Source organism: Callospermophilus lateralis, chromosome 11, assembly GCF_048772815.1.
Source record: "Callospermophilus lateralis isolate mCalLat2 chromosome 11, mCalLat2.hap1, whole genome shotgun sequence".
NCBI lineage: Eukaryota > Metazoa > Chordata > Mammalia > Rodentia > Sciuridae > Callospermophilus > Callospermophilus lateralis.
The window spans coordinates 91,817,787-91,961,965 of record NC_135315.1 but is presented as its reverse complement, the minus strand read 5'-3'; the positions used below and the strand labels follow the sequence as shown (position 1 = coordinate 91,961,965).

Here is a 144,179-nt window from a genome sequence, read left to right as displayed (position 1 = left end):
CCGGGAACTCAGGCAAGAAAAGCCTCCATGTCACTCACCTTCCAGCTCCAAGTCTCCAGTCGAAATTCAGATATGCCATTTCCCTGAGTGGCCGACAGGACTGGGTGCCCCTTGGCTCTCTTCCAATGCTATTGGTGCCCCCTCCTGAGGGTCAGCTGTTTACTACAGTCACATACATGTGTCTTCTCTCCTCCTCAAACTTGGAGAGGCCTCCCCATGCGTCTTAGGACCCCCTCAAAGTCTTCTCAGGACCCTCCCCAAGAACGTTCTAGAGAATTTTTTTTTTTTTTTTGGTACCAAGGATTGAACCCAGGGGAACTTCACCACTGAGCCACATCCCCAGATTCCCCAGCTCTTTTTTATATTTTATTTAGAGACAGGGTCTTGCTGAGTTGCTCAGGGCCTTGCTAAATTACTGAGGCTGGCTTTGAACTCATGATCCTCCTGCCCCAGGCTCCCGAGCTGCTGGGATCACAGGCGTGTGCCACCCTGCCTGGCTAGGAGAATGTTTTTCAATCAAATATCGGTCCCTAACTATGTGGACTCAGTCCTCCCCGAGCATCTACAACATGCCTGGTGCTCTGTGGGTCATGACAGGTGTTATTTTTCAGTCCTTACAGGGACAGGGTGGGTATCATCATTTCCACTTTTAAAAAAATATTTTTTAGTTGTCCACGGGTCTTTATTTTATTTGTTTATATGTGGTGCTGAGAATTGAACCCAGGGTCTCACACATGCTAGGCAAGCGCTCCACCACTGAGCCCCAGCCCCAGCCCCATCATTTCCACTTTTGTGTAGGGGAATTAAGGCACAAAGAGGTTAAGTGGCTTGCCCAAGGGCACACAGCAAGCAACTATGGCGGTAGGATTCTCACCCAGTACGTCAAACACCACCATGTTCCTTCTATTCCCGGAGACACTGCACTCAGCCTATTTGATCTGCCTCTTTAGAGCTGTTCCAAGTGGCTTGCTCAGAGGGGGTGGGCTGGTGGGTTGAGTGTTATCAAAGTGAAGGATGCTGCAGGAAAAGCAGCAGCCTCAGGCATGTTCTGGAGCCTTCCCCTCCCCTGCCTCCTTTCCATAGGGGGAAATGCTCCAAGTCAGCCCAAGGGACAGAGGTCAACAGTCCCCTGCCAGCCCAGTCCTTCACAACAGCAGCCCCTTTCCGTTCTCCGACCCTTTGCTCTGGATCTTCTTGGGTCATTTACACCCACCCCCGCCCCCCACCACCTCTGTTTGATTCTGAAAGGAGAGAACAGCAAAAGTAGGTAGAGAGTGTCCTCAAATACATCAACAAAGCTGGGGAGCAGCGGGAGCCTACAGTTCTACTACCAGGAGGCTGAGGCAGGAGGGTTGTAAGTTGGAGGCCAGCCTGGATAACTTAGCTAGATCCTGTCTCAAAAAAGTTAAAAAGGCTGCAGATATAGCTCTGTGGTGACCCGAGTTCCGGCCTCAGTGCCAGAAAACAGATGAACACTCAGGGAAGGCTCACCTCAGGGAACATTGTCCACGCGGGTGGGTGGGGTAGGTGGAGTTCAGCTGAGCCGGCATCTGTTGGGTTCTTCTAAGGCTGGGAAGAGGGGACAGGTGGCAGTGGGGAAAGCAGACCAGAGTAAATGAGAAAAATTAGGTCTTTCCAATTCATCCTGAACTAAGTCACCCGCATGTGGCTCAAAACACTCAAAATAATAATAATAATAATAATAATAATAATAATAATAATACATCCAAAATATTTACCGAGAAAAGTGACTTCATTGAAAACTTAATGTTAGTATTATTTAATGATTCTGATATCGTCTGTTATTGCTCACGATGCCAAAGTGACTTAAAATGATGCTGATGCTATGGGGGATATCCTCCACTCTACCTCCCAACAGACCATGCGCAACCTCAAATTTGTCCAACTCCTTATTCCACATGCAAAGGCAGAGCTGCAGTCGGCCTTTGGTGAGACAGCCTTCCTTCAAGAATCTTTATTCCAGGAGGGTGTGGTGGCTCATGCCTGTGATCCCAGCAAATCAGGAGGCTGAGGCACGAGGATCACAAGTTCAAGCCTCAGCTACTAAATTAGGCCTTAAGAAACTTATTGAGACCCTGCTTCAAAATAAAAAATGAAAAGGATGGGGATGTGGCTCAGTGATAAAGTGCCTCTTAGCTCCATCTCCAGTACCAACAAAAGAAAGAAAAAAAATTGTTTTTTGGTCAGTCTCTGAAGGCTGAGAGTTGTAAGTTTGAGGCCAGCTTGGGCAACTTAGTGAAACCCTATTTCAAATAAAAATAAAAAAGGGCTGGGGATCTAGATCAGTAAGGATTTTCTTTGCATAGTGTTTGACATAGTGGTAGAGCTCCCCTGGGTTCATTCCCCATCCCCAGTGTCCCCCCCAAAAAAGAAAAGAAAAACAATCTTCATTCCAGAATCCTGAGAACTGATGGTGTGAGCTCTTCATCGCTGTGGTCAAATACTAACAACAAGAAGTTAGAAGAGGAGGTTTATATGGACTCCTGGTTTCAGGGTTCAGTCTGTCTCTGTCCTGCACTGTTGCTGGGGGTCTGAGTGAGGCATAGCATCCTGGGGGGCAGGCAGTGGAGGACAGTCACCCAACTCCGACAGGTAAGAAGCAGAGGGAAGGGCACAAGGAGCCAAGAGCAAAATATATAATCCCTAAGGCCGCCCCATGAACCACTCCCCCAGTTACCCCAGTAATCCATTTAAATGACTCATCCATCAAGTGGATTAGTCCACTAATTAGGTCCTAGCTCTCATAATCTATTTATCCTACCTCCTGCATGGTGCCCATGTATTTTTATATGATAGCATTATACATTATTAACAAGTGAATTGAGAGACATATCCAACAGGCTCTGGGAATTTTTTCTTTTCCCTTCTAATTTTTTGGTATTGGGGATTAAACCCAGGACATTCTACTACTGAGCCACATCCCCTCCCAACTTTCCCCTCCCTTCCCTCCTTCCCTCCCCCTCCTCTCCCCCTCCCCCTCCCCCTCCCCCTCCCCTCCCCCTCCTCCTTCCCTTGTTTCTTTCTTTTCTTGGACATTGAGCCCAGGGGCACTTAACCACTGAGCTACATCCCCAGCCCCTTTTTATTTTATTTTATTTTTTATTTTGCAACAGGGTCTCAGTCAAATAAAGTCACTGAGGCTACCCTTGAACTTAGGATCCTCCTGCCTCGGCCTCCCAAGATGATGGGATCATAGGCCTGCACCACGGTTGCCCTGGGCTGTGGGGCTTTCTGATGATCCAGTTAATAAAGAGTGGTTTTAAGTTCCTCGGTGATTTGATAAAGGTAACACTCATGAAATTCATAATGGGCCACCACCACTAGGACAGAATGGTTAATGATTCTTTTCTTTTGAAACACCACTGAAGATCAGTTACTATATGAGAAGACTCAACTGTGTTGAAAGCTTCAGCTCAACTATGAAGAAAACTTGTAGTCTCTCCCCTCCCTCCCTCCCTCCTTCCCCCCTCCCCCTCCCTCTCTCTCTCTCTCTCCCTCCCTCCTCCTCCTCCCTCCCCCCCTTTCTTCCAAACTTGACAATCCTAAAATTATGCATGGTATTACCAATAGCAATTGTAAAGCTGAAAGACACTTATAAAAGCTATCAATAACAAAAAAACAAAACAAAATGAATTGTGGTCAACCAATCGAGAAGAAAACTGAATGATCTTACTGCTCTCTATAAAAATAATTACAAAATCATTATGAAGAATCAATCAAAAAGCATGCAGCCCAAACCAAACCAAAAAAAAAAAAAGTAGAAAAAATATCATATAAGTGTGTCAAGCAGTTCATTTTGAAAATTATGTTACTTTTCTGGATTGCTAATGATTTTCAATTTGCCTGTTTTTGGAAATTTATAACTTGTTAGGACTCCTTTTCTCCTTCTTAAAATAAAAATGTGTACCTGATTTTGCATTTACATTTTGTATTTTTTCCCTTTATGGTCGAACCTCTGTCTACATGGGGAGTTTTATCAAGGCAAGGCTGAATGATAATAATAAAAATGCCAGCTCTACTCCAAGTGCACCACTTGAATCCTCTCATGGACCTCCACAACTCCGCGTTTCCTACCACCTTACTGATGGGGGAATGAAGTCCCTCAGATGTCGGGGAACCTGTCCAGGGTTATTCAGTTGGGAGGCTGCGAGGCCTGGAGACAACCCAAGCTCTGTTTCCCTCACTGTCCCCGACTTCAGAGCCAAGAGCCAAGTCCCAGATCCCCTCCAGCTCGTCCTACAGCTCAGGGCTGCGCCCAGGGCTCAGAGGGGTTGAGTGACTCTCCTGGAAACGCACAGCGGTGACAAGGTAAGAAGCAAGATGAGACCTGCGGGCGCAGGAGAGTCCCTCCCATACCACCCAGCACCAGCCCGGGCCTAGGCCCTTTGGCAGTGGCTCCAGGACTGTCGGAGGGACTCTCCGCCGGTGTCACCCCACTGCAGCCTGGGGCGGGGGCGGGGGGCGGGGGTGCTTTCCGAATCCCCGCGTCTGGGGGGGGGCGGGGGCTCGGCCTCCACGGTTTCATTAACTGGAAAATCAACTGGAGCCACAAAAGGCAGGCAGGGGAGGGCGGGTGCCCAGCTGCCGCGGGGGAGTGGGAGGGGCGCCCGCGACACCTTGCAGCCACCTGGGGACCTGGGGGCCACCCCTTCCCTTCTCTTCCCTTCCAGGGCGGGCAGCCCAGAACTTTCCAGGGAGGAGGGAGTTTCCTCCTCCGTCGCTGCCGGCCCTGGGGACACAGTGGGCTGCAGACGGCGGGGAGAGGGGACAGTCGTGCCCCAGCCCTAGAGAGAGCCTTGCTCCTGGAGCAGAACAGAGGGACACTGAGGACCAAGGCCCACCCCGGGGGAAAGGAACCCTCCATAGGAAAAGTGGCTGGTTTTTGTCTTCAAAGTGCTGCCCTGGTGCCACACCAGGTGCCACCCCGGGGCCTCCCCACGGGCTGGTGGCCTCAGCAATCCCCCTTCCCCTCCCGCCTCCTCCTCCTCCACCGGGATGGCGCCCAGGGGTCTCTACCAGCAGCTGCACCCCCAGATCTTTTCACTTGTATTCTGAGACAGGGTCTCCTAAATTCGAGGCTGGCCTCCGACTTGCAGTCTCGCTGGGTCAACCTCCAGAGTCGCTGGAGTGGTGGGGCCGCAGCGCCAAACCCAGAAACAACACAGACTCATTTTCTCGCCTTCTGGAGGCTGGAAGTCCCAGATCCAAGTGTCCCCGGGGTTGGTCCCTTATGAGACCCTGCCCTTGGCTTGTAGGTGACCAACTCTGTTTCTCTGTCTTCATGGTTGTCTTAGGTTTGTGGGGGGTCTGTGTCCCAATTCCCTCTTGTTTGGACACTAGTCCTCTTGGGTTAATGCTCACTCTCATGACCTTATTGGACTTGATGGCCTCCTTGGACATCCTGTCTCCAAATACAGTTGATTCTGAGGTATTGGGACTAGGACTTTAATGTGTGAATTTGGGGGAACCCAGGTCAGCCCCTAGCACCTTCCCTGTCTAGATCAGCCTGTCACCAAGCCTGCAAGTGACACCATGACTGTAGACTGGATACTGTGTCACCTGCCAACACAGCCTGACACCTCCCTCCCTCTTCCCTCAACATTCAGGACATCTCAGAAGTACCTGGTCACCAGGCCCCTGGGACCTGGCAGATATAACCTAGCTCAGGGACGTCCACTACTGAGTTCCCAGGGCCAAATGGCTGGACCTCCAACTTCTTTCTGAGCAATTTGGAAACGACCTATTGCAGAATCCTAGTTCTTCGGTTCCTTTGGGAATCTCTTCCCTTTCTTCCCTCAAATGTTTCAGTACCTTTAAATAATTTATTTTGTTAGATTGAGAGTTTCAAAAAAAGTGAAACCGAGGTCTACTTCCTCCTATCTCCTCCCACAGCCCCACCCCCTAATTAGCTTCTGCTCCTTCTTTTCATTGCAGTGGCTCCTCCTCCTTCTCCTCCTCCTCCTCCTCCTCCTCTTCTTCTGGGAATTGAACTCAGGAGTGCTTTACCACTGAGGTACATCCCCAGCCTTTGTTTGTTTGTTTCTTTGTTTTGAAACAGGGTCTTTCTAAGTTGCTTAGGGCCTCACTAAACTGCTGAGGCTGGCTTTGAACTGATGATACTCCTGCCTCAGCCTCCTGAGTTGCTAGGATTACTGGTGTATGCCACCACACACAGATTCCCATTGCTCTTTTATGCAACTACAAGTCCATACCAATGTGTGCCTAGCGATTCCTCCTTTCTTATATAAATGGTAGTATTCACTGATTTCTCCTTTCCCCCAACAATACACCCAGGAGATTTCTCCTTGGCTATATAGATGGCTTCTCTCTCTTTTTACCAGCTGCATAGTATTTCATTATGTGGTTGCACCAGGATCTATTTAACCAGTCCCCTGTAGAGGGGCACTTGGGGTGTTTCCAATGCCTGTCATCTCAAGTGGAGTATTCTGGAAACTTTAATCAGCCAAGGCTTCCTAACATCAGGGAGATCAGGATCTGGAGGGAAGGCAGGAAAGAAAGCCAAAAGGACTCAAAGGTCACAGGAGATGTGTCTCTACTTGTGTGTGAGTCAGGGGAGAGACGGTTGTTCTGCTATATGAACAGACCCTACAGAAGCTTCCAATCTGACACATTTCTTTCCTACTGCTTTTCTGCTTGAGACCTCTGGGGTTAGAGGTGTCACCGGAAGAAAGGGGGCTGAGATCAGAAGTCGACGTCACGGGTCATGTTTCAGTTAGCTTTTTTGCTGCCGTGACCATATCAGAACAATTTTAGAGGAGAACACGTTTATTTGGGGCTCCTGGGTTCAGAGGCCTCAGTCCATCGACAACCGACTCCATTCTTCAGGACTGCAGTGTCATGGCGCAAGTGTGTGGCAGAGGACAGCAGCTCAGGACGTGGGAATTGGGAGGGAGGGAGACTGAGGTTGGCTCCCCAGGGACAAAATATAAATCCCAAAGGCACATCTCCAATGACCCGTCTCCTCCAGGCACCCAGTTACCACCCAGTGAATCCCTACAGGAGGATCATGCTCTCATGACTCAACCATTTCCCTCTGAACGTTCTTGCATTGCCTCCCACGTGAGTTTTCAGGGGGTCCTTCCTGTCTAAACCACGGCAAGGTGTCTCTCTTGCTCCTTGTGGTAGTGATCTACTGCTGTGGAACAGACTGGCACATATTCGGTAGCTGAAAAACAGCCCGGATTTATTTGCTCACAGTTTTGTAGGTGAGAAATTTGGAAAGACCCGGGGGTCAGAATATGGTCATGGGTGGGCAGTAAGTAGCCCAGGGGGTCTAGATGTCAGCTGGGGACACTCATCAGGAGCTCAGAGCCCTCTTCTGGGCTTGCGGGGTCATGGGTAGAATTCAGTGCCATGTGGTTGTAGGGCTGAGACTCATGGCTCCTGGAAGCCACCCATGTTCATGGGGGGGGGGGGCACAGCATGAGTGCTCACCCCTTCAGGCAGCAGGGGGTCATTTCTGCTCCCAACCAATTAAGCAGGTCCACCTTCTCACCCCCCCACCCCATCCCTGCTTTATTTTTTTTATTTATTTATTTTGGGTACTGGTGATTGAACCCAGGGGTCCTTAACCACTGAGCCACATCCCCAGCCCCCCCATTTTTTAAATATTTTATTTAGAGACAGGGTCTCATTGAGTAGCTTAGGGCCTCACTAATTTGCTGAGGCTGGCTTTGGACTTGCAATCCTCCTGCCTCAGCCTCCTGAGCTGCTGAGATTGCAGGTGTGCGACACTGCATTAGGCTTAAACTGCCCTTTTGATAAACTCCAAATCAGCTGGACCAAAGTCAGTTTGGGACTTAAATTATGTCTGCAGAGCACCTTTGCAAAGGTTGTGTCCAATCTGCCCCCATGGGCTCCCAGCCAGTGCCAGCCAAACGGCTGCTTCTGACCCCTTCCTCACCAGGGCCTGGTATCAGAGCCCCGTCTCCTGTCTCCAAATGCCTGAGTCGACCTTGGGCCATCTCTAACAGGATCAGGTCCTGCACCCTTGGCCTGAGGGTCTCAGTTTTCATGCTGTGACGGGCCTTGAACCCAGCTCACAGGACATGATCTCAGTCCTTGCCGCACACTGCCCCTTGGCTTGCTTTGCACCCAAGGCCGCTTCTTGGTACCGTTGAGTGTGTGCGCGTTCCGCCTCCTACCTGCGCACAGTGCCCGGGTCAGCACCTGCACTTAGTCAGTGTCAGCCCTGCAAAGAGCGTGGCCTTTGAAGGCTCTTCTACTCTAATAAACGACATGTTGGCACCTTCATTGTGTCTTCATAACCTCTCCTTCCAAATGCAGCACAAGACAGAAAAAGGAAAAAAAAACCCAGACATCCAAGAACTGCATAAATGACCAACGAAGAGCAAGAGAAGGCAAAGCCCTGTGGAGAGACTTGGAGAGGGAGGAGGAGGGGTGATCCTGGCCAGGCTGGACCGGCGGGGCTGAGCTGGGGACCATCCACCATCAGGACCCCAGACAGAGCAGACCTGGCAGCTGAGCTGAGTCTAAGTAGCACTTTCCCGCTAAGTGCTCTGCGGGGAGGTGTAATGTGTCTCTATTTAAAATTAATTTTTCAGAATTGGAAGCCCCACTCGAAACGGCAGTGCTCCCTTGGTGGCTTCTGGCAGGATTGGAAAGCCATAACTTTTGAGAGAAACACAATAAACCAGAAATTTCCTCCCAGGTGAGCCAGAAACGGCCTCTCTCCTGAAGAGAGCATTTCCCACGACTTTGCTCATCAAGTAGCCGGTTTGCAAGTCGCCGCTTCTGTTTGTAAGTGAGCCTCCCTCTCCTTGGCTGTCTGCTCCCGTCTCTGATCGATGGGCCGAGCCTAGGTGATCCACACGTGTGGGAGAACACAAAAGTAATTTCTCTTTGGCTCGGGGCTGTGTTTCTGTATTTACATGTGAATGGAGGAATATATATATATATATATATATATATATATATTTTTTTTTTTTTTTTTTTTTTGCTTTGGAAATTTTGCAGAGCTTGTGCCAATAAGGAGACACCACTGTGCAGCCGACTGGGAGCTTACAGAGTGTGAAGGTACTGGAACCGGAAAAGGGCCTTCATTCATTCAACCAGCATTTGTCAAGTGCCTACTGTGTGTGCAGTATTGAACCAGGCATTGGGGAAATCACAGTGACAGCACAGACCAACAAACCAAACTGAACCAAACCCAAACAAAAAAACAAACAAGCCCCCTGCCTTTACAGAGCGACATGGACAATTCACACGTCAGACAAATACAACAGAAAGGGGTTTCATGGTTTGAATCTGGAATGTCCTCCAAAGCCCATGTATCGAAAGCTTGGTCCCCAGTGCAGCAAGACTCAGAGGTGGGATTGTTGGTGATGACTGCATCCTGAGGGCTCTGGTCTCCTCAGTCTAGCTAATGGATTGATCCAATGGTAGTTGGGTGGGTGGTTGAGAGGTGGAAACCTAGTTGGAGAAAGCAAGTGTTGTCACCTGAAAGATTCATCTCCTCCGGGTCTCCCTTGCCCCCTTCCTGGCTGCCAGGAGCCAGCCGAGCAGCTCTTCTCTCCCATGCCCTTCCGCCATGATTTTTCTGCTTTGGAACCAGCCAACCATGGACGGAGGTTTTGGAAACCATAAGCCAAAGTGAGTCTTTCCCCCTTCAAGTTGCTCTCCGCAGGTACTTTGCTCACAGAGAGAAAAATTAAAGTTTTCAGCAGCCAAGATGTTCTGCCGTGACATGAGTGGACTGAAAGGGGGACAGGTGGGAGCAGAGAGGGCACTGTGGAGCCTGCCTGCCACCAATTAGGAAAGCCTCGGACCAGGGTCCCCTATGGAGACAGAAAAGAGCCCAGAAGGAGCAGGTTTGTGTGGGTGAGTGGGCAGGGCACAGGGAGGATCAGGGGCTTAGACTTGGATGTGTCAAGTTTGGGTTGTCCTTAGACACCTGTGCGGTGAAAGTCACTAAACTGTTGAATAACGAAATCTAGAATTCAGGAAAGAATATTCTGAGCAGGAGGTATAAATTTGGGGATCATTAGCATATAGATGGTATTTAAGGCCATGAGGCTGGATGAGATCACCTGAGATGTGAATGAGTGTGTATAGAGGAGGGAAGAGGTGGGGGGATTGAAATTGGGGGCACTCTAACCATTAGAGGTCAGGGAGATGAGAGAACTCACAAAGGACACTTTGAAAGAGAGCAGCCAGCCGGCCAAGGGAGAGTGTAGTTTTTGGTTTTGGGGTGTGCTTTTGTTTTAATACTAGGGATTGGACCCACGGGTGCTCTACCATTGAGCTACATCTCCAGCCCTTTTTATTTATTTATTTTTGGTATCAGGGATTTAACCCAAGGGTGCTTAACCACGGAGCCACATCCAAAGCCCTTTTTAGATTTTTATTTTGAGGCAGGTTCCTGCCGAGTTGCTTACGGCAACTGGCTAAGGCTGGCCTTGAACTCTCAGCCCTCCTGCCTCACCCTCCTGAGAACCTGGGATTTCAGGAGTGCACCATGGCCCCTGGCTTCACATTTTATTTTTTGAGACAGGGTCTTGCTCAATTGCCCAGGCTGGCCTTGAACTTGGGATCCTCCTGCCTCAGCCTCTCAAATTGCTGGGATTCCAGGTGTGTGTCTCCATGCCTGGCTCAGAGTAGTGTTCTAGAAACCAAGGGAAGGAGAAATATCAAGGAGGAAAGAGTGTTCAACTGTGTCACAGGCTGTAGGTAGGTCTGGAGGAGAACCGGCGGAGGCCATGTGTGACCTTGACATGAACCTCTCCATGGAGTAACGGGGACAAAGACCTGGCTAAGGAGGTTCAAGAATGAATGTGAGGAAAGAAATTAGAAATAGCAATTGAGGAGTAGTATTATAGAAGAAAGGAAAGACACTGGTGGTAGCCACAGGGTCAGGTAGGGTCGCCCTTTCTTCTTTAAGATTGGAGAAATAATATGAATAAGGTATGGGTCAGGCAGGGTGGCATGTCCCTGTAATCCCAGCAGCTCTTGAGGCTGAGGCAGAAGGATCTCAAGTTCAAGGCCAGCCTAGGCCATTGAGTGACACCTTGTCTCAAAATAAAAAATAAAACAGGGCTGGGAATGTGGCTCAGTGGCAGAGCACCCCTAGGTTCCATCCCCAGTACTACACACACAACACACACACACACACACACACACACACACACACACACACACATGCAAGCACACACATGCATGCACGCACACACTGGTGAATATGGTATGATCTGTCCTTGAGTCACTTTAAGTCTAGGAGGGAGACAGACACATAAACAGAAGTGATGATACAAGATGCCCACAGGGTTCTGTGGCAATATCTGCTTTTCTTTTCTGTTTTCACAGTGCACATTAGTCAGGTGTTTTCCAATGAGCTACATCCCCAGCCCAAGCAATACACCCTAAAAAACACTTTAAGGCCCTAGCCTAATTTAGGAAGTAAGAAAGGAAGGAAGGAAGACAGAGTTTGAAAAAAATAAAATTTAAACCAAGTCCTGAAAGATTATGGGTATGGGTGTGCACACCTGTAATCCTGGGACTTGGAAGGCAGAGGCAGGAGGATCACAAGTTTGAGGCCAGCCTTAGCAACTTAGTGAGGCCCTTAGTAATTAAGTGAGACTCCCATCTCAAAAGAAAAAAATGAAAAGGACTGAGGATGTAGCTCAGTGTTAAAGCACTCCTGGGTTCAATCCCCAGTACCCACCCATCCCCCCCAAAAAAAGTGATTTGCATCCAGGGAAAGCAAGAAAGGAATGGTATTTGAGATTGAAGGAAGAATATAAATCAAATTACAGAAGCTGGAAACAGCTGTGTGTGGGACTCACAAGGAGCTCAGCATTGCTCTTCTAGAACTAGCCTGCCTGGACATGACTCTCAGACTGCATTGTATTTAACCTTGGGCAACAGATTGAACCTCTGGTGATTCAGATTCCTCAACCATAAAGTGGCCGGTGTACTAGCATTGGTTTCATAATGGTGTCATGAGGATGAAACAAATTGATACATGTGTAGAGCTTGACACATAGTAGATGCTCAACAAATGCTAGCTCTACCACTGAGCTATGAACCCCGCCCTTTCCATGTTTTATCCTGAGAGTGTCTCAGAAAGTTGCCCAGGCTGGCCTGGAACACATCCGAAGGGTTACTGTGAAAACTAAATAGTAGAATGAAAGTCCCTAACTCAGGGCATGACACATAATAGCTAGTAACAAATACTGGTTTTGATATTAGGAGGAACCAAAGCCCTCCCAGTTTCCTCATCTGCATGCTCTGTCTCATGGGGCATGAGACGGGATCTCACTAAATTGGTCACTGTACAGTTCACCTCTGCTCAGCAGTCGGGAACCTGACCTCCCCCTGAAACACTGGCCATCTTCAGAGCTCTGACCACGTCCACGGGGCTGGAGCGCTGGGGAAGGAGAGTCCCCATGTCCCAAGCCTCCCCTTTATCTGCTCATTGTCACCCGAGAGCTTTCGATTTTCCGGGGATCCTCACCACACTCGGCGCTGTTGCTTCACATTATGGTTTGGCAACACCACTGTCTTACCTCCTGTAATGTTCGTGCACTTCCAGGAGGCGCAGGACGCACAGTCAATATGTCTGAGCACCTGCCTCTGCCTCCATAGCCCCGCGCCCAGGGTAGAGACTTGCCGTGGAAGGAAGAGTTGATGGATGCTCGCGCAGGGCTGAAAGCCTGCCAAGCTGTGAATGAGTGTGAGTTGGTCTGAGTATGAAAGATGGGAAATCATGTCTTCTTTTTTAAAGTGGAACATAGGGCTGGGGATGTGGCTCAAGCGGTACCGCGCTCGCCTGGAATGCGTGAGGCCCGGGTTCGATTCTCAGCACCACATACAAAGATGTTGTGTCCGCCGAAAACTAAAGAATAAATATTAAAAAAAGAAAAATTCTCTCTCTCACTCTCTCTCACTCTTTAAATAAATAAATAAATAAATAAATAAAGTGGAACATAAAGCCTCCCAGCCTCCTTGGGCTTGCTCAGGAAGAGCCGCCAGGGACCTGACCTGTGGGCCCAGATCCGTAGCCTTGGCCATCTAAACAAGGTCCGCTACTTAGCCCCCTGCTTCCCCGTGTGCGTTTGGGAAGGAGGTAGGGAATCCCGGTGGTCAGCATCAGTGTGGAGCCCTCCCTTCTGTAATGAGTTCATGCCTCCCAGAGTCAGCTGGAGACACTCACAGAAAACCAGCCACTTTACATGGTCTGTGTCCTCCTGGTCCCTTGGCACACATTTTGTGCTGACGTGACAGCCAGAGGAACAGATGTCTATTCTGGCCCTTGGGAAGGCAGAGGAGGCCCAGGCCTCATCCAACGCTCCTCCCCTTCCTCCCCACCAGAACCCAGGTCACGGGCATGCAGGACCAATTCAAGGAGGTGGCCCAGGAAGGCTGTAAGGTGGGCTGAGGGCAGACTAGAGAATCGAAGGTCTGGACACAGAAAGGAAATTCAAAGGATTTTCTGGTCCCACACTTGGGTCTTTGCAGTGAGACTGGTAATGGAAGATCGCGGGTGGCACACATCTCTAATCCCAGAGACTCGGGAGGCTGAGGCAGGAGCATTGCAAGCTTGAGGCCAACCTCAGCCACTTAGAGAGACTCTCAGCATCTTAGTGAGATGCCGTCTTAAAATAATAAATAAGAAGTTCTGGGGATGTAGACCAGCAGCAAAGCACCTTTGAGATCAATCCTCAGTACACACACACACACACAAAAAAGAAAGAACAAAAGTAATTGGTGTCTGAATCCTGGAGTGGCTGACCTGTCCATATGTACAGAAAGGACAGGATGGTACCAGCTCAGGCCTCTTCCACCCCCTGCCACCAAACCCTGCTTCTGGCTACAGGTGTCAGTGCGGTGGTACTGACAGGGTGCTGGGGAGGGTGCCATGGCCGGGGAACAAGGCACCCAGTGAAGGGGAGCGTGTAAATGTGTTTGTGCATGTGTGGTGTGGGTGGGACCTACTCTTCAGTATTCCGTCTCCAATATTCAGTCTCTACTATGAGGCCACTGCTACTAATGGTCAGAATGAGTGTAATACAGCATCCAAGACAGTCACTGAGTGCTTACTTACCATGGGCCAGCCAAGGCACTACTTGTTTTACATGTATTATCTAATTTAATCCCTAAAAATAGTCATGACCCTTATTTCCCACAGCTGAAGAAAATAAAAGAAAAGACGTTTAGGAATCTGACCCACAGATGCAGAGCTAGTGTCTTAGTTAATTGGAGCTGCTGTAACAAACATCACGGACTGAGTGACTTCAATAGCAGACACTTATTTTTCACCGTTCTGGAGACTAGACATCCAGGATCAAGAAGCCAGCAGGTTGGGTTCTGGTGAAGGCTCCCTTCCTGGCCCGTAGATGGTGCCTTCTTGCTGTATCTTCACATGGGAGAGGAACGATCCATATTTCTTTCATGTGTGAAATAACGGGCACTAATCAGAAGGGTCCCCTGTCACGGCCTAATCACCTCCAAAGGCTCTAACTTCAAGTGCCATCACACTGGGGGGAATTGAAGGGGGACATAAAAATTCAGCCTGTAGGTTCACAAAACCAGAATTTACCTGTAGGGGTTCATTAGAGTTGCTCACGATTTTTTTGTCTGTCAGCCACTCCCTCCCCCGTCTCTGTCCTGTGATAGAATTTTTGGTCTCAGTTTAACTCAAGCACCACTATGGGACTTGCAGTGGCCAATAAGACAGAAGCAGAAGTGTCCCTTATGGTCAGGAACAAGGCAGGGCGTGCTTTGCTGTCTCCCCAATTTCTTCAGCTGAGTTAGATATTCTCCTAAAGGCTGCAAATAGCACTCAAGTATGTGCTGCCCACATTGCACCTCCTTCATTCGAGTGAGTAAAAGGGGGCACCCTTCCATGTTTTGGGCATTAAGCGCAGAGCCTGGGACACAAGGGTGCTACGTGCATGCCCACTAAAGGAATGAAAAGAACCCTGGGCACCTCAGCGTTATCCTGGTGGACAGACTTCGGGAGGCCAAGGTCAGCTCACGTCTGACCACACATTCTTGCGAGGTGACGCTGGAGAGTAACCTGTTCCCAGTCATCCCATCCCTGGGGTCTCTGCCAGGTGGCCTGGCACCTGGGGAGTCTGCCCAACTGGCTAGCCGAATTTGTCTCACCCTGTGCAGACCTGGGCAGTAAATCAGCAGGCCCGAGGAGTTCACCCCAGAGAGCGATCTAGCGGTGGCACGAATGAGTAATTTACAAAGCCCATTAAGGCGGCCCAGAATTACTTATTTATGGGAACTTTTTGACAGATCTGCGGCTTAATCATTTATCCCTATGAACATTTAGCCAGGGTCATTGGTAAATAATTCACTTATTACACACTCTGGAGTGGTTTATGGTGCTGTGACTTATGATCTCACTTGAGCACGCAGCCCCGGGAACTGGAATGTGAAGGCCAGGGAAGGGAGGGGGTGGCCAAGGGCGCTCCGTGTGCAGGAAGGTGTGTGGGCCTTCTGCACCACCTTGGACTGAGGCTGCAGTGCAGGAGGGTTGGTTTCCTGGCCTAACCTTCGGGAAGACATCCAGGCCCAGACAGGGCTCGTCAGCTGTTCCCTGTGCCTCTGCCCACTGGCTCCTCCATCTGAATTGCCCTCCTCAGGCCCAGGCCTCCCCACATCACCCAACCATGATCGACACCTCTGTTAAGCTCCAGAGAACTTACAAAGTGCCAGGCACGCATTAAGCATGTGACACTTTCCACGAATTCGTCTTGGACTAGACTAGATGTCCTCTCAGGGCCAAGACTCCGATGTCACTGAGAGTGGCCCCTGTCATAGCCAGCCCAGATCCTGGTCCCTGGTGAGCCTTTTACTCAGCTTTTTCGCTGCTGTCACTGAAAGACCCGACCAGAACAATCGAAGAGGAGCAAAAGTTTAGTCTTAGTCCATAGAAGGCTGGCTCCATTCCTCAGGTCTAGAGGTGAGGCAGGACACCCCGGCAGAAGAGTGTGGCAGAGGGAAACCGCTCACGAGAAGATCAGAAAGCAGAGAGTGAGAGACTCCACTCTCCAGAACCAAAATGTATACCCCATAGCCACGGCCCCAGTGAACCGCTTCCCCCAGCCACACCCCACCTGCCTCTGCTCACCACTCAGTTAATCCCACCAGGGATGAATTCACTGACTAGGGCAAGGTTCATTTATCCTCTGAATCTTCTTGCATTGTCTCACACATGAGCTTTTGGGGGGCACCACATCTAAACCACAACAGTTAGTTAAATAAACTGCTGTTGTACTGACGATGATGACAATGCCAATAATGAAGACAGTCATTAGAGTGCGTTCCCAGAAGCCCACCAGTTGTGGTTTGGATCTGGAATGTTCTGCAAAAGCTAGAACAGGTGATGCTCAAAAGTGAGAAGATTGTGTCACGAAGGCTCGATCGATCGATCGATCCCTATTGATGGGCTAATAATTTCAATGGATTGCTGGGAAGTGGTCAAAGCTATAGGCAGGTTGGGACATGGCTGGAGAAGTAGGTCACAGGGTGCAGTCCAGGGTACTGTCTCTATCCCTGATTTCTTCTCTCTCTCTCTCTTTACTTCCCACAGGTGAGCAACTTTCCTCCACCATGACCTCCCATCAGGATGTCCTGTCCCACCTCAGGCCCAGAGGGGTGGAGCCACTTGATTATGGACTGAATCCTCCAAAACCATGAGCCCAAATCAATCTTCTTCCCTCTAAGTTGCTTTGGTCAGACATTTTGGTCACAGCAATGAACATCTGACTAACACGTCACCATGGCTTCCCTTCTTTCACCTACATCGGCCCCAGGCCCCAGACACAATGGAAGCATATTGTCACATCTTCAAAGTTCTTTGAGATTCTGATACTGAGTGCATGGAGGAGCTCATGTTGGGGCGAAGGAGAAAAGAGTTTGAGGAATCAGTGGACCAGGGTAGGGAGTTCAAATGCAAGAGCCAAGGCAAACACCCAGGGAGACCTCATATTCCATGTTTCCCAGAGCCCTGGCCTGAAGGGCGTTAGCCGGGTTGGGAGGTTAAGACCAGCACCAGGAGGTCTCCCTTTCTATCAATACCAATCGCTGCCAGATGGTAGAAAGACCTAAGCAAGGTGGTTTCCCCTGTTTTTACCTTTCCAAGGGAAGAGACAGGCAATGGTTGACCACCCCCCACCTTATACCTGATGCCTCTTCTCTGCAGGAAGTCCTTAGAAGGTCCTGTGTCACCCAAGCAGTCTCCATCAAGAAAGTAGAGGCTACTAAGCAGCTTGTCACAGAGAGGAAAACCCTGGGTCTTCCTGAGTTGGGAGAAGAGAAAGGACAGGAGCAAGTTCATCCCACGCACAGGGCTCTCGTTACTCCTTGAAGGCCCTGTGCCCCTTAGAGAATTTCAAAGAGGTCTCTAGTTTCTTCCCGGAGTCCTAGGATTTTCTGTCATATTTATATATGTTCATGTGTCCCCCATAACAACCACACAGAGCAGTATTCATTCTTGTGATTTTTTTTTTTTTTTAATCATGGACCGAATTGTCGCCTTCCCAAATCCATTTGTTGAAGCCCTAAATCCTAGTTTGACTGATTGTTTGTGATTGTCCCTCTACATCCCCGGAGAATTTGTTCCAGAACCCCCAGTGGGTACCCAAATCCGGAGATGCTCAAGGCCTCTGTATAAAATGGTAGAGTATTTGCATATAACCTACATATCCTCCTGTATACTTTAAACCATCTCTGTGGCTTATAATACCCAACACCATGGAAATCATATGTAAATATATGGCATATTGCTTAGAAATAATGACCAAAATTCTGCCCATGTTCTCAGCAGATGTAAACATGTGAGGTCTGACTACAAGGCATGTGTCGGTTTCAATCCATGATCGAATTTGGGATGCAGAACTCTCAGATATGGAGGGCGGACTTTGTTGGAAGACAGGGTCTTTAAGGAAGTAATTAAGTTTATGTGATGTTTATAGTTTGGGTCTGGAATGTTCCCCAAAGGCTCATGGTAAAGATTTGGCCCCCAGTGATTCTGCAACCTGTATGCTCAGAAAAATGAGAAATCGTACCCCATCTGATTCGAATGTATGATATGTCAAGGTCATTGTGCTGTCAGGTGCAACTAATTAAAACAAATAATTAAAAAAAAAAAGATTTGGCCCCCAGCCATGGTTTTGTTGGGAGATGGCAGAGACTTTAAGAGGCAGGACCGACTGGTAGGTCTTCAGGTCCCTGGAGGCATGCATCCTTGAAGAGGGCCACAGGTCCGCAGTCTCTTCCTCTTTCCCTTCCCAGCCACCAGGTGAATGGTCTTGCCACACACCATGATGAACACAGGCCAAACATCCAGAAGCAATGGGCTCGATTAATCCTGGACTCCAAAACTGTGAGAAAGCAAACAAACCCTACCTTCCTCTTTCTCCCCTGTCCCCTGGCCCGGGAATTAAACCCAGGGGTGTGTAACCATGAGCCACATCCTGGCCCTTTTCATAATTTATTTAGACACAGGGTCTCTCTAAGTTGCTTAGGGCCTTGCTGAACTGCTCAGGCTGGCTTTGAACCCACGATCCTTTTGCCTCAGCCTCCCGAGCTGCTGGTATTACAGGCATGTGCCGCTGTGTCCACCTGGCCCCCCTGTACTCTTTATAAGTTAATTACTCATTTGTGTATGTGTGTGGGGTTGGGGGGTGGATACTGGGATTGAACCTAGGGGAAGTTAATATTAAGCTATATTCCTATCCTCTTTTTTTCTGATGAATTTTTAAAAATATATTTATTAGTTCTAATCTGATACACGACAGTACAAAGCTCTTCAATTCATTGTACACAAATGGATGATTTTCCACTTCTTTGGTTGTGCAATACGTAGTCACACCGTTTGTGCAATCATACACATACCTAGGGTAATGATGTCTGTCTCATTCCACTGTCTTTCCTACCACTTTGCCCCCTCCCTCCTCCCCTTTGCCCCATCCAAAGTTCCTCCACTCATCTCATGTAAAACCCCCTCCACATGGATTAGCATCTACCTTATCAGAGAAAACATTAGGTCCCTGGTTTTTTGAGATTCTCAGTCTTTTTTTTTTTTTTTTTTTTTTTGAGATGGTCTGTCTAAGTTGCCCAGACTGGCCTCAAACTTGCCATCCTCCTGACTCAGCCTCCCAATTTTCTGGGATTACAGAATTGTGCCACCACTGCACCTGGATCAGGTTTTTTTTTTTTTTTTTTTTTTTTTTTTTTTTTTTTTTTTTTTTTTTTTTACAGTGACAGAAAACTGAATAACACTATGAGGTTATAAGGATGGACCCTTAATCTTAAGGACTGGTGTCCTTACAAGAGGAAGGGGTGATGTTGAAATCAGGGGAAGGTCTCTCTCTCTCTCTCTCTCTCTCTCTCTCTCTCTCTCTCGTTCTCTTTCTCCCTTATTTCCTCCTCTTGCACACAGAGGTCAAAGCCAATGCTTGTGAGGACACAGCAAGAAGGTGGCCACTTGAAAGCCAGAAAGAGGTCTCCCCAGACACCAGCCATCCTTGGCGCCCTGATCTCAGATTCCCACCCTGCAGAACTGTGAGGAATAAACGTGGTTTAAGACACCTGGCTCGTGGGGCTCTGTTAGGGCAGCCCGAGCTGATTAGACAACTTCCCTTTACAGGTGAGGAAATGGAGGCACAGAGACATAACTGCCTTGTTTCAAAGTCACCCAAATAGAAGGTGTCAAGGTTTGACATTAGGACTGGACCCCACAGGCTGTGCAAAGATCCTATGGACTGCATCCTGGGAATGAACTCCTAGTCTAGCCCCGGCATCCAGCAGTCTGCCTGCTGCTCCTTACGCTGCACGCCCCTGTCCCAGCTTTTCCAGGGTTTCCCACAGGGTGAGCCCATCCTCTGCACTCACGGGTCCGCCCCTCTGCTCAGTCTCGCCGGCGGCCGGCGGCACAGTGCTGCCACCTGCTGGCAGAGCCTCCCGCCGCCGCTCCCGCTGTTTCTAACTCCCTTAAGCCATCTACCCTTCCCTCCTAGCTCCAACCCCTCCCCCTTTCTCCTGCAATTAGGTCACTAATAGGATAGGCCCCAGACCAGAGAGGGGTGGGGGAGAAAGAAAGAAAGCCGATGAAAAGTGCCACTTTTTGGGATAGAGGGAAAAACTGATTCCAAAAGGGGAAAGGGGCTTGGTCCCCATGAGCAGGGTGCCCTCCTGACCCTCGGACTCTAAGCCAGAGAGCCGCAACTCTGCGGCAGTGGGCATGATGTCCCTCGGTGTTGACCCCAACGGGAGCACTTAGGAGCTCCCCCGTGTCTGGCAGAAGTGAGCAGAGTCTGGAAGTCTGTAGAGGAGGCTACTGGGAATAACACCCCCTCTGCATTCCAGGGCAAGTGGACCATCTGGTGGGTTGGGTGCTGTCGGGGCCCCTTCCATAGTGACCTGCCTGGTGAGCCATCCTACCTCGTGTGGCCCATAAGGAAACTGAGGCTCGGAGAGGTTCATCAATCCACAGATTAGTGCAGATGGGTGACATAATATCTGGGGGGCAAGGCTGCTGAGCCTGGAATTTACTTCAAGGGCATTAAAATGCACTGGCTTATCTCACAGAGAGTGTGAAATACACATGTCCGCGCTGAAAAGAGATGCTATGCTCTTCTTTCCACACAAACCCCGGGTGTTAGCACCCCTTGGTGAGGTCCCCCAGAGTCTGGCTTATCTGGCCAAGAGTCCCACAGCACTGCAGAGCCATACCCAGCAGCTGGCTTCTGCCCTCCCTCCTGTGTTGCCAGGGCTAGTGGCAAAGAGAAGCAGATGGTAAATGGGAGCTGGGGAAAGGGGCCAGAAAGGAGAAGTGGGCAGGGAGAGCAAGTGGAAAGGAAGGGGAAATCACACAGAAGGAAACACAAAAACAGCATATGGAGGCAAGATAAAAGGCCAGCTGCCTGTCATCCTAGCTGCTGGGGAGGCTGAGGCAGGAGGATGGCAAGTTCAAAGCCAGCCTCAACCACTCATCAAAACCCTGTCTCTAAATAAAAATAAAAAATAAAATAAAATAAAAATAAAAAATAAAAAGGGCTGAGGATGTGGCTCAGTGGGTTCAATCACTGATACCAAAAACAAACAAACAAACAAAACCCCAAAGACGAGAGCATTTTGACGCTACAGTTACCAAATTGTGTTTTCAGGGAGTTTTTTTTTTTTAAATCTAAAATGTAGGTGTAATGCAACTTCACCTAGCTCATAGGACTATTTTGAAAGTGAAATGATGATGTTACAATCGTGAACCCCCTGGCCCCAGGATTCTACTCATAGTCAGCTTCCAGTAAGTGTTAGTTGAGCCTGAAACCATGAAAACCAGGGGGCGGACTCATTGTCCCTTCGCTTTCTGTGACTGCCAAGCTACACCCACATTAATTTTCCTGGTAGGTGCTCATCACCCGGCCCCACAACACCCCCTGACTGAAGGTTCTGCATCTGCTCCAGCTGTTGGTCGGAAACTGAGGTTGGTCTTTCTCCTTCAACTTTGCTCTTTGCAGATACAGGCTTTGCCTCCGCCCTATGAGTGCACCAGCGTTGCAGGAGTGATGTCTGGAACCCAGAATGAGGCAGGTAGTAATAAGGAGACACATGGAGTCACATCCTTCCACCAGAGGCTGGTAATTTTGTGTCCTGGGAAGGCAGCACATTTGTGTGGATCTGCAATGTAACTTAAGGGCCTTGAATTGAGAGTCAGGAGTCTGGACAATGATCCACGGTGGGTTTGGTTAACACCTGTGTTATTTTGGGCAAATCTTTTTCTTCCTCAGTCTTAGAATTTTCATCTGTGAACCAAGGGTATGTTTAAATAGGGTGATTAGCTAGCTGTGGTGGCACCTGCCAATAAACTCAGTGGCTCTGAAGGTTGAGGCAGGAGGATTGCAAGTTCTAGGCCTCCATGGACAACTTAGGGAGACTCTGTTTCAACACAAAATAAAAAGGGCTGAGGATGTATCTTGGTGGTAGGGTGCTTCTGGGTTCCATTCCCCAGTACCAAAACAAAACACACACACACAAATATAAATAAACAAGTTGGGCTCGGTGGTGCATGCCTGTGATCCCAGCCGCCTGGGAGGCTGAGGCAGCAGGATTGTGAGTTCAAAGCCAACCTCAGCAAAACAAACAAACAAACAGACAAAAAACCAACAACAAGGCACTAAGCAACTCAGTGAGAACTTTTCTCTAAATAAAAAAAAACAAAATAGAGCTGGTGATGTGACTCTAGGATCAAGTGCCCCTGAGTTCAATCTCTGGTATCAAAAAAATAAAAAATAAAATAAAAAATAAAATAAAATACAAACAAAAAAACTTGTCCTCCAAGTTCTCTGGTATCAAATAAATAAATAAATAAATAAATAAATAAATAAATAAATAAGAAAATAAAATACAAAAACTTGTCCTCCAAGTTCAAAGGTGTACCTAGGGCAGATGCCCGGGCTGTTGAGTTGGCTGGAGCATCAGGGACTCCGAATGGGTATTTTCCCTGTGGAGCCCCGGGAGGCCTGGCAGTGATGGCCTTTCCTTCCCTTCTCCCCAGGCGGAACATTCCGGTGCTCAGGCCTGGGCAGAATATGGCTGTTGCTGAGTCCCGTAAGTGACATTCCCAGGCTGCCTCATAGGCTCCCATTGAAGTGGCCGCACAGGTTCTTCCCATCCCTGAACACCTGTGACTGCAGGGTCTCTGTAAAGTGGGCCATTGCCTTCTTCACATGACGCACAGCTGCCATCCATTGAGGGTTGATTTGTATCTGAGACTGCGCTACGCTCTCTGCATAGGCTTTGTCTTGGTCATTCTGGGAGACAGTTCAGAGATGACCAGCATTGCCCAGGGACAGAGCTGAGTTTCCAACCCAGACCCATCTGATTCCATGGCCTGCCCTTTATTGAAACAGCTCAAATTTAGAGTGATTCTTCTAGACTTTGTGCAATACCTGGCATGTGGTAGGTACTCAGCATATGTGTGAGATTGCTGACTTCCTCCACCAGTTCTTCATTTCCTGGTTTTTGAAGAATCCAACTTTTTTTGGCGGGGGTCAGGGGTGGTACTGCGGATTGAACTCAGGGCCACTGGACCACTGAGCCACATCCCCAGCTCTCTTTTCTATTTTATTTAGAGACAGGGTCTCATTGAGTTGCTTAGCATCTCACCATTGCTGAGGCTGGCTTTGAACTCATGATCCTCCTGTCTTGGACTCCCAAGCTGCTGGGATTACAGGCGTGCACCTTTGCGCCCAGCTGAAGAACCAAAATTTTGTATGAAATAACTATGTCCCCAACACCTTTCCAAATAGCACCTGAAACACAGCAATACGTATTTGTGGGATGATGTCTACATAGAAAAAGTTCTCGTTCCCTGGGGTTTTTCCTAGATATTTTCACAGATAAAGAGACCGGGTCTATCTGCACGATATATTAGTCTGTCATTCTTAGAGAACACTTGACTGAATTTTCTATTTTTGTAAGTGAGAAACCAAGACTAAGAGAGATAAAGTGATATGTCCAAAGCTCATATAGACAATTTGAAAACTCCTTTACTCTATGCTACCCACGTAGCCCTGAGAGCCAGGTCAAATATCCCTCTGCTGAATGGGGACAGGAAGGGGACAATCGGACCTGGCATTCAGCTCAGAAGGCAGTGATGAATCTTAGTTTACTCTTGAAGATTTTGCTTCGTACTAATCTGGGATTTATTAAAACAATGAATTTAATAAAACAGTGAATAAATCTAGCTTTCTGGAATACAGTATCAGGTTGAATCTTGGTTTGACCAGTAGCTAGCTAGATGGTCTTCTCGTTTTGCCCGAGTCCCAGATTCTGATCAAAATTAGAAATAAGGAAGGGCTTCCCTTGTCTGATTACTTTGAGGAGGAAATTAGAGGCTCCATATAAAGAGTTTCAGTACAAAGTATCCCACAGTTGGTAACCTGTGGCTGTAATGGTTTCTATCCTTATTAGACTGTGCTGATGTAGAACATTCAACTTTGTAACCTGCCCACATTTTCTTTCTCCTTGCTCTGGGAGGTCACTGAGGTCTGAGGTTTGGTTCTTCACAGCTCTTCTGCCTCTTTCCAACACACATGGCTGCCTGTTTTTGTCCTCCCAACCACCCCCCAGACCCTCCCACTGGGCCCAAATAAGTAGCTTGTTGGGGTGAGGATGCTAGCCTGCCGGAATGCTGTGACATTCTGCTCTCGAAACTGGTGACCCTTCATTAATCCTACGCGGAGGCTGGCCTGTCAGTCAGCTGGTCATTCACAGAGACTGGAGGTGACTTGCTAGAGAAAGGACAGGGGCCACCACCCCCTATACATGCTTTCCTCCTGTGCCAGAGTCAGCGGAAGGTGATGGTTTAATATTTGCCAAGATGGTTGTTAAAGGGTTAAATATCCAGTATTTTGTGAGCTAGTTGTTAGATTGTTAGTCGCTGGAAACCAGTCTTGGTGACCTGGGTGCAGGGGTGCCGACCTGAAATCCCAGTTACTCCAGGAGACTAAGAGGGGAGGACCACAAATTTGAGGCCAGATGGAGCAACTTTTCGAGACCTTGTTTCAAATTTTAATGATAATAATAAAGGGGCTGGGGGGGCTGGGGCTGGGGCTCAGTGGTTGAGCACCCTTGGGTTTAATCACCAGTACTGAAGGAAAAGAAAGGGAGGGAGGGAGGGAAGGACCAATTGTGGTGGAATACTATTACCATGGAAATCTGCAAACACTGAGAATGAAGACCTTGGTTCACCCTGCAACCAGGGGTTTATTAGCACATAGCTGAACAAATCCTTCTGTTTCTAAAACCGACTACACTAGCTGAGGGAAGACGCAGGACTCCAGCTTGGCATGTGGTCAACACTCACATTTTTAGAAAATTAGTTTCTTTTTGTGGTTGTATGGTACTGAAGATTGAACCGAGGGGTACTTTACTAACCCAAGTCTTTGTATCTTTTTTTTTTTTAAATTTTGGTATAGAGTCCCCCTATGTTTTGCCCAGGCTGACCCCAAACTTGCAATCCTTTTGCCTCAGCCTTCTGAGTCACTGGGCCCAGATGTGTGCCATGGCACCTGACTGGAGAATTAATTCTTTAAATCATGACAGAAATACAGACTTGTGAAGCATTTAGATCATGTAGAATGACAAAAGGTGAAAACCAAGAGTGTCTTTCCACTGATCCCTTCCAGTGGCAGATATCCACTCTTCTTTTGTGTCTCTCTAGAACTCTTTTGTAGATATAGAAAAATAGCTATTTTACACACACACACAAACACACACACACACACGCACGCACGCATGCATGCACGCACGCTGGCTTATTGAATGGGCTGAACTTGAAACAAGAAACGGCTTCATTTTTCTTTTATTTCTGCACTCTCTTCATCCTGTTCTGTAGAATCCCCCTGACTTGCCCCTGAAGACTGGCTTAAGCAGACACAATAGCTTTCTGGTTACTTCCAGACACTGAAAAAATAGTTCAGTCCAGTTCAATTTAAAACTTAAATCTCACATCCAGTTCAAAGCTCTTCTCATCTCCCAATCTTAGGCCTGACCTGTGGCTCAGAAACCTGCTGTGGGAAACAGATCACTCATTCCCCTTCCATCTCCTTCCCCAGGGGCAGAGGAAGATGGATCAAGTTCTTTTCATTTAGTGGCTTCTCTTTGTAGTTCCCTCTTGGCTCCGGTGGTTGACCTGCACACCCTCTAGTATGGCAGTGAGTTATTAGAGGTCTGTCGAAGAGCGGCTCCTTCCTGCTATTTCTTGCAGGGTGACCTCTTGTGACCCTCACTCCAGTCCTGTGTGTACTAGGTGCAATCTACAGCCTCTTATGGGTGGGGTCCCTTCCCCCAGCAGGCAGAAGAGCCCTAGAATGGTCACCTTCCACAGCACCCCCTGGACTCCCAGGAAATTCAGACATCCTTGCCCTATCCAGTGGAAGGTGTGCAGCCTCCCCAACTGCTGAGCACCATCTTCTTGCGCTTCCCCATATCCGGCTCCAGTCACCTGCAAACAACAGCAGTTATTGGCTTAGAACTCTCTGTGTTGTGTTGGGGTGCATGGAGTAGCTGTGAGTCTCTGCAGTTCAGCAACGGGGCAGTTAGAATAAGGAGCCAGCCTCCCTCTCCTAGAGGTGCTTCCAAATTCTGTGTGTTATCTCTTTGGGGATTTTCCTCTGTGGTCTTGGGTTAAGGGGGAAATCCACTATTATTCTTGCTTCCCTGGGAGGAAAAAAAAGCATCCCAGGACTCATACGAGTCACCTAAGCTTCCCTTTAAGTCTGTAGTCTCCTCTATACAGTTGTGATTGGAACTAGGGAGGCCTGTAGGGTCGTTTTCCCATCTTTTCAAAAATTCAGTAAGTGGTGTTTGGCACTTCCCTTAAGAACAAAGGGATTGCGGGGTACAGGGGCGTGTGCTTGTAATCCTAGCCACTCCGGAGGTTGAGGCAGGAGGATTGTAAATTCAAGGCCAGCTTCAGCAAGTTAGTGAGGCCCTAAGCAACTTGGAGGGACCCTGCCTCAAAATATAAAATAAAAGTGGCTGGGGATGTAGCTCAGTGGTAAATTGCCCTTGGGCTATATTTCCAGTAACTTACCCCCCCACACCCCCCCCCCCCCCGACCAAAAAAAAAAAAAAAAAGAATGGAAGGATATTGACTGGGCATGTGGGTCACTTTTAGAATGCTTTCTTAGCATGCATGAGGGTTCAATCCCCAGCACTGCATAGAAACAAAGTCAAAGAAAAAACCCAAACCACCCTTAGCTGGGCACAGCGGCGTAGGTGTTCTTTCTATCCAGTGACCTGGGAGGCTGATCACAAGGTGAGGCTAGCCTGGGCAATTTAGCAAGCCCTGTCTCAAAAGAACAAGCACTGGGGGTGTAGCTCAGTTGTAGATACCCCTGGGTTCAAATCCCCAGTACTGAAAAAAAGGCACAGATATTTACCACCTACTGTTTTCACCTTTAGGGCATTAGCTGAAATTTAAAGGCAGTCAATATATATAATTTTATTAAGCAGATGGAATCATTCCACACATATGACTGTACCATTTGCTTTTCTTGCTAAGCAAAAAGTCTATATCTTGTGCATATTGCTTTGTCATTATATTGAGGTCTATCTCTGCCTCTTTTTTAAAAAAATATATCTTATTTGTCCTCATGCATTTCTCCTGCTTGCTCTCTTGTGTGAGTGACCATGTCATAATCCAGAGCTTTTAGAATTGCCTACAACAGAAAAAAAAATGATTCTTCTTTAACTTTTTTTTTTTTTTTAAGAGTTGGGGATGGACCCAAGGCCTCCAACCTGTCGGGCAAGTGCTCTACCTGAAGCTAGAGCCCCAACCCCCTCTTTAATGTTTGTAGTTTCTTATTGTTATCAGATGCCTTAAGAAAGGGTGGGGGAACTTGAAAATGTCTATGTCCCTTAGCTGGGACCCCAAGCAGCACAAATCTTTAGAAGCAGTTTATGGTTCTATTAAATATATCACTAAGTATATATATATATATATATATATATATATATATATATATATATATATATATATATAGTAATTTACTTAACAAGTCCCCCATCAGTGGACATTGAACTGTCGCCAGTTCTCAGTTATGGACAACATTACCCTGAACATTCACTCATCTTATTTCTTGTTTGGTTATATTCATTAGTTTTAAGTAAGCAAAATATCATAAAATTAGACCTTTTCCCCAGGACAGTTTTTCAGACCCCTCTATTTTAGTCTGGGATATGTGAGTTCCTAGAAAGGATTCTCAGGTGCTGGTGACACTGCCAACCTTCCTTTTCAACAGGAATTCCTCTAGGGTAGCACCTGGTGGCCTCCTAACCATGCCGGGGCCCCTTGATCTGAGGCCTGAATGTGACATATGAAATTGAGCATCCAAGTTCTGACATTTAGCAGGTGCTCAAAAAATGGTTTGTGTAGCCCAAGGCATGTTAGCCAACCCTACAGAATGTCGGCCGGCCAGGAACAGCTGTGCACACAGTCACAGCTCAGCCAGGTTGACTGTGCTGTAACCTGTCACCTGGGCTGGCTTCCCACAGCATCCTGCTCCCTCAGTTCCTCTTCACAGCTCACCACACCTGGAGTGCTCACATCACCCTAGCAAGCGCTTGTGGCCCAGACTGTAAATCCTTAGGGCATGAGGGAAAAGAAAGCCACGCAGAACATGAGCAGATTAGGACTATTTGAGCTAATCTGTGGGCCAAGTTACATTTAAAGAAAAATAGTAATCTTGTGGAAAAAATTGCCATCGAAAATGTTTCAAATGTTTAACTAGGAGGCACCTGTCCTTCCTGTGCAGTTTGGAGCTCCTCTTTCTGTCTCTCCTTGACTGGGAGGAGAGTTGAGAATCAACCTTGAACTCTCCCGAACCATCTCTCTTTTTACCAACTTTCCTTCCCCCCAGTTCACTGGGCTCTCCTGCCCTTCTGGTGTCTCCCTCCTGTGGGGGCGCCTCCTTGCTGATATCTCTCTCTCTCTCTCTCTCTCTCTCTCTCTTTCTCTCTCTCTCTCTCTTCTCCTCCTTCTCCTCCTTCTGCTCCTCCTCTTCCCCTCCCCCTCCTCCCCCTTCTCTCTTGGTATTAGAGATTGAACCTGGGTGCTCTGCCACTGAGCTATTCCCCAGCCCTTTATATATATAATTTTAAGACAGGGCCTCCCTAAGTTGCTGAGGCTGGCCTCAAACTTGTGATCCTCCTGCCTCAGCCTCCTGAGCCACTGGGATTACAGGTGTGCACCACTGTGCCTGGATTATTGAAACTTTTTTCACAATCATCAGCACACTTGGGAACTCCAGGGAATACAATTTCTCATTGTTTTACAGAATGGAGTCTGATTAGTAAAGCAACGTTCCCCTGACTGTTGCGCATCCTCATCTCACATCTTTCTCAGCCCACTTGGAAGACACTCTCATCAGATACTTCCTCCAAATCCTGTTGTAAAAGAATCAGAAAAACTCTCAAGTAATGATTTTTGAGCATCCTGAAGTCTGGCATTGGTCTTCTATTTCTGGGTTCTTAGGAAGGTTCCTTAGTGTCTCCTTTAAAGTATTCAGCTCTCTCTCTCTCTCTCTCTCTCTCTCTCTCTCTCTCTCTCTCTCTCTCTCTTTTGGGTACTTGGGACTGAACCCATGGATAATCTCCCACTGAACCACTTCACCAGTCCTTTTTGTGTTTTCTTTTGAGACAAGGTCTCACTAAGTTGCCCAGGTTGACCATGAACTTGCAATTCCCCTGGTCTCATCCTCCTGAATCTCTGGGATTACAGCTGTGTGAAGCCTTCCCCAGCCACCAAGTCTCTGGTCTTAAATCTCATGCCAATCCCCTGAATTCAAAATTCTCTGTGGTGCCACCTTTGCCCAGGGAACTCAACTCATACTTCAAGACTCGGCTCAGGTGTCCTCTGCCCCAGGAAGTTCATCTTGAGCACCCAGGTGGGGAAATGACCTGTGAATCTGTGAGGACGCAGGCACAGAGAAAAGTAACACAGCAAAACAGGCACCCGAGTGTGGCTCGGTGGGAGGCTGCTTACCTGGCAGGCAAGAGGCCCTGGGCTCATTCCCAGCACCACGAGGAAAGAGAGAGAGAGAGAGAGAGAGAGAGAGAGAATAAATGCTAATTATAGAAATTCAGAAAATACTGAAAAGCAGGGGGGGAGGGGAAACAGAGCATCCTTGGCCCCCCCGCCCCCATTGAAAAGCATCAAAATAATATTTTAATGTATTTCCTACCAGTCCACTTACTGCACAGATTTCAATTTAATTGTGATGAGGTAACAAACAGAAAGTAGTACATGATCTCTCTCTCTCTCTCTCTCTCTCTCTCTCTCTCTCTCTCTCTCACACACACACACACACACACACACACACAAACACACCAACTAGTCAAGCTCATGAAATACACACAAATATAGAGCAAAACACAAAGAAAGCCAAAGTAGCATCCTGAAATCCCAAACCAAGAGAAAAAATCTAGTTTACATTTTATTCTATTTTCATAAAACCTCAAAAAAATGGCATGGTTGCATAATCTTATACCATGTGTCCTGAATTTTAATCATAGCTAACAAAGGAACATTCATAGAATCCTGTTGGTAGATTTTACGTAAAGGTTTTTGGGGGTGACGTGTATTTTCCACTTGGTGGTTTATGAGCTTGTTTAATTAAAAAAATGACTCAGGCTCTCCTGATTGGGTTTCAAGATGTGGAAAGTCATTAATATTATTCTTTGGCAATGAAAACGGTCATTATGCTCTTTTGTGTATTTGTGCTTTTGAGAGATGGAAAAATGAGCTGGAAAAAAAATAAAGGTTTTCAGATTAATTAGTATCTCAGTTCGATGTCCCAGCCATACAAATTGTTTGGCTTTGCCCATCAAAGTTGGAATAGAACAGACTCGGTGTTTTCTGTAGTCTTTTATCAATTTGGCAAGAGATTATCTGCAAACTGCATTTTCTATTTCTTCAGGGCAGTTGGGGAGGGAGATGGGTTTGTTGGGGCGGAAAGCAAAAGCAAAATAGAATCTGTAGGAAAGCAGACATTCTTGGCCAATCCAAGGGTCTGATTCTCACCTCAGGCTGGTGGAGCACCTGGGGGCACATGTTCAATCTCTTCTCCTGGTTTTGAGTCTAATCTAAGTAAGAGAGCATCTATCAGTTTTTCAAAGGATTGCATCTCCATTCTCTAATTTTTAATTTTGCTTTCTTTCTTTATGGACTGGAGAATACCTTCAAGTGATCTGTTTCAAGGTGAGCCCATGCATGATGCATATGCATGTTCTGAACCCCTTCATTCTGGTTATTTGTTTTTTATTATTTGGTCCCAAGTGAACAGAACAGTTAGGCTGAGCACACAGTCTCAGGAGATCACTGTTTTCCCTTAACACTGTCTTGATATTTCCATTGAAAATTAAGGACAGAGAAATCTAACGTCAGCCTTCCCGAGAGCTCTTTTGGTGAAGCGACTGATGATTTGGGTGTGGGGAGGGCACCCTTCTCATTTCCCAAGTGGCACCTGCGTGCAGAAGTCATGTGCAGGTACCTGGTAGAGATGTGGGATTTCTGAACTGGGTGTGGGGAATGGGATGGGGTGGGGTGGGGCGGGAAAATGACTTTTCTATTTATTTTGAGATGTTACCTGCTTTGTTTTCCTCAACTTAACCAAGATGTCTTCCTGCTGTGCCCCCCCACCCCCACCCTCCAGTTCAATTTATAAACTTACATGGAAATTCTTTTTGCTTTCTGACAATAGGTTGATTACTTTTTGTATTGATTGATTGATTGATGCTGGAAATTGAACCGAGAGGCACTCTATCACTGAACTACATCCCCTATCTTTTTTATTATTTATTTTGGGATGAGGTCTAAGTTGCCCGGGTTTGGCCCCTGATTGGCAGTCGCTGAGATTACAGGCTTGCACCACCATATCCAGCTTTGGTGATCATTTTTAGTATCATTATTAGATATTATTCTCCCCTCCCCCACCCCGAAGCTTTATAGGTGTTCAGTGAGAAGCTGTAAGAGATCAGGCTAGGAACCGCTGGTCAGATATTATTTTAATCCATAAGTCGAGCTATGAAATTCGGAAGCTTTAATCAATCTGCCATAAAATCATCATTCGTTTCCAGGGAAGATCCTCATGCCTATAATGAGAAATGGCTTATGAACCATACAGGGTGGGGACAAGCCTAGAGTTGCTAGGTCCAGGGCCGCCTCTTTTTTCCATGACCTTGTCTCACCTGAGGATCTGTTGGGAAGGATCACCAGGGGAAGCCTGCTCTTTTTCTCTCTGTCATCATCCCCTAGTGGAGGACATTTCTGTGGGACTGGTGGGTTCAGCACAGAGACCTTGCCAGGAATGGTGTCGATACAACAGCATTTTAGCCAGGATGGAAGAGGGCCTATGTACGTTCATAAGCTTGTTGGTACAAGAAATGAAGTGTTTGCTCAAAAAAGTAAGTTCCACCATTGGCTGGGCTTTGGGCTGCTATAGGGGCTCATCCAAGCAGACCCACCACATCACCTGAAGTCCAGCATCATACTCCTTGGAGAGAGTTTGCTCAAAGTGGATCATTCAGCTCTGTTCAAATGCAGCAGCTGGGGTCTCCATTGAGTGGATCAATTTATTTTCATCCTGCAGTGACCAAATGTACTTAGCCAACAGCCTCCAGTAGCAGCACTGTCAGGATCTGCTGCAACACTTAAACCCAAACTAAACCCTCCCTAGGCAGCCTTGACCACTGAGCACAGCCAGACAGCAGGGGTTCCTTCAGCATGGCCATTCCTTCAAAAAGGGGGCCCCTGTATGAGCAATCTGTATTGGAGCTTCCCATTGGGTTGGGAGATCTTGCAGCAGTCAGGCATGGGGGCTCATTGCCTATAATCCCAGCTACTCAGGAGGCGGAGGCAGGAGGATCACAAGTTCAAGGCCAGCTTTGGCAATTTAGTAAGACTGTTTCAAACTAAAAAACACAAGGGGTTGAGAGTCCAGCTCAGTGGTAGAGCTCCCTAGGTTCAATTCCCAGTACCACAAAATCTCTTGCAGATTTAATTTCATCTTTAGCATCTTTTTGGCAAAACATAGGGTGAAACTTAGGGTGTTTTTGGCAGAACATAGGGTGTCCCTAAAGTTGTCTTTAGGGACAATTGCATTCAACTTCAGGTAATGTGGTGTGTGATTAGATGGGCTCCCAGTGGAGGTCAGAGCCAATCCAAAAGGCCCACTTATTTTTTGAGCATTTTAATTTCTTGCACCAATGATTACTGAGTAGCTACAATGAGGCAAACCACGTGCTAGTTACAGATGATGTAGCAGAGAGCAAGATGAAGCTTCTGCCCTCGATTTACCTGCAGTCTTACATGGAAGAACTAATACTGAAACTAAGAATGCTGATAAGCCCAGTGAGCATTTGTAATGCAGCATTGGGGATGCAGTAGGAAAGGGAAAGATGCTTTCTCGAACAAGCTTCATCGGTTTGCTGACTGGAAATAGAATATGAAAAGCAGTCTTGGGTTTTGGAGTCCTGCAGGAAAGTCACCCAGCACCCAGTCTCTGGTCTATCCCCTTGATATCCATGAGCATGGACATTAGGATGGGCAGAGCAAGTAGAGCTAACAGGTGACACTCTCCCAGGGTGTGCATGCAGGAGAAAGCTTGAGATTGATAGATTTAGGGGACACATGAGCTATCTGTTACTCACCTCTGCCTTCTTCATCATGGAGACATTGTATTTTCCTTCTTTCAGTCCCCTAATGCCGATGGTCAGGACTGGAATGTCAGCGAACACAGACCCACTGACTTCCCATGGAAGGGTATGCCATTGTGCAATTGACCCCTCCTCACCTGCTCTGGCAAGTAGGTTCAGAATTACTCAGGCTGCATCTGGACCATGGCTACTGGGGAGATTCTTGTCCATGTTTGTCCATTTTATTTTGAAATGGGGATTGGACCTAGGGGTACTTTATTATAGAGCTACATCCAAGCCCTTTTTACTTATCTATTTATAAATTTTGAGACAGAGTCTTGCCAAGTTGCCCAGACTGGCCTCAAATTTGTGATCCTCCTGCCTCAGCCTCCAGAGTCACTGGAATTACAGAGGTACACCACCACGCCCAACTGTATTTGTCAAGTATTTTTCTTCCTTTACCACTGCCCCTCTACTCCCTTTTTAAAAATATCTTTATTTTTATTTATTTATCTTCATGTGGTGCTGAGGATCAAACCCAGTGCCTCACGCTCGCGAGGCAAGTACTCAACCACTGAACCACAACCCCAGCCTCTTCTACCCCCTCTTTAATCCCACTTTGACAAAAATGTTTGAGAGGGAAATCAGCTGAGATGAGTGACATCAATATCACTTACTGTCATTATTATTGACCTAAGAATCTCAGTAGGGTCGAGGGAGTAAGGGGACCCCTCCAGTGTCACCCCATGTGCCTCCCCCACACATCTCCCCCCTCTCAGGTCTGGTTCTGGAACTTGAGCCCAAGGAAGCCATGGTAATCATCACTCACTGGCAGCTCCAGTGGGGTACGGACACTGGGCTAGGGGGACCCTGGGATCATCTCAGTCTGAATTTTGAGCAGTGTGACAGCAAGAAAAGGGAACAGGACATTGACAGAAAGTTGGAATGGAGAGGTACTAGGAGGAAAAATACTTTGGAAGAAAGGATCAGATAGATCACAGATCAGGAAACAATGACCCTTATAGATAAATGGGTGACTTAATTCATGTAGGACCCTTCACCAGGGATCCTAGGCTGAAGAATTCGGAAGAGGAAAAGGGCAGCAGATGGGCAACTGGCCAGAGGGTAGAGGGTGCTTCTCACCTATGGCCCCAGGTCTCCATCTGGTTCAACCTCCAGATGAATCTGGATCAATAACAGGAGCCAGACAGAGTTTCCAGGTGGCTCCTGCTGAGAGTGGCTGGTTTTCTAGCCGCCCCCACTGCAGCTGGCTGGGTCCCTCCTCATTTACACCTGGGATTCAGACAGCAGGACCTTATGTGCATCAGCAGAGGGCGCTCTTTCCTAACAGATGATCTGGGCTTGCTGAGAAAGACGGCTGGAGGAGGAGGACCTAGTCAGAGTAAGAAAGATCCACACCAGCCGACCCTGTCTGTCAGAGGGGGTCCAGGTGCCTTGTTCAGAGCTGGGATTTCCTGCTTTTGGAAGAGTAATACACTTGGGTTCTTGTCTGATGGCAAGTATTTGTTTTTCACAAATATGTCCTGAGAGCTGTCTGTGGGTCAGTACTCTTCTGAGGAGGTACAAGAGATGGATGATACGAGAATGATATCTCGTATTTGGTGATACGAGAATGTCTGAAACACAAAGCCTGGTTTATAATTTCAAGTCTTCCGGCCCCTGTGTGCTCCTGGGCAATTTACTGAACCTCTCTGGGTTACGTTGTCTTTATCTACAAGGAGGCAAAAATGACGTGAGCCCTGACTCAGAATGATTCTGAGAGTTGGAGATAAATAATGGGGCAACTTATGAGCTTTGTGCTCATGTAAGCTTTCATAAAAGGGTTCTTGTTCTTAAGAAGCTCACACTCGGGTCTGTCAACAAATAGTTGTTGAGCATTCTGCTGTAATTCAGGGGGTTTGTCAGGGGCTGAGAACTGTGTGAAGACAGAAACCTAACAGTCCCTGCAGATATTGCAACCTAGGTGGTAAGACATGTGTACTTAATTAGAAAATGGAAAGCGTTCCAAATGTCATAGGAAGATTAGAGGTTGCAGGAGATAGTTCTGGCTTTGTTCCTACAAACAATGTAAACTTGGGTCTGTCTCTCTGCCCTTGGCTTCTTCATCTACAGAGGAAAGGGATTCAGACTCCATCAGAGGTCCTGGCTGGTGGTTATTGCAGTCTGGTCGCCATGACAATAATAGCATCCTCAGATTTGCCTGGCAATTTGAAAGGTCCATTGTGGGGAGGTTTCTGGGACTCAGAAGCCTTCTCTACATCTTTCTTGTCCCCTCTCCACACACATCAGCAGCCCTGTGGTCTCTCATTCTCCTTTTGAAGTTATCTTTGTCTTCCCACCCACAAAGAAAAAGTGAACCCTTGTTCAACACGGTCTCTGAGAATCCTTCTAGCTTCGATATTGATCCCCTGAAAAAAATTCTTTTCCTCTGGACCAAGCGGCGGGTCTGGAATCTTCTTGTTACTTCTCTGTCAAAATGTAATTATGACCTGCATGAGGTATCATCTTTTCTGGTTATTTCATTTGATCGGATGCCAAGCGAATAGGTCTTGTGGCCACAGGAGCCCTTGAGAATGGCAGGTGATGGGAGAGGAGAGTTTTATAATAGAGGACTCCTGTGTCCTGGCTGTCAGAGCCAGCGGAGGGTGACACGGACAGTTTGTTTCTGAATCACAAGTGACCCGTTGGTTGCACACAGAAAGGCTTGAAGGAGCAATGACAGCTCCGGCGGCCGTTTGCAGAGCATGCGGTTGGTTGGCCTGACCCTTGTCTGATGTTAAAACCACACTGTTCTCTGAATCATCCTCATGAAGCAGCATAAAGCTTTGCACAACATCTGACCCCCAAACTGAGATAGCAAGATGGGCTTTGGGGTACTGGCATAAAGAAAAAGCAGCTGATACTTCTCCTTCATGGAGGATATGTGTGAACTTAGAGGTCCCGGTTCTCCCCAAGATTCCTCAGGCACCTGATAGCTCAATTGCTTTGGTTAAATTCAGGCTGTATAAGCCAATTTTGCTGGGATTTCTGGCTCTTTCTAGTTATGAAAAGGAGATCATGGTGCTGACCATTTGCTAACCTGTACCAAAGCTTGAATCAGGTGCCTGGCTACTCTCAAGTCACCGAGTCTTCTGTGTGCCATGCTGGTTGGTGAAGCACGAGTGCACGTGCAATGACTTGCCCAGGGCTTGTGGACCCTCAGCATGGCCCAAGCTTGGAAAAAGTGTGGAGGCTGGTTGCCGTGACAATAATAGCATCCTCAGATCCCCCTGGCAATTCAAAAGGTCCTTTGTGGGGAGGTTTCTCGGACTCAGAAGCACCTTTGGGGGAGGGTACAGATGCAAGTGCATCTCCCTGCCCCCAACTCCTTCATCAGTGCATTTATTCTTCACATGCTCCTACATACATCCACTGGCAGGATCTCCATAAATTCCCACCAACCTTCAGTGTCTCTCTGTCATCAACAAAGCAAAAAACTCCTTCCCAAAGCATTCAGTGTTAAATCCCCATTTTCCATGTCTCCTCCAGGCCTTTCCAACGTCTTTACACCAGATGACTCACAGATTTCTGAACACAGCATCTTGTTTTTCTGTGGCTTTCTCTCCCTCCAATCCAGACTGGTGATATCCTGCTCCTCATGCTAGCCACTGAACTCTTGCTTATTCCGCACCTTTTGGAGAGGGTATAGACAGCAGTAGTTACCAGTGGGGCAAACGGACCTGAGTGAATCTGGAGGGGAAACTTTGAGCAGGTTACCTGTTTCTTACTTTAGAAAATGAAAAAAAAGGGGCTGGAGATGTGGCTCAAGTGGTAGCGCGCTCGCCTGGCATGCGTGCAGCCTGGGTTCGATTCTCAGCACCACGTACAAACAAAGATGTTGTGTCCGCCGCTAACTAAAAAATAAATATTAAAAAAATTTTCTCTCTCTCTCTCTCTCTCTCTCCTCTCTCACTCTCTCTTTAAAAAAAAGAAAATGAAAAAAAAAACTTTATCTTACTTATGGGTTTGTTCTGAGGGTTAAATGTGATAAAGCTGGTAAAATCTGTCAGTCCACTTTGGTCACATAGTAAGCCATTAAAGGAAGTATTATTGGATACTTTATATATATTTGTCTTAGTTCATGCTGCTATAACAAACTACTATAGATGGGGTGACTTGTAAATAAAAAAAATATTTATTTCTCACAGTTCTGGAATCTGGGAAGTCTAAGAGCAAGGCCCTGGAAGATTTGAGGTCTGGTGAGGATCGCCTTTTGGTGAGCACAGTGGTCTTCTTGCTGTGTCCTCACATAGTGGAAGGGGCAAGGGTGTTTTCTGGGGTTTCCTTTATAAGGGCACTAATCCCATGTGCAAGGGCTCTACCCCCTCATGATTCCTTCCCCGTGGCCCCACCGAATACCATCACTTGGGAGTTAGAATTTCAACATAGGAATTAGGGGGCAGGGAACACAAGCATTTAGTCTATGACAAATCTCAATAAAATTTAGCATCTAGAATGAGAGACTATACTTCCATCATAACAATGCAATTATTCTTCAAAGAGGACTCTACATATATGTATCTTACAGCTGATTCTGAAATTCCCTCCAAGTAAAAGACTATGCCAGACTCACCTCTCTCTCACTCTGCCTTATTGCCATGAATGTTCTACAACATGGGTTTAATAACAGCTGTTCCAAGGTGTTTGTATTTGACAAGTCAGTTCTGAACATCTCGGAGAAACATTAACGCTATGTTGGCACTGAAAATATTACTGTTCCTCTGAGTTTCCTCATAACTTTGCAGAGTTATGAGGAAAAGAATCTCTTTAAGAATCCTTCCCTCTCTCCTTCCTCTGCTCCAGGAGAGTGCAGGTCTATTCAGGGTGGTTCCAAAAGAACAGTAGCCAGTGGTCATTATGGTCAACCTGAGACAAAAGAATAGCCTAACCTAATGTGGGCTTCCTAAAAACTGAGAATCAGGCAAATTTTCCTCTATTCAATACTTTATTGCTTACTTTTAGCTCTCAGTGTTTAAAAAAGTAGGCGGGGGAGGGAGGCGTGTTTGAGGTCGATTTTTCTTGCCTTTCCTCCCTGAAGCCCACTATGTGATAGAGTGTAAGTTCTCAGCCTAGGAAATCCCAAGAAGTTTAAAGGGTGCGGTATAGACATCTGGTCACCTGGAAGACAGAGTTTCAAATCATTCCCACCCCAAACACATGTAAGTGTGCTTTTGCATGCAGGGTGGAAATGGTCATGTTCATATGTTAATTCAGGGTGAGGGGTCTTGTCTCAGTGACCAGAGACTGTGTCCTGTAAGCCCACGGCACTCAGCAGCCCAGACGGGCAGCCTAGGTGGGTAGTTTGCAGGGGGCTCAGAGTTAACGGACTCTGGACACTAGAGACTACTGATGGGCTTTCTGCTCTACTAAAGGAGAACTTCGGGCTCCGTACTGATGGGAACACCTTTCTGCGAGTGGTGATGGTGTAGGAAAGTGGGTAGAAATGGGATGAAAGAAAATCGTAAGACTCTAGAATAGGGAAGTGATGATAGATGCTTTCATTGGCAGCAAAGGAAAGGGAAGTGAGAGAATGCTGAAGTCTATGATAGGGAGAAGGGGGACTAGTTTTGTGGAAGAGGAGGTTTTTGGTTTAAGATGGGTTGAGCTGAAGTAACTTCAGAATGCCCAGATAGAAACTTCTAGTAGCAGAAAAGACTTTTAAACCCGAAGCTCAGGATGGGGCATGGTGACTGGAGTTAACAATATGGGATCGCGTACTTGGAATTTGCCAAGTGGGTGGATCTTAAGCGTCCTAATTATGAAGAAGAAGATGAGGAGGAAAGGAGGAGGAAGACTATGGAAAAAACTAAAATGATAGCCATGGGAGGTGATGTATGTGTTCACTAGTTTGATTGTGGTGCCATCTCACAAATTATATGTACATCAGAACATCAGGTAGGTACCTTAAATACAGATAAGTTCTATTTGTTAATTTTAACTTAATAAAGTTTTTTTTTAAACAAAAAAACTGGAGTCCAGGAGAAAAAAGGTACAGGTTTTTTAATCACTTGGTGAGAAGCCATAGTTAAAGCTGGGGTAGTGGTGGGATCCTTGAGAGCAGGAAGATTGGAGGGGAGAAGAAGACCCTGAGGAAAATCAATGCAAAGAAGACCAAGAAGAAGCCAACATGGCAGCAGAGCTGAAGTGAGCCCTGAGAGTATCCAGGGAACCGGGAAGAAAGGTCACCAGGAAGGTGAGGAGGCAGGCCAAGTCTATCCCTGCAAAGAAGGAAGGAGTGGGGCCTGTGTCAGACTGCTGTAGTTAGACGTGAAGTGGCCACGAGTAAACTTTAAATTGGCCAAAGAAGAGATAATAGAAGAGACCAGTAATGGGCTGAGTTTCATACTCCGAAAATTCCTGTGCTGAAATCTTAACTCACAGTTCTAGATCTTGGAATGTGAATGTACTTGGAGATTAGGTCTTTAAAGAGGTGATTAAGTTAAAAGGAGGCTATTAGCGTGGGCTCTAATCCAATCCTACCCGTGTGCTGATGAGAAGAGATTAAGGTAGGACACAACACACACAAAGGAAACACCACGTGAAGACACAGGAGAAGACAAATGAAGGAGACCCCCAAACAAATCCATTTTGCTAATACCTCAATTTGGACTTTCAGCCTCTGGATTATGAAAAAATAAATGGGCATTGTTTTAACCACCTAACTGTGGCACTTCGTTATGACAGCTCTATAATATCAAATATATACCATTCCTTCTCCAAGGTCTAAAGAAAATAAACAGCAGAGAGACTGATCATAATGAATAAGGCTACGTTCCATCATGGGACAGTGAATGTGTGGGGTCCTGTAAGACCTAAAGTCATGGTTTTCACTTTAGCTGAATATTAGTATCACATGGGGATTGATCCAAAGTACAAAATCTTGATCCCTTAGCATCACCTCAGACCCCCAGGGGATTTTTACATGGGACCCTAGAATCAGCACTCTTTTATAACTTCTCAGATGGTTCCAATGTATAGCAAAGTTGAGAACCAATGATCTAAAAAGCAAATCATCCACCAAAGGCTGGGGGATACAGACTGGGTGTCTGAATGTTCCTTTGGGCAGAAAAGGCCCAGCCATATTGTGAAGTCTACATGGAAGGGAGTCTATGGGACACAGGCATATTGCAAGGGTTCTTTGGTTGACTCGAGGATGGCATATAGAAGACCACGGTTTGGGAAGCACCCCTGAGTGGGAAAGGACGTGCTTCTTTTATTGTGTACCAACATGTGACAAAGTCCCGAGAAGTCCTCAGGAGGGAAGGATGACAGGTGTGGATTGAGTGATAAAGGTATTATCCAGTCCTTGCTAGATTCTTGGAGAGTAAGTAATTCATGGAAAGAGAGGGAAGCTAGGTGTGTTGGTGTAGGCCTGTAATCCCAGCTACTAAGAAGACTGAGGCAGGAGGATTGTCAGTTTTGAGGCCAGTCTGGGCAACTTAGTGAAACCCTGTATCAAAATAAACTAACAAAGACTGGGGATGTAGCTCAGGGGCAGAGTGCTTGCCTAGCATGTGTTAGGTTTCTGGGTTTCATCCCCAGCACTGATAAAAGGAAGGAAGGAAGGAAGGAAGGAAAAAAGGAATGAAGGAGGAAGGGAATGAGACTCATGCTTATTAAGGGAATTTTAAGTCATAACACTCAAGTCCAACTTAAATTCAACAAAATAATAAAATGGGAATGTGGAGAGCAATGACAGAGAGTGGAAGAGCAGTGTCTGAGTCTGGGGTCTCTGATGATCTTATGGCTGTGGCGTGCCTAGTGCCTGGGAATGTTCCCATGCAAGGGCACAGGATGCTTAGCCCTGCGTGAGGAAGCTCTATGCAGGAGTCTTATCAGTCTTGACCTTGATCTGGGGCACGAAGTTCCTGAGAATAGAGGAACTCTTCTGCTAGACAGCCACAATGTTTCACCAGCTCTCTTACTAGTGCTGTTGCCTGCTCAACAGTAACTTTAAACAATGAACTTGCTGGAGCTTTAAAGAAAGTTCCTAACATTGCACATTGCCACTGTGGAAAAGCGACAGATGTTTCTAGTTCTGTGACTTCCCTGAATACAAAGGTATAAATAAGGATTGCTAGAGTAACTCTTCAGATCTGCTTCTACATCAGAGAGCAGCACTCCACCTGACCCCAGCTATTTATCTTCAAAATCTGCACCTGTGAGTCTTTGTTTTCTAACCCCCTATCGCCCCTTGCTGGAACCTCCAAGATTGATTGTGCTGCTAGTGACTCATGGGAATTAACATGCTCATGTTATAAAGAGGAAACGGAGGGATTCTACAAAATGAGTTGATTTTCATAAAGGTGTATATCTGGTAGAGCTGGAGATGAACCCAAGTCTATCTAACAAAATTCATGGTATTTTGATATCATGTTTCCAGTTTAGGGGATAGAGTAGGAGCAAGGATGAGAAATGTGCTAAGCAGATATTGTGTCAACTTTCTAGATTGGAACTGTGTTTCCCAGAGCTCCCTGTCCTGCATAGTCCCAGGTTAGCATGGACCCCAGGAGACATCTTGCACAATATTTGGAAGGTGGAGATGATGTAGCAGCTACTTTCTTTTCTTACTTAGAGGGTCATCCACACCCAAGAATGTAGCAGCTCATTCTCATTTTAGCTAGCTCTCTTTGCTGCTAGTGGTAGGAAGCAACTCCATCTCCCACAGTCTTCTCCCCACCTTCTTTCTCCTGGACTTCTTCATGTTTAGCTTAGTGATGGAGGGTGTCACCTTCTGCAGGACACGCTCATCGTGGCTTGTCAGCTGGAGGTGACTGATGTGGGCTCCAGCTCATGTTCAGAGGTCCATGTATCTTCTCTTCCTTAAGTTGCCTGCCTGTGGACTTTGGCTGCCCCATAACACTGAGAACTAGTCTTCCATAGACTTTAACAGTTCTCACAAACGTACAAGGCCACCTTCCTATGATGAATCCCTCAGTGTTTATATTGTCTTGTGAGTCTGTTTCTTTTGCTGAGAACTGAAGGACAGAAAGTGACTGCAGAAGCTTTAAGCATTTTAATTGATTTTACCAATGGGTGCATTGTTATTATTCATAAAAGTGGGATTGACTGTGATATAGACACAAATGTAATGACCCCCCAATACTTACCCTTCCTCTCTCCTTCTTCCTCCCCTTGATCCCTTTCTTGTACTTTAATATAGCCTAGTCGTCCTTCTGTTTTCCTGAGAGACCTTTCTCTCTCTCTCTCTCTCTCTCTCTCTCTCTCTCTCTCTCTCTCTCTTTCACACACACACACACACACACACACACACACACACTCCTTTTTTCTCTCTAGCTCCCACATATGAGAGAAAATGTGAAACTCTTGATTATCTGAGTCTAGTTTGTTGGGCTTAACATAAGCCTCTCAAGTTCTATCCATTTTCTTGTCAATGACACGATTTAGTTCTATTTTTATGGCTGAATAAATTGTGTTAGGGAACGTTCATTTTGGCTCATGGTTTCAGAGGTTCAGTCTACAGTCAGCTGGTTCCATTGCTCTGGGCTGGAGATGTGGCAGAGCATCGGTGGTGGAAGGGTGCCACAGAAGAGCGCAGCTCAGTTCACGGCTGGCTGCCAGGAGGCAGAGAGAAGGTGCCAGGGACTAACACAAACCATAAAGGCAGACCCTCTGTGACCTACTTCCTTCAGCCACATACCCTGCCTGCCTCCAGTTACTACCCAGTAAAGCAGTCCTTTCAAATAATTAGTCCATCATTAATTAATTATTGATTATTAATCCATTGATTAGACGACAGCTCTCATAATCTAATCATTTCTCATGAACGTTTTTTGGGGACACCTCACATCTAAACCACGACATCCATAAACATCCATTGTGTTATATGCAATATTTTCTTTATCTGTTCATCTGTTGACAGATACTTTTGGCCCTCGCTTGAGAATTACTGGTTGAGTGAATGAATGTAAATGTGCTTTTCCACAGTGGTACATATTCTGCCCCCTGAAAATATGGCCACAGCTCTTCCCAAGGTCAGTCTCTCTTACAACACAGATCCTGAGTTCTCTCTTTGGGAAATGCATCCTCTCCCCACCTGTCCTGCCCTCTCCATACCGAAAGAATGTGGCCTCCCCTGGGACCTTGACACTGAGCACTCACCCTGCCCTGGGGAGGGCGTTGGTCTGGGACTTGACCATTAGCGTCAACATGGAGATCACTGGGGGAGCACAAGATGTTGCGGGTTGGGTTTTCAGGGAGGTAGGTGTGGAGATGGAAGTGAACAGGTAGGACGTGTATTCCAGGGTATCTCAGAATCAAGAACTGTCAGAGGGAGAGGACGAAGCTCTTGGGGAGAAAACGAAGCTGAGTTTTCATCATGAAGGTCTCATCTCAGCCAACCCCATACACAGCCTGCGTTCTGGGATAATCTGTCCAGGTGGTGCTGAGATGGGGTGATGGGGCCTAGCCTTTATAGCCTAGTGTTGATATTGCTCTGCAAAGGGAGGATGACTTTGGATGAAGTGGCCAAGACACTTGCCTAAAAAGGGGTGATAACTGAAGGCTATCTGCTGGTAGAACCCCAGAAATCGGAAAGAAGTGAGTCCTTTACTGCCGACAGGGGATCTGGGAGAAACCACAGAATCTGCTACTTGAAATTAGAATCATTTTGAATGGATTTCTGTGGAGGAAGGCAAAACCCCTATCTCCTCATTAGGAAATATGTGGCATCTCGATGCAGATCACTTTGGGAACTCAGGAAGGTCAGGGTGGGTGACTCCAGAGACATCACTAGGCATGCATCTGGGAGCTCACTGAGTAGACATGAGGGAGGTTGCTGACCCTGATTTAAAGGTTACTATTGAGCACCCCAAATTCATCTTTCTTCTCCTATTTTCCCAATTTATCTCAAGACTAATTCTTTTCTTTCCTCATTTTTATTTAATTTTTTTTAGGGAGGGGGATTGGGATTGGACTCAGGGGCACTTGACCACTGAGCCACATCCCTAGCCCTATTTTGTATTTTATTTAGGGTCTCACTGAGTTGCTTAGGGCCTCACTTTTTCTGAGGCAGGCTTTGAACTCATGATCCTCTTGCTTCAGCCTCCTGATCTGCTGGGATTACAGACGTGCACCAACCCACCCAGCAAGACTAACTATTTTCTTGATGGAGTGTTCTCTCTGTTCCAGCCTATTCTGGTCTTTTCCTGTGTTGTCCCAGGTTTATAGAGTGGGGTTCCTAGTTGATTATCAGCTTGGTATCAGAAGGAATCATCCTACTTACCCTACCTACTTATCCCACAACCTCTATGGCTAACTGATGAACGCTCTATAACTACAGAAAATATATGGTGGTTTTACTGACTGGGAGGACAAAGATACAGGAATGTGGAGACATTTTAAATCTTAAGGTTACTAGAATGTCATATCTGCCCCAGTTTTGTGCACCAATGAAAAACAGAGGAGACCAGGATGGCTGATAGGACCTGGCTGCTTTCAAGGAGTACCCCATTTTTAGGAACAAAACAGAAAAGAAGAAACAAATATTTTTATTTCTGCTCACCCTCAGTGTGACAGACAGGCCCTCAGACGCTCACTATTTACATGCATCTGAGATAGTTGACGATGCTCTTCCCACACCCTGTGACCTTCCTGTCCCCTCTCTGACATCAGTACACCTGGAGCCTTCCCACCCCCTGTATCCAGAATGGGAAGCCAATGAGCTTGCTTCAGCCTGAGCTCTGCCGTTTCTGACAAGGCAGAAATGAAGGTGGATCCCTCATCTCTGGAAAGATCGGGTTCTTGGACTCTCCTCCAGGGACTATTAGCATCTGGCTTTCAGGATAGGAGGTCAGATGAGCTCTAGAGAAGATCCAGACATGTTTTACAGCACAGTAGGACTCATGTTTCTGGTGAGAAGCATAATATGTCCTCAGTGCCAGAACCTGGGACACACAGACTACAGGGTACAATGACTACGACTTATGTCTCCCTTTCAAAGATGTGGTCGGAGGGCATTGTAGACGAAGAGCTTTCTCCCATTAGAGTCATTCTGCCTTCTTTCCACAAAGCAGCTCCTTTTCTCCCCCATCATAGCCCCATAAAGAGAGCTAAATTTGCCCTGAACTTCCTTCTCCTCCTCCTCCTCCTTCTCCTCCTGCTCCTCCTTCTTTTGTACTGGGAATTGAACCTAGGTACACTGTACTACTGAGCTGCATTGACAGCGCTTTCTGTTTTTGATTTTGAGACAGGGTCTCACTGAGGTCAGCCTGGCCTTGAACTTGAGATCCTCCCATGTCAGTCTTCTGAGTTCCTGAGATTATAGACACGTACCACTGAGCCTGGCTTGTCCCGAACTTAGGTCTTCCTTGTTTAAAAGTTGTTAAGGTTCTGAGATGTTTCTTCGATGGTTGGACTTGGCCACTGGAGCCTGTGGTGACTTGTCGAAGTTTGAGCATTTTGTTGTTATTGGTTGTGTTTTATTTTACTCAAACCCAAACACCTCCTTTCATTCTTAAGGGATGTCGGAGTAGTTAATATCTTATCTTCCATACTCAAACATTCAGGTGTCACAGAACTGCAGTGTCTCCAGCAGAGAAAGACTGTGTGGCCCTCAGATTAATTAGTTTGCTTTTTAAAATCCTCTTTGTAGCCCCCGTCCATCGCAGGCTACTGAACTGAGGTCACTTGGGTGAATTGGGGCCACAATCCCAGCCCCCTGCTCTGGTCTTTATCACAGGAGATGGATGATAATATGGTTTTGCTGTGCATGAGAAAATTTTGGTTTACTAAGTCAAGTCATTACCACTTCATGACAGGCAGCCAAGTTCACACACAACTTAGTGGCTGATGGACAAGGGTTCAGTTTCTACTGGGGCCTTGTAACAAAGTCAGAAGTTGTTTTTCAAAAAGAAAAGAGTTATATACAGAGAAGGAAATGGTTTTTCTCTAAAATTTGTTCTTTGTCTTGAAAGTCATGTTTCAAAGTGTCTAAAAAAACCCTGGACCTTCAAAAATTTCACCAAGATGGAGTTTGTTCAACACCCTTCAGCTTGCATGTGTCTTGCTACAGTGTCTAGAATTGCTTCTTTGTTCTCAGATTGAATCAACATGATTTCATTCATAGAATAGGCTGCTAGGATATCTATGGAGTGGAGAAAGTAAGGTCCCTGATAGGGCAGAGGGTTGGAGAGTTGTCACAACTTTTAAGTTAGGAGACTGAAAGTGAATTTCAAGGGCCTTTGGTGGTCTCAACTACTAGGAATAAAAGCGGGGAAAGGCACTTACCCGGTCGAAAGCTACACAGCAGATGCTCCTAGGAAGTGAATTGAATGTAACAAAACCACATCTGGAGTGGCCACTGCATTCTCCATAACACATCTTTTTCACAGGCCAAATAGGGGGGGTTAAACAGGAATATGGAAAGAATCACCAGTCTGCATCTTTCAAATTAATTGATAAATTCAGTAAAACTCCACTGGAAATTTTGTCTGGATTTTTTTCTGAACCATGCAATATATTAACTATAAAGTTTTTATAGAATAACAAAAATCTATCAGAGGCAAGGTTAACTGATAAAAAAGAACAAATAAGGGCCTTCTATTATTAGATGCTAAGACAGATTAGAAGCAATACAATCAATGTGTGCATAAGTCAATAATGTATGTATCAGATCAAACAAATAAACCAGTGGAGCAGAACAGAGAGTCATAAGTAGACCCTGCATATATATGAACACTAACAATTTTTTTTTCCTTTTTTGGTATTGGGGATTGAACTCAGGGGTGCTGAGCTCTATCCCAGGTCCTCTTTATTTTTGATTTTGAGACAGAGTCTTGCTAAGTTTGTTGAGGCTCTTGCTAAGTTGTCCAGGCTGGCCTCCATCCTCTGCCTCAGCTTCCTGAGTTACTGGGATTGCAGGCATGTAGCCACTGTGCCCAGTGTAAAGTGATTCTTCAAGAAAACAGGAAATGTATGGATGATACTTGATACTGGGAAAATTGGATTACTTTATGGAGAAAAAATTGGACATATGCCTAAAATCAAATATAAAGGTTAGACCCTAGAAGATAAACACATAAACAGGAGAACTATAAAGTTAAAGGAAGAGAATCTGGGAATATGTCATGGTGACTTTGAGTCACAAAGGAATTCTTCTCTTTTTTTTTTTACAGCACTGGGAATTGAACCCAAGGGCACACTACCCTGAGCTACATCCACAGCCTTTTTTATTTTTATTTTAACACTGAGTTTCCCTAAGTCACCCAAGCTGGCCTCAAATTTGCAATCCTCCTGCCTCAGCCTCCCAAGTCACTGTTAGCCTGGAAAAAACAAATTCTTAAACAAAACTAAAAACACAAGTTAAAGGATGAAAAAAAAAACCTAATAAATTTGATTTCAGAAAAATAATTTAAAAAAAAAAGTCTGCTCAGCAAAAGCCACTCTGAACAAAATTGGCTAATGATGAGAGTGGGAGGTGATGTTTACTAAGTGTAAAACAAGGGACTTATTTAGAGAAAACAGTAGCTCCTGTGTTATCAACCAGGAAAAGACGGAACTTCTATTAATAAAATGGGGAGAGGACATAAAGCAGTTATTTCATAGACGAGGAAGCCCCAAGAGATGACAAGCATTTTCAAAGATGCTTATAATCAGAAAAATGGCAACCAACACCCATTCTATGTCTCTCTTTATCCCATCTGATTGTCAAAATTAGAGTATTGAATGGTGCCAAGGGCTGGTTGGGATTTGGGGTTAGGAAATATTCACATTCTGTTGGGGGTAGAAGCCACTTTGGGGACCAGCTGGCATGACCCGTTCTACCAGTCCTTCCCCAGGGTAGGAGAGAAAGGAAAGTCTCACACAGACCCAGGATGGGACACAGAAGTTTGCCAGTGGTTATTGTTGTGACAGGTTGGGGGCAAGTGAGGTGTCCACTGCTGGGTGGCTGAATGAGGAAAACGTGGGGGAGTAATGTACAAAGTTAGAAGCAATAACCTTGATGTGCACAGAACACAGGGAGATAAAAAAATAGTGCAAAGTGTAGCTCAATCCTATATGGAAATAGATGTTTTAGGCTCCCTAGAAATGAGACATAAGTGAAGGACACACATCAAGCACATTACAATGATTGAGATGCTAGGAAAAGGGAATAGTGAATAAAGATACACGGAGATAAAGGAAACGAGAGATAAAAATTGGTGTGGACCAAGAATGGCAGTGAGCCAGGAACTGAGGGATCAACGCTGCACAAGGTTACAAAATGAAAAGGAAGGAAAACAAGACACACAAAACCAAAAAGTGTTAGGAAGGGAAAAGACGTGGGATAAAATAAAGGGAATTTTATGTTTGGCACAAAGCCCAAAGTCAACCACACATTATGTTTAAGGGACATATCTCAAAGAAAGTGGTTCTGGAAAATTAAAAGTAAAGGGACGGACAAGATCTGTCAAGACAAACAGCACTGAATGAACTGAAGTGGAAGAGGTTAAAATGTAAGTCTCCAAGCCTCGTAAATCTCTGAAATTAAATATTATGGCATCAAAGAACCCTATGCCTAGGCAGGCAGGAAACCAAAGAGCAATAAACCTCAGCACAATGACAATCACAGATGACACCTTTAGACGGAGCAGATCTAGTGGATGAAGAATGAGGAAGCGTTCGATTTGAAAGGTCTGATGAAGACTGAACTCTGGATCCCAGGAACAGAGGACTCACTTCCTTTTAAGTAGTCGTGGATCATCTGCACAAGTCAGCCATCTTTTAGGTCAGAAAGACGATCTGGGACGATTACAAATGCAATCAAATTAGTTTTTATTTTTTAAAAAAATCACAAAATGACGGGAAAAATCTTATCAACAGGTAATTAAAAAATACCTCTTTAAATCAATTTCAAGGACAAAAGAGAAATAAAAAAAAGAAACATTGAGACCCCAAAATGATAATAAAAACACTACATATCCAAATCTGAGGGATACGACTAAAATTGTTCCCAGGGAAATTCATTAAACACTTGGAAAGAGTTACAAGAGGAAAAACTAGAAATGAATGAAATAGGCATTGGTGTCAACAACTGAAGAAAATATCAACAAAACCCACTAAGATAAAAGCAGATACTAATGAATAAAACAATCCAAAACTTCACAATAGAATATATGAATAAACTCAAAGGCTTTTCCATGAAAAATAAATACATACCCCATTTTTTTTCCAAAATATGAAAGTTTATTATACACAGGTTCACAGGAAAGTAAACTATACTAGTAAACATTGCTTACTTACTGCATATAACAGAATAATACCATTCATGTAGAAGGGGGATTTGAGTTTTGAAATGTTAGGAAATACCCTTAACAGGTTTAGGACAAGATACTATAAGAACAAAATCCATAAGCTTTAGACAGAACCTAGCACTGCTCTTTACTCCTATATTTTCAATAACTAAAAGGTGGTGTCTTATACTGAAACCCAGTAATGATACAGGTATAGCCCTTTTTAAATGGTAGCATTGTGCTTAAACTGGGAAGTTCCCTGGGATACACTTCCTCATCCTCAGTGGAGATTACAACTATTAGTACCTTTTTATAGAAATATACAAAGGCACAGGGTGAAGCCAAAGGACACTGAGCACAGAACACCAGCCTTCCCAGGAGGTGCTTAGCTCTCCCTGCTTAGCCCGGCAGGTGTGTAGCATCAAGCCAGGCCGCACTGTTTTATTTATGTTACAATCAAGCAGGCCCAAAGCGAGCCCTGCTGATATATTGCAGTTTCACTTCTCAACTGAGCAGAATCTCATTCCGTGTTCATTTTAGTTGTGGAAAGAAGTTATTACTTAAAAGATTTTGAAACCTGAAAAGTAGATGTAGTTGGCTTTTCAGAAAGTACTTAATCATGACTTGAAGAACGAGGGCTCATAGGCTGCTTGAGCATCTTCTGTGGGTCACTGCAGATATCAAAGATGAGCTTTCAACCTGGCTGTGACCTCAGGAGTGGGAAAAGGGAGGGAAACCCGCCTTCTAAGACGTTTCTCCCTGGTCCTGGGTGTTGATCCCTGGGCCTCACATATGCAAAGCAAGCGCTCTACCATGAGAAACACACCAGCTCTTATTTTATTTTGAAACAGGATCTCCCTCCCCAAGTTACCCAGGCTGACCTGAAACCTGTCATCCTCCTACCTCAGCCTCCTGAGTACCTGCGATTACAGGCATATGCCACCATACCCAGCAAAATTGGCATTTTTTAAAACAATTTTAAGTACTCTTTGAAGTACTAAATACCTCTGACTTCAAAGTTTCCTGAAATGATTGACTAAATACATAAAAGACCTTCACGTAGCAATGAGCTGCTTTTTCCTTTGCTTCAGTTACTCAAAATCCACTTTTTGTGTAGCAATAAGGTCCGTCATTCAGCCTTTATGTCGGGCTTCCGGTAGCGAAGTACTGTAGCTGTTACCCATATGTTTAAAGCCAGCATGATCACAAAACGAATAAGAATTGTAAAATCATTGGTGGTCATTAAAGTTGTTATTATTCTTGTTGCACAGGTGTACGCAGTGAGGCCCCAGGTCAGCGCGCTCACAGCCCCCGAGTCTTGCACTTTCCACAGATACTGGAGCTGGGCGAACTTACTGGCCGCGCTGATGAACGTACATAAGTTCATGGCCAGGTCAATGATCCACTTCTGCAGGCTGAGGATGAACCAAGAAGACACAAATAAAGCCATGTAGGGCGCCGCCTGTTTCATGTTTCCGTTAAAATAAAAGACACAGAGCAGGAGGGCGACATCTTGGGCGATGAGAATGGGGTACTCCAGGTAGGTGAGCAGCGGGTTCCCGTAGTAACACTGGTAGCGCAGGAAGACCAGGAACCCGGCCAGCTCCAGAAGTAAACTCGGGAGGCTGATGCCCCGCGCGCTGCGCGCCGCCAGCTGCGCGTAGATCTGCGGCAGCTTGACCCCGGCGCACACGCCCAGGGTGCTCCAGTTGCAGAACCACAGCAGCGCATCCTCCATGGCGCCGGCGGGATCGCAGCTGGAAAGCCGGGGCTCAACCCTCTGCAGCCAGCGGCGCACCCTCCTTCCGCCTTCCTGTCCGCCCGCCCCCGCCCAGCTCTACAAACACCATTGAATAGCCTAATCAAGATGGAAGGGAGAATGAAGAAATATACAGCGTTTGAAAACCTACTTTGAATGGATCGTTTTCTAGGAAAATACAAATTACCAAATTTTATGTAAGAAGAGATAGTTAAATAAGTAGAATAATAGTCATGAAAAACACCAAAAATATTATTAGGAAGCCACACCTCCAAGCATTTCAGGTCAGATATCACATTAACTATTTTTTTTAATCTTCAAGAAAAAAAATGTAGACATATTTAAATTTTTTCATCATAGGGAAAGAAACCTGCTAACATAATAAAAACCAATATAGCATTGTTATCAAAGCTTTTTCAAAGAAAGAATAAAAAAATTGCAGATAAATCCTCTTTATGAGCATCTATGAAAAAGTTTTACATAAGATAATATCAAATAGGATTCAGCAGAATATTAATACACATCACACTCAGGTTGGGTTGCAAATCTTATTATTAGGAAATATGTTAATATAATTCATCATAATAAATGAAAAAGGAGCAAAAATAACACCAGGAAGGTGTTTTAAAAATCCAGCATCTTGCCAGACATGGTGGCACAGGCTTTTAATCCTAACAACTCAGGAGGCTAAGCCTGGAGGATCTCAAATTCCAGGTCAGCCTGGGCAACTTAGTGAGACCCTTCCTCAAAATAAAAGACTAGGAATGTAGTTTATTTGTAGAGCACCCTTGGGTTCAATCCCCAGTACCCCCTCACCCCGCCCATCAATATCTACTTCCAAATACATACATGGTAAACAAAATTCTTTGTGATCTATATAGTAGATAATCTCTTGATGTTATAAGCACATCTCTTACTTTAGAAGGCTGCCTCACAGTTAATGGCGAAACTCAAAGTCATCTTGTTAGATCTGTGAATAAACAAGGGTGCCTATTATCATCACAATTATTCAACATTGTTCTAAAAAAGATCAGCCAACGCATTTAGGAAGAGAAAGAAGCATGTGTACATATATTGGTAGAGGAAAGCGGAATTTTCCATAGATATGATCCTACACTTAGAAAACCTAAGAAAATTAACTGAGAATATTAGAAATGATAACTCTGTGAAATACTTGGAAATAAGAATCAATCAGGGTGAGACCCAATATTTATCCCATGTGCTAAAATAGACAACTGGGAAATATAATGAAATAAAAATTCCAAATGATAACTTCAAGAGTATACAAATCCTAAAGTAAAATCAACAAGAAATAGGTAAAATTCATCAGAGTTTAATTAATAGATAACTGCTGAGTGATCTAGTTAAAGACAACATAAGTGGAACAGCGTATCTTGTTTTTGGATTTAAAGATTGCTTTGTATAAAAATATCAAATTTCTCCTAAAAGTAAACAATGACAGTAATAAAATTATAATAATTCCAATTATAATACCCAAATCACTTTTGAACTTTTTTCTAAAAATAAGAGCTAACACATAAAACTGAGCACATAATATGTTCTATAAATTATTTGTCAATACAGATGTCTAATCTGGAAAAAAATGTATGCTATTTTTCTTCTCTCCATATCCACAGATGCAAAATTTAATTACTAATTTCTAAATGAAACAATTCACTCAAATATTTTTGAGACGTAAATATTAGTAAACATTACTAAACACTAACATCAAAGTGTAGAGGGCTTATAGGATGAGCAAGTAGCCTTTTCTGTCCTTTACATTTGCATGCTCAAAAAAAAAAAGAAAAATTAGAATAAAAAGCCTCTTGGGATCAAGATTTGCTTTTTTTTTTTTTTTTGAGAGAGAGAGAGAACTTTTTAATATTTATTTTTTATTTTTCTGCAGACACAACTTCTTTGTTTGTATGTGGTGCTAAGGATTGAACCCGGGCCACACGCATGCCAGGCAAGTGCGCTATTGCTTGAGCCACATCCCCAGCCCCAAGATTTGCTTTCTTGAGAGGACAGTTTAAGAGCAAAACCCAAAACTTCAGTGGTACATATACACAATGGAATACTACTCAACCATGAATAAGAATGAAATTATGGCATTTGCTGGTAAATGGATGGAACTGGAGGCTATCATACTAAGTGAAATAAGCCAATCCCCCAAAGTGAAAGGTTGAATGTTCTCTCTAATATGTGGATGCTAGACCCACAATGGGGCAGGGGAGTATATGTTAACAGGATTAGACAGGGGGGAATGAGGAGAAGGGAGGAGGATAGAAATGGGAATGATAGAAAGAATTAGACATATTTTTCCTATGTTCACATATGAATACATGACCAGCGTAATTCCATGTCATGTCCAACTACAAGAATCGGAGGTATATGATATGTCAAAATGCATTCAACTGTCACATATAACTAAAAAAGAAGAAAAAAAACTTTAATGCAAAAATTTTTACACTAAATTTAGTGTAAAATCAAAAATTTTTTTAAACTAAAATGGTTCTTCAAGAAAGCACGTAAATACATAGTGTATGTGTGTATGTATGTGTATACATGTGCATGAATGTGTCTTTTCTATATCTGTGGACTTTCTTCTGTTAACATTTCATTGCTAAACAAAAAAAAATTATGTATTTATTGCCAAAACCCTAAAAGTTGCTGTATATAGAAAGCAGTGAACGTTGTATGTTAAACATTTAACAGAGACAAATATTTCCCTGGTTGATTGGCAGGTCCACAGCTCATGTGCGAGTGACCTTAAAGCTATCCTTACTTTGATTTCACCAACGAGTTTAACTTGTTAAATATTTACTTACGTCATGAGAATCAAAAGGCATTTGGGCTAATTGAACAGTTTTTAATTTATGGGAGCTGTCATTATCTATAAGCCACAGACAAATCACCAACATCAGTACACATGTACATCAGCATTCCAAAAAATGGACGAGAAGATCCTTAAAGGTTTGGCAGTTTTATTTAGATTGATCATTTGCCAGTGTGTAAAAGCTAGATGGTTGATCTGATTATCTTTTCCATAGCTCTGAGCAGTACTTAAATCCTGAATTTGCATTTCAGAAAGGTACACAACAAGGTAGAATTTTTACTTCTTGAAGACATACAAACTAGTTGATCTAAACACGGAGAAAGACAGAAGTACAATCCCAGCAGTTTTGAATAACTGGTTTTCTTAGTAGAGGAAAAAATCCCCAGATAGAGAGAGAGTAAAAAATTGTCAATCAGACAAAAAGTATTTCATTTAAGCTCATGGAACCAAAAAAACAAACAAAAAAAAACCAAAAAACCAAACAAACAAACAAACAAACAAAAAAAAGACACCAAATGACAAGGGTCATGCTCAGGGAAACATTCTCTCTCTCTTTTTTTTTTTTTTTTTTTTTGGAACTGGGGATTGAATTCATGGGCACTTGCCCACTGAGCCACATCCCCAGCTATTTTGTATTTTACTTAGAGACAGGGTCTCACTGAGTTGCTTAGGGCCTCACTTTTGCTGAGGCTGGCTTTGAACTTGCAATCCTCTTGCCTCAGCCTCCGGAGCCGCTGGGATTACAGACCTGCACCACCACGCCTGCTTCACAGAGCACCCTGAGTCCACATTGGTGCTGGCTCTAGGGAGTCTTCCCCAGTATCCACAGTGCTACATCTAGTAAGTGGTATAAAACAATGTGCAGTCAGCAGAACAATCAATTGCAGTATGTATTCATTCATATATAGCCACGTACTTACAAAAACCTTTTGGAAGGATCAGAACAGCAGTTCCTTCTGAAGATTAGAAATGTGGCTGATGTGTGTCTCTATCAGACTTGGGGGCCCAGCCCACCCCAGTTTTATTCCTTGTTTGTCCATCTCAGGCTGATGCCTCTGCCCAAGGGAACAGAACAAGCTACGGGACCTGTGGGACCAACAAGGCCTGTGAGGCCCGACTAGGCAAGAACACGGTGGAGACAAGGAGACCAGCGGATCAGGAGGGGGAGATCCAGGTCTCAAGGGATCTCCCAAGAAGAAGTGAGACCCAGGATGGCGGAGGTCAGCTCCAACCTTGGACCTCCTCCCTCCTCCTGACCGCTCTGAATCAGCCAGATTTGAACTTTCCAGATTCGGTCCTGCACACCACGTCTTTGAGTGTGGATTTTACCCCCCCTGGGCAGGGAAGTTGGATTAGACATGATCCCACTTCGTGACAAGGATAATGAGCCTCAGAGAATCTGGCTGCTTCCAGGGCTGGTGTGTGGGAAATGCGGGCTTCAGGCTCTGCACAGTGGACTCCACGTTCTAGGTCCTTTTCAGAGCCCAATACTGACTCCCTTTCCCCGAACTAACTGCAGCCTTTACCAGTTCCTCAGAGTGGGCAGGGGCCGCTGGAACCTTTAGGTTCTTCTTCTCACTGAGAACCTCTAAAAGGCTATTTCTCTACTTCTGGCCTGTAGGGTTCCCTGGAGGCTGGGAGCTGAGACTGGAGATAGCAGTCTCCCTGGCTGTATGCGTGTGTTGGCACCGTCAGAGGTCTCATTTTATTTTCACCCTCAATGAGCTTTGTCCTTTGTGGTTGGTGGCGTGACTCAGTTGGCAGACCTGGGGTCTTTCCAACATGTCCCCCCACCCCCATTCTCTCCCACTAGAATCCAGTGCTTGATTTTGACCAATAGGCTTGTTTAGGAGAGAGCCCAGAAGAACAGAAGAGATTATACAACAAAGGAAGTGGGGTCACCTTGATGAGAATCACCCAGACCATGTAACTCCAGGGTTTCATAATTATTTTCTGGGCCTTGTGCCCCAATCCATGGCAATAAAAATACGAATGGTTTGTGTTATTAATAAGATGACAGAAAGGCAGTAATCATCGGAGACCTAGGAGAGGCCTTTATGACTCTGGGGAAACCTAATGTGAACTGATGGTTTGGCCCTGATCTCACGCAACGCAAGAGTGGGTGCGTGTTTTGAAGGGGCAAGGGGCGATAGCAAGTGGGTGGGAGCAGCCTATGGCAGAAGCTGGTTGGTCCACGATTCCCATCGGCCATCACCCACCTTCACACGCAGCCCCTGCATCCTCCTCGTGTCCACAGTTGAAGGTCTTGGTCTGGTCACATTCAGCCAGTGTCCTTTCTGTCCCGTTGCACTGGGCTTCCTGAAGGTGCACAGGCTGGGCCTCTTCTGCCCCTGGTTGGTACAACACACCTGCGGGTGTGTGTTTGCCTGCTCCGCAGCCCAGTTCCCGACACACCACAGCCACTTCCTTCATGTCCCAGCCATCGTCACACACAGTACCCAAGTGACCTTCCTGTTTCATCTCCACCCGCCCTTCACAGTGGTGGGGACCATTCATCTAGCAGACTTTCGGAGGAGTATCTGCAAACAGAAAAGTTATAGGTGCATTTGGGAATCGACAGCCCCCACCTCTACTTTTCTTTGGTACCAGGGATTGAATCCGGGAGTGTGCTAAACCACTAGAGCCACATCCCCAGCCCCCCCCTTTTTTTTTCTTTTGAGACAAGTTTTCACTAAGTGGCTCAGGGCCTTGCTAAGTGGTGGAGGCTGGCCTCGAACTTGTGATCCTCCTGCCTCAGCCTGTTGAGTTTTGGGATTACAGCGGGCACCATCACTTCTGGCTTAAATTGTGTTTTAAAGCGTTGGAAAATTTGAAATGACTAATAAAAAAAGATTTAACAAGGAAGATAAAAATCTAGCAGGCTTTAGAAAGTTGTTGGGGTTAATTCCAAAGACTCTTTAAGTTGCAGATAATTCCAACATTGTTTTAAATCGCTGCAGGATATAGAAACTGTGGAAACTCCTGAAATTGTTCTTCTGAGGCTAACCTGTCCTTAAAAGTAGAAAACTCACTTTTAATGAGGATGCAAAAGAGCTGGCAGGTAGCTCAGCGGTAGAGTGCAGGCTTAGCTGGGTTCAGCCTCCACCACCAAATAAATGAGGTGATCCTAGTAAAAATTTAAACCCCAGGAAGTGCTCCACTCCTGGTTTTCCCAATTTTTCCTTAGGTATTTACAAGAGTTGGTTGTATCTAATTGTTCACTGGAAGCTCTGGGTGTGCAAGGTCTTTCCTTGATTTTTTTCTCGGCAATGCCTTCCTCTCTTTTCCATGCTCACCCACCCCTCTCCTTACACTGAGCTGACCCCAGTACAGTGTCTTGCAAATCTTTTTTGTGCATATTTTGTTATCCAGGTGAAAGGGAAACAGATAGTAGGTGTTTGTAAGCTTTGGACCAGTGACGTCGTTAAGACCCATTGGAGGGCCTGGGGAGCTGAGAGACTTCTGGTAGACCTCTGATTGGCTGGAGGGAGGGGAAATCCAATGGAAAGGGGGCACACGTCGTTGCTGGTCCTACCTGTGACACTGAGTTGCATCAGCTCACTGTGCCGGGCTCCCAGGCCATTGTCAGCCTTACAGAAGTAGGATCCAGAATGTTCTGCAGTCAGGGAGAAGTTGAAGGAGGCTCCCCCTCCAAAAGGGGCTGAGCTGTTCCCCAGGGTGACGTCCTCGTAATAAAACCAGTACAGGATGGGGAGAGACGCTCTCCCGTTCTCACAGTGAAGCTCCATCACAGGTCCCATGAAGGCCCGGGTCCCAGGGGCACCGAACGTGAAGATGGGATGTGACACTGGAACTGCAGAGGCAGAGGTGCCATCGGAGAGGGAGGTGGGAATCACAGCACCCCCCACTCTCACTGGAGGGTCCTCCAGAATTCCCCCTCCTGAGCCTTTCTCAAGGTGGCCCCTCCTGGTCTAACCTCACAGAGACGGTTCCCCCATGGAGCTCAGGTGAGCTCGGATGGAGACTTCTGGACACATGCCTCTGAGCACGCCAGGGAACCTGCCTCCTGACCACCTTCTCAGCCTCCTTCAGTGCCTCCGCGCCTGGCACTGCCCCCTTCACCCTCACAATGATGGCCCTCCCATGCACCTTCTGCCCCGAGCCTTGTCATTTCCTTTAGAGCACCCTCTGCTGCAGGAGGAAACCCACCCCAGTCAGGAGTCGCTGGCTGGCTGATTGCAAGAACGCTCCTCACCCCTCACAGTGATGTCCACCACCTGGCTCTGCACGGGGCTGTAGCTGTAGCTGTTGTCGGCTGTGCAGTTGAATCCCCCACCGTGGCTCCCCCAGACGACTGGAATCTCCAGCTCTGCTCTCTGGGAACACTGCGTCTTCCTCCCCAGACTCTCTGATGTGTCCTCTCTGTGCCAGGAGAATGTGGTGACCCCTGTGCCTTTAGCCACAGAGCAGACAATGACCAGCATCTCCCCCTCAACTGCCTGAACCCCTGGGGGCTGGGTCTTCATGGAAACCTGAGACACAGGGACCCCTGTGGGAACACAAGAGGAGACGGTGTGGGGAAGGCAGGGCAGTGGTGCAGTCCAGTACCACCTTTGGAGCATTATGGCAAGTAATATTTGAATGCAATGTTTAGGCAGAGGAGAGTCCACTCCACTTGCCTGAGTTTTTTTGTTTGTTTGTTTGTTTTTAAAGTGGGAAGATAATATATTGAAGGATGTTATACAGGACCACCCCGTAATGTTCCAGTCAGTAACAATCGCATATCCTTACTAATGTCCAGTGTCTACAATGACGTGCTCTCTCCTGACCTCCTGGTGCATGGGGGCAGTAGGAGTGGTGGCAGATCATACAGCCTGGGGAGACAGGCAGACGGAAGTTACAGTTCAACTCTGCCACTCATTCACCGCGTGATCTGGGAAGGTCAATACCTCCAATCCTCGTTTTTCTCAAACATAAACATGTGGGTAATCATCCTAACCTCGCAGAGTTCTCATGAAGATTAAATGAGATGCAGATAGAAAGCACTTCTCGCTATGAAGCTGTTCGGCAATATCTCAACATCTCGGCCATTGTTAGGTAGAAAGTGGTGCAAGAGGATTAAAAGTGCAGACACTTGGAACCAGAGCCACCAGGATCAAGTTGCAGCTCTGGATTCCCTTCAGTTAGTCTTGTAATGACTCTAGGCATTAGTTTTCTCATTCACAAAATGGGGATAATAATAGTGCATATATTACAGTGACTCATCACAGTACTGTTTCATAGGGCTGCTATAATTACTAAATGTTAAAATGCTCTGAAAAGTGCCTTCTACAAGGTGAATGTGCATAAGTCTTCCCTGTTGCAGATATTTATGACCATCAGAGAGATTCTCCTAGAACTGAGCACAACGTACAGTGATCCTTTTATAAGTGCCGGGGATTGTTGTAATCATTTCTTTCATTATTAATTATTATTGTTACTTAGTGCCTTCGTTGCTCCATTAAACATGCATCCTAGTTGGGTCACTTCTTGCAAACAAAACACCATGATTTTTTATTTACTTCTTGGTTTGCTGGTGAGTGCTCGTTTCATGATAAATGCTCCAGAGAGGGATTATTATTATCACTGCTTCTCTGACAGGTAAAGCAAAGTTATGGGGAAATGATATCCCTGCAGAGATTATTAGAGAAGAGCCCAGGCGGATCATGGTAGCCCCCTCATCCATAGGGATTGGGGAGCACAACTGAGAAGACAGCCCATGGTCCAGGCTGTGCCCCATTCTTCCCTGCTTGACTCAGCCCTGCCTGACCCAGCCCTGGTGACCCAGCCTGTCGATGCTCACTCTGCACTTCTATATAGGATGGGCGGCTCTGCTTGGAGACATGATGAGACTCTGTCCTGGCCTCACACCAATAATGCCCCGAGTCTTTTTTCTGTGTTGCTGGGATCTTAACCCTTGCTGAGGTCCAGCCTGACCTCATGGTGTGGCCATCTCTGATGAAGGAGTATTGAAGCCGGGTCGATGACTTCGCTGAAGGCAGCTGGGTATTACAGGACAGCATCATGGAGCAGCCCTCTGTGGGTCGCAGGGATCTGGCTCTCAATTCAGGGGGCGGAAACAGCTCTGGAGGGAGAGATGACACAGAGACTACCCATTATCTGTGGACTGTGGAGTTCCTGATGAGAAGTGGCCCCAAAGAACCCAACACACAGACCCAGATTCAAGGACTCTCAGCCCACCCACCATTTCTCCCTCCGTGTGTGGTCTTCTCTTCCCGCCCCCCCTTCCCACCAAACGCCTAATCCTTCCCAGATTCATCCACTCCAAGAGTGAGGGCCTCACCTTGGACAATGAGCCACGTAGTTCTTGTCTCTTCTGTCACACCTATAGGAGGTAATAATGTCCTCTCTGCCTTACAGAAATAGGAGCCACTGTCACTGCGTCTTGCATTTGAAATGGTGTAGCTTGTGGCATTATGGTAAGTGGATATTTGAAAGCCGTCCTTATAGTACGTTAGTCTATTTATCCTGTCATTTGTTTCCCAGAGCATCTCATAACCACCTGGTCTCCTTCGTAGACATTGTGCGGTATGTTGATACTCAGCCAGCCTACAAAAGAAGCAAAGGGACCCAGTGACAAGGCTGCCCCCTGCCCTGGTGCCTTCCCTTCTGCTTATAAGGGGAAGGAACAGAGCTCTATCGTGAGTCAGTCTGAGCATCTGCAGTTGCCTTGGGTCCTGCTGGCTCTCTGAGCCTCCCCGCTAAGTAAAGTTGAGCTCCACCTCCCTGGCAGTCTGTCCAACAAACATCTTGTTAGTTTTCTGTCTGTTAACAGGTTTTGATGCCATTCTTCCCAGCAATAAACACTTGGAATAAATATGGATTTGAAATGATCCCACTAGCATCTCCTTCCAAGTGACTGCGGGTCCCTACAGGAGCCATAATTAACTCTCTCTGCGTGTTTCATTCCTTGGAGACTCTGTTTAGTGGTACCATCAACCCAAAGGCCTTCTCTCTGATATTCTCCCTGCATGAAGCAAACCGGGTCACTGAGACACTGGCCCAGGGACCTACATCTTTAATCTCCCGAGTTTCCTCTGCAATGCTTTATTCAGAGACTCTGAGAATCGTTTTCATGAATGGGTCTGGATGATCCCTATGAGAAGGGAAGTGGGCCCCTCCACTTGTTGGGTCATAGTCTCCCCTTGGGAGATAATACTCATTAGGGAAATAATGAGCAGCTTTGGTGCTTTGGCTCTGCCCCCAGCAGGAAAAGGAAGAACAGTCGGAGGAGCCTCTAGACCATTTCCTGAAGAAGGGAAGGAGAGCCAGCCACCATGCTGTTCTGAGACCCAGCCCTATAGACCTGGGCTTTGGGGGGACATTTCAGTTGGCAACAGAACTAAAAATGTGGGTTCAAATGTCAATTTGGAATCGTGGGATTCCAGGGAAAATGTTTGTTGTTCTGATAAAAAAATAAAAACACCTAATCTCAGACCTGAACATTGGGCTATTCTGCTGCAGGGAGGAGACAGGGCATGCAAGTGCTGTGCAGGCTGTGTGCCGAGCTCAGTGCTCTGGTATTTCGGAGGAGGGGTAGCGGGACCCTGCCCAGGGTCCTGTCTCCGAAGAGAGATCATCCTCTCACAGCGAGGTCTCGGTCACAGTCTCCAAATTGAGAGAAAACACTTTGAACTTCCATCGTAGATAATAGACCTTCTCATCTTTTAAATTTTCTGGGTTTGTACATCTTTACCAGGTTCACTATTTCCATGTATCTATTTAATATATTTAAGACACAGGCTCAATTTTTTTTTTTTTTTGTTCTGAATAGTGCAAAGTGATTAAACGAGTTCAAGGACAACTTCTGTACATCATTTAACCACTTTGAAAATTCTGCCAGTAGAATAGGGAATGGGGGTGGGTGGCAGGGGGACAGCATCAATAAAGAGAGAGGAGTGTGGGAGTCCAAATATGTTCTTCCTCCAAATTGACAGTGGGAAAGATTTTTCAGTGATGATGATAGAGATATAATCAGCTTGATTAAAGAAATATTTAAGGAGTAATATTTATGTGACCAAGTTGGTAATAATGATAGGGCAAGAGACAGGGGGAAATGCTAAAACCAGGTTTTCCTGAACTGCAATAAGTTTTTAACCATTAAGATACCTGGTTATTGGTCATTGAGTGTTTTTTAAAAATTTTTATTTTTAGTTATAGATGGAAACAGTATCTTTATTTTAATTTATTTATTCATTTTTTTATGTAGTGCTGGGGATCAAACCTAGGGCCTCACGCATGCAAGGCAAGCGCTCTATCACTGAGCTACAGCCCCACCCCTGTCATTGAGTTTTGACATTTTACCTACAGACCCATTCCCTAGATGTGGGCACAACTGTACATATATACACATTCTATCGTAATTTCAGGGAATTTGTTGGATCCCACGAGGCTGCTCCAGAGACGAATTTAAGGACCTTCTTGCTTAAAGTTACAAGCCTCACTGCACAAGCCTCACCCCGCTGCTTATTAGAGAATGGATGTGTTCTCAAAGGCATGAATAAAGAAGAAAATGTGCTTTAGCAGTCTCATATGAAACCAGATTTTTTCTCTTTATGTCACTATATTAGAATTCTAAGGAAAATCAGGTTAGGCATGGAAGAGTTTACAATCCAATTAGAAGATGCAGGGGCATTCTTGTTTTCTGCAAAAAGCCTCCTTGGCCCCTTGTTTCTACTCTATTGTAAATACGCTTCCCCTCACTGTTTCCAGGGATTCTGGTGGGAACTTTGAGCCCCTGCAGCCGGAACCAGGAAGAAGTTTTCCCAACCACACAGTGCGTGTTTTGCTTTCCCTTCACAGTTATCTTCTTTCCTATCTCAGGGCTCAACAGGAAAGGGGAAATCATGTGTTACTTTGTCAAATTCAGGGCAGGGTCTTCTTGCCCATGGAGTAAAGAGGCAGCCAAGCAGAGATGAATGTGGCATTGGAGGGTCCTGCTGTAGCTGGACAAGGGGGAGGAGAGAGAGGCACTGCATCCTCCTTCTCTCCACCCTAGTCTTGGCCCAGATCCCTGCAGCCCTCAGCTAAGAGACTAGGACAGGCCACCCCTCCCAGGCCTGGTAGAGTGAATCTAATTCTCAGAGATCTAAGAAAACAAAGAGTAACTCACCGGACTGGACACTGGCAGGAGCTGTGGGGAACAGAGTTGGAGAGATCAGTGCACATCACCGAGATCCTCACACTTTTAAAAAAGCTACAACCCTCTGAGCACTTTCCCATGGTCTCTCCCCTCCTCCTTCCTGTACACCCCTCCCTCATTCCATCTATTTCTTTTTCCTCCTCCCCCCACTGACAAACAATACCCCTGGGAACCCAATATTCATTTTACTATCCCAGTTCATAAGCATTGTGCGTACCCGTGAGCAAAAGCTTGTCATTTTGTTGGTTATATCCTGAGAAGTTTCAATATTTATTGCTCCTCTCCTACCTTTTTTCGTTTCCTGACTATTTTGGTCTGGGACACGTTGCCTACCTGGGAGTCACACGGAGCCCAGGAAAGGTCACAAAGGAAAAGGGGGTGCCTTTCATATTCATCGACACTGCTTCTCCCTCCATCCCAATTCTGGACCTAGTTTCGTGTTCATGTCTCTATACGGGCCGTATTTACAACAAAAGCCATCATCTCATCTATGATCAGCAAGACATGAAACCTATCCAAAAGTTCAGGGAGGTGAGAATTTAGCCCAAAACGTGATAGCATGGAGTGGGAGTGGGGATGGGGGAGGTAGAATCCATGTGGGGTGGAAATGGAATTCACCCCAATAGAAAATTTCTTGGTAGTTCTTTTAAAGAAGCCTTCCAATTTCCCTAGAGATCAAAGCAGAAATGATGTATTTGGTGTTTGGTAAAGGGATGCAAGGTCGTTTTGACTTCCTGGGACCCTGCTTTTCTTAATACCTAGTTGCATAATGTCTGCTAGTACTGAGTCAGAACCTGAAATCGATTCCTACTCATTGCACCAGAGAGAGTTGTGCCCCAGAACAGAGAGTTCTCCCCTGGGTCCAACCTGGTCCTGCTCTACCAGCCTACTCACCAAGGACCAGAAGCTGTAGCCACAGTAGCATGAGGTTGGAGGCAAGATGTTCTCCCAGATACTGTCAGGGGCAGCTCGGGTCTGCAGAGCAGCTGTCTGTCTGGATGAAGCTGGGGTTTGGCCCTGTAGTTCAGCAGGGATTTCATCAAGAAGAAAAAAAGGAAGTAGCTAGCTTTGTCCCCACCCAAACTCCATGAGTGCTGAGAAAGTGAATATTCTTCTCCTTGACAGAGTTGCTCAGATGTGTGTGAATTGATAAAAGTGTTTCTTAAAAGGCTAGATGTCTTCTTGCTATAGGTACGCTTTCTACTTCTTTCAGCTCTGTCTGCAAATGCTCAGTTCTGGACTTGCTAATGATCAAAACACTTGCTTGGTCTCTTTCAAAAAGAAACCTTCTTTTTGCTACTTAAGATGCACATTTTTTAATGCTGTCTTTAATATTATGACACCATGCCAACACTGATGCTGTTCTGCAGAGCTCCAGCCAGACCACATGAAAGACGAATAGGAATTTGTTAGAGATGGTGATGAGATTAGGATGGTGCAAGATGGCATTATGTATTGTCTGGGGTCCCAGAAAGATATAAATTCTGCTCAACCCAAGTCACATGTCTTCATGAAATGTTTCAGCCAGATACACATAGGAAGGAAGAAGTCATACCACCCTATGGCTACTTGAGGCTTTAGCAGTACAGTGATCTGAAGGACCTCAACACACATAGGAATGGGAGAGATCAGGTCTGTCTTCTTACACTCCAAAGTTTAAGAATAAATTTCGGAAGAGAGCTCTCGTATCAGGCTGGAAAGAGAATCCACCTTAGTTAAAAGGAGGAACTCGGGGCTGGTAGTATAGCTTTTTGTGCATGAAGTTCAATCCCCAGCCCCAAATAAGAGAGAAGGAAGGAAGGAGGGGAGGAGAAGAAGAGGAGGAGGAGGAGGAGGAGGAGGAGGAGGAGGAGAATAGTAGTAGTAGTTGTGGTGGAAGGAAGAAGAAGTAAAGAAAGAAGTAAAGAGTTTTAGCAAAAGGGCTGTCAAGGGAAATGTAGGCAGTACTACAGTAATAGGCTCAGAACAATGAACCATGCAGAGACCAGCGACCGTGTGAAGTCGTTACAACCCTCAGTGCTAAAGAAGCCGGAGGAAGAGGGACGGTTACAAAAACCCAGCGAAAACTGACCACTGAGGAAGGACTGTAGGGGGCGCTGTGACTGCGGAAGGTGCAGCTGCTCCCAGAGACGGTGGGACAGGGACACAGACACTCTGACTCTCTTCCTGATGTCTGACCCCCTTTTGGTGTCTCTTGTGGATAGAGTCCAACCACGCACCAGATCCTGCCAGATGCATGAGAGCAGCCGAGAAGGGCAGAGAATGCATCTGGGGTGGGGTGGGCTGGGCAGCTCAGGAGGAGAATGACCACCATAGACCTTGACCAGTTTCACCAGCACCAGGATTACTTGCCCAGCAAGAGCCTTTTTTCTCCCCCTCATGTTGGAATCTGCCCAACTCCCCCCGAGGCCATCAGTGTGCGGGGTGCTGAGGTACGATTCAGAAGACATTTAGGTCAGGCCCAAAAGGGTGTCTCAATCAGTCATCCTGGGTCAGCAGCACTGTTTATGCCAACAGAAGCATAAACCAGACAAATTCATACTTTTTACTGGTGATTTCAGACTCAAATTCCCCCAAATAGTTCTCTTTAGTTGTGTGATGTGACCGCTCCTCCAAGGCCTTCTGCCCTGAGATAAATACATAAGCATAAGAGGTGAAGCAGACCAGAGCCTGTCCAAGCTACGAGGTGCAGGCCTTTCTCTCTGATGTGTTTCTGTGGGGCCCAGGGGCAGTGGGAAGCCCAGAGGACAGACTCTGTCTTGCTCTATGCAAGGGAGATGAGAGGGGGCTCAAGAAATTGCATCCACATGCGCGCTATCTTGTGACCCCTTTGAAGTTTTGCCCTCTAGAAGAGTGGACAGTGAATGTGCTGAGTGAGCTTTTCATCAGAGACAGAAAGATGAAAGTGGTTCAAATCAAAGCTGTGTTTGAGAAAAACTCGATTATGTGACCAAGAAGGGAATGAGTGGCAGGACTGGAGTCAGGAAAGAAGGGATACCACTGGAACATTCTATAGACCCCAGGGTTTAACTGTAAGACATGACCCCATCCGGCAGTGGACGGGCTGCAAATTTGGTGACTCTTTAGAAAAATGGCTCTTTGTTATTACATGGTCCTTTGAGGTCTTGATGTAATACAGAGACACATTATTCCCCACAAACAGACATACACAAAGGTTAAGAGTTTTTTAGAGGCAATTTTGGAGGTTCAAAGTTTTCGGGGATATCAGATTAAGAGCTCCTCATCTGTTGCTATCTAGCCGCAAAGGCTGGGCAGGACGGAGATGATCCATTACATTTTCAAAGGACAGATTTCTGAAAAACATAACTTTCTTAGCAGTGGATAAAAGTGGGCTCTTCTCTTGGTTAATTACATTAGATTTAAACCATGAGGGGAAAATGATATGCTTTTGCCAATTCATTCACCAAGCAAGAGAGCACAGCATCTCTCAGCTTTCAGAGCTGCTGTGGCTCTTGTTCCCCGGAGTATCCTTCATTCCTACTGGAGAGGAGCCCCCCGCTGGGGAAAACAGAGAGAGTTTTGGAGCATCTGTTCATCTGCAGAAAATGGACTTTCAACATGCCACAGCTGCCTATGCGTCTTTCCTCTGTAGATGTCCTGTCGTCCTCCCAGATTTTGTTCCCCCAGGAGAGTGAGCAGATGTGGGAGGTAGGGATTCATATGTCCACCTAGCACTTCTGACTTAGGAAAACTCATCCCTACAGCCTTTGGCAAAAGGAAATAGGCAGGGAGCAGCCATGGCACAGTTGTCTGGTAGCTTTCTGACTTATGCCACCGTAATATCCCGGGGTTCAAAAGAACTGAGAGAGGGGAATTCAAGTAACGATCTACACATGGGTGGTAGGGAAGACTCAGAGACTTGCCTGAGCAGGACTTCTCAGATATTAAGTCTTGCCCCTCTGAGAAATTTTCTCCACACACACCTGCATTGCTTTCGTGTCTCCAGTCTGAAGAAGATGTCCAGGAGAATGAGAAGACGCAGGAAGGTAAGGGGCAGTTCTCCTTGAGGGTGAGTGATGTTGGGAAGGCCTGTCATGTCTGTGAGCAGAGGAACTAGGAAGCTCCAGAGAGCAGATACAAATGAATGGGAAATCATCCCTCTTGCAGAATCACAGCACATTTGATTAAAAAATAAATCTTTCCCAGGGTCTCTAACAATATCCTAGGAAACAGACTTCCTGCTTGATGTATTCGGTTTCCAAAGGTGCATATTCTACAGTGGTGCCCTGCACCCCACCAAACCCAGGTTACTGACACGGACAGATAAAGATTTTCAGAGCGAAGTAGAGTGGTGTCTTTAGGTTTGGCACAAGCTGTGAAGGGTCAACCTGGAGTAGGTGGTACATGTGAATAGCAGGTGGTTGCCCTGATGAGCATCTTCTCCTGGCTGTACTCTGGGTCTGCCTATTGGCCTAAAGTGCATATGGAGAGATTCATGGTTGAGATGCTGACTACAGGATCATATTCATAGTAATAGTCCAAACCCTCAATTTTCTGAAGCCCCCATGCACTAATAGGGACTCCTCTTTTTCCCTTGTTAAAGATGATCAGGATAGCATGCAGGTATAAACACAAAAGCTCTGATTCAGAATACAGAATAAGTGTCATGTAGAAACTACCTAGGAAATTGAGGTCATTTTGAAATAGTGATTATCCAAGACCACTCCTTAGAATAGAGATACCCAAGGCAAAGTTCACGGATCTTAACTAATGTTCACAGCCATCTTTCTGCTACCAGGGAAAGAAAATAGGAACACATCAGCAAGTTGCAGCTGCCTGGGAATCCGCCCTCTAGTTCTTTAAAAACAAAACAAAACAACAACAAAAACAGCATCTGTATAGGAAATCCTCAATGTAACTATCCCTTCCTTTCCTTTCCTCTCCTTTCTGTATGTGTTGAAGATCAAACTCAGAGCTGTACTCGTGCAAAGCACATTCTCGACCACTGGATTACACCCCATGGTCCCAATGTGGTGTATTATTAAGTCAGTCTGGACCCAGGTAAAATCAAAGCAAGGTCAACTGATAGAGGACACAAGTCTCCCTTTCCCATGATCAGCAGGACCATGGGCAAATGCACAAGTCAAGATTTCAGGAAGCTATGTCGTGTGTTACTACGACCAGGTTACTATAATTTTTGGTGCCCTCTGTCATTAAAATCTGACCTGACTCCATTACAAGGATGAGTTCAGGGCCTCCGGGAATTAAATATTGAAATTTACTCAACTCTTTTTTTTTTTTTTTTTTAACCAGGAATTAAGTTCAGGGATGTTTAATCACTGAGTCACATCCTCAGTCCTTTTTTTTCCCTTTAACTTTTGAGACAGGGCCTCACCAAGATGCTTAGTGCCTAACTACATTGCTAAGGCTGGCTTTGAACCACCCAAGCCCTTGGGATTATAGGCATGTGTCACCATGCCCAGAGAAGACTATATATACCAACACCTTTACTTATATACCAACACCCTTTTGGTGAGTTTGGAGTCCTTTGAGGAGATTTTTCAAAGGAAAGAAAGTTGGGGAAAATGCTCAAAGGGCAGACTTTGACCTGAGAGGGTAAATCAATAACAAGCTCCAGGTGTCTGAGTAGGGTGGGTGGGAACCTCTCTCACTGCGGAGCTACATTTTTCTTGGGGGTTGGCAAAAATTTGAACTGGTCATCTGGTACGTTACTAGACACTGTACTGCCCAATTGAAGGATGATGAATGTGTCCCACACACAGTATTTCTCAGTTCTGAGAGAATAATCTGAATATTAGGAGGAGGAGAAAGAGAAGAAGGCAGACAAGCCTTCAGTATCATCCAAAATGGCACTGTGTTAGCTTCCTGGATGTTCTTGTGGCCTCACGTATCCTAGACTGGGACCTGAAGGAGCCAAGCAACCTCTAACACCATGGGTTCAGATAAAAGCCTGTGTCCTCTGCTCAGAGGGCAAGAAAGAAGGTCAGCCTAGCAAAACAGAACACTTTAGGACAATAACTACTCTATTCCAGGCAAACATCACAGAACATAACTGTGACCCCATCCCCACCCATGCCAGGAAAGACAGTGGAAGTCCTAGACTGCCACCCTCATTACAGAATAGTGACACCACCCCATTCCTTATAGGGATGCAGTCACAAAATGACGAACTTGGAGCAGGAACTTTCATCACTGTTGGCTGTCTGAAAGACCCTCAGTGCCCTCTATATCAATGCAGACCATGTGAGGGATCTGGACTTCCATCCCTGGCCAGCGGTAATGAAGTGACCCTCCCCTTCCTCTTTTCCCCTCCATTTTTCTGTGTATTGACTTAATTCCATTTCCCTTTATAAAAACGTTTTATTGTGGTAAGAATATACACAATGTAAACATCACCATTTTAACATATTAAGTACGTGGTTCCATGGCGGTAAGTACATTCGCATTGTTGTGTGCTGGTCACCACCTTCCATTTCCAGAACTTTCCCATTCCCCCAACTAAAACTCTATACCCATTAAATAGTAATTCCCCATTCTCCCCGCTGCTATATTGTGAAAAAAACCCATTTGTTTCCAACTTTATGTCTCCATTATGTCAGACTTCATGTCTTCATTAATTTTACTACTCGAGGTACTTCATACAAGTAGAATCAAACAATGGTTGTATTTTTGTGGCTGGCTTATTTCACTCAGCGTAGTGTCTTTGAGATTCATGGAGCAAATGTCAAAATTTCCTCCTTTTTAAAACTAATGTGTGTGCGCGTGTGTGTGTCTGTGTGTGTGTGTGTGTGTGTGTGTGTGCATTTTATTTATCCATTCTTGTGTTGATGAATGCTTAGGTTGCTTTTCCTTTTGCCCTTGTAAATGATGTTGCTGTGACTAGGGTGTCCAGATATCTGTTTGAGTCCTTACTTCCAATTCTTTTGGATAAATACCCAGAAATGGAATCTCTGCACAATATGGTAAGTCTGTGTTTAACTTTGAGGAACTGCCCATATGGTTTCCCACTGTGCTGTGCCGCATTACCATCAACAGAGTGCAGGGCTCCACTTTCCTCAGATCCTAATCAACACTTGTCCTCCTCCTCCTCCAGCTTCTTCTTCCTCCTTCTCTTCATTCTCCTCAGTTGACTAAATGTACAGAGTGATTTCTGGGCTCTCTATTCAGTTAACTCGGTCTATGCATCCATTTTTATTCCAGTCCTATGCAATTGTTGATTGCTACAGCTTTGTAGTATATTTTGAAATCATACATTGTGATGTTTCCAAAGTTGGAAATGACCCTTTGGCCATTCAGGGTCTTTTGTGATTATAGATATAAATTTTAGGATTCTTTTTCTATTTCTGTGAATAACATCATTGGTATTTTCACAGCGATTGCATTAAATCTGTAGATTACTTTGGATAGTATGGAATTTTAACAATAGTACTTCTTCCAATCCATGAACACAGGATATATTTCCATTTATTTGTGACTTCTTCATTTTTTTGTTTTTTGTTTTTTAAATCAATGCTTTATAGTTTTCATTGTAGAGACCTTTCACCTCCTTGGTTAAACTTATTCAAATATTTTTTTGCAACTATTGTTAAAGGGATTTCTATTTCAGATGACATACAGAAATGCTTCTGATTTTTATATACTTTGTTTTGTATCCTGCAACTTTACTGAGTTCATTTATTCTATTTTTTTTGAAAGTCTTTAGGATTTTCTATGTATAAGATTGCCTTCTGCAAAAGTGACAGTTTGACATCTTCATTTCCAGCTTGGATGGCTTTTATGTATTTCTCTTGCCTAATTGCTTTGGCTAGGACTTCCAGTACTATGTTGAATTGAATTGGTGAAACTGGACATCCTTGTCTTGTTCTAGATCTTAAAGGAAAATCACTCCACTTTTCTACTTTAAGTGAGAGGGTTTTCATATGTGGCCTTTGGTGTGCTGATGTACATTTCTTTTATACCTAACCTGCTGAGAATCTTTGTCATGAGGGGATGTTGGATTTTGCAAAGATGCATTTTCTCATCTATTGAAATGATCATATGATTATTGTGCTTCACTTGTTAATGTTATTGATTTGGGTGTGTTGAACCATCCTAGCATCCCTGAGATGAATCACACTTGGTCGTGGTGAATAATCTCTTGGTTCTGTTGACTATTTGTGGACAATTTTGCATTTTTTTAAATCAGGGATATTGGTCTGTAGTTTTCTTTTGTTGTTGTACATTTGCTTGGTTTTTGTATCAGATAACACCAGCCTTGGAGAACGGGTAAATTTCCTTCCTCTTTAACTTTTTTTTGGAATAGTTTGAGAAAAATTGGTATTGAGTTTTGTTTAAAGGCTTGGTAGAAGTCTTGGGTTTTCTTTGATGGGAGATTCTTTAGTACTGATTCCATTTTCTTACTCATTTTGATCTGTTCTGGTTTTATATTTATTCATAGTTTAGTCTTGCTAATTTATATGTACCCAGAAATTTAGTCATTTCTTCTAGATTTTCCAATATCTCAATTTCTTATGATTCTTTGTATTTCTGAGGCATCAGTTGAAATGTCTCCTTTTTCATTTCTTCCTCTCTTTTTTCTTTAGTCTAATTAAAGAATTGTTGACATTAGGCAGGCACAGTGGTGCACATCTGTAATCTCAGTGACTCACGAGGCTGAGGCAGGCATATCACAATTCAAGGCTACACTGGGCAATTTAGCAAGAGCCTGTGTCAAAATTTTAAAAAGAATCAGGGATGTAGCTCATTGGTAGTGTGTCCCTGGGTTCCATCCCCAGTACTGTTCAAAAAAATTTTTATTTTATTTTATAAAAAACCAACTCTTTGTTTTATTGATCATTTGTATACTTTCAGTTTTTATTTCTTCTTTGGTATTTATGATTTTCTTCCATCTACTAATTTTAGGTTAGGCTTAGTTTTTCCAATTTCTTGATGTCCAATGTCAGAACATTTATTTGCTATCTTTCTTCCTTTTTTATTTTTTCCCCACCACCAGTTAAACCCAGGAGTGGTTAACCACTGAGCCATATCCCCAGACCTTTTTAATTTTTATTTATTTTTATTTTGAGGCAGGGTCTCACTAAGTTGCTGAGAGCCTTGCTAAGTTGCTGAGCCTGGCTTTGAACTTATGATTCTCCTGCCTCAGCCTCCTGAGTCACTGGGATTACAGGCATGCACCACTGCACTCGGTCTTTCTTCCTTTTTTATGTAGGCATTCATTGAGTCCCTTGGCTGCATACACTTGTAATCCCAGTGGCTCAGGAGACTGAGGCAGGAGGATTACAAGTTCAAAACCAGCCTCCACAATTTAGCGAGGCTCTAAGCAACTTAAGGAGACCCTGTCTCTATATGAAATACAAAATAGGGCTGGGGATGTGGCTCAGTGGTCAAGTGCCCCTGAGTTCAATCCCTGGTACTAGAAAACAAACAAACCAAAACCAAACAAACAAACTTCCCTTTTAAAACTACTTTGGTTGTATCCCATAGGATTTTCTATGTTGTGTTTTCATTTTTATTTGTCTCAAGGAATTTAAAATTTTCTTTTTTAATCCCCTAAAATTTTCTTTATAAAATTTGCAGAGTTTTTGAGTTTATCCTGGAATGCATTTTAGTTCCATACCATTGTGTGTAGAAAATATATTGAAATTATTTTGTATCTTAAATTTGTTGAGACTTGCTTTGTGGCCTACCATATGGTCCACCTTGAGGACTGTCACGTGTCCTAAAGAAGAACGTGTATTCTGCTGCTTTTATGAAAATGTTTCATACATATCTGTTCAATCCAGATGGCATACAGTGCACTTTAAATATGATATTCCTTTGTCAATTTTCTGTCTGTATGATCTTCTGATGGCTGAAAGTGTGTGTGGAAGTCTCCCACTATCATTGTATTACAGTCTGACTCTTCCTTGATCTTTCTTTTTTTTTCTTGTTTCTTCCTTTAGATACAATAATATTTGCTTTATATTTTGGGTGCTCCAATGTTGGGTGCATATAGATTCCAGATACTTTTGCTGAATTGACCTTTTTATCATTATATAATCATCTTTCCCTCTGGCAGTGTTTTACGTTAAGTCTAGTTTGTGTGATATAAATATAACCACTTCTGCTCTCTTTTGACTTTCATCTGCATAGAATGTCTTTTCTAAGTCCTTCATTTTCAGTCTATGTATATTTTTTCAGGTGAAGTTAGTTTCTTATTTCCTATTCACTTTTTTTAGATATACGTGACAGTAGTGTGTGTTTTGACATATTATACATACATAGAGTGCAGCCCATTCCAATTTGGATCCCATTCTTATGGTTGCCCATGATGTGAGTTACACTGGTTGTATATTCATATATTTGCACAGGAAAGGTATGTGCAATTCATTTCACTGTCTTTCCTATTTCCATCCCCTGCCTTTAGTCTCTTGAAGGAAGTACATAGTTAGGCCTCATTTTGTGTGAGGGTGTGTGTGTGTGTGTGTGTGTGTGTGTGTGTATATCTTTATGTCTTTTAATTGGAAATTCTAATTCAAGGTTATTATTGTATGTAAGAATTTACTTCTGTTATTTTGTGAGTAGTTTTCTAATTGTCTTATTGGGCTTTTGTACGTTTTTCCTCTTTTGTTGTTTGCTTTCATGGTTGGGTGGTTTCCTATAATGCTAACCTTTGTTTCCTCTCTCTCTCATTTGTGTATCTGCAGTAATTTTTTTTTTATTGTGGTGGTTGTGGAACTTACGCTAAAAAAAACCTCATAGTTGTCATAGATCTTTAAAGCTGATAATATCCTAGTTTTGGTTGAATACAAATACTCTAGACGTTTACTCTCCACCAATTTATAATTTCATAATAATTTGCATCTTTTTATTTTGTGTATTGCTTAGTGACTTATTATAGTTGTAGTCATTGTCGGTCATTTTTACTTTTCATCTTCAGACTAGAGATTTGAAAGATTTATAGACACCTAATATGGCTAGTAAGAGAGTATTCTGAATTTGATCATGAATTTATCTTGTTTTCTCTCCACTGAATTGACAGGTTGCTTTTGTCCTGTGCTGATTCATGGTTTACATTAAGGCATATTTCTGGAATTTCTGTTTGGTTTCATTGATGTTTTTATTCATGTTCTATTCCCAACCTTTTAATTCTAATAGTTTTTTTTTAATGTAGTGTTATAGTTTGGATATGAAGTGTCCCACAAAGTCTCCTGTGTTAATGCAGGAATACTCAAAGGTACAGGGATTAGGGTATGAGAGCCATAAACCAACCAGTGCCTCCTGGTTTGAGTGGACCAGCTGGCTCCTAACTGCAAACAGCTGGGGCATAGCTGGAAGGGGTGGGTCCCTGGGGAGTGTGCCCTGGAAGGGTGCGTCTTCCCTGTCCCCCTACCCCCACCTCCTGGTCATCATGTTCTAAGCTGCTTTCCTTACCATGCTCTTCTGCCAGGATGTTGTGCCTCATCTCAGGCCTAGAGCCATAAAGTTGCTGATAATGGACTGAAACTCTGAAACCACGAGTCAAAATAAAGTTCTCCTCCTCTCAATGGTTCTTGTCAGATACTTTGTCACAACTTCAGTGTGTGTGAAAACCAGGAGAGTTGTATTGGTATAATCTACAGAACATACTAAGACTCACCCATTATACGTGCATCTATTTGTACGTGTGTGTGTGTGTGTGTGTGTGTGTGTGTGTGTGTTTGTCTATGTAATTATTAGCTTTGGGTAACTACCACATCAAGATACCTAACAGTACTTTTACCACAAGGGTCTCTGATATTATTCTTTTCTAATCACAACTACCATCTCCATCCCTGTTACCTAGTTCCTGGAAACCATTAACCTACCTATTCTTTGTTTTAAGATTATGCTATTTCAAAAATATTGTATAAGTGAAATCATGTAGTATACATCCTTTTGATACTGTTTTTTTTTCATTCAGTATAATTTTTAAATGTTTATCCAAGCTTTTGTTTATAAACTAGTTTGTTCCTTCTTATCACAGAATGTACCAGTTCTTTTTACACAATATCTTTATTTATTTATTTATTTTTATGTGATGCTGCAAATCGAATCCAGTGCCTCACATGTGCTAGGCAAGCACTCTACACCTGAGCTACAACCCCAGCCCTGGACCAATTTGTTTAACAATTCACCCATTGAAGGACGTTCAGGTAGTTTTGGGGTTTGGGTTCTTATGAATAAGTGTCTATAAACATTTATATACAACTTTCTGCTCAAAAATAAGTTTTCACTTCTTTGCCTAAAATTGCAAATGCTGGATTATAGGGCAAGTCTGTTTTTAATGGATATAGTTTAAAGATTAATAAACTATTTTCTAGAGTGAATGTGCCACTTATTTTACCACCATAATTTACAAGTGATATTATTTCTCCATATTTTCACTGGCATTTAGTGTCCCTATTACTTTCCTTTAAACATGTGACTCATTTTAGTAGGTGTGCGGTGATGTCGGTGGTTTTAACGGGCATTCCTCCTGTGGCTGATGATCTTGCACTTGATTTCATGTACTTATTAACCATTTGTACATCCTTTTGGATGTAGCCTATGTTGTCCATCTTTAAACTGAATTTTTCATTTTTTAATGTTTAATTTTGGAGTTTTAAATATATATATATATATATATATATATATATATATATATATATATATATATATATATTATAGATGCTAGTCCTTGACTGGAAATGTGATGTGAAGGCATTTCTCCCAGTCTGTAGTTTGTATTTTAATCTTTTTTTTTTTTTTTTTTTTTAGAGGAGCAACAGGACACTCCGATGTCTTTATTGAGGTTCGAGCACAGCATGACAGTTGAAGGCATGCAGACAGGGCAGCAGGGCCCGGCCTAGGCGTGCCTCAGACACACATGAGGAGACAGCTTGAGAGAAGGACTTAACCAACACCAGGGAGGGTCAGGGGGGAGGGCCGAGACCAAGGCTGAAGGGGTCACCTGGCCTTTGCTATTGCACGCATCCTCTGGCCACCAGCCAGGAAGTACAGTATTGCAACAGGTCTCCTCTTGCCCGAGGTGTCCCCTTCTCAGACCCCTGAGCCAGATTGGCAGACTGACCCCTTTCCTGCCCGTCTGCCCAGCAGCATCTTTGAAAACAAATGGATGAAGGAGACAGAACAAATAAATCAAAAATGAAAGTGACAAAATGCTCCCCTCTATCAAAGACACAGATGGGGTGTTGGAAGGAGTGGAAGAGGCTGCAGAGGAGCCCCTGGAAGTCCCCCCACAACTGGGGTGTGGGGTGGGAGGTAGAATCCCAACCTGGGGTGGGGGTGGGCTAGTGGAGCAGTGACCCTGGGGGGCAGTCTGGCCGCCTACAGACTTCAACAGACCACCTGTTGACAGGGTAAACACCCCCAGAGAGTGTCCTGGGACCACCCAGGTAGACGGGTGGTTCTCAGGTGCACTTTTCCTGGGACATTCCCCACACACAGTCAGAAGAAACAAGGAATCTTTGTGGGAAAGAGGATAGGAAGAGAGTTCAGGGAGACATAGCCTACAAAGAAGACAGACCACCAATAGCACGTGCACTACACACAAGAGTATAGTATGTATGAATATAGATACTATATGTGCATATATATCTCTTCAATGTACAGTAGAACAGAACATCAGGCCCAGATGACTCTGGGCCCGGAGGGTCGCATGGGAGGTTTTCCACCAGTCTTGTGTAAACAAGGATATCTGAGTCTTTCCCAGTGAAAGATTCGTGCCTGGGTTCCAGAGTTTCCCTAAGCCTCTGGCTTTCTGTCTGTCTGCCTGTCTCTCTCACATTGGTGCCGCTTTACGAGAGGGTGAGGACTTCAGCCTGGGCATAGTTGGACGAGAGGGCGTCTTGGCAGGTCTCTGTGTTTAAAGAGCACAGGTGTGAGACACTGGGACGCACGCTTTCGGCTCAACATTGCCTTCTTTCAGGACACTGCCATCGGCACAGGCATAGTCCCCAGCACTGAGCAGGAAGCAGGCAGCTGCCTTCTTGTTTCTGTCCCGTGTGCCAGAGCGACGCAGGGCCTGGCGCTCCTCAGGGGTAGGGGCGGAGGCCAGGGGCTGAGTGAGGCCAGCTCCCTCCTCGTCCGACAGCACTGCATTGGCGTCACCATTCTGCTTAGAGTCTGCCCGTTTCCTCTCCACTACACCCTCTTCCCGGGCAGGGGGGCTGGTATCGCTGTAGGTGCTGTCCAGGGGCGAGGACTCCTCAGACTTGCAGTAAATGGGTGACTCGAGCTGGGGTGGCCGTGGCACATGCTTCTTCCGTTTCTTGGGCAGCTTCTGCTTGGCCATAGCCAGGGAGTAGTACATGCCGAAGTTGTTGACGATGACCGGCACAGGCATGGCGATGGTGAGCATTCCGGCCAGTGCACACAGTGCCCCCACCAGCATGCCTGACCACGTCTTGGGGTACATGTCGCCGTAGCCCAGTGTTGTCATGGTGACCACAGCCCACCAGAAGCTGATGGGGATATTCTTGAAGTCGGTGTGGTCATTGCCCCGTGGGTCAGAGGGCCTGGCACCGATTCGTACAGCATAGTAGATCATGGTGGCAAAGATGAGCATGCCCAGGGCCAGGAAGATGATGAGCAGCAAGAACTCGTTGGTGCTGGCGTGGAGTGTGTGGCCCAGCACGCGCAGCCCCACGAAGTGTCACGTGAGCTTGAAGATCCGCAGGATGCGCACGAAGCGCACAAGGCGCAGGAAACCCAACACGTCACGGGCTGCCTTGGACGACAGACCGCTCAGTCCCACCTCCAGGTAGAAGGGCAGGATGGCCACAAAGTCAATGATGTTAAGCAGGTTCTTGACAAAGTCCAGCGTGTTGGGGCAGCACACGATTCGCACCAGGAACTCCAGTGTGAACCCAGGACTCCGTCTCCACCTCCCGCCAGAAGCGCACACTGGTGATATTCCCCACCCGGTGGAGCTCCGTCACGTTGCGGTCGATGTTGAAGGCCTCGTGAGTCTCCAGGCAGAAGGTGGTGATGGAGACCAGGATGAAGAAGAGGGAGGCCAATGCTACCACCATGGCCGCCCAGGAGGAGTAGGGATCCTCAAAGAGTGCCCACATGCGTGGTTGCCAGCTGCGGCAGTCCCCGGAACCCGCGCCGGGACCTCCGCCTCCCTCGTGCGGTCCCAGGCGCTGCAGGGCTAGCTCCCGCTCATCATCGTCGACCTAGTCACTGAGCCCCGCTCCACCGCCACCCCCGCCTGGGCTTTCAAAGAAGTCGAGCGCCTCCTCAGCGTCACGATGCTGGCGGTAGGTCATCCAGCAGCAGGGCTCCACGTCGGTCTCGTCGATGCCCCAAAATGTGAGCTCCTCCTCAAAGAGCGGCCCGCACATGTCGGCGGGGCAGTGCAGCTTGCCAGCGCGGTAGTAGTTGAGCACGTAGGCGAAAACGCCCGGGTGCTGATTGAAGAATTCACATCCTCCGCCGCCGCTGCTGCCGCTGCTGCCAGCACCGCCCCATCTGACTCCGGCCGCCCCCGCTGTAGGGATCAGCCAGCCAGACGAGGAGAGTGCCCGAAAGAGTGCGCAGGGTGCTGCGGTAGGTCTCATGTCGCCTGCCGCCCACGTTGATGATGATCTTCTCCGACGCCTCGCCCTTGGCCATCTCCTCCTTCAGACATGTTTTGGACGGAGGCTTGTTCCCCGACTTGCGCCCGCGGTAGGAGGAGACACACACCACACCGAGCTGATCATAAGAAGAGCTGCGGGGCTCCGGCTTGGGGCGGCCGCTGCCCTCCAAACACCCTTCCAGAGGAGGCAGCGTCAGACGGGGGAGGGGGAGGAGACGAGGAGGAGGCAGGAGGCGGTGGCAGCCCCCTCTGCGGCTTGGCCCCTATTTTAATCTTCTTAATGGAATCTTTGGAAAGAAAATGTTTAAAATTATTATGAAGTCTAATTTGTCTATCTTCCCCTTTGTGAATTGTGCTTTTATTGTCTCATCTAAGGATTCTTTGACTAGTTGTAGGTCATAAAGGTTTTATTCTCAATTTTCTCTTAGAAATTTTATGGGTTACCTTATGTAAGTCCATGATTCTTTGAGTGACATAAGGGTTTTGGGGTTTGGTTTTGCCCATGATGTGCAGTTGCCCCATCATTGGTTTAAAAGATCATTTCTCCCCGCTGGATTGTCTTTTCTTCTTTATCACATGTTAATTGAATGCTGTATGTTGTTCTATTTCTGGGTTCTCTATTCTGTTCCACTATCTGTATGTCATCTGTCCCTCTGCCAATACCACACAGTCTTGTTTACTGTAGTTATAAAGTAGTGCTTAACATTGGAAAGAGTGATTCCTTCTACTTCATTTTCCTTCAACACTATTTTTGAATCTTCCCGAATCAATGCTTGGTCTACAAAAAAAAAAAAAAAAAAAAATTGCTGAACGCCATCTCAGCCAAAAGGCAGAGAAACAATGTACTGTATGTAACAATAATGTACTATAGTTCCAAAAAAACAGAAGGAAGAAATTTGAAAATTTTGCCAATAAGGAAATGATAAATGTTTGAGAAAACAGGTGTGTTTTACCCGGTTTAAACGTGACACAGCGTAAACATGTATTAAAACATCATGTTGCTCCATTAATATGTATAACGTTTATGATTTTATGTATCAGTTAAAAAAATAAAATTTAAGAGACCTAGCTGGAATTTGGATAGTAACTTTTGAGCCCATGGATTAATGTAGTAAGAATTGAAATTTCACTATGTTGGGCCTTCCAATTTATACAGCATATCTCTCCAAATACTTAGTTGGCTTTGATTTCTTTCACCAGAATTTTGTAGTTTTTAGCATACAGATCAGGTATGCTTTATTAGATTGATGCCTAACTATTTCATTTCCTTTGAAGCTATTATGAATGGTTTGTGTTTTTATATTGTGATTCCACTTTTTTTTGTTTTCAGTACATAGAAATGCAATTGATTTTGTGTCATCTTGTATCTCTTCATCTTTCTAAATCCACTTGTTAGTTCTAAGAGTTTTTTTAGTAGATTCCAGAGGATTTTCTAAGTAGTTAATTATGTCATCTGCAAACAGGGGCGGTTTATTTCTTCTTTTCCCACCTGCATGCCTTTTGTTACGGGCTTGTTGCAATGTTTAGAACTGAACATGTCATTGAATGAGAGTGGTAAGATCAGACAGCCCATGTTTTAAATACACTTTCACACATCATAGGACTTGTACACTTTAGGGCTTCTACAGAGTTTTCCTGATCATCCTTACAAGTTTATTTCTTCATACAAACTTTAGAATGAGATTGTTTAGTATAAAAGACCAATTTGTTCATCTTTATAAGAATAACATTAAATTCATAGGCATAGGTAATACATAATAAATAACAAGCAACTATATAAATAATATGTGTGAAAAATAAATACATAAAATTTATACCGTTGAGGCTGAGAATGGGGTTTGCTCTGTTATTTAAATCTCCTTTCATCTAACTCTTTAGAATTTGAAAACTGTTTGCATAGGTTCTGCAATTTTTTGTTAATCTTATTCTGAGCTATATTACCATTATTTTTTTTCTATTCAAAAATATGATTTTTGTTATTTTTTTATGAGTGGTGGGCATTGACCATTTTAAGGCTTTTGATCTTTAGTTTCAAATTGCTTAACAGAACAGTTGTATAATCACATGTTCACTGCTCTAAGACTAAACTCAAGCAGTCGAAGGTGGATTGAGAGAAAATGCATTAGTCTTGTGTTCCAACCTCTTCAAAAATACTAGTATTAGCGTAAAAGCCCAGAAGGTTTCACAATGGTCTGTGAGGTCCTGCCTATATCATCTTGTCTTGCCTGATGCACTCCTGTGGACTTGCAAACCCTCTTCATCTCCTTCCTCCCTCCCTCCCTTCCTTCCTTCCTTCCCTCCCTCCTTCCTTCCTTCCTTTCCAGGGATTGGACATAGGGGTGCTTAGCCACTGAGCCACATTCCCAGCCCTTTTTTAATATTTTACTTTGAGACAGGGCCTCGCTAAGTTGCTGAGGCTGGCTTTGAACTTGTGATCCTCCTGCCTCAGTCTCTGGAGCCGACTGTACTTATTGTCTCTTAAAATAATATTAAACAGTAGGAGTCTTCTCTGTCTCCACTGGACACCAGGTGGCTGCTTGGCTGCTGGTCTCCTCAGCTATGTGCGCTGCGAGCCCAGGCTGAGCTTGTCCTTGGTGCTGGCCCCAGGCAGCCACTGTAATACCCAGGGCTATCGGAGCTAGCCACCTGGGTCGGGGCCCTCCGCAGGATTGATACCAACGCCCTCCAGGTCCAGGCTCAGGCAGCCACCACTAAAAAGAGCAGAAAGGTGGCGGGAGCTGTGCTGCAGGGTGTTGCCTGGCAGGGCGAGCGGTGCTTCAGGTAAGTGGCATGCAACCCGCCTCAGTTGCCATGCCACATCACGATGGCCAGCTTCTCAGTGCACCCCGACCTTGAATTTGGGGTTCCCTCCGGCTCTCTTTCTTCTGCAGGTACAAGGAAGCCAAGCCTGGAGCTGCAGAGCCAGAGAGTGGTGGACCTTGGCCATTGTCTCGCTCTCCACCATCTTCTACTTGGACTGAGATGGGTGTGAATGGGCCGTCCACTCCCGTCCCATGCTGACATCCGACTGCCTTTGAACTTCCCTGCACTCCAGGCAACGGGCTGCCTTTGGGTCCAGCAGGGAGTGGGGAAGAGTGTCCAGTGGAGGCCGGGCCTGGTACATGCACTTTTGACCTTGGGCATCTCTACCCCCAAGAAAGTGAGAGAGGATGCTCGTCTGCACTGCCTGGGAGGCTGTCCCTACCCATGCTGTGGCCCTGTGCTCTGGAGCACTTCCAAACTCATTCAATGAGGCCAATGTCACTCTGATTCCAAAACTAGGCAAAGACACATCCAAGAAAGAAAACTTCAGACCAATCTCTCTAATGAACATAGATGCAAAATTTTTCAATAAAATTCTGGCAAATCGAATACAAAAACATATCAAAAAGATTCCGCACCATGATCAAGTGAGATCCATCCCAGGGATGCAAGGTTGGTTCAACATTCGGAAATCAATAAATGTAATTCATCATACCAATAGACTTAAAGATAAGAACCATATGATCATCTCAATAGATGCAGAAAAATCATTTGACAAAATACAGCACCCCATGCATGTTCAAAACCCTGGAAAAACTAGGGATATCAAGAACATATCTCAACATTGTAAAAGCTATCTATGCTAAGCCCCAGGCCAACATCATTCTAAATGGAGAAAAATTGAAAGTGTTTCCTCTAAAAACTGGAACAAGACAGGGATGCCCTCTTTTACCACTTCCATTTAACATCATTCTTGAAACACTGACCAGAGCAATTAGACGAAAGAAATTAAAGGGATACAATATAGGAAAAGAACTTAAATTAGCACTGTTTTCCAACAATATGATTCTATACCTAGAAGATCCAAAAAATTTCCCTAGAAAATTTCTAGAACTAGTAAGTGAATTCAGCAAAGTAGCAAGATACAAAATCAACACCCATAAATCAAAGGCATTTCTGTATATCAGTGACAAGTCCTCTGAAAGGGAAACAAGGAAAACTATACTACTTATAAAAATATATCAAATTTACTATAGCCTCAAAAAAAAAAAACCTTGGGAATCAACCTAATAAAAGAGGTGAAAGACCTCTACAATGAAAACTACAGAACACTAAAGATAGAAATTAAAGAAGACTTTAGAAAATGGAAAGATCTACCTTGGTCTTGGATAGGCAGAATTAATATTATCAAAATGACCATACTTCCAAAGACACTATACAGATTTAATGCAATTCCAATCAAAATCCCAATGACATTCCTCATGGAAATAGAAAAAGCAGGGGCTGGGGATATAGCTTAATTGGTAGAGTATCTGCCTTTCATGCACAAGGCCCTGGGTTCAACCCCCAGCAACACACACACACACACACACACACACACACACAGAGAAAGAAATAGAAAAAGCAGTTAAGAAATTCATCTGGAAAAATAAGAGACCCAGAATAGCTACAGAAATCCTTAGCAAGAAGAGTGAAGCAGGTGGCATCACTATACCAGACCTTAAATTATACTGCAGAGCAATAGTAACAAAAACAGCATGGTATTGGCACAAAAAAACAGACTGGTAGACCAATATAACAGAATAAAGGACACAGAGACTAACCCACATAATTACAGTCATCTTATGTTGGCAAAGGTGCCAAAAACATACATTGGAGAAATGATAGCCTCTTCAACAAATAATGCTGGGAGAACTGGAAATCCATATGCAACAAAATAAAATTAATTCCCTATCTCTCACCATGCACAAAAATCAACTCAAAGAGGATCAAGGACCTAGGAATTAAACCAGAGACCCAGAGTCTAATAGAAGAAAAAGTAGGCCCCAATCTCCATCATATAGGATAAGACTCCTATAGCACAAGAATTACTAAATGGGATGGGTTCAAACTAAAAAGCTTGTTTTCAGCAAGAGAAACAATCAGTCAGGTGAATAGAGAGCCTACAGCCTGGGAGCAAATTTTTGCCACACGCACATCAGATAGAGCACTAATCACTAGGTTATATAAAGAACTCAAAAAGCCAAACACCAAAATAACAAATAACCCAATCAATAAATTGATCAAGGACATGAACAGACAGTTACCAGAAGAGGATATATAATCAATCAACAAATATATGAAAAAACGTTCAACATCTCTAGCAATTGGAGAAATGCAAATCAAAACCAGTCTAAAATTTCATCTCACTCCAGTCAGAATGGCAGCTATTATGAAGACAAACAGCAATAAGTGTTGGCGAGGGTGTGGGGAAAAAGGCACACTCATATATTGCTGGTGAGACTGCAAATTAGTGCAACCAATATGGAAAGGATTGTGAATATTCCTTGGAAAACTGGGGATGGAACCACCATTTGACCCAGCTATCCCACTTTTCAGTCTGTGCCCAAAGGATTTAAAAGCTGCCTACTGCAGGGACACAGCCACATCAATGTTTATTGCAGCTCAATTCACAATAGCTAAACTGTGGAACCAACCTAGATGCCCTTCAGTAGATGGATAAAGAAACTGTGATATATATACACAGTGGAATATCACTCAGCATTAAAAGAGAATAAAATCGTGGCATTTGCAGGTAAATGGATGAAGTTAGAGAAGATAATGGTAAGTGAAGCCGGCCAGTTCCAAAAAACCAAATGCTGGATGTTTTCTCTGGTATAGAGGCTGACTCATAGTGGGGTTAGGAAGGGAAGCATGGGAGGATTAGATGAACTCTAAATGGGACAAAGGGGAGGGAGGGAAAGGGAGGGGGAAAGGGACATAAAAAAGATGGTGGAATGAGATGGACATCATTACCCTAAGAACTCAAATGGTGTGAATACACTTTGTAAATAACCAGAGATATGAAAAATCGTGCTCTATATGTGTAATATGAATTGTAATGCATTCTGCTCTCATATATAACAAATTAGAGTAAAAATCAAAAAACATATGTGCTGCTAATACCCATTTCTATGGGTGTCCAAAATGTGGGTACATTCATCTCATTCAAATGGCAATAGCTTGGCTCACATTAGACATGTGATCTGTACTGTGGCACCTCCGTTATGTTTTGTAGGGACTTTAATAGTACACCATCAACAGGAACATGTCATTTTGTCATCATTCCAGAGGATCATGAAGAACTGGGCTTCCAATGGGGAAGAGGAAAGAGGCAACATGTCTCTCACACATTTCTTCAAACTGAAAAGTGCTTCTGGTAAATCTGCTTGCACAGATTTACTTTCACTGACTTACCTGCTTTACAGGTTGAACAGGGGATTCCATTACCTCGTCATAAAGATGTTACCACTCACTGGGTCTTACCTAATGTTTCCTAACCCTCTGATCACATAGCCCTTGTATGTGGTCCAAAACGGAAATAGATTTCTGTTTAATGGAATTGAAGTCTAAAAGGGAAGTTCGTTACTCTGTAGAAAGTTTGATGTGAATCAAAGATCATATGTAACTTTCAAAGAGGAGATCTAGATACTGTGCTAAAACCTCCTGTTCATGGCCTACAGTTATGCTCCAGATGTCTTTGTTACAAGACTGTGTACGTTTACATCATCTAGACCCTTTTTCTCTCTACACTTGGAGGAAAAACAAATGTGTTACAGAAAAATAAGGAAGTTAAAATATTGTGTAGATTTTTATAAATATATTTAAGCTAGTAATTAAGAATTTTAAGTATCATTTAAATGAACTTTTAATTATTTTTCATGACATACATTTCAGATTGAATCATGTTTATATAATCAGATGAAAAAATACACAGAGGTTAAAGTGAAAGACATAAAATCTTTTTTGAATATGTATTTTAATTTGTTCTAATTAGTCATACAAGACAGTTGAAAGCATTTTGATACATCCTACATAAATGGAGTACAACTTCTCATTCATCAGTTTGTACATGATGTAGAGTTATACGGTCATGTTATCACATATGCACATAGGGTAATAGTGTCTGATTAATTCTACTATTATTCCTACTCCCATACCCCTTCCCCTCCCTTCACTCCCCTCTCTGGTCCAAAATAACTCTATTTCCACACCCCACCCTTTGTTGTGAATTAGCATCCACTTATCAGAGAAAACATTCAGCCTTTAGTTCTTTGGGGTTGGCTTATTTCACTTTGCATAATATTCTCCAGTTTCATCCATTTGCCATAATTTCATTCTTCTTTAAGGCTGAGTAATATTCCATTGTGTATATTTGCTACTGTTTCTTTATCCATTCATTTGTTGAAGGGCACCTACGTTGGTTCCATAGTATAACTATTGTGAATTGAGCTGCTATAAACATTGGTGTGGCTGTGTCACTGTAGTATGCTGATTTTAAGTCCTTTGGATATAAACCTAGGAGTGGGATGACTGGGTCAAATGGTGGTTGCATTCCAAGTTTCCTTAGGAATATCCATGCTATTTTTCATAGTGGTTGCACAAATTTGAGGTCCCACCAGCAATATATGAGTGTACCTTTGTCCCCATGTCCTCACCAACATTTATTGTTGCTTGTATTCTTGAAGATTGCCATTCTGACTGGAGTGATATGGAATCTTAAAGTAGCTTTGATTTGCATTTCTCTAACTGCTAGAGACGATGAGCATTTTTTCATATGTTTATTGATTGATTATATTTCTTCTTCTGTGAAGTGTCTGTTCAGTTCCTTTGCCCATTTATTGATTGGATTATTTGTTTTTTTGAATTCTTTATATATCCTGGAGATGAATGCTCTCTCTGAGGTGTGTGTGGTAGACATTTTCTCCCATTTATGTAGGCTCTCTCTTCATGTTATTGATTGTTTCCTTTGCTGGGAAGAGGCTTTTTAGTTTGAATCCATCCCATTTATTGATTCTTGATTTTACTTCTTGAACTTTAGGAGTCTTGTTAAAGAAGTCAGTTCCTAAGCCCACATGGTGGAGATCTGGGCCTACTTTTTCTTCTTATAGGTGCAGGGTCTCTGCTCTAGTGCTTGAGACCTTGGTCCACTTTGAGTTGATTTTTGTGCAGGGTGAGAGAGAGGGGTTTAATTTCATTTTGCTACATGTGGATTTCCAGTTCTCCCAGCACCATTTGTTGAAGAGGCTATCTTTTCTCCAATGTATGTTTTGGGCACCTTTGTGTAGTATGAGATAACTGTATTTATGTGGGTTTGTGCCTGTGTCCTCTATTCTGTACCATCAGTCTACATACCTGTCTTGGTGCCAATACTATGTCCTTTTTGTTACTATGGCTATAGTATAATTTAAGGTCTGGTATTGTGATGCCCCCTGCTTCATTTCTTTGGCTATTCTGGGTCTCTTATTTTTCCAAATGAATTTCATGATTGCTTTTTCTATTTCTATGAGGAATGTCATTGGGGATTTTAATAGGAATTGCATTAAATCTGTATAGTGCTTTTGGTAGTATGGCCATTTTGACAATGTTAATTCTGCCTATCCAGGGGCATGGGAGAGCTTTCCATCTTCTAAGGTATTCCTCAATTTCTTTCTTTAGTTTTCTGTCATTTTAATTGTAAAGGTCTTTCACTTCTTTTGTTAGATTGATTCCCAAATATTTTATTTTTTTTCAGGCTACTGTGAATGGGGTAGTTCTAATTTCTCTTGTTGTAGTGGATCCATCACGGATGTATAGGAATGCATTTGATTTATGGGTGTTAATTTTATTTCCTGGTACTTTGCTGAATTCATTTATTAGTTTTGGAAGTTTCCAGGTGGAATATTTTTGGATCTTCTAGATATAGAATAATGTCATTGGCAAATAGTGATAGTTTTTCTTTTTTTTTCTATTTGTATTCCTTTAATTTCTTTTTTCTTTTTGACTGATCTGACTGCATTTCAAGGACAATGTTGAATAAAAGTGGTGAAAGAGGGTATCCTCATTTTGTTCCAGTTTTTAGAGGGAATGTTTTTAAATTTTCTCCATTTGGAATGATGTTGGCCTTGGGTTTGGCATAGATAGCTTTTTATAATTTTGAGGTATGGTTCCACTATTGCTAGTTTTTCTAGTGTTTTAAACATGAATATCCATTTATGTATTTTTGTCAAATGTTTTCTCTGCATCTATTGAGATGATCATGATTCTTGTCATTAAGTCTACCAATGTGATGAATCACATTTATTGATTTCCATATGTTGAACCAACTCTGCATCCCTGAGATGGACCTCACTTGATCATTGTGCACTATCTTTTAAATATATTTTTGTATTCAATTTGCCAGAATTTTATTGAGAATATTTGCATCTATGTTCATCAGGGATATTGGTCTGAAGTTTTTTTTCCTTGATGTATCTTTGTTTGATTTGGGTATCAGAGTGATACTAGCTTCCTAGAATGAGTTTGGAACGATTCCCTTCTTTTCATGGAATAATTTGAAAAGTATTAGGGTTAATTCTTCTTTGAAGGCCTTGTAGAACTCAACTGAGAATCCATCTGGTCCTAGGTTTTTCTTGATTTGTAGGCTTTTGATGGCATCTTGTATTTTATTGCCTGAGACTGATCTGTTTAAATTGTGTGCCCACCTGGTTCAGTTTGGGTAGGTCATACATCTCTAGAAATTTGTCATTACCTTCAAGATTTTCTATTTTTTGGAGTATACATTTTTTAAATTGTTTCTAATTACCTTCTCTATTTCAGTAGTGTCTGTCACGATATTTCCTTTTTCATCATGAATTTTAGTAGTTTTGAGTTTTCTCTCTCTTTCTGTACATGAGCATGACTAAGTGTTTATCAATTTTATTTATTTTTTCAAAGAACCCACTTTTTGTTTTGTCATTTTTTTGAATTGTTTCTTTTGTTTTAATTTCAGTGATTTTAGCTCTGATTTTATTTATTTCCTGTCTTCTATTGCCTTTGGTGTTGATTTGTTTTTCTTTTCTAGGGCTTTGTAATGTAATGGTAAGTCTCATTGTTGACTTTCTGTTTTTTTATCAGTGAGAGCAATACAACGAAGTTTCCTCTTATCACTGCCTTCACGGAGTTTCAGAGATTTGGGTATGTTGTATCACAATTCTCATTTACCTCTAGGTGTATTTTTATTTTATCCCTTATTTATTCTGTTACCCATTTGTAATTCAAGAGCATATTATTTAGTCTTCAGGTATTACTGGAGCTTCTATTTTTTATTCTGTCATTGATGTCTAATTTTATTCCATAATAATCTGATAGGAAGCAGGGTATTTTTTTTTTTTATTTGTTAAGAGTTGCTTTATGGCATAAAGTATGGTCTATTTTAGAGAAGGATCCATGTGCTGATGAGAAGAAAGTGTATTCTCTCACTGATGTATGAAATATTTTATATAAGTCTGTTAAGTCTAAATCATTGATTGTCTTATTTAGTTCCATAGTTTGTTAAGTTTTTGTTTGGAAAATCTCTCTAGTAATGCGACAGTGGTGCTAAAATGTCACCCAGTATTATTGTGTTGTAATTTATTTGATTCATTCATTTATTTGAAAAGGTTTTGTTGAGATATGTAGATGCTCCTTTGTTTGGGGTATAAATATTTATAATTGTTACCTCTTGTTGATGTGAAATTCCCTTAAGCAGTATGATGTGTCCTTCTTTGTCCCTTCTGATTAACTTTGCCTTGAAGTCCACTTTATCTGACATGAGAATAGAAACCCCTTTTTGTTTATGGGATCTGTGTGAGGGATATGTGTTTTTCCATCCCTTCACCTTCAGTCTGTGAATGCCTTTGCCCATGAGATCTTTGTCTTGGAGATAACATATTGTTGGGTCTTGTTTTTAATCCAATCTTCCAGTCTGTGTCTTTTGATTGATGAGTTTAGGTCATTAATGTTTAAGGTTATTATTGAGATATGATTAGTGTTTCTGGTCATTTTGGTTTATTTCCAGTTTTTAATTTGAATTAGTTTCTCCTTTGATTGACCATTCCTTTAGCATACTTCATCCCTTCACTGGTTTTTACTTTTTTTTTTTTCCATTTTATCTTCACGGAATACTTTGTTGAGAGTATTCTGAAGTGCAGGCTTCTTGGTTGCAAATTCTTTTAATTTTTAATTATTGTGGAAGTTTTTAATTTCATCTTCAAATCTGAAGATTAATTTTGATGGTTATAGGATTCTTGGTTGGCATCCATTTTCTTTCAGAGCTTGGTGTGTTTTTTCAGGACCACCTAGCTTTGAGGTTCTGGATTGAGAGATCAGCTGAGATCCGTATTGTTTTACCCCTAGATGTAATCTGATGCTTTTATCTCACAGCATTTAAAATCCATCCTTATTCTGTATGCTAGGTATTTTCATTATAATTTGCCTTGATGTGGGTCTGTTGCAATTTTGCACAAATTGGGGTCCTTACAGGACCTGTAAGCCTCTTGTATTTGATTTTTTCCATTCTATTCTTTAGATTTGGAAATTTTTCTGATACTATTTCATTGAAAAGATCGTGCATTCCTTTGGTTTGTATCTCTGCACCTTCATCTATCCTGATTAATCTTAAATTTGGTCTTTTCATGTAATCACATAATTCTTGGAAGTTCTGTTCATGGTTTCTTAATATTTTCTCCCTGTGGTCAGCTCTATTTTCAAGATTATATATTTTGATAGACCTAAATTCTGACACATGGAATAACATTAGGGTCTACCTCTACCTCAATTTGGTGAGCAGTTTGTTACAATTTCAGAGTTTTAATAAAAGATTAAAATTTTTATGGTTGATTATTTCTTTGTTTTTTTCTTTTTCTTTTTCCCCCAGTACTAAGGCTTGAACCCAGAAAATAGGCATAATAGGCAAGTGCTCTGTCACTGAGCTACATCTCCAGCCCTTTCTATTTTATTTTGAGACAGTTGCCCAAGCTGGCCTTGAACTTGGGATGCTCCTGTCTCAGTCTCTCAAGTAGCTAGGATTACAGGCATGTACCGACTGCTGCAACCAACTTCCATTTTTCAGCTAACACTCTTCATTCTCTTTAGTATTTTTGTTGTTAATGTATGGTAAAAATGAACATAGTGAATGTAAGCACAAGTTAGTATTGAAAGTGAATAGCAACATTCCATCCCATTTTCTTTAATTATTCCTGCCCCTGAAAAATCTAAGACAACAGGGTATTTGGCCATATGATTAGAGTACACAGCACAACACATCATTTTTGAGAAAATGCCTACTGAAAATGGGCCTGAAACTCTGGATAAATGTATTCAGCATTTCTATGCCAGAAGTATTTTCAAAATTATCAGGTTTGATAAACAGAGAAAAAAGGAGTTGTTTGGCTTTTGAGCATATCTGATATAAAGAACTATTATTTTTATAGATAGGCATTATAATCTGAGTTATAGAACAACACTGTTTACATAATTTATTGTAAAAGAGGATTTAAATAGGACGCCAAACTCTTTAAGATTAGAAATTACAAGCAGTTGTATTGATTAGTGTGCGGCCTAGTGTGGTAACCAAGCTACACTAACTCATTTATCACGGTACCTTATTTGTAATGCTTAAGCTGTTTTTTTTTTTTATGTTCAAGATCACTATAGTGTTCTCTCATATTTCTGCATTTAATTTCTAGCTCAGGTATTAAGAGCCTACTCACCTCAAGAAGAGCTCTGATTTTCAAGTCAGGAAAATGCTTGTTTCAAATTCTTTAATCTCTGGGCCCAAGAACGCTCCTGTTTGGACAGTGTACTTGTGTGTTCGTATTCTGCTCACTATCCAATGTATTGTTAACTTTTAGTTTAGTAAGTTTGAGAATGAAAGAGTTTTACCTGCACTTCAGATCAAACCTTGAAGTATCTAAAGTACTTGAAGGGAAAGTACAAGGCAGTTTCTTGTGATCTTATTTAGAAAGGGCTATAAATTAAAAAAAAATAGATGCTACTGATTTGCACCTTCCTAAATACCACATTCAAGAGTATTTTAGCAGCAGTTTATAAATACTCAAAGAAAGCCAGAATCTGTTTTGTTTTTTTTTCAAAATACTCTTTTTTTTCTTCCTTTTAAAAATTTGTTTTTAGCCTGCTTCCAAATACACATGCTAACATACCCATATATTAACTTAAGAGAAAACATGTTTTTCAGCAAAATGCTAAAAAATTTTGTAAGAAAAAATTGTAATGTGTCATGATACCTCATGCCTATGCAAAGAACACACAGGTCCAATATTATACAACTCCTGGCTAGGTTGAAATCTAGTTAGAGAAACTGGTAAGTACTTAACCAAACATTCCATATCCTAAATCCCTAAACTTGGCATTTCTTGATTAAGCAATATAATAAGATTATGTATAGATATTTCAAGATGTTAGGACAATGGAATGCTATTTTCAAGTGTTATATACTCTAGTCAGATCTCCTGTACACAGATTTGTTAGAATGATTGGAGTCCAAGGAAAGGCAACACTAAGAAGATCCTATAAGTAGCATACCAAAATTTCCTATACTCACAAGTTAGGATAAAGTGTTATTCAGAAATGTTTAAATCCATCTTTGTGATTGAATTTTTTTTCTATTACATTTGGAATTTTCAGTACATTTAATTGGAATAAATATGGGAAGTCCAACAACCTTTTATAGCAAATCACATTGGATGACATCATAAGTTCCTGCTGCAGGAATTAACATTTCAAAATTTTATAGTTACAGATGAGTACACATATTTTAAGACCTGTTATTCTGTGAAAACAAACTCTTGTACAGTTGCCACTATGGCAGATATACACATTGGTAGTTCATAATTCTTTAGCAAACAAATCATTTCTGGCTACAGTGTGTGTTGTTTTTTAAAATATGAATACTAAAACCAGCTGTTTCAAATTTTCAAAAAAACCAAACAGTACATGAAGCACTATGTATTTTATTTATGTCGTCTCTCCCACTAGAATATAAGTCTCCCATAGGCAAAGACTTTTCTCTTCTGTTTACTGTCAGATCATGCATGCATCCTAGAGCCCCGGACACACAAATGCCTCATGCTGGTGGAAAGAATGAACACTGTCAGTGTATGAAGGTCCCGTCTTATTGCAGCGTCACTTTGTGGATTTGCAGAGGGATCACAGCTCAGCTTCGATCAGGCTCCATGTGCTTCTTCAGATCTGCTTGGGAAGCGCTCTGGCTCTAGAAAGGAAGAAAAAAAGATGGTGCAAGTCAATCACTGGCAGAGAACAGTGCAGCCTGTGCAGAGGAGATCCACAGGAAGTCAATATCTGGTACAGAATCAGTGCACAACTTCTGTGGTTCAGAACGAAGCTGCCGTGGCTTCCCAAAGGGAGAGAAACACTTCTGAGCTGAGAGAGGCCAGCCCTGAAGGGGAAGCCAAGTAACCCTCCTCTCCCTTCCTCACTCCTGGGAGAGAAGGTGGTTCTGAAGATCTTACAGAAGCACTGATAAGTCTCCTTTGAGTCTGTCATCCAGGAACAGAAACCACGTTAGGAGAAGTAGCAGTAACTAGTGAATGGGATTTCCAGGAATGAGTTAGATCACTTAAAAGAGTTACTTCTCAGGCAATTATCACCGACTTTCCTTCAAGGGGAAATAATGATTAAATGCTGGATGCTGGTATACAGTGTCTGTTTCTATTAGCTCCTAAGTTAAAAGCCTGAGTTATCGCCATGTCCTACATGGAATCCAGAGTCTCACTTGTGCTAGCAAGTGCTCTCCCACTGAGCTACATCCCCCAGCCCTTAACTTTTGATTCTAGTGCAGGATGGTGATTCTCTGAGGCTGAAGTAGTGTGGGGGCATGGGACCTGAGACTGTGTATCGATAACTGGTTACCAGAATCTGGGGAGAAGGTGAACTTTCTGGATTGCAGATCTTGGAAGCTCAGGGAGACTAAATTGTTCTCCTTTCTCTTTTTTCTTCATTTTCTACCTACTACTTACCTTTGCTTACTCCTGACACGTCCAACTCATTGAGACAAGTTTATCTGGCTCTAGATTATTCTCCTGTGCCTGTATTGGAGCATATGATCTCCATCAAAAGTCTTAGGGAGAAAAAATGATTGAAAACCATTCATTTGTTTTAAACTTGCAATTCAAGGCTCCTCATTGGGAACAGGGAGCTACCAAGGCTAAAACAAATCTATAAACGACTCTTGGGTGGGTCACACCTGTTGGGAATAAATGGGTCCTGGCTTATTCCTTCTATTATCCATTGATCTTGTTTGCCTCTATTTTACAAAGTGAAAATGTTTTATTTATTTTTTTCTTTAGATTCTGGGCTGCATCCTGATGTGTATGTTTCATAATGATTTTGGCTGTGACTCTGATGTGGTATTTAAGACATCCTCTGTTACCTCATGTCACTGTACACTGTTTCAAATATCTTTGTACATTATGACATTTATTTTCCTCTTGAGGGTATCTGTCTAAAATGAGATTACTGAATCAGAAAGAATTGGAACAAATCTTTTTATATATTGCAAACATTATTTTTTCCTGAAAACAATATTTTTTTGATGCCACTAGCAATGTTCTTGTTTCCAAATGACCTATGATCATTGCATTTTATCCTCTACACTTATTTTTGTTGATTTAACTGCATTGTGCCTAGGAAAGTACTAAAATGTAAGTATACACGCCTCTCCTCTTGTTCCTCTTTCTAAGTAGAGTCCTTTGCTTGCTCTGCTCAATGTCTGGAACTGATCAAGACAATAATTGGAAGAGAACTAGAAACAGAGCTGAGAGTGCAGTGATTGATTTCCTTGAGAAAGGGTACAGAGGTAATGGCGAAAGAAAAAAATCTAAACAAAAGAGTGAAGCTGGTTAGAGATAGAAGAGGTGGTGGAAAAAATAGAGCTAGGGGAACTAGGTTATTTAAAGAGCTTTTTTTAAGTGTTGGAAGGAATAGCTGTTGTGCTGAGTGCAATTTTAAGAGAGAAAAAAAAGGAAAGGAATATCAAGTAAATTTGGCTTTTCATGATTCAATGAAATTTCTTCCTTTATGGAGAGTTAGGAAAGAGATATCCTTCACCATGACTACCATGGCCTCTCATTTATATATAAATAAGTAGAAATATGTACCCATTGCACTGTTATGGTCTTTAATGTACCCTCGAAAAGTTGAAGGGGTATTGTAGAGAAAACTGTGAGATGTTGGTAATAGCCACGGAAGACACAGAGCAGGGTGGACCTGGGCGTGGTGGGTGGAGAGCTGGGGTTGTATTGTTAGGTGAGTTCATTGATATGAAGGGAAATAACTCCCTCTGCAGGTTAGATGTTTTGTGTTTAAACTTGACTTCCATGGATATCCAATTTTGTAAGGAATTCAATCTTTCTTAGAAGGAGGATAGTTCTGGGGATCTGTGATACTGTGAAATATACTTGTGTTTACCCTCACTTCCTGACACACCACTCATTGACATCTCTGAAGTTATGGTGTCTTTTCATAGGCTAATGCGTTGCTTGCTGCCTGGCAGCCCCTAGGTAGCTTCACGGTGGGCAGGTCACCTGAAACACCAAGCCAACCAAGATTGCAGGGTTGAGACATTCAGTCCCACATCCCAACCTCAGGGGACAGGAGAGGGGCTAAAGATTAAGGTGATTGCTAATGGCCAATGATTAAGTCAGTCATGCTTATGTTTGGAAGCCAAGGTAAAACCCTCAAAGAACTAGGTTCAGAGAACTACTGCTTAGCTAGGCACATGGAGTTTCCTCGAGTTTCACACCTGAAGAAGGGTATGGTAGTTCACCTCTTATCTCACACCTTGACTGTGCATCTCTTTATCTGTATCCTTTGTAATATCCTTTATAAAAAACTAGTAAATTTAAGTGTTCCCTGAATTCTGTGAACACCTCAAGAAAATTAATCAAACCCAAGGAGGAAAACCTGATTTATATTCAAGTAGTCAAAGCACAGATAAAGTGACCTGAGGGTTGTGATTGTTATCTCGTGTGTGTGTGTGTGTGTGTGTGTGTGTGTGTGTGTGTGATAGTCTTCGGGACTGAACCCTCAACCTTGAGATCTGACAGTATCTCCAGGTCGGCAGCATCTGAACTAAATTGGATTAGAGGATACTTAGCTGATGTCTGCTGCTACAGAACTGCTTGCTTGCTTTACTTTGGAGAGAAACCCCTATACCTTTTAGGGTCATAGAAGTCCTCTATGTGGATTGAAGGGTGAAAACAGACTGCATTTTCAACACAGTAGCCCTTTGCCCCAACCCAACAACTAAGACCAGTCCCTCTGGGGACTGAGTGGCTGTTGTGAGGTGCACCAATAAATAAAGTTTGGTTCTGTAATTATGGGTCATGTGTTACCCTAAACAGGAGAAGCTCAGCGAATGTGTAATAGAAAAGGAAGAAAAAGGTCCCAGTTCTGAGTTTGCCCCTGAGGTTGACAGATTGGCCAAGATGGGAATACTGGGGATGAAGTAAACCTTCCGAGATTCAGTTGGCACCTTCAATGTACCCACCAGTGTCACAGACTTGGTAACAAATCCAGGACTTCACAAGATGTGGGAGGGTGAGAAGTGTGGAGAAGAGCGACATCTGCTGGCCCACACTGGGAATTCAGCTCTGCGAACACGCCATCTTGCTGAGGACAGAACAGATCTCATTCCTGTGACAGCAGCCAGATATTCCAGTTAGTGTGTTTTTCCATCAAAACTGTTACAAATTTCCAAAAGCTAAAGTTGTCTAAAGCAAATTTGGCAGACATTTGTAGGCCAAGTCAGTCTAAATGACAGCAAAATGAGGCAGGAAAGAGTCAGGTGGACCCACTAAGAACAAGATCATATCAAAGATGAGGATAAAATTAGAAGTTGAAGGGACCCTAAGTGATTCCGTTTGATTTTGAAAAGTGACAATAATTTCAATGTGTAAGAAGTTAGCAGAGACAGAAACTAATACACAAAGTATTCATCCTTTTCCCCCATCCTTGCTTTTTACAGAAAATTCATTTTCTTTTTATTGCTCAGTTAAGCTGATCAATATAATCCAAGGAGAGTGTGAAGTGAGTTTTGTAGTGTATTTGAGGGTGTCACAGGCAAATATACAGGATTTTCAGATGCTTATGGCATAAATGTTTTCAATGTGTCGATTAACAACAGCAATAAACAAAACACAATACTTAAAAATTAAGTTTATGTTAGTGAACATTTAATAAGTACTTATAAAGGGGGATATTTATAGCTTAGTTAATTAAATTTCCTAGACAGCTTCCCAGTATATTTATAAATTTAATGCACCATATTTGATTTCTTCACCAGCAAATTGTCTAACAGATCTTTTCATGTACTTAGGTAATCACAAATCAAAGAAATTGCATTTATATAGTGACTACTAAGTTTTTCTCATGATGTTTGCAAAGAGTAAAATTCTTTTTATAATTTTCAGCTTAAAAATCAAAATTCTGTTGGAAAAAAATTTCCCTGCAAGTATCTCTTGGTTTAGCGTACTTAATTGGTCAAGAGAATAGATGATTTCAATAGTGAGAGAGATATTCGGAGCATCATTCAGATGGGCTGGGAGAAGACTGTGCTGCTTTGCAGTGTTTGCTCCACGTTTACCCAAAGAAGTTTCCTATCTGAGCTTTGGAGCTTTGACTCCGTTATGATATGTATATCTCTAAGGGTCCTTTCGCTTTCTGCTGTTGAAAGCATCTAACAAGTCGGTTGTCATACATACCATTGGGCATTTGTATAAATACAGAGATAAGATTTCTGCCCCCATTGAATTTGGTTACTCTGTGGATTCTATTCTTTGTGATATCAAACAGAAAAGAAATAAGAACTTGCATAAACTATTAAATGAAGGGGAAAATGAGAAATAAATTGAAAGGGAAAATAAAAAATAGGAGTCCTCATTTCCATATCAGATTGAACCCATGGAATATTAAAGAAACTAAGCTCTCTTCATGAAATATGCCAACAGTTTAGAGTATTGGGGTCTCTTTCCTTAAAGTATAATGGAAATTTCTTCTTAACTAGGGAACTTTTGGAGAATCACGTGTAAAACATATATTGGAGCTTAAATAAATATTAATTTTTTTCTTTTAAAAACCTCAGAGAATTCTTTTCTTTTTTTTCCCCCCTCGGTGCTGGAGATTAAACTCAAGGCCTTGCATACACTAGGCACTCTACCACTAAGCTATTCCCCCAGGCCCACAATTCTAAATCACTTGTTTATTAGACATTTTAGACTTCGAATTTCATTACTAATTTATTAAGTACTCAAATATGCCAAATATTCTTAACTATGTACTCAAAATATTAAATATACAAAAATATTTCTCCAGTAGAAAAATATTAAATGACATGTATATTCTTTATTTCAATATCCCAATTCTTACTTCTATCTTCATTGAACTAGAGCCCCTTCATCACTAAAGGAAAAATTTTTGCATTTTGATATAATTCAGAGTCACAAAATATCAGGCATTTGCTAAATTGGTAGTTACAGACACCTAGAAAAATGATGACTTTGAAATGTTAGAAATGCATTTTCTTTCAACTAAAAAGATCTATTTCTGCCAAGATTAAATCTTTCTAGAGAGGTTCACAAAATCTAATTGGTCTTGCAGGTCCTTTACGCTTGATCTACCTTCTACTGAATTTGACATCAGTCTTTCTCTCAATGTTCTGGGCTCCTCTTAGTTTCCTATTGTGTCATGCTTGGTACATAGATTCCATCCTAAAGAGTGCCTCAAGGTGGCCACTATGACATTCTCATTACAGGCAGAAGAAGGAAGGAGAACCAAAAAATGTCTAGGTTGCGTTAAACTAATCCCTTTTCTTCAAGGGGTTTTCTCAAAAGTACTACCCATCAATTTCTATTTATATACCGTTGCTGAGAGCATAGTCATGTAGCTATCCCTGTCTACAAAGGGGTGGAGAGAAATCTGGTCACATTGCTGCTCCCTGATGTTACTCAACAAGACAGGGAGATTGACTGGCAGGCAACCAGCCATCTCTTACACCCTGTCAAGCACCACGGCTTTCTTGTGCCTTTGGACCAATGTTGCATACAGAGAAGAGGTTTTGGCTGAGACCTTTTAATACCAATAGAGACCCCAAATCCATGTCCTATAAGTTAGCTGGGTTTTCAGTTCACTGTCCTTGGATACAAATTACATCTCAACAAAATGCCAAGTCTGGTTGGATGTTATGACCACCCCTCACCTGTTCTCTACCAGACCTCTTTGCTAATAGATTGTATTCAACTAATTACTTCCCAATTTTCCTTTGTATTGTTAGCTGACAGGTGCACAGCTGTCATAGATATTGACACAGCATGACTGTCGCCTCTAGATCAGAAGACACAGCTTCTGGGGGCTTCCCAAGGAAGAGAGGAGAATTGAATACACGTAAGGACGAGCAATAGAAGACTCTGGAAGGTAGGAGGGTGGAAAAGAGAAGTGAGGAGACTGGGATTGGAAATCTAGAGTGAGATCAGGAAACAGAAGACTTGGGGAAAAAAAAGAGATTTGAAGCAAACAAGTGTTATGATGAGGGATCTTTGGTAAGAGAGGTCTCTCAAAGCGAATTTTAGAAGGTTTTTCTGTGTGCTGTGTCTTGCAATATCTATCACATTTTACCATTGCTCCCCTTTGCCACCTCCTCTAGAGTCAGTCTTTAAAGATCTGTGCTACTGATCAATACTTCTGAGGGTTGCTTATCTGTACTTTTCCAAGAAGCTTCCTTATGAAATTTTTTTTTTAATTTTTATTTTTTATTATTTTTATGCAGTTCTGAGGATCCAACGCATGGCCTCCCATGTGCTGAGCAAGTACTCTACCCCTGAGCTACAACTCCAGCCCCCGTAAAAAGGGTTTTGATGAGAAAGCAGAGATCTACATTATTGGGGTTCAGTTACAACATGACCTGTGGTTACCCAACATCTGCCCAACTGAACTAAGTGAGGACACAGCTGTGGCTGGTAGGCTCCACACAACCTCCAGATAAGTTGTAGGAAATACAAAGCTCATGCCTGTTTCTTTTCTAGAGCTCTGGGCAGCGACAGACTGACAGAAGTTCTCCATTTGACCAAGGCATAGTAGGTTAGAGGTGGCACTGTGGGGACATCAAAGAACAAAGAGTCCATTAGTCAGCAAACATTTATCAGAAAAATATTGCAAGTATTATTCTATATACTGGAGGAAAAATGGTGAGCGAAAGAGATAGCATCCCTCCCTGCAGGAACCTTTATTTAGTGAGCCCGTGGCAACCCCATTGCATCTCCTGTGGGGGCCACATTGAGAACAAGGAAGCCAATTTGATGGAGGATGACCTGAGGCCTATGAGAATATGGACCCCTTAACGGATGTCAGCACGGAGGGGTGATTTAGCTGCAGTTCAGACGCCATGATCCAGAAGCCGACATGGATAGAAAATGACTGCTGAAGACCAGGTCCCCAATTTATTGCCCTCTTGCACTGCATAAATGCCCCTGATCTTGGAGTCATCCTCATAAGTGAGAAGGAAAACCACTGGATCAAGCCAAAAAACTAAGAGATAGCTGAAATTAACTTGAATTGGAAAGGTTAATGTCTATTTACTTCTTTGTCAATAGGTCAGATGGAGATCAGAGATAGCAATTACCTTATCCAAATAATAAGAAAGTTGTCATTGTTGAAGACTTTCATATATTTTTACCCAGGGCATCTGATTACAAATCTCATTGGACAGGGATCTTCTAGAATAACCTTGAGGTCAGTATATTGCCTGGTAATTAAGATTAGCATTTGGATTGGTATTAACACAGATTCTAAGCTATATTATTATTATTATTATTATTGGCAGTGCTGGGGACAGAACTCAGTCCTTTTCATGCTAGGTAGCACTGCACTACTGAGATGCACCCCAGCCCCAAGAGAGATTATCAGGATCATCGATTTTCTCATGTGATTTTGGATTAGATAAGTCTAATATTAGAAAACTTACTTTTACATTTCTGCTGACTGAAGGATCACTGCAGATGTAAGAAAGTGGTTCTAATTTTTCAAGGTGGTTTAGGTGAATTCTAATAATAGAATGTGATTACACTTATAAGGAGTTTTAGAGGTAGCATGGGAGCTAGATCTAAGTATAGAAAATGCCAAAGATACCCTTGCTTAGGATTGATGCCTTGACATTTGAATGTCTTAAAAAACATTGGCTTCAATTTTAAGGCTAAGAATGGTATCAGGTGTTGACTCCTTAAGGTTTATAGCAACAGTAAAAATGTTCAGATGGAAATGTTCACTTTATTGTCTTCTTGGTGTTGTACTGAGACAAAGAGAGCTAAAAGACAACTTGTCATGCAACCAAATGTCCAATAAGTTGGGATCCAGTTGAGAGAGCTATTCGAGTTGCCAATCATGGTTTCAGGCTTACAGATGAGTAAACTCGGGCTGATAAATGGTGGAAGCAGAAAGTGTGTTAGAAAGTTCAAGGAATTAAAAGCTATGCTCAGATGTCTCGATGGCAGCATTCAACATTTCAGAAACAGAGCCGCTCTGGCCAAGGACCAAGCCCAGGTCGTGAGACTGGAAGAGGGTGAAGGTGAAAGTTGCAGAATTTAAGGAAGTGAGCAGAGGACAGCACTGAGACTTGGCCAGCTAGAACAGATGGCATGGGACTCAGTGGGAGGCGGTGTCCCAAGCTGTGTGGAGGTAGACACTTGCCGAGACCACAGTGCTATCTGACACACATCAGTGTGGGAGGCACTCTGCCGGGCACTAAATTATTTGGCACCAAGGTAAACTCTCATCCACAACAATATTTGATTAGTTCCCAAATTTCTGGTGATAGGAGCTCCCCCGGCTCACACCTGGGTGAGATGTTATGCTCCCAATCACCACCCCCCTCCCCATTTGATTGTCCTACTTCCAGTAACCTAAAGGAAGTGGGGAACTTACAGAACCCCCTAAGCCTCTTTCCTTTTACCTAAATTTCTATGGATCTCATATGTCAGTTACTAGGCTGTGGAGGAGAAAACCATCTATCTTAAATGCTCCCCACTTATATTCCTAGCACTTGGCCTGAAATACACAGTTGCTGAATGAATGAATGAATGAATAATGTGTTCACAGCCAGAGAACCCCACAAATTTTTAGAAACCCTAGAAATGGCATCTCTTGACTGTGCTCCTTGTCCATTATGGCCACATGGGCTAATATGGGCTGGGGGAGAGAGGTAGGGTTTCCAGGAAGTGTTGCCACGTGACCTATTAATTGATTCTGCATTATTTATGATTAATTGGCTGTTATTAATGATTTTTTTTTAAAAAATCACTAAATATCAGAGTTGCTTATTGAAAAAAAAATCTCATTACTCATGGGAAAGACATCCTAAGGAGACTTCAACTTCCACAGCGACCCTGTCAGTCAGGGGGTCCTCGTGGATGCTGAGGAGCACACAGGACATCTGAGCTGTGACCTCCTTCAACAAAGCCGTAATGTTCTCCTATTCTTCAGGTATCTGCAGTGAGGGATCCAAAGAGGACAGGCAATGGCAGCCCAAAGAGTAGAGTCCACGGGAAGAAACCCTGTCAGTCTGGCTGCCTGTGTGTATTTATCTGTCTGTTTATGTCCTGCTGGTCTGTCAAGGTCTCCAAGGAGACAGAATCAATAGGATGCATGGAGGTGAGATGTGACAGGTAGGTGACTGATAGATGATAGATAGATAGATAAATGGATGACAGAGGGCTTATTAAACAACCTTGTTCACATCGTTATGGGGGTAGAGAAATTCCATGACAGACTGCAAGCTGGAGACCCTGGAATGCTGGTCGTACACCCAAGTCCAAGTTGAAAGGCCCTAAAACCAGGAAAGTTGATTTGGCCAAAGGCCTGGTAACCCAGGAGGATGGAGTCCCAAAGCCAGAAAGCCCAGAGTTCTGATGTCCTATGACAGGAGGAGAGCATTCCAACTCTGGGACAGAAAGAAAGAGAAGAAATCCTTTCTTTCCTTTTTTGTTCTATTTAGGTCCCCAGCTGACTGGACGATGCTCACCCACACTGAAGACTGATCTTCCCAACTCGGCCCACCCGCTCACAGGAGTCTCCTCTGGAAATACCCTCACAGATACCTCCAGAAGTAATGTTTACCAGTTAGCTATCTAGGCATTCCTTAATCCTGTCAGGGCAATGCCTAAAATTAACTTTTAAATAGCTGCCCTATGGTTCAGGGGTGCTCTGCCCTGGAATTTCACCCTGTGCTATTCTGGACTTAATTGGAATTATCCTTGAACAGAAGCATTAAGGCTCAGAGGCCCAGAGCCTGAGCTCTGGAGGTGGGAAGACCCAATTTCAGTTGTGATTCAGTCACTCTCTAGCTGTGTGACCTCCAACAAGACACCTGGGCCCTTTCTCCTCATTTCTTTGCATAGGATTCACACTTCATTTTCCCATGATGATCAGTTTCCATTTCTGCCTCTTACTAAATACACATTGAACTAATTTAATCTTGCTTAATCCACCTTCGTGTTCCTCTTTTCGATGAAAATTCAAAAGTGGCAGCAAAGCCAGTTAATATGTTGACATCTCAGAGAAGCTCCAAGCAGGGGTGGCCTGGCTCACTACCAAAGTGACTTGGCCTTGCACAGGCCCCATGTGCTAAACTCATGAAAGAGGTCTCAGAGAGCCCCGGTTAAGAGTTCACATTCTGATCATGTCAGAATAAGTGGTTCCGGGTAGGGCCATGGGAAGAGAGGAGCCTTCTGGGAAGCTGGCCCCAGACTGGGAAGTGTCCCTGAGGTTACTGGACGTCACTGCACTCTGCTGCCCCTGCCTGGGGGAAGGGGTGTTGTAACAGTGGTGACATGAGAGTCCCCTAAGGAGTCACATGCACAGCTCACCCCTGGTGCTTCTTCCCCAGCCTTGGGAATACTGAGCCGTGAAATTCCAGTCCCTCCTCTTTGTCCTACCCAACCCCAATGTCTCTCTTCATGAGGACCTGCCAATATTTTGTGTACCCACATGATTTTGTCCCATGTTATCTGGGTGTGAGTGTCTGCTTCCTTTTCTCGGGGCCCTTGTTTTTCTTTTATCAACTGGGATATGCCACTCTTCCTGGAAAAGAAGTTAGGAATGGAATAAAGAGATGATCATGGTGAAATCTATCACAACTATTGCACTTTTGTTAATTTATTGAGTCATGTATTTAATTAAAGTTTCCCCTCCTGGATCCAGTGGAGGATGCCGTTTACTCCTCTAACTGTTATGGCTCCTTCAATCTGGAGCATTTCCACAGTGTTTGGTTTTTCCATATCATTGGCATTTTAAAAACTATTATCCCCTTGTCTCCATTTTCTTTTCTTTTTTGAGGATGTGTCTTATTGTTCTTTTTAACATTTTGTTTTAGTTGTAGTTGGACACGATATCTTTATTTTATTTTCATGTGGCACTGAGGATCAAACCCAGCGCCCTGCATGTGCCAGGCGAGCACTCTACCGCTGAGCCACAACCCCAGCCCCCAGGATATGTCTTAATTTGAATCTGATGTTTCACATGAATTCTCAGCCAGAAAACTATGAAGGTGATGCTCTTCTCCATGCTGAGGCCCATGACGCCCAAGTGCTCCTCCAACAATGTCGATTTTCATCATCCAGTTCAGGTGATGTCGTTTTCACGTGATAAGTCGTTTCAGGGGAGATATTTTAAGACCAACAAGCCTCATGCTCTGCCTCACACATTCACTCTGCTGGTTGCCTAAGCCCATCTTTACCATGAGGGTGAAAATGTGATGATTTCCCGTCCTTCGGCAATCTCTGAACATTTGCCACTTGGTATTTATTCAGCATTTACACTGTAAGCAAGAGTCTTTCCTTTTCCGTCTTATGAACTTTGGTATCAACCTAACTCAATGATGAGACTTCTTAACCAAAAGTGTGGTTGTCTTTCCACGTACTCAAGTCCACTTTTGGCATGCACCAGAGTTGAAAAGGATCCTGTGTATTATGGAGAGCCCTGTGGAACGTGGCTGCCAGGTGGTTATCCAGCTTTATCTTGGGTACCTGTGGTAATGGGGGACACAGTTATGTGCTGTTAGAAAGTTCCTATGTGAGTAAAACTCTCTGCTCCCTGGGACCTACAGATGCTCATGTGTGGTCTGCGGTTTGTATGGAAGGTGCAGTCCTGGGGCCCTGGGGACACACCTGGGCTTGTAAAGTGTCTGTCAACTCCGACGTTCACAGAGGCACTAGAGAAGAGCCAGGTGCCTTGTGGAGAGCATTCAACAGAGCCCAGGCCTGTCCCTATCCGGGTTGCTCACCTGGCTCACAGGCTCAGACAGACCACCTGGAAGTGCCAGAGAAACCTGCAGAGTCACCTGTGATGATGGTTCTGGATTCTGGAAGGATAATAATATCTACACCTGGATCTTTTTCCTCCCTTCCTTCCTTCCTTCCTTCCTTCCTTTTGTAATGGAGAAGGAGGGGGCAGGGCTAAGGGAACATAAAAGCTCATTAAACTTGAAGCAGTGAAGTGTTCCTAGGAGCACCTGCCTGGTATCAGAAGACTTGGATTTCCTCCTGGCTCTTTCAGTCCCAGGGTAGAGGATGCTCTCACCACTGCCCAGCGCTTCCCATATCTCTTTGCGTTGAGGTCTGTTTAAAAGCAGGACGTGAAGGGGTAACTGACCTGGGTCCTCTGAGGCAGGGGTCCAGCCCCTGGGGGCTGCTTGCTGGAGGGAGTGGCTCAGTGGAACCTGGACCAGCCTTAGCTTGTGGGAGAGGCCGGACCCTGACCTCGGTTGCCTTCTACATTGATTCTGACACCCAGTACTAATCCTCTCATAAACCCTCCATTTCCCAAGGATTCTGCTCCTTTTCTTTGACCTAAAAGCTCAAGACCCTTTAAATGAGGCCGGAGACCCTCCACCCTGTGCTGCAGAGGCCCCAGCCTCCGGGCCTCTCACCTTCACCTCCCTGGGCCTCTCCAGTCCCCTGCTCCTCTGCCCTTCTATCTCTGTTCTCACTTCCCTCTCCCAGACGGTCTCCTTGCTCTGTGGTTCTTGACTCTCGGTTCTTACTTTTTACCCACCTTCCTTCCTTTTCCTCCACAGTTCTTCTCTCATGGTCCCTCCTTCGGTCCTTCTTGGACGGCAGGAGCAGTCCCAGGGAGGGTCCTCACCTGCATCTCGCCCCGGTGCAGAACAGGCTGGGGCTGTGCCCAGTCTCTAGGGAGGGGCCTCAGTCACTGAGACGCTGCCTCAGAAGCCACTAGGAATGTGGGGACATGCCCACCCCAGACACCTCCTTCCTCACTGTCCTCTGTCTCTTCAAAATACGGGATGTGGATTGGGGATCTCAGGTACTCTCCTTCAGGTTCTTCTAAATTAATTTTCTCTCCTTCTCTCCTCTCTCTCTCTCTCTCTGTGTATACTGGAGTGTGAATCTGGGAGTGCTTTACCACTAACCTACATTCCCAGCCCTTTTAATTTATTTTATTTTTTTAAACCGACTCTTGCTATGCTGCCCAGACTGACTGGCCTTGAACTTGCAATACTCCTGTTTCAGACTCCCAGGTCACCAGGATTACAGACGTGTTGCCGCTGCTCCCTGTCCTGTCTTGCATTGAGCAAGGCACTCTTCCTGATTTTAGTGGGACTGCTCTTAATGCTTCCTCATTACATTTTGGATTTAGGTAAATATTTTTAACATGTTAAGAAATTACCCATGATTTCCTATTTTCTCAAGAGATTTTGTGCAGAATGGATATTGTTTCCTTAATGGCTTTTTTTCATCATCTATGAAGGTAAATCACATATATCTCTTTTAATTCTATTTCTATGCCAAATCACATTAATCTATTTTTTAAAATAAACCATCTTCAAATCTCTCGTATAAGCCTTGCTTGCTTGGTCATGGTGTATTTAGATTATTTATTAATCTCGATTGCTTAAGCCACTCCCTGTGCTCCAATATGGATTGTTTGACAGGCTTTGTTCTAAATTTAGACCTTCTATAAGATTATCATTTTCATATGAAGTAACCTGCTCTGGTTACTCCAGAGTAAACTATTTAATTCAGGGGCTTATGAGAGAGAGGGAGAGAAAAAGTAAAAATGGATCTGCTCTGGGATTGAGAAATGTACCAGGGTATTGTCATGTCTTATTGGCTATATCTTGCCCCTGCAGTGAAGGAATTCATTAAAAGTGGCTAAATCCATGTTCTGGGATGAGATGTATATACGGGAACACAAATATACATCTTACCTAGCAACTAAGTATAAGATTTAGTTGCTTTTTGGTGCTTAATTTAGTGTTTCCTCTCTTAGAAAATGTTGAATTCTTCTTAATTAGTTTGACCAATTACTTTTCATTACAACTTTCTTGGAATTCCATTATTATGGATTCTTCTGATCTTCTCCTGTATGATGGATGGCCATTCTCCTTCCACACTGTGTGGGCTGGAATTGTCACTTCCCTTAGGTCACGACATTTACTGCTATTTTCAGAGCACATTGCTATCTTCTAGAAGGAGAACGGAATGGAGTAAAAAGATGAAATCATATGAGTTAAAGGCCCCAACTCTGCGGAGGAGTCTTCAGTGTTTTGCATCCATTATTAAAAAGATAAGGATAGAATGGAAGTAGAGCCTTTAAATACAAATGACTAAGAATGTGTTCGACCTTCCTAGTTATTTCCACACTTAAAATAGTCTTTTTTCATTTTTTATTCATACACTATAAATTTAGTCAATATTATGTGTCTTACTTAGTCTGTGTTCTGTTGTTATAACAGAATATCTAAGGCTAGGTGATTTATAAAGAAAAAAGTTCATGGTTCTGGAGAGAAAGTTCAAGATCATCTGGTGAAGCCCTCATTCTGTGTCTTAACATGTCAGATACCATCACATGGGCAAAGGGCATGACAGAATGGCAAGGGGTGGTTAAAGAGAGGACCTTGCTTTATAACAAGTTGCTCTTGAGAAAACTGATCCATTTCAGTGAGAACTAATACAATCTCACAAGAAAAACATTGATTACTCTTAGAGGCCTAAGAACCTCTTAAACACCCATCCCCAGTGCTGTATATTAGCAACCAAATTACATGTTTTGACAGGAACAGACTACATCCAAATAATAGCAGTGTATTTGCAGGTTAGCAACTGTCTGTCAATCATGGTGTTAGGTTCCATGTAAAGACAGGTATGAATAAACCCTGACTTTTGCCAAGATAAATAATCATTAGGGAAAGGCAGAATCTTGGCAATGCTATAGTTTAGGTGACAGGAAAAAAATTATTTATAGTCTCCTTGTAATTTTTAGTGTAATAAAGAATTCATCCTTCTTTAATATGCTTGAAAATATTGCACTTATTAAGGGCATGTAAACCTGACTTATCAGTTATCAATTGGCATGGAGCCAATCACTTTGAAATAATCACTGTTTATTAACTCTTGCAACAACCATTGTTTATTTAGTTCATAATTTCATAGGTCAGCAGCTTGGACCGGGCGTAGCAGAACCATTCTTTTCTTAGCTGGGCTCACTCTGCATTTGGCTGTAGGACAGATAGCTACCTCTGATTCTCATGAGTTGGCTGACTGTCAAGGGGGGTGTGGCAAGAGTGGTGAGCCACAGATCTCTCATCATCCATCAGCCAACTCTATGGTATTTCCACACAACAGAGCTCCCCAGAGCAGCTGTAAATATGCAAGTACTTTCCAAGACTCTGCTCACAGCAGCATGTTTGCTACCATTCATTGGCCAAAGCAAATAATAAAGGCAGCCCAGATTCTGAGGGTAGAGAAAAACGTCATTCCTCAAAGGGAGAAGGTTTCAAGACAAATTACCCATGATGTCTGGGCAGGAAAATTTGTGGCCATTTTTGAAATCTGTAATAGGTGACAGAGCTGATGAAAAATATACTTATCACACATTCATTCATTCTCTCTCTCTCTCTTTCTCTTTATCTATCTCTCTCTCCATCCTTCCTTCTACCTACCTATCATCTATCTACCTGAGTCAGGGTGAAGGTCAAGGCTTATTTTCTACCACATTGTAAATGAGAACATTAAGGAGAAGCAAAATGTCCAAGGAATACTTATTTTGCCTTTTGTTGTGGGGGGGGAGTGATATAATTTTCTTCTCGATTTTCCTTACTATACAACTAATAACACCTACTTTGCTTGCATAAACTGTCGACTATGATTTTACCATGCATAGTATTGAGGTTTTGACAGACCTAGGAAAATAATTCTCAGTCCACATGTGAAGGAAAATAAGTCACAGACCATTTATGTAGGAAATGCTCAGAGATTGGGAAATTGCTTTCTGCCCTCGTGAAATTCTAGACATCTAAGATAAGGCCAAGAATTTGCTAAAAATGGATTAGTAGTAAAGAACTCCTTTTAAGAGGTTTTTATGTGTTCCATTTTCCTCCACCATCTCTCCTCAGACTAAATGACGGAGGCTGCAGAAAATCTCTTTGTGTACAAAGATGAACGTGTTCTTTCTGGAGTTGAGAAGGCCTTGGAACTGCTATCTGAATCACATCTGAAATTGTCTGAACATGAGCAAATGGCTGGAGTTCTCTGTAATAACAGCATGAAAGCACAGTGCTGCATTAGGAATAGCCAGTTCATTCACAGTTTGGCAGGAAAGATACATGTTTCCTGTGGTCACTGTGAACCAGATGGGACCATCTTGAAGGTGACCTTGTGCACAAGGATGCATAGAGGTGACCTCAACAGAGATCTTATCATCAGCTTTTACCTTTATTATTTCCTTCATTCTGTTATTTTGACTTTATGTGAACTTTTTCTAGGTTAAGATGTAAGTAGAGATATTGAATTATAGATCTTTCTGCTTAAGCATTTCAAGCTATAAAAATTTCCTCTCAGCTCCACGGTAGCTGCTATCCACAAATTTTGACATGTTGTGCTTTTAATATCTAATTCCCCTTGAGATTTTTTTCTTTGATCCATTGCTTATTAAAAAAGTGTGAACTTAATTCCAAAATATCATGAATTTTTCATTGATATTTTCACTCTGGATTTCTAATTTAATTCATTTGTGGTCAGAGAATTTTCTTTATGATGATTAAAATCCTTTGATGCCCATTTTATAGGCCATAAAGAGAATGTGACTTGAATATACTCTGTATACGCTTGAAAAAGGCATCCTGCATTTGCTAAGTGCAGTGTTACATAAATTCTATTATATCAAGTTTATTGGTTGAGTTGCTCACATTTTCTACATCCTTACTGATTACTTCATGGTTTTTTACATGCAGTAATTAATTTTGTGGAGGTGAGAGGAAGGAAGATGAGCCTGCAGAGGAAATTATGTAGGTCCCAAAGAGGAATGACATATGGAAACAGACTTCTGTCCAATCACTCCATCGAAATGCTGAGAAACTGAATCCCACCAGTAAGTGCAGGTTGACTTCTCAACCAAGAGATTCTTCAAATTCTGTATACAATCCAGCTTCTCCACAGATACCTACAAGCTCTTTAGTCTTGGTACACATAAGCAGAGCTTGAGATAGGTAGGTCTCCACCCTTTATGTGATCTAACAACTCTGTTTAGGTGCCTGTCTCATTAGAGGCAGGACCTCATCACACTCTCCATAGAATTGCCACATCTTGGCATAATTGAGGGTACCTAGTAAGTGTTCAATAAATGCTGAGTGAATCCATGAAACTCTGCTTATTTACCTAAGTCATTGGCCATGACACATTTAAACTATTTGACTCACCCAACATCTTTATCTATTGAGAGAATTTGGCCAGTATGTCAGGCCTATCAAAAGGCTGATTGAATTGAAACTAAAATATAATTTTAAGCATACATGTTCAGTTAGGAGAGCTTGGACTCCAAGCCTTACAAAGAATTTGGGCCCAAGTTGTAGGAGGTACATGTGGAAGATTCAGGTGGAACTAGAACTTACTCTCAGATCTTTTTATCCCCCTCCTGCACTCTAGGGGCAGCCTTGGGACACTACATACTTTGGTGCAATCTGTCCCCTGTGCATCTCCTGGGTGGGTTGGGTTATGCTCAATGGAATTGTCTCCTTGGAGTTGTGCTCTGCAGGATGCTTCTATATGGATGACCCAGGAACAGGAAAAAATTACCCTGCATAAGCCTTGCCTGAGTAGGTCAACAGCTAGGCTTTCTCCTTCAAGGGAAAATAAAAGGTTTTGTGTATACCAGCAGAGGGCAGTGTACTCTCATCAATCTTTGAACTTAGGCAGAGCCAAGTTTAGAAACAAACATATCATCCTACCAGCTAGCTATGAAAGATTTAAAGATGATTCAGAAATATGTGTGTGTGTGTGTGTGTGTGTTTCTACAATTGTGAAAAACTTCAAACAATTTAAATTATATTTATTTGCTAATAAGTTACATATTTATATAGTTTTTAATTAAAAACGGATAAGATGGCATGCACTCTTATCTTGAACTATTAAGTTCCCATCTTTGGGAGCAACCTGTCTTACTAATTGCTTAGATAACATTTTGAAGAATTTTTATGCATAAGCAGCTAAGTACACACATTTGCTTCTCTTACCTTTATAAAACGGTAACATGTTACGTTAATTGAAAAAAATCTCTGGGCAAAATCCATAGACATTGTAGTGCATCTTGTTTTCTTTAAACAGTAGCTCTTAGAGATTATTCTAATTTGGTATACAAATTATGTATTCATTTTTATAGTACAATACTATTCTTTATGTCTTTTTTTTGGTACCAGGGGTTGGACTCAGGAGCACTCAGCTACCAAGGCACATCCCCAGCCCATTTTTGTATCTTATTTAGAGACAGAGTCTCACTGAGTTGCTTAGCACCTCACCATTACCGAGGCTGGCTTTGAACTCGGGATCCTCCTGCTTTAGCCTCCTGAGCCACTGGGATTACAGGTGTGTGCCACCACACCTGGCACAGAATACTGTTTCATTGCACAGGTGTAAGAAAATTAACCTTCCCTCTTCTGATGAAAATAAAGATTATGTCTAGTTGTTACCTGTTTCAAAAAATGATGCAGGGAATGACTTTGATTATTTGCTCTCTGTCATGTGATCTCCATTAGCAAAGGGGTTTTGTCTGTTATTCATTAATGTATCTCAGTGCTCACAGAAGTACCTAGTGCATAAGTTGGATGATCAATTAATCATTATGGAGTTGACCCATTATTTCACATGCACACACATATACACACATCCATAATCTGTCTACACTTGGATCTATCTTGACCACAAGGTGCCTATTCACCCTCTAACAGAGAACTCGTACCTCACACCAAGAAGTTCTCTTATATTCTTTCTGTCCTGTACACATTCCTCACCCTAGAACAACTTCCTTCTGGTTTTTATACTCTTTCTGATACTATAAATCAATTTCACCTGATGTTGGATATCATATAAATCAAACCATATAGCATATTCTCATTTGTTCTGGTTTATTTCAATGGATAAAAAAATGTGAGAAACATCCATGTTTTTGCATATATCAGTCATTACATTTTTTAAGTTGCTGGATACTTCATCGCTGTATGAATTTATTACAGTTTATTTATATCTTGTTAAGCATTTGGGTAGTTTCTAGTTTGGGGCTATGATGAATAAAGTCATTGTAGACATTCTTGTACAAGTATTTTTTTTTTAGTTGTAGCTGGATGCCATATTTTATTTTATTTATTTTATTATTCACTTTATTTTATTTATTTATTTTGATGTACTGAGGATTGAACCTAAAACATTCTACCTCAGTGGTACAACTCCACGTTGTACAAGTATTTTTTTAATCTGTTTTAATTAGTTACACATGACAGTACAATGATCTTGACATATCATACATTTGAATCAGATGGGATATAATTTCTCATTTTTCTGAGTGCACAGGTTGCAAAATTACATTGGTCATGCATGTACAAGTATTTTTGAAGACAAAATGTATTTATCTGGGATAAATATTTGGGAAGGGGATTTTTGGGTCACAGAGTAGATGCATCTTGGACTTTATAAATGCTAGAGAATCCTTCAAAGTGAATGTACCACTTTATTACTATTAAGCAATGCCTGAGCATTCCAGTTGCTGCATATCTTCACCAACACTGTTTTCAGTCTTTTTAATTAAAGGTATTCTGGTGGGTATGATGTATATTTCATTATGACTTTAATTCACATTTCCCTGATGACTAATGATATTAAGGACCTTTTCATTATTGACTATCATATATATTCTTTTGTGAAGTGTTTGTTCAAAGTTTTGCTCAGTTTTAATTGGATTGCTCATTTCTTATTCTTGTTTTGTAGGAAATCTTTATATAGTCTAGGAACAATCTTTTTCCCTATTATGGCTTCTCTATTTTTTCTAAATTGTCTTCTTTTTTAACATGGAAAATTTTGTAATGAAGTCTAATTTATCAAATTATTGTAAATTATTAGAGCTTTTTTTTTCCTGTTTAGGAAATCTCTGATTACCTTTAGGTCACCAGGACATTTTCCTATGTTTTCTTCTAGAAGCTTTATGGAACTGTGTGCTTAGGTCTGTGATCCATCTCAATTACTATTATTATTGTTATTTTTACACAATTTACAAAATGTGGTTGTGTTAATGGCCAAAAAAATCTGCATCTTAATTGTTATGAACTGTTCAGACATCATAATGGGAAACATATATAGCTTACATAATTGAAGTACATGTTTCTCAGAATCCATCTGTTCATCTCAACCTTTTGTTAGACCTTCATACGTATCACAAATTGACTGGCTTGAGTGTCTTCATAACTGTTTCTTCTCCATCACGCGGTGATGGGATGGCATAGTACTGTTGGTCAGTTCTTAGAAATTTGGTTGGGGTAATAGTGGGGAAGTGATGCAGGCAACCTTCCTGTTAACCTTCCTGAACTTTAGTTTCCTCTTCATAGCTCTAATGTCATTGCTACTATTTTTATGATGATGTTGATGATATTAAGTGAGAAAGAGACCAAGGTTCCTGTTTTCCATTCAGATATTCAGTTGACCTAACATTCTTTGTTAAGAAATCTCTCTTCTCCTTAATGCATTGAGTTCACACCTTTTTTTTATAATCAACTGATGGGATGGTATTTCTGAACTCTCTATTATGTTCCATTGATATATTTGTTGATCCTTGCAACAATAACTCATACTGTTATCTTTTCTCAAAAAATTATTTTGGATATTGTAAGCCTTTAAACTTATATAAATTTTAGAACTCACTGTTTGATATGTTCAAAAAAGCATGCTGAAATTTCAATAGAGATTGAAATGAATCTTGATAAATTTAGAGAGAATAGACATTTTTAACATTGTTGAGTCTACCCATCCATGAGTATAGAATAACTCTTTATAATTTAGGTCTTTAATTTCTCTGAGAAATTAAAGTAGAGGTTTTGTACATATTTCATGAGATTGTTTCCTAGATACCTGTTATTTGATGTTATTATGATGATGTTGTTATGAAATGTTATCTTCAATATCTTTCCTAATATTTTGAGATCCATATGATTTTGTATTTTGGTCTTGGGTCCTCCAACCTTGCTAAATTATTCATTTTAGAAGGTTAGACTTCCTGTGAACATAACCATGTTGTCTTCAAATAACAATACTTTTGCTTTTTTTTCAGTTTTTATGTCCTTTATCATTTTTGTCTTATGATATTGCAGTGTTAAAGCACAGATGATACAATGTTAAAGTGCAGATGATACAATACCATAAAGGCAAGTAGGTAGAATTCTTTGATTCTTTCTTGATCTGCATACGTTAATACAGGATCACATTGTTATTCTTTATTAACTTAAGGATAGGTCTTTCATTTGTAGTTTATTGAGAGTTGTTCTGTTTTGTTTTAATCATAAATAGAGGTTGAATGAGTGATCAAGAAGATTCTACACTCTGGACTTTGTTCCCCTAGAGTTTGTTAGAATAAAAAGTGCTTAATTTATGTTCCATGAACTATGTGTGGGTTATCTATGTGAACAATACGACTGGTGGAAAGAGGTCAACAGACCTTAGCAGAGTGAGTTTTGCTTGAGTTTTTCTTGTTCTTCATACCTGTTATTTTTCAAGTGAGAAAACTGGGCTCCCGTTGAGATTTTCTAACTTGTCCCAGAGTACACAGTAAAATAAATATTTCCATAAAATAGCTGTTAATATTTTGCATAATGTCTTAGCGGAAGCAGTGTAAAAGCAAGCAAGACTGAAATACACACAGAGGAGAGGGTCAAAAGTGGATATTTGTGGTCACTTTCTCAAAAATCTGTACCAATGCTCCACTTTCCCTCTACGTTAGAATTTGGCTGTTTACTGAGCAGTTAAGGCAAAGCCAGGTAGATCCATTTGTGGTTGTGTGTTGTGTACCAAGTTGTGGGTGATTACTACCATGATGTGCTGGAGAGAATCAAGATCCAGGGCTCCAGAACTGTGCCACCATATCACTGTGTGACATCTGCCAAGTCACTACATGTCTCTGGACCAGTTTCCCTTTGGAGATAAAGGACTTGAATTAAACCAAGAATGCTTAATCCATGAGTCACAGGCTAGAAGCCACAATCAAGTTCCCTTCAAGGGGTGCAGAAGAGTTAGAAATGGGCAATGGGGAGAACTCTTTACCTCAAAAATCCCTTACATTTTTTTTTCTCTCTTCTTCTTCCACCCTCCAAATATCAACAGTATTTTCCTTCATTGAATAATGAACCTTGTTCTTCTTCACATGGAAAGATAAATTTTTTTAAATTAATTAATTAATTTTACAGTAGAACGTATTTTGACATAGAGTACACAAACGGAGCACAACTTCTCATTCCTCTAGCTGTACATGCTTTGGACCAGTTGATTTCTAAGTTTTCTTCTCCAATCCTGAATATATGGAAGGATCTTCCCTCTGGGCCTGTTAGAAGGCTAGAAATTCTCTTGGTCATTTCAGTAATTTTACTTACCTTAAAATAAAAAAGATGAGAATAACAAGTTAAACACATCTAATCCAAAATTCCCAAATCTGTAATGCTCCAAAGTCCAAAACTGTTTGAGCTGTGACATAATGCTACGTGTAGGAAATTCTGCACCTGTTTTCAAGTGACAGGTTGTATGTGTGCCTGCATTTTGGCTGCAACCTGTCACAGGTTTTAGCCCAAAATGTAGGCACACTAACAATATTGTATAAAATTACCTTCAGGATATTAATTAGTATAGGGTATATATTCAGAAAAGAATTTTGTGTTTAGACTTGAGTTATATCCCTGAGATCTCTCATTATGTATATGCAAATATTTTAAAGTGCAAACAAATCCAAAATCTGAAACACTTTGGGTCCTAAGCATTTTAGGTAAGGGATACACAACCTGTATTGTGAAGTTTAAGTGCGTTGATTCATGCAGAGCTTTTAGAACAATGTCAGTCACCTGTTAAGGACTTGACAAATATTTGCTATTTCCATTACTATCTGCTTCACTGTGACAATGATTTATTGATCATTTTATGTTCCAGATTTACCCTAGAAGAAACAGAAAAGCCAAAGAAGGAAGTCTACTGGAGTGGGTGGGAGCCCAACCAGTCCTTGGGGACACAGGTTTTCGGATCTGAGCCTCCATAGCTGGATCCTGCCCTGAATGTGGCTCCAACTTTGCTGTGTGTCTCTCTAGGTGGGACTCAGTAGAATGCATTTTTCAGTTGGTAAATGGACATTACCAACTCAAGACATTATTATCAAAGCCTCCAAATTTGGACGGGATGTGGTCAGATCTGAGGTCCACTTGCTGGCTGAATTATGCAAGGTGAGCAGCCTAGAGCCTTCATAATATTCTCCATACAACTGGGGGAAAAGACTGCCCTGTTGTTACCAGCCACCACAAAAACATCAATACTAATTCATGTGCATCTACAATTCAAATCATCCTTCCCTGAAAAGATAAAAATGTTTTATTTCTTTGAGTAGAAAGTTCCCCCAAGATTTCCCTAGCAGTCGTTGTTCTGTTTAGTTGCAGGAACATGTAAATCATGTTGCTATTCTTAGTTACCCAGATGAGAAGACAGTGTTCACTGTGGGCTTGCTCTTTGACTTTCAGATCAGAGCTCTGCAGATGTGGCAAAAATGGTGAAGCTTTTGATAGTGAATCAGGCTTCTGCCTTTTCTTTCATGAATAACGGGTGTGCACGGTCCCCACTGCTAGCTCCAACCTGGAAAAAGTAAGTGTGTGGTAAGAAAGTTTTGTTTCTAGACCCTCACTGAGTTATGTCTCCCCCAAAAGATATGCTAAAGTCCTCACTCCTGACCCACAGGCTTGCAAAAGTAATTAAGATATCATTAGAGTGGAGCCTAATTGATAAGAATGGTGTCCTTATGAGAAGGGGACACGTAATACAGATAGCAGGGGAAAACACCAGGTGACAATGAGGCAGAGACTGGAGTGGTACATTTATTTATAAGCCAAGAAACTCTTGGAGACAGCAGATACTGGAAGAAGCCAGAAAGGATCCTCTAATCCAGAGACAAATGGCTCTGTCAATACCTTGATCTTGGACTTCTCTGGGGAGGCTGTCAGCATCTTGCCAGGGGGTCCTTCTTCCTGCCCAGGAGGGTGTAAGCCACTGGAGAAAATAAATCAGAAATAATTAGTGAAGAAAAAAAAGACACAGAGTCAGAAAAATAGTTTTAAAGCAGAGCCCCTGATAGACTCAGCCCAGCAGGAACTGAGGTTGGACAATTAGAAAATGGCTCCTGTGGTTTATTTAAGGGGTTATATCAAAGGCAGAGATAAAGTTTCAGCAGTGAAGTCTTGCTTTGTGATGTGTTGCAGTCAGCAGGTTGATGGAAATCTTGGCAGATCACACCCATCACTGAGGGGCTATGTGGCTACAGCAGGTCACCCCATCTCCAGCGCTGTGTGGGACCAGGCAGAGCTGAACAGAAATTCACATGTACGTGGGACTGCCACAGGAAGTTCCCAAACACCAGATGTTTCTATTCAGTAGGCTGTGGTGCCAATATAGTCCACACACCGCCCACAGATGGCTCTCAACAGACTTCTAATCACAGATCTGAGAAATAATAAATTTCTATCGTTTTTTTAAACCACTCTAGTTTATAGTACTTTGTTACAGCAGCCTCATGAAACTAATTCTCACACTGTCCTCATTCTGGGTCTCTTTACTTGCTTAGTTATTTAAACCTTTCTTTGAAAAACTCTTGTCTGTCCAAAGCCTCAGAAAAGAATGGAAACTAAGCCTCATTTATACTAAGGTAAGTGAGCTGGAAACGGTGTAAAGTGGAGCGCTCTCAGGCCACTGGCTTCCTTTCCTATAGTAAAGGAATCAGTGGAACAATTGACACATTGCCTGGCTAGGAATCAGTTGACCCCTTTTGGCATCTCAGTTTCAGTCAAAGCTACATAAATGCAAAGATGATATCCTTCAGATTTGACACTTGTTGATTATTTGAGTCTATGAATGAAGCTCCAAGGGTGGAGTCTCAGATTTGTATCTTGATGGAGACAATGATTTTGCTTTATTGAGAGCCTTCTGGCTTGGTTGACATCCATTTTTTATCAGTTCAAGCCCTCAGTGTCTCTCTCCAGATTGTTATATTGTTCCTTAAGGACATCACTTCCTTTGATCCCTCCTACAATCTGCCAAAGTGATAGTCTGGCTTAATTTGCATAATTTCTCCTGTGAAGTCTAGCATTAACGACTGCAGTGAAATCAACCATCAGAGCCCTTATGGAAGACTCCATGGAACTCCCACCACATCCTTCACTTGACTCACATTTCTCACCTCCTCACTCCCTAAGAATACTTGAGCTTCTGCCCTTGTGTGATTTTTGATGAGGCCCTTCCTCCAGTGTGAAATGCCCTGCCCTCAGGCAACCCTGTTGCTGCTCTACCCATCCTTCAGGGACCACTCCTAACCAGACTCCATGCCCCTTTCTCTGTCTTGCACAAATTCTTTTTAGCAGTGTCCCAAGTTTTCTTTTGCTGTAACCTGTTATTTATGAACCCAGTTTTATCCACTGTTCATCACCTTCTTGAGGGCAGATTTGGTATCATATTTATCTTTGTTCTTTCTGTTTCCTACTCTACTGTCTGGTACATGGCGTTTTAAATCAACCTTCACTGATATGCAATGAATTTTCCAAATGCGATCAGTTTTTTCAGGTAGTCAAAAGAAATGTTCTCATTGGCCTTGAAAACTGGTTATTGTGTTTCTTACTTTGCTAAAATCTGCCAACAGTTAAGTGGAAATAAACACAAGTGGGTCACAGAGGTCATAGAGTTGCAAGTCTATTTTCTGTACCTAAAATTCACTTTTTGACTTTTCCCTGGATTTAAAAATAGGAGTCCTGCCTCATCATCTCATTACCATAAGTCTGTGTTCATGAAGCTTCCTGGTGACTCTTAGGACAAAGTTCACCTGAGCTAGGGGACAGACATGGGCCAAAACCCAGCAATGATGTTCAAAGTCCCTGAGCATGGGGCCTCTGAATATTTCTTCAATGTCTGAAAAGTTACTTTTGTTCTCAGCTCTCCTTGCTCTACTCTTATGATATAAAAATATATGGTTGGGGCTGGGGCTGTAGCTCAGTGGCAGAGCACTTGCCTCACATGAGTGAGACATTGGGTTGTAACCTCAACACCACATAAAAGGTAAACAAATAAAATACAACTAAAAAAATATCTTAAAACTATGGTCAATTTATCCTATAAACACAGAGTAGCTGATTTTCTCAGATTAGTTGGATTTTCTAGAAGCCTAATATTTGTCCCTTTCTACTTGGGAACCCTGACTTATCTCATCTGTAAGACACACAGAGCAGAGTAGGGAGGAAGTGTGGTGAGGGAGACGCCCATCTTTTCTATCTTCTCCTTCCCTTTCTTTCCTTCCATCCCCACCTCAGGCCTGGGGAGGCTTGAACTCTGGAAGAATATGTATTTTTCTCACTAGGCTCCTAGCTGTGTGCTCATCTAGAACACATTAATGTCTCACATAGTCTCACCCAAGGAGATGACTGTCCTTGCCACATCCATCATGGCATCCACAAGATAGCAGGTACAGAGGAGGATGCTGAATAAATATGCCAAGGCAGAGCATATCAGAGACCCAGGTCTTTCCAGAGATCCAGTAGCAGCACAGAGAGAATGAGAAGGCCTGTGCTTGGGCAGAAGCCTGTGGTTTGGATGAAAAGTCTACAGAGTATAAAACAAATTATAATTTGAGGCACATGTAGCTATAATAGATATGGGCCATGGGTATCCGCCAAATACCCCAGAAAAAGACTGGACAGAATTATTCAGAACTAAGCAGGAACCAATCCAGTGAGTCCAGGGATAAATCCAGGCTACCCGAGTTTCAGGGACACCAGGGAGGAAGCTCACTGCCCACAGGTCCTTCTATTCCAGAGGAAGGCAGCCTCTTTCCTCTGGTCTCCCTCTCGAGATCTCTCTTCTACTTTCACCTGTCATCTTAAGAAACAAAACAAAGATAAAACAGGGCTTTGGGGAATTTAAATTTGGAATTCACTGAGTATGTATGCAAAAGAGGCTGAATTTGGATAAAAGAGATCATTTAAAATTAGCCAAGTCTCAGGCCTATTTAATAGGCCATCATTTCCTTTTATTTATGTATTTAATTGCATACATTTTCTTAAGACATCAGCAAGGGTAGAAACTCAAAAATACGATATACTTGGCCACAGATAAGAATGAAAGTGTCAATTCTTTGTACATCTGAGTTGTGATAAGCCTAACATAATTTTACTCTATCTTCCACATACACCTGATATTAAGACACTTGATGTAAGCAGTATCAAACCACAGATGTCTGCAAGACAAACATTTATTAGCCTAAATAAGTTTTATTTTTATCTCGAATGACAGTCAAATGATCATCTTCTTGTACTTTGTCTCCTTTGCAACTCTATCTAGCAACTCAGGGAGACCCTGTCTCTAAATAAAATACAAACAAAAAGGCTGGGGATGTGGCTCCGTGGTCAAGTGCCCCTGAGTTCAATCTCTGGTACCCACCCAACCCCCCCCAAAAAAGAAAGAGAAAATAAAAGAAAGAAAGTCAAAAGAATAAGCCTGGTTCATTCTAAAACTTGGCCTCCCCATGTGACAGCCTTCCTTGTCCTCTCTTAGCTCAGGGCTGACTTCTTGGAAACCTGAAGCAAGGAAAGAGGGGGTGGGGTTTGTTTCCTCTCTCTCTTTGCTTCACTTTTTTGCAAACTCATGATCTGCTATTTGGGGATGGGTGGTGTTCAAGAAGTGGGGACAGGATGGGAGTGTTTATGACAAAGGGTAGAGTCCACTGTGAGGGGCTGTTACAATGGGCTGGTAACAAGGCCCATGTCCAACGGCTGCCTCTTCCTCTTTAGCAGTATTTTTGCAGCTTCTTTAGAGAGTTGTCCACCTGAACTTGCAGGTGCCCAATCAATGATGTCTCCTCCATCCAGCTACTTATTACTCCCTTGCTCTTCCGGGTATTCCTCATTCCTGTGGAGATTCCTTCCTAGATGTCCTCTCAGTGTGGTCACCTTCAAAATAATCCAGGTGGTACACGTGAAACCCTGAAAAACACACAAATATCCAGCTGAAATCTTAGTGCACAGGCTGCTTCCAGTATGGCTCCAGACAGTCACCTTCAGACAATTGCAAATATGAGCCAAGGACTGGTCCATGGCCCTCCAAACTCCAGAAGACACATGGGAAACTTTCTCATGGATGATTTGGGTTCCTCTCTTAGTTTATTTGGGGGAATGAAAAAGAAAATACATAGTACACTAAAAACTCTACTTAAAGAAATTCCCTGTTACATATTTCTTATTACTTGATGAATTCTTGGCTTAGTATTATAAAGCACGGATGTGCAAGAGGGGCTAGTAATGATGGCAGTAACCTGTTTAACTCTTTAAATAAGTCTTGCACAAGTGTTCTAGCACTTATTGTTCCAGGTTTTGGTGCTTCTGCCCAAACTGAGATCATTTGAAAAATCATACTTATGACTAAGAGACATACTAAAGATTTTACAGTGGAGAAACAAGAATCTACATTAGCTCCTCACAACAGTGACAAACACCAAATAAATCCCCACTAAGCATTTCAATTCTTTCCAAAGTTACCTAGTCTTAGTTTCACTGAAATTGAATCTGGATTCTTTTCCAGCAAGATATAAGATAACAGTGTCTATTCTTAGGTCTGTGTCTGAATCTACAGCTAAATTTGTCTATATCCACAGAGAGTTTTATCCCTTGCCCCCATTTACAGAAGGGACTTGTATTACTGAGCTTACTTTATGCCATGGTTTGCAACTTACTGGTAATTTTCAAGAGACAAAGGTTATATATACACAATGGAATATTACTCAGCCTTAAAGAAAAATGAAATTATGGCATTTGCAAGTAAACTAACGGAGCTGGAGGATTTCATGCTATGTGAAATAAGCCAATCCCCCCAAACCAAAGGCCAAATGTTTTCTCTGATAGTCGGATGCTAACACACAATTGCGGGGTGGAGGCTAAGGAAGAATAGATGTACTTGGGGTTAGACAGAGGGGAGTGGAGGGAGGGGAGGGGATATGAGGGTAGGAAAGAGAGTGGAATGAATTGGATATTATTACTCTGTGCATGTATGATTATACAACCAGTGTGATTCTACATTGGGTACAACCAGAAGAGTGAGAAGTTGTACTCCATTTGTGTATGATATGTCAAAATGCATTCTACTTTCACGTACAACTAATTAGAACAAATAAAACAAAATACTAATTAAAAATAATAACAATTACAATGTTAAACCAATTATAAATCATAATCATATTACTTATTATTAATAATGTTACAGTAACTAAATGATGGATCAAATATTAATATTAAGCAAACATTAAGTATGGAGGCTGTATTAATATCAGGAATACAACAGGAACTATGGATAAAAATTTTCTTAAAATTCATAAATTTATATTGCAACATTGAAAATATGGTACTTGGGTCTTAAAAGAAAAGATTGTCATTAATTTATTTTGAACTCATATGCTCCTCCTTCCTAGAGCTAAGGACAGTGCCTGATGCCTAGGAGATAATCAGTAGCTATGGTTAAATTAATATTGCTTCATTGAAAATCTTATTACCAGCTTTGAGAGTTCTGAGAATAAAGCTGGCAGGACTTTCACAGGCTGCTGTGCTTTCTCCTTGTCCTACAGGCTTTTATATCCACAGATCAATCAACATGTGCGATTCTCAATGAAAACGAAAAAATTCACACACACGATTCTCAATGAAAACGAAAAAATTCTCTCCACTAGGAAGTCACATGAAAAGTACTGTCTATTGGAGTTTGGTCCCAACCAACCTGGTGGGTGCGCTCCCGGGGGGCTGCTGCAGAGGTCAGAGTGGGGAGCTTCAGCAGCTGGGACTGAGCTCTAACAAGGCTGGGTAGTATCTAGTCTAGAGAGATGGGATCAGCAGATCTGGATTGGGAGCAGGCAGAGGCTCATCTCTGATGAAAGTCTGGATCTCAGAAGCCTCCCAAGAGTTCTACTGCCAGAGCAAGGGAGCCAATCCTCCAAGGGTCTGGAACATTCCGCTGCCATGAATACAATCCTTCCTGGCTTCATCCCCAAGGGTATTCACGCCCACCTGCTCAGTTTCCTCACTCTCTTCAGTTGATCATTGAATGGCCCCAGATTCAAAGGAAGTGAGTTGCACTCCTCTTGGTATCTCTGACTTGAATCCCCATGGGGCAATCTTCTCTGTGCCTGTTTCACTCATGTTCTAGGTACACCACAGGCCGCACAGTAGGGGCTTGCTGAGACAACATGGCCACGTGTGCTGTGATCTCCCAGGCTCCTGCCTCCTCCGCATGGCTCCTGCCCCAGTTCTGCACTTGCCAACTGAGAAAGGCAGGCTGCTTTTCAAATACCAGCTCACTGGGTAGCCTGTGGATCAGTTCAGTTCTGGATCAGCTGAGGCTGCTTTTCTGTTCTATAGGTTTTTCCAGCCAGATTTCCAGTGTGTGTGTGTGTGTGTGTGTGTGTGTGTGTGTGTGTGTGGTCCCTCCCCTCTGTGATGAACCAGCGCTGCTGGAATGCTGCCACAACCAGCTTGGTTCTTTGTTCAAGGACCCTAATTCCTGAGTCTCTAGGAGACTGTCCAATACGGAACCCCATTGAATCCTGTCTTTCACCCTTTGCTGAGACGCAGCACTTCACTGCTTGAATTCCAAGCCCCAGAGCAACAGGAAATTTAGTCTTTCATTGTCTTGAATTCCTCCTCGCCTAAATGCTTTCAGACATCCTTCCCATCTCTATCTTCTCTTCCATTTCCAACCACATTTTGGTTAATAAAAGCAGAGTGAGGAGTTGAAAGGGAAGCTGTTCCTGCCCAGATCACAGGCAACAGGACTGATGCAGACCCAGAAGGGGATCTGCATACCCTGAAGAAGAGGACTCAGGGCTGGGTACACAGACACCGTCCACTTGGTCATGCAGATGAAGGAAACCATCAACCCCTGGGTGAGGAGGGACTGGAGTTTCACGGCTCAGTATTCCCAAGGCTAGGGAGGAAGCGCCGGGGTGAACGGTGCATCTGACTCCTTAGGGGACTTTCATGTCACCACTGGTACAACCCCTACCCCCTCCAGGCTGAAGCAGTATAGTGCAGTGACGTCCAGTAACCTCAGGGGCACCTCCCAGTCGGAGGCCAACTTCTCAGAAAGCTCCTGTTTCCTCTCTTCCCATGGCCCTACACTGAGCCATTTGTTCTGACATGATCAGAATGTGGACTGTTAATTTGGGCTTTATCTTTCATGCAGTCTAAATTCAGGAGCAGGGCAGCCCTGCCCTGGAGCATGCAGGGCCTGTGCAAGGCCAACTCACTTTGGAAGGGGGGCAGCCTTGCCTGCTTGGTGCTTCTCTGAGGTGCCAATGTATAAAATCTTTGCTTTGCTATCACTTTTGAATTTCCAGTGAAAAGAGGAACACAAAGGTGGATTAAGCAAGATTAAATTAGTTAAATGTATATTTAGTAAAAGACGGAAATGAAAACTGATCATCTTAGCAAAAAAAAAAAAAAAGTATGAATCCTACTCAACAAAAATTCCAAGAATGGGTCCGAGTATGTTGTTGGAGGTCACACAGCTGGTAAGTGACTGAAGTGAACTGGAATCGGGTCTGCCCACCTCTAACGTCCAGGCGCTTGGCCTCTGTGCTTAATGCTTCTGTTTAGGGATGATTCCAGTTAAGTCCAGAAAAGTACAGCTTGAAGTTCCAGAATTGAACACACTGGGGACATGAGGACAGTGAAGGCCAGTTTTCATGCCAGCAGGACATAGCTAGCTGGATGCAGAGTGGGCAGCCAGGCTGATAGGTTTTCCTCCCTGAAGACTCTACTCTTTGTACTACCGTCACCTGTCCTCCTTCCTCCTGGACCTCTCATTGCAAACACCTGTCAAATAGGAGACAGTTATGGGTTTCCTGTGCCCCTGGGGGAGACCACAGTGCTATCCTGTCTGTCCTCAGCATCCACAAGGGCATCCAGAATGACAGGGTCACTGCTGGCATTTTAAGAAGTCATTAGCACTTCTTAGGATTGATTAGAATCTTTTGCAATAAACAGCCCTGAAATTTGATGGTGCAGAATATTAATATTAATAATAATCAACCAGCCATAAGTAATGAAGTGCCTATTAACAGGCCATGCATGTGACTGCAACATGTACAGTTGCAAAAAACTATGGTGACAGTGACAACCTATTCTGTCTTCATTTTTTTTTTCTCTCATGATTAGTTAAAAAAAAAAAATGTTTCCGGGTGATTTCCATACATAAGTGGTATTTTCTCCTCAGTAATTCCACAGAACACATTTATTCTAATTGCCTGAAGACTCTTCAATTTCTCTGAATCCTAAGTCCCAGATCTATTCCTCATAATTTTTAGCTCTCATGGTCACTATGGGGAAGGCGAGAGAAACAGAAGGAAATCAGTGCTGTTGTTCATTGAGGTTCATGAACACAGGAAAGAACAACCCAAACCACCAAAATCATGTTTCTGGATCATTGCTCATAGAAAACTCCTCCAGGAGACGCCCAGTTATCCTGATAAACATCTCAGGATATCAGTCCCAGCAGACCATAGAACACAGCAGGAGCAGGGCCGACAGTTGGCATTTCTGGAACATCTGTGGGCTCACCGATGCTCACCACCTGGTCACTCTTCATGCATTCATGGAACTGTCAACCATTTAGGGCACGCCTAGCACAGGGACTGTTCAGAGGAACAACTCAGATGTTCTCCACTGTTCTTATGAAGCCCACTAACAATGGACACCATTATTTGCCGGAGGGATTTCACCTTGATGCCAGTCCAGCGGGACGTGGAGCTTGCCTTCATGATAGTATCAGAGAGAGTGGCTTCAGTTGCTGTCATAATTATCCACACCACACAGCTTTGAGCTCCCCCAGTCAGTCTGTGTCCCCTCGCCCAGCACCCTTCTCTGGGCAAATCTCTTACTGAGAACCTCTTCTCCATTCCCTTAACCCCTTGGCTTCTCAATCTTCCATCTTCATTCTCCTCCACTCCCCTGGTTACTAGCCTAATACAGCCTCCCTGGCTCACATGAAGCGACTTACTGCCCATTTCACCGCCAGACACCGCGACAGTCGGGCAAGTCTCATACCTTCTGATTGAGTTCTCCTCTGCACCTCTGGACTGGTACTGAGTGCTCTCCTCCTGGGTCTCTGTGACTCACTAGGGTCTACCTCCATCCCACATCCTCCTACATGCTGTATAGCCACATCACATGCCTAACACCCTTTAGTGGCTTTATGTCCTCTGGGATCATGTCCTTTCCAGCTGCAGAGGCTTCGTTTCCCTTTCTTAATGTTCTTGTAAAATAAATAAATAAATTATATATATATATATATATATATATATATATATATATATATATATATATATATATATATATATATAGTGTTGGGGATCGAACCTAGGGCCCTGTGCATGCAAGGCAAGCACTCTACCAACTGAGCTATATCCCCAACCCCTGTAAAATATTTTATTGGGGCAAAGTGCTTTATCTTCCCCTCCCACTTCTTTCACTCAATTGTCCAAGCGAGAGGGGGAGAAATATATTTCTGTATCATGAGACCTATGCTCCCCAGTGGGCTTGTCGGCTCACAGGTCATATGAAGGCTTTCATCCTTCAAGTGTGAAGTCAGTTGTCCACATCAGGCTCCTAAAGGATGGAGCTGAATGCATAGGATCTTGGGTTCCAGTTGCCACTATTTTGAACTTCTTCTAAATTCTGCATCTGCTACTGCATCGCTACAGAAACTAGAGAGGGAAGAATGTTAGTAATTAGCATTTACAAACCCATTCATAATAGATCTTCCATAACACCACTAAACCAGCAGTATGTGATCCATTCATTCCAAACCACTTGTCATTCCTTAAATGGATAATGCTGCATTTATCTGCATATGCATTGCATTCATATGTGTATGTATATATATATATATATATATATATATATATATATATATATATATATATATTTTCATTCTCACTATCCACTCTACTCACCTTTAATTCCTGCTCTTAGTGAACTCTTCTCCAATTAGCTCCAAGCAGAGATAATCATTTTTCCCACTGTGTCTGCAAAGCATCTTATACTTTGCAGTCTCACAGTAGTTTTTATGTGTGATTGCAATTAATAATCCTTTTTCTTTTGGTGTGCTAAACTATACCTCATTCATCGATATACTCCCCCTACCCAGCATGTCACTGGGCACTCACGGCTGCTCCAAAATTTTCTTCAACATAAGAGAAGTAAATAAGAAATACAGGCTTAAAAATGAATGCCTGCAACAAACCAAGCATTGTGTCAAGTGACCTGAGTATTATAAAGAACCTAAGATATTCCACTGTAGAGGGACAATGACTCTGCTTGAAATAGCAGGGGTTGTGTTAGCATGTGATGTTGAATGTTTAACTAATGGAGTTGAATCACTTTTCAAGCTTGGCTTAATAATACAACAAGGCAGAGGGGCCCTGGCAACACTGAGGGTCTTGCTACTCAATCTCTGTCCATCATAGATGTAAAGAACACTTGAGGGGCTGGGTTGTGGCCCAGTGGTAGAGCGCTTGCCTAGCTAGCCTGTGTGAGGCACTGCGTTTCATCCTCAGCACCACTTAAACAAATTAAATAAACAAAATAAAGTTAAAAAAAAAAAGAACACTTGAGCCAAGTTCAGTTATCAGGATGCCCATCACCACAGGGACCTGTTGCCACTCAGTTTTGATAGATGGGCACAAGCACAGAGGCAGAGCAGACCTGTTGGACCCTCTGGCCAGCGTGGGGAAGCTGGTGGGAAGGTAAGAAAGCCAACTCTGCAGGTGGACATCACCACTTTGACTCTACTATGGCTTCAGGGGGATCTCTGCATTTATTCTATGACCTCCGGCTTCCATATTCTTTATGAAATAAATCTAAATTCTCCTACTTCACCCCAAAATCATCCTTAGAGACTAAGCATTACCTGACCTTCTAATGAGAGAGGGCCACACTTGGGCACTCCCCTTTTTCTGTGGAAGGGCAAGCGGCAGGAGCAGAGATGGTTGGAGCTAGACTTTCAGCAGAACCAGGACATGACAGACTGGTTTGTTTGTTTCAGCATCTTTTTTTTTTTTTGACAGTTATAGCCACATTCCTTCATCTAGAACATGCTGAATTCAGCAAGTCCAGCTCTATCATTTCTGACCCTTGAGTCCACTGGCTTCTGGTCATCTGATACGGCTCTTGCAGCACAGGGGACCTGCTTCTCTTCCTACTCTGAGCACACTTGTGGCCCAAACTGAGCACTGCTGCCTGGGGGCTTATTACCAGCCTTGTTTCTGTTCGTCAACTTCAACCCGAGTGATGGCTCCGCTACTCTTCTTGATCCTTGGTGAGTACCTTTGCTTCTGTAGGTTTAGATTTTAGGGTTTTTCTGGAAATTTCATTAGGAGAATCTTTTCTCTGCCCAGATTCAAGTATCTTTGAAGGATTTTCTTTCTATACCTGGCAACTATTCTAAGCCCTAAAAACCCCGTAATCCATACCCAATTTATAATATATTTTAATTGCCATATTTTTTCTATTGCCCCATAGTTATGCCAACAGATTTATGACATTTTTCCCCATTCCTCTTTTCCATTGTTTCCCCCAAATATACTATTATAAGAAGACAAATTAATGAGATGCTAAGTAGCAACAGGTAGAGCAAGGAAAGAAGGTACTGATGTAAGACAATTACTTTTCATTGGCTATTTTGTCTAATTTCCTCTGAAGGGTGCTTCACATAATGTTTCTCTCATTTTCTCCAATTTCCTGTTGCCTAGGCGAGTCTACAAATTGGCATAATGATCTGGAGGTTTTAATCCTGGCCCCTGGATTCCTTTCTTCCTTCCTTGTACTGGGACTATGAACCAGGGCGTTAGGCATGCTGGGCAAGCACTCTGCCACTGAGCTGCATCCTTAGCCCTCCCGGCTCTTCAATTTCTTAGCTTTATGAATTTGCAGATTACCATATATCTCTGAAATCTCCCTAATCTATACAGTAAGACTAATGTTATGTTTCTCAGAGTTTTTTTTTTTCTTTTAAAGGAGGTGTTTCATAAGGTAACTATTACAGGGCATCTAACAGCATCAGATAAACCTCTATCCTAGTTGATCACATTCATTTTTATTGCCTTGATGGCCTAGGCATTGCTGAATCCCATACAGTCTTTCAATGTAGCACTTGGGTGTCCCGTGTAGGGCACTTGCCATATTTAGCATCCCTGCATTTCCCACTGCACCCTACAGCTGATGCTGCCTCTCAGGGTGCATTGCTGGCTCTCCTACGCTCATCTGCAGTCCCATGGATTCTTTCTGGTCTGCAGCTGCTGTTGCATCTATTGACCCTGCAGAGGAGCTCCCAGTTCTCACTGGCTACCCACCATTTGCACCTATGCACCAGGCTTGACACTTTCCTTTCCATGTGTAATTTTGTGGGGGAGGTTATGCAACAGCTCGTCACATATGTACAATATTGCCTTGAGTCTCCCAGAGTTGTAGACAAGACTTCACTGAGTCTGAGAGAAGCCATGTGAGAAAGATGGAGGGCATGGGATTCATGAGAAAGAGTCTAGAAACTAAGAGAAGAAAATATTGCAGGTTAACCACTAAAATATTTGGATTTGCCGGGAAAGCCATAGGATGGAGTTCCAAAGACATTCAGTCTCTCTTTCAGAAACATATTAGGGGGTGGCAGGTGAGTTCTACAGTAGCAAATACCAAGGTCTCACGGACTACTGAAGGTCACAGGGTTCACGATTCTTTACAGCACTAGGAGGGAGCCTAATGGACAAAAGGATCCAATTATACAGAGATCTTATAGGAAGAAGCCCGATGTTCCAAAGATGTACTGGATACTTAAATGTGGAGATTCCAAACTCAACATTGAGTTGCTTCTGACCTGTTAATCTATAATCAGGTGTCAGTAAACTACAGCCTACAAGTTGAGAATGGCTTTTGTATTTTTTAACAGTGGGGGAAAATTTCTTTAAAAAAATCTAATATTTCATGACACATGAAAATTACATGAAATTTAAATCTGTGTCTCCATAAATCAAGGTGTAACAGAACACAACTGTGTTCATGTATCCACATGGACATGGATACTCTCATATTATAAAGATAGAGCTAGGGGAGGGGGGATAATAGAGGATAGGAAAGGCAGCAGAATACAACAGACACTAGTATGTCAATATGTAAATCAGCGGATGTGTAACCAATGTGATTCTGCAATCTGTATATGGGGTAAAAATGGGAGCTCATAACCCACTTGAATCAAAGTGTGAAATATGATATGTCAAGAACTATGTAATGTTTTGAACAACCAACAATAAAAATTAAAAAAAAAATAAAGATAGAGCTAAATAGCTGTGTCAGAGACCCTATGGCCACAAAGCCTGAAATATTTAGTATCTGGCCTTTGACAGAAGGAGTTTGCCAACTCCAGTCTGAACAGTGGTGGTGTCCTTGAACACTGGCAGATCCTGCCACTCCCCTCCACTCTCTGCACTGCCCCTCTGCTACCTTGACTTTCCCCACCAGGGCATCTTTCCAGCCCCCACCCCCCGCTCCTTTCTGCAGAACCAAGAAATCCTTTCTGCATTACCACACTTCTACTTCAGCAGTTATGACCCTCCTATCCTCACCTGGGCTGAAAGCAATGCCACTGTAGTGAGAGAGGGCCGGGCCAACTGTGACAGAATTGGTCTCTGGTTTCTAGTCAGTGTCCAGTGTTCTCTGAGGGCGGTCATCAAAGGACACTGTGACCCAGGACGAGAAGGTGACAGTTGGACGGATTTTGGAGGTTCTCTATCTATTGCCCTAAGTTTGGCAAGGGCCTTCTAGAGAGTTCTATTTTTTTAAAAATAGAGCCCTAAAGAGTTCTATTTTTTAAAATTTACTCAATGATCTCACGCACCTCCTCTTTTTTTCTCCCCTCAGTCATTTGCGCTGGTCCTGGCCTCTTAGGTAAGACTTCAAAGGGGTGGGGTGGGGGGAAGAGTCCTGACAGGAGGCCTCTAGGATTAGGAGAGGGGAGATTTTGAAGGTTCCTGGGCTATGAAAAGAGACTATGGTCCCAAACAGGCCGAGTACCTTTCTTTTCAGGTTTCCCATCCCACTCTGTCAGTCTTGTGTGGGTGGATTTCCATTCCAGAGCACAGAATGGTTTGAATGGTTTTTATCCAGCCAAGGAACCTCTCTCCCCACTTGACCTCTGTGGCCAGAGAAGCTTGGCCAGCATCCAAAAAATGAGACAGCTTCATTTCAAAAAAAAAAAAAAAAAAGCCCAGAGGCATTTCACTGGCTGGGGTGTAACTCCGGAATGAACTTCTTGTGCCCTGATGGGTTCCAGCAAATCCAGGTCCTCCTCCTAGTCTTCCTGGCACTTTTTAATTAGAAATGCGTCAGCTTCTGTGAAGTTCATGACTTCACCAGTAGAGGGCAGGATGGAGCTCGGCCTCTACCGGCTGCCTCCTGGAGGAATCTGGGCGATACACCCTTGTGCACCCAAGGAGAGCAAGGGAGCGTGGAATAAGTATGCAGGAGTGGAAGGCTGTGACCATCCAAAGCCAAGGAGGTTGTTTGTGGATTATCAGCTGCTTTTGCACCGTTCCTCCAGTCTATGCTTTCACTGGATGGTGGTGCCTTTGCCAGAGAGAGGCAGCTACAAAATCTGCTACTGGTGTGGCAGATCCTCTGCCCTGATGGATGCAATTTGATTCCTTAGAGTTCCCCTTCCGGGATCTTGTCCAGAAACTTAAATTACTTGCTCTTTTTTCTTGGTCTTCAGGGCTGTCCCTCACTGCCAGTGTGGGAGGACAACTGTTTTTGTCACAGCCTCCCCCTTCCCAGGGATGTTGCTCTCCACCCCTGGGTCTCTCTCAAGCTCTGTGCTGATAAAGCAGGCTGGTGTCGGCACGCCACTCTGGGGAGCCCTCAACTCTTTCCTTTCACATCTTTTCCCAGCTCTTCTATTTCCTCCAACTGAATTTCTTTTGTTGTGGTGGTTGTTGTTATTACTATTGCAATCACTGCTTATTTCTTCTTTCCTGGGAACTGCTCTTGTCTATTTCATAGAAACTGAAAATTCAGGCCAGGCATGGTGGTGGATGCCTGCAATCCCATTGGCTTGGGAGGCTAAGACAGGAGGATTGAGAGTTCAAAGTCAACCTCAGCAAAGGTGAGGCACTAAGCAACTCAGGGAGACCCTGTCTCTAATTAAAATACAAAATACGGCTGGGGATGTTGCTCAGTGGTCGAGTGGCCCTGAGTTCAATCCCTAGTACCTCGCTCCCCCAAAAAAGAAGGAAAAAAATGAAAATTCGTTGAAAGTGAGAATTTTACAATCCAAAATAAAATGATAACCTGTGTATAATTCTGAAGGCAGCTTCTTTCCAGAGTACACAATAATAACAATCCAAACTCTAATCTAAATCCAATGACCCAAAAGCCATTTCTGGGTGACTCTCTTGAATTATATTTTATTCAGATAAGTAAGCTTTAAATTCAAATGTGTAAAAAGTATAAACCTTTTTTTTTAACTTTTTAAAATGATTTTAAATTCTATCTCTAGTTTCTTTTTTCAGTACTAGGGATTGAACCCAGGAGTGCTGTGTCACTGAGATACATCTCCATCCTTGTTTAATTTTTCTTTTTGGTACTGGGGGATTGAACGCTGAGGTGCTTTACCACTGAGTCACATCTTCAGCCCTTTTTAGTTTTTATTTTGAGAGAGGGTCTCACTAAGTTGTTAAGGGTCTTGTAAATTGCTGAGGCTGGCTTTGAACCTACAATCCTCCTGCCTCAGCCTCCCAAGCTGCCTGGATTATAGGCATGGGCTACTGTGCCCAGCCTTTTCAAAATTTTGAAGTTGGGCTGGGGATGTGGCTCAAGCAGTAGGGAGCCCACCTGTCATGCGTGCGGCCCGGGTTCGATCCTCAGCACCACATACAAACAAAGATTTTGTGTCCGCCGAAAACTAAATAAATATTAAAATTCTCTCTCTCTCTCTCTCTCTCTCTCTCTCTCTCTCTCTCTCTCTCTCAAAAAAAAAATCCTCCTGCCTCTGTATCCCAAAATACTGGGCTTACAGGTGTGTGCCACCGTTTCCAGCTAATCTTCATTCTTTATATTCCTTCCTCCACCACCAATTAAGGAAATGAAGCAAAAACAAATCAATAAACCAGACATAAACTTCTCACTGTAGTTTAAAAATCAGTCAAATTGGAGTTTTCTCACTTAACCACTCCTCTGGGTTGATTTCATGTTCTGGGGGAGTTTGTGTAGAGTTATGACAGGAAGTGGGAAATCTGCTCCTCAGGAGTCATGTCACCCACATTGGCCCTTATTAAGCTGTTCATATTCCATTAGGGCACAGACCACAAGTCCAAATGTGACATTATCTAGAACCCCAGACATGTCTCTCAGTTAATGGTCCCATTACACAAATCTGTGGCAAATTCAGCTCTCTGCTCTCTTGCTTTGAGGCTACCGTAGACTTGGTGAGATTGTTTTAAGCCTCTAAATATTAGCTCTTTGAGGATAGAAGTCCTCTCTTTCTTGTTCATCACTGTTCTCTGAGTTCATAAAACAATACCCCAAACATGGTAGGTGCTTAGCAAATATTTAATGTCTGATGCATTCTTCCCTCGTCACTCGACACAGCCATTTCTCCTCTACTTCTGTGTGGTGGTGGAAGGGAAAGAATTTCTCTTCATCTTTTCCATACCCAGAGTTCTAATTTCTCAGAATTTGTCCGGAGGTGCCTTTCTCCCACCTGGACCCCTGAAATCCTCTAGTTAAGTACTTGGAGCTGATCTGTCCTGGGCTTTCACTATTGGACAGTGTGACCCCTGGATCATCACTTCCATGAGCATCCTTTCCCTCCTTTGTGGGATACAGGGGTGGACATGATGATCTCTATGGATTATCCTGGTTCTGACCATCAGAGTCTAAAAACTCTGCTGGCTCTTTGACTAATCTTTCCCTTAATCTTCAAGGCTACAGTCATGTCTGGGTCCTTGAAGGGGAATTTCTTGGTAGGGTGCAATTAAAGATGTGGTAGAATCAGAACTCAGAAATGGGGTCCTGAAGTGCCTCTCCCTCCCCTTCCCTTCTGACCCCTCTTTTCTAGTCCCCTACTCCCCACACCTTCTGTCCAGGGTGGAAGTGTCCCTGAGCATCCTCTGCACTCCTCCCGGATCTCCAGCTAACATCCCGTCTCTTTGCAGAGACATCTAGAGTGCGGCTGGTGGGGGGTCCCCACCGCTGCGAAGGGAGAGTGGAGGTAGAACGGAACGGCCAGTGGGGCACCGTGTGTGATGATGGCTGGGACCTGAATGATGTGGCTGTGGTGTGCCGGGAGCTGGGCTGTGGAGCAGCCAAGAAAACCCCCAGTGGTCGTTTATATGGGCCATACACAGAAAAAGGGCAAGAAGTCCTCATTCAAGGGGTCAGCTGCAGTGGAATGGAAGACAGCCTGGCTCAATGTGACCAAGACGAAGATGTTTACAGCTGCTCACATGACGAGCATGCCGGGGCAATTTGCCAGAGTAAACAGGGCAAGGCTCCAGGGCCCTCTGCCCGATGCCCATACCCCGCCCTGGCCACTCTTGTTGGATTTTATTCCCTGTCATGGACTTCCACACAGCGGTAACTGCCTCCCTGTCCTCTCGTCTCACCCACACTTCCTTAACCATCAACTCTGGAGATAGATCATCCTCACTTAGAATGTTACTATTACTTGTTTGTATTAGTGCTTTTTTTATTTTTAAGTTTAAATAGAAATGAGAAGGTATTTCTCTTATTTTTAGAAATGAAAAAAATATGCACAGATCCAGCAACCACTAAATCCTTGTTGACTGGTATATCTTATATCTGGGGCTGTGCCTGAGGTCGTGGGTGAAGAAATGAGCCCCCAAGATGTAATCTGTGCTTTTTTGATAATTCCAGTTCTCAAGAAGTCTACCTCCGGTCAGGTAGACAGGGCATGCTCAGAGGAAAGCAACACAATTTAAGAGAGATGATAGACTGATAGACACATTCATGGATCTATATTCCTTTATTTCCATACACAGAGAGAGCAAATATTTGCTTTCTATGTACTTTTAATATTTTCTGTGTCTCTGTGTATCTTTTCTCCTCCTGTGATTTATGAGAGGCGAGTCTATGTCTCCTCCTTCTCTGTCTCCCCACAGAATTTATCAGAGAAACAATCACTTTTTGCCTTAATACTATAAGTTAGAAAGACTGAGGATTGGTGAGGGTTGGAAGCACTAATCTGGAATACTTGGTTAATGTCAACATTTAATCCAAATGCTTTTTACTGGACTGAGGCTGGGGCTCAGGGGTGGAGCACTTGCCTCGAACGTGAGGCACTGGGGTGAATCATCAGCACCACATAAAATGAATAAATAAAATAAAGAACATGCCACCTTCCTACTTAAAAACAAAGATTTTTTTAACCTTTTATGTATATATGCTTATGTATCTAATTACCTGTATAATGTATGTATATACACACATATATGCAGATATGTGTGTACATATAGAAATGATACATATACATTTATATATAAATAGATAATACATATATTTTTTTTGATTACTCTCATGATTTATTAATATTCAGATTGAAAAAGTAGCCTTAGAGCCGCAAGTTACGCTAATTGGCACATTTGCTTTATTTATTTATTTTTAAAACAAACTGGGTTTTTGAATTTTTTTCCTTTTTGTTCATTCCATCACATTGAAAAGGAGGAAAACAAAATGGTTTTGAATTCACTCAATACTTTGGACTCCTCAGATGAATGGAACATTGCACACACACTTGGAACAGAGAGATAGAGAGGAAAGTGGACTCCCACAGGGCCACACGCACCATATCAAAAAACTGGGATACAGTGCAAGAATTTCCCAAAATGATTGGATCATCATTACCAAAAACTCGCCATAACAACACCAAGAAACAAAAAATTTTTAAGCCACACTGTTTGACTTGGGATCTTTCCTGCTTTTTTTATTTTATTTTTTATTTTTTTAATGTTTGCCACACAGAGAGGAAGAGGGCTAGTGGGCGGGAGAGGACAGACTCACAGACGTGAGCAGGACAGGAAGGGAAATTTCAGAGTGGAGTTGAGAGAGGGCAGGAGAGACAGGGCTCAGGAGAGGGGAGGGTGGGGACGTGGAAAGCCATTTCTTAAAGTTCAGGCATGTTCCTGGTCAGCCTCACGTTCTTCTTCTTTACCCTCATCCTGCCGGGTACTTTCCTTAGGTTTGGTTTCATCTACAGCTTCTATCTTCTCTTCGGCTTGGCTGCTCTCGGCAGTCTCCGTCGGAGGCTGGGCTGTTGCCTTGACGGCAGCATCCTCTGCAGCAGGGGTGGTGGCAGCAGCAGCAGTGACAGCAGCAGGCACAACGGCTCGTTTAGGCTCCTCCTTGGCGGGCACGTCTTCGGCCTTGGAGGACGGCGAGTTGTCAGTGGAAGCTTTAGCGGCACTTTCTGTCTCAGCAGAGCCGGCCTTCTCCTCCCAGGGGGCAGGCGCCTGGGGGGCCGCCTGCTCGGGGGCAGCTTCGGGGGGCGCCCTCCGCTTTCTTCTCCTGGGAAGGGGTGTCTCCTGCTTTGCCGGCCTCGTCAGCCTTGGCTGGGGCCCCTTCGGCAGCCGGGCCTTCTCCCTCCTTCTTCCCCACCCCGTCGGCAGCGGGGGCTTCCTCCTTCTTCTCATTAGCTTCGGCCTCAGCAGCTTGGGCATCGCCCTTCTTCTCTCCTTTGAGCTTTTTCCTTGTTATGTGTCCACGGAAGCTAGCCTGAATTTTGGTCGCGGCCTTATGAGCTTTGTCTTCTGGTTTGATTCCATCTTGTTCAATCTTTTGGTCCTCATCATTTTTTTCCACCTGTTTGGTTCTTCTCATACAGCACAGCATGGTTGTATCGTCCCTTGCCTTCTTCCTGCCTTCTCTCCTTTCCTCTTCTCTCTTTCTTATTCCCCCCCCTCTCCACCTCTTTTCTGCTTGCTTGCTCACTCGCTCTCTCGCGCTAGCGCGCTCTCTCTCCCTCCCTCCCTCTCTCTCTCTCTCTCCCTCACACACACCAGGGCAGTTAGCAGCAACTGTAAGGTCCACAGCTATTGCTCATCGCACATGCTCGCTCTCGATTTCTCTCTCTCTCTCTCTCTCTCTCTCTCTCTCTCTCTCTCTCTCTCTTCCTCCCTCCCTCTTCTCTCTTCTCTTCTTTTCCCTCTTTTCCCTCTTCTCCACCAGCCCCAGATCCCTGATTTTTCTTCTCTCCTGGTCTCTTTCTCAGAATTGTTCACTCCATATATTTAATATACAAACAACATATATAATATAGTTATAATGACATAGAATACACACATTATATACATTATATATTATTATAATTCCATATTATATAAAATGATCAATATTTATTATATATTAATTATGACATAAATGGATTATATCATGTGTAGTAATTATGTAATATGCATATTTTGTTTATAATGTCTGATATAATATTTAATGTAAATTCATTATTTATACATAGATATATGTATAATAATGTATTAAATATTTTGTGTGTAATTATGATAATATATGATACATTGTAATTATGTATTAAAATATATACTATATTTATTATATATAAAAAGGACTGTGGATGTAGCTCAGTGGTAGAGTGGCCCTGGGTTCAATGCCCAATACCAAAATACATATGCTATATTTTAATATATAATACATAATGAATTTATAACATGTAAAAACATTTATATTTATATTTATAATATATTATAAATATACTTATATATTTTTATTTATGTAACATCATTATAATAATATAAATTTTACATATAATTATACTAGACATATAATATGATATAAATGTCTCATTCATATATATATATATATTTATTTATTTTGCCTCTGCCTCTTGTGAAGAGCAGTGAGGAGTTGAACGGGAAAACAATTTGAAAGAGTAAAATCCCACGATAATGACTCGCCCTGGGATGAGCATGCGCTTCCTTGATCCGCTCCCTCACTTCTCCATGAGCATCTCTTGGTCAGTGTCTCGCACTCCAGTGCACAGGGTACTGAACACCAGAAACAGCCCCTGGGCAGTGAGCCCCCTTTTCTGAGACGACCATGTGCTTGCAGGGAGTAGACCCTTCCTGTTTTTGCTCCACAGACCCAGATTTGTCTCCAGTCCCAGAAAGTATGTAGCTGGTCAATGGCCCTGGGCCTTGCAAGGAGCGAGTGGAGGTGCAGTATGAGGGCCAGTGGAGCACCATGTGCAAAACGGGCTGGGACCTCCGGGCTGCGAAGGTGGTGTGCCGGCAACTGGGGTGCGGCAGGGCCCTGCAGACCCATAGCCACTGTAACAAGGCTGCCCAGGGCCAAGGTCCCATCTGGGAGCGGGAGATGTTCTGCTCGAGAAGAGAAGCAGCCCTTCAGGATTGCCCCTCTGGGCCTTGGGAGAAGCACAATTGCACCCATGACGAGGACGCATGGGTGGAATGTGAAGGTAATGGAAGGTGATGCTCCTACATCCAGAGACCAAGGTCATGGGTGAGGTTAAATGGAATTCTATTCAGCATTATTCACGAGAACTACTCCTGCACCAGAGGATCACCGCCAACCTACTGTGCTGACTGTCAATTCTCTTCTTTTAAAATGGCAATTACCATAACTGCCTTTCAGTGCTGGGCACGGTGGTGCACACCCGGAATCCCATCTACCTGAAATGCGGAGGCAGGATGATCCCAAGTTCAAGGCCAGCCAGGGCAAAACCCTGTCTCAAAATAAAAAGTAAAAAGGACTCCGAATGTAGCTCCATTGTAGAGCACTACTGGGTTCAATCCCCAATACCACCCCCCCCAAAAAAAAAGAAAGTTTTTTTTTTTTTAAATAACTTCTTTGAATGTGAAACGCTTAAAATGTTTTAAGTGATATTATGTGCTATATTAATATGAACTGTTATCATACTGAATTCCATATGATAGATCACAGCACATTACTCTGTATCTGTTCTTCAATTTTTAAAAACTACCAGAAAGCCATTCATAAATATTAGATTTATAAAATAGGTGGAGGAAGCAAAAAGATCCTAGCTGAAGGAACATACCTGGCCACAGGGGTTGAAAGCTGATGGAGTGGTGGAGAGCAACTGCAGTCACAGAAACACGTGGAGGGTTTCAGATGTGCTGATGGGGTTTGGTTGGGGAGGACGCAGATGATTTTTTTTTTTTAATATTTAACTTTTAGTTGTAGCTGAACATAACACCTTTATTTTATTTATTTATTTTTATGTGATGCCGAGGGTCCAACCCAGGGCCTTGCACGTGCTAGGAGAATGCTTTACCGCAGAGCCAGGACCCCAACCCATGATCTTATTTTTTTCTCTTTTCCCTTTTTCTCTTCAATCTCCAACTTCCTCCTCCACCCTGCAGATGCCTTTGACCTGAGGCTGGTAGGAAGAGATAATCAGTGCTCTGGGAGACTGGAAGTGCTGCACAAGGGCATGTGGGGCTCTGTCTGTGACGATGGCTGGGGAGAAAAGGAGGACCTAGTGGTGTGCAAGCAACTGGGCTGTGGGGAACCCCTCACTCTACCCTTCAAAGCCCGGAAAACCTAAGGCCCTGGGGTTGGCCGCATCTGGCTGGATGACGTTCATTGTTCGGGGCAGGAGGAGTCCCTGGAGCAGTGCAAGCACAGGTTTTGGGGGTATCATGACTGTACCCATAAAGAAGATGTGGCTGTGATCTGCTCAGGTAAGTCCTGTAGGGCTGCTGTGGAGGACAATGGAGGAAGAAGGGTTGGTGGGGTGAAGTCTGGGGACAAGGGTGGCTCTGCCTGTGCCACAGAGCTGCTCATAGTTCTTCCTTACCCTGTGACTATTTCTGGGGATAGGACTGAGGCTTTCTGATATGTTTTTTGTTGATGTTGTTTTGATTTTGGTTTTTATTTTTTTTCTAGAGGAATTGGGTTGGTATATAATAAAAAATACAGTTTGAATGTGTCTTGAAAATTATTGGATGAACATCTTTATATTAAGTGTGAACAAAAGTGTGAAAGGATATACGCCACTTTTCAAAATCATCAAAATTGTTTTCAAATCATATAGCAGAACCATAACGACCCAGCTTTCCTCTCAATTCAGGGTTAGTTCTCTTCAGTCCTCAAAGGCTAAAGTCTTAACCATTGCAGATGCTCCCACCTCATTCTTTTTATTGTTACTCCCCAGATTTTATTTCCAGTGGCAGTGAGGCTATGGGCAAGGGCACTTTGAGGATGTTCTTGGGAGTCTTTCTTTTAATTTTTTAAAATATTTTTATTTTCTAGTTGTAGTTGGACACAATACCTTTATTTTGCTTATTTATTTTTATGTGGTGCTGAGAATCGAACCCAGGGTCTCAAACATGCAAGGCCAGCACTCTACCACTGAGCCATAACCCCAGTCCCTCCTTGGGAGTCTTATTGGAGAGAATAAGATCTGAAATAGACCCCTATAGGGAGTATGCAGGAGGAAGCCCTGTAGTGTAGCCTCTGGGTCTCTGGGTGGCTGACTCAAGAGAGTCACAAGCAGAATTAGAGAGGGTACCCACCGTGCAGGTCTCTTTGGCTTAGCTATAAAGCTGCAGCTAGGGAAGAGCTGATATTTAACCAAGAAATACGGGGAACAGTTAATGCCTAGAAAAGGACAGATTTAGTGGCAATAGGCCAACGCTTACATTTGCTGCTGCTACTTTGAAATTGTTAAATTTTATGCAGTCACTAAACTACTTTGAACTTCTGGGTTTTCATCGGTAAAATAGACACTGTCCCTCAAAGACTTTTGTGTAAGACATGAACACAGTTAGCCCTCTGTTTCATTGGCTTCTGCATCTGTGGCTTCAACCAATTGTGAATTGAAAAATGCATATTTGATGTGTCACCAACTTTATTTCTGGTACAGTTTGGCTATTTATTCCATATTGATGTTCTTTCAAAATAGAATAAAGGATTCAATTACTCTACTGAAAAAAGAAATCACATCAGTCCTGAACATGTACAGGATTTTCTTATCATTACTCCCTAAACAATTTAGCATAACAGTTATTTATGTGGCATTTACATTGTGGTAGGTATTATAAGTGACTTAGAGATGAGTTAGAATATTTGGGAGGATGTGCTTCAGTTCGATGAAAATTTTTACAATGTCATTTTACCTACGGGTTTAGAGCATCTTTTTTTTTTTTTTTTTTTTTTTTTTTTTTTTTTTTTTTTTGCTGTCCTTGAGGGTCCTAGCACCAATTTTCTGTGGATACAGAGGAACAACTGTACAGTTTGTGCCTCACACGGGAACTGGTTCAATTGGCCCCTGGGTCACTACACCAGATTCTGACCCAGGTGACATCCACCGGTGTGGGATATCCATGTAGCTGAGCTCTTTCCTGTTCTGAGCACCAGTCTGCTTCCTTAGCCAATTTAGCTTGAATGGAATAATTCAAGGCCTCTCCCTGCTCCTTACTACATGTTCCTCTTCTCTTTACAGGACAGTATCTGGGCCTTGATGCTTGACCTGGCTCCCACTGGCCCCAGTTGCCCCTGCTTGTTCCCTGGGCCCCTGATTATCCTGGTGGTCACACTGCACCTCAGTCTCTCAGGAGTCTGAGTGCTGTGGAGACACCTTGTTCTTGGGGTCAAGCATGCTCCCCGCCACCTGTCCTGAGATATAGTTGTTGATTTCCCTGCTGGGAAAGATGACCTTCTCTTGGCATCGCTTCTGACCTTGCCTGCCCCTTCCTCACCTGCCTGGAATCCTCAGGCTGGCCGCTCTGACCAAAAGCACAGGCCTTGCTAAGGCAAGATCTTCGTCTGCTCATTACAGGAATGAAAAAGACAGAGGGAACATTTTAAAGGAAGCGTGTGGAGAAAAATCTTTGGAACTGGGGTGGGGGACGAGACAGAGGCTTTTTGAAATCTTCATCTCAAGTTTCAGCTGATCATAACAGTGAGCCCACACTTCTCTGCCTGTCCTCGAAAAGGGCAGTTTGCCATTTCAAGAGGGTAGCACAGCGGCCATCTGTAGTCCTGAACCTTTTCATAACATCAGAGAAAGATATTTCACCTTCTGATGGTTCCCAGGAAATACTTCTGTCGTCTACCCCAGGACAACCTGCCAACATAGTTGTCGTTTAACCAAAGGAATCTCAGAAATGCATCCAAAGAAAACTGTGCTTGGTTCCTGGAAAAAGGCAGGAGAGAGGTGGACAGAAGATGGGGAGAGCTACAGTTGTGTCGTATACCAATCAAAAAGTACCATTTTTATCTTATTAATGGAGACCTGTAAACCTAAGGTACAGAATGACACTAAGGAGACAATAAAGGTTTAACTGTAAAAATCAGCCACTCTAGACTCAGAGGCTAAGTCCAAACTTACGCTATGCTGAGGATTACACTGCATAATAAATCAGATCTCGCAATCTCGACAGTTGCTGTTTTGTGTGATGTGCTCTTTCCGCCAACAGGGAAGCAGGAATTGTGGTGGGACAGGTCACTCAGAACACACACCAAGTCTCAGTTTTGTACCAAATTGAAGAGTCTTTATTTAGCTGGCCAGTCAGTGACTGCCCCCCACAGGACCCATAACTGTCTCTGCAAGGAACAGCCTGAGCCTGAGCATTTTAGGATATCTAAAGACAAAAACCATATCTGGGTTGACACAGCAGCAAGCAAGCAGGCACAGAAACTGAATTGGGCAGTTAGCGAGACAATGCAGTGGGCACCTTGGTATTTCCCACGGGACTTTCCAGGTTGGCACAGCAGCAAGCAAGCAGAAGGGAAGTGGGTCAAAATGACCCTAGTTCAGTACACGTTAGAGAATGGTTATTAATGTCTACACAATCAATCTCTGACAAGGTACATTGCCCAAGAAAAATGGTAACCAAAGAGAACAATTTCACATTAGATAAGAATTGCTCATTTGTGTTGCCAAGTATGTTGTGCTAGGTAACTATTAATGGGCACAGAGGTGGGACTTTCCTATGGGAGAAGCATTTCTTACATGCAGTCTGTTTGGTCATTGCCTGTATAGCCTGGCCCATAACAGGTATGTCTTTTATTTTACACAGGATTAGGTAAAAGAGAACCTGCCTGTAAATGCAACCACATGTGTAACATAGCTATCTCCTCTAGGTGGGGAACTTTCTTCCTATTTCCTGCTCTAGCTTGAAACTAAAAGTCAGTTCTGCCACTCTTACACTTTTTTAGGAAAAAAAAATAAATTCATTTTGATTAATGTGTATTAATTGTACTTATTAATGGTCTTCAGTGTGAAATTTCAATACATGCATGCAACATGCACTGATCAAATCTAACCAACTACTAACAGAGGGTGCTAGAGTCTTCCATATTGGTTGTGGGATCCTATGGCTACTAATGATACTGGAGAGTGTTTCCACCTCCCAACTAGCTATTCCACTGTAGCTCAAATAGTTTAATGAATGGGAAAATAGGTAGAGAAACATTGTTTTTTAAAAGAGAAACAAGTCTTAACAGACATTATGAGATCTATCCTGTTTCCTCAAACATACTTTGCCTTTAAACGATCAGCTCTCACAAGTCTTCCTGATTTTCCCTAAGGACTAAGATTCTGTACCTCTAATCCATGGGCAAACTAAACTGCCTTGATTGAGTCATTGTGTTATGCCAGATTTGTGGGACCCCAATAGACCTCTAGGAGCCAAATCCGATGCAATCACACAAGTCTTCATTGCAAGCTCCAGCCTGGACTCACAACCATTCCCGACGCAACGGTCCGAGGGAGTGAGTCCCAGTCCTTTGTTCAGTGATATTTTATAGGTTTTGGGGAGACACTATGCGTCATAACATCACACAGCATATCATTCCATACCAAAGGAAAATCAAACAACAACTCTCAACATTGATTAGCACATTCAATGGCAGGAACAAGTTGGGTAGG

At 43.3% G+C, this 144,179-nt stretch overlaps 5 pseudogenes; 1 reads left to right on the top strand and 4 right to left on the bottom strand.

Annotated features, from left to right (window-relative positions):
* Positions 1-49,848: 49,848 nt before the first annotated feature.
* LOC143410043 (solute carrier family 66 member 3 pseudogene) lies at positions 49,849-51,275 on the bottom strand (annotated as a pseudogene).
* Positions 51,276-56,317: 5,042 nt separating this feature from the next.
* LOC143385862 (Fc receptor-like protein 2) lies at positions 56,318-74,694 on the bottom strand (annotated as a pseudogene).
* A 2,353-nt stretch (positions 74,695-77,047) lies between these two features.
* LOC143409682 (voltage-gated potassium channel KCNC4 pseudogene) lies at positions 77,048-125,840 on the bottom strand (annotated as a pseudogene).
* A 2,702-nt stretch (positions 125,841-128,542) lies between these two features.
* Positions 128,543-141,775, top strand: LOC143410687 (CD5 antigen-like; annotated as a pseudogene).
* On the bottom strand, positions 136,426-137,143 carry LOC143410810 (neuromodulin pseudogene; annotated as a pseudogene).
* Positions 141,776-144,179: the final 2,404 nt, after the last annotated feature.